The sequence below is a fragment of the Cervus elaphus genome, chromosome 1, assembly GCF_910594005.1.
Source record: "Cervus elaphus chromosome 1, mCerEla1.1, whole genome shotgun sequence".
Taxonomy (NCBI): Eukaryota; Metazoa; Chordata; class Mammalia; order Artiodactyla; family Cervidae; genus Cervus; species Cervus elaphus.
This window is the reverse complement of record NC_057815.1, coordinates 93,057,018-93,201,196: the sequence shown is the minus strand read 5'-3', so window position 1 is coordinate 93,201,196 and position 144,179 is coordinate 93,057,018. Positions and strand designations below refer to the sequence as shown.

The window sequence follows — 144,179 nt, the reverse complement described above, 5'->3', positions numbered from 1 at the left end:
CACTACTCCCAGATGGGTAGAAGGGAGAGCCTCTTATGGTAGAAGGTACACTAGTTACAAATCCAGCCCTGGTTCCACCCATGGCAGTGGGAACTACACTACACAAAGAGCTCTGTCTGCACAGGTCAGTGGTGACATGGGCCCTGGCAAATGTGGGCTTTCCATGGGGAAGGAGGAGATGGCAGCCTAAGGGTGGTGAGAACCAAACGCTGTGTCTTAAACAGCAGAAATGGTGTTAGGAATGCAAGTGTGTGCTTAATTAATTGTTTTTCCTGCATTGGCAGGGAGATTCTTTACCTTCTTAGTCACTAGTGTGTATATATATATACACACACACACACACATATATATATACACATATATATACCCGTATATATATATATGGGCTTAGCAGGAAACATTGCTTTAATCCCTGGGTCAGAAAGATCCCCTGAAGAAGGAAATGGCAGCCCACTCCAGTATCCTTGCCTGGGAAATCCCATGGACAGAGACGCATGTCTATAGTCCATGGGGTCACAAGGTCACAAAAGGGTCACACATGACTTAGTGATTAAATAACAACAAACACAGATAAAAAAATGATATGAATCACTTTGTTGTACACATGAAACTAATACAGCATTGTAAATCAACTATATTTTAATTTAAAAAATTTCCAAGAACCTGAAATTGTATTTTATTTTTCCAGCTGGATTAATTGCTAATTGGATACCAGGAGAACAGAATGTTACAATTTTGTTCAGAATATCATTCCAATTCATAGTGATATAGAGAGACTGCATAAGTTATTGCCCGTGGCATCTTAATATAACTACTACTTCATTCCCCACCGCCTGCATCACCCCACCCATCCCCATCACAAGGGACCTACGTTTTCTTAATAACTCTTCCTTGACGATTTAAATTATATCAACAGGGCATTCAGCTTCTTTCTTTCTTTCTTTTTTTAAATTTTGACTAGTGTAATGCTGTGAACCCACAGGGGAGATGAAGTTGTCCACTGAAAAAAATGCACAAACTAAACGTTGAGAGTCGTATTTTATTTGGCAGACATTCTGAGGACTTCAGGCCTGGAACACAGCATCTCGGATAGTGCTAAGAAACTGTTCTGAAGAGGCAAGTTCTGAAGAGGCAAGGGGGAGCCAGGATAGATAGAAGTTTTTGAGGTAAACATCAGATAATCAGAATACCAAAAGATTATTGTTAATAAAAGAAAACCAGATAAACAAAAGAATTTAGCACTTTTTTCTGTGTATGGGAAGATACAACAGTTTGGGCTCACTGGAATTATTCCTTTGATATGCACCTTAGCTATCCTGAGACTCCCCTGGGCTGCAAGGAGATCCAACCAGTCCATCCTAAAGGAAATCAGTCCTGGGTGTTCATTGGAAGGACTGATGCTGAAGCTGAAACTCCAATACTTTGGGCACCTGATGTGAAGAACTGACTCATTGGAAAAGACCCTGGTGCTGGGAAAGATTGAAGGTGGGAGGAGAAAGGGATGACAGAGGATGAGATGATTGGATGGCATCACTGACTCAATGGACATGAGTTTGAGTAGGTTCTGGGAGTTTGTGATGGACAGGGAGGCTGGTGTGCTGCAGTCATGGGGTTGAAAGGAGTCGGATATGACTGAGTGACTGAATTGAACTGAACTTAGCTATCTGGGGCCAGCCTATCTTGAGAAAGCCTATTCTGTGCTTTCTCATCCTGAGTCCCCTCAGGGCTCACTGACTAGGCAGCTTCATGATTGCAACCTCCTTGCTTTACTGATGTGGCAGGCAATAGTTTTCGTTAACAAAGTCCTCTCCAGTGACTTCTGGAAAATCAGGGGAGGTTTGATGATAATAACTGAAGCAGAATGAAGAGAAACTGAGCATATTTTTACATCAAATAATTCCTGTCTCAGAATCTCATTTTTGCCTAAGTCAAAAGAAAACAAATGCAGATGGATTTTACCTAAAGAGAACACACTAGGATGAAATTAAGGAAATGATTTTTTTTTTTTAATGAATTTACAAAGGTTCAATTTTCTATTAGTTTTTCAGGCTAATTCATTCATCTATTCAATAAGTGTTTGTGAATTGCATCCTGAGGCTAAGCATTTTAAATGAGTAGACAACAGTGAATTAGACAGGAAAGACCAAAATTTTATGGAATATTTAGTCTAGGGAGAGAGATTTCTCATTCCATCTTTCTTATAAATTATTTGCTTCTAAGTTTTATGATGGAACTTTGTTAGGGTGATGCAAATACATGAAAAGGATATAAACAAACCAATTTGACCCACTAACACTCCATCTGGCTCAGCATGTTTATTAAGTCTGTTGATAAATAAATAGGAGCCTGTAGGAAGGTAAGTTGAATTAACATGGGTGGGGGTTGCTCTGTGCATGGCATCTTACTGAGGCTTCTTCAAGAAAACAAAAAAACTGTGTGGAAAAAAAAAAAAAAAAAAAAACACCTCTCTACAAAACAGCAAACTGATCCTATTACTATACTACTCTTCCTTAGTTTGGAGAGTTTAGTGAAATGGCTGTTCCCTAAACTGATTTAGGTGAAAATACAAGTAATGGAAAATATTCAGAAGCTGTGTTAGTAAGCCTACAAGAATCGATGTCAAGTTTCCTGAGCTTCATCTCTCAGAATCTTTAAATACGTTAGGATGAAAGTACTGTATCACCCAGAACATAATTTAGTACTGATTGCTTTTTTTAGGGCACCTTTTACATCTTGATTCCTTAAGCTGTAGATCAGTGGGTTTAACATGGGGATGGCAACTGTGTAAAAGACAGAGGCCATTTTGTCTGTGTCCATGGAGTAACTGGAGCTGGGTCTGAAATACATGAACAGGAGCGTGCCATGAAATACAGCCACAGCAGTTAAGCGGGAGGCACAGGTAGAGAAGGCTTTGCGTCTCCCCTCAGCTGAGTTCATTCTAAGGATGGTTGTTAGGATGTAACTGTAGGAAAGGAGGATGGTGATAATGCTGGTCCCCACAACACAGCCAATAAAAGTGAACATCACAATCTCATTGATGGATGTATCCGAGGAGGAGAGGGCTAGTAAGGGTGGGTTGTCACAGAAAAAGTGATTGATGATATTGGAATTACAGAATGACAACAGAAATGTACAACAGGTGTGGATTGCTGAATCTACCAAGCCTACGATATAAGCAATAGCCACAAGCTGGGTACAGATTCCCCTGGACATGGCAATTGTATAAAGAAGTGGATTGCAAATGGCTACATAACTGTCATAAGCCATGACAGCCAACATGAGACATTCCACATCTGCAAAGGCTCCAAAAAAATACAACTGGGTGGCACATACATTGTATGGAATCCTTTTTTGCTCAGATAAGAAATCAGCCAGCATCTTGGGAGAGATAGTAGAAGAATAGCAGATGTCACAGAAGGACAGATTGCTCAGGAAATAATACATGGGTGTGTGCAGTCTGGGGTCCACCTTGATCAGCAGGATCATCCCGACATTGGCAACCACAGTCACACCGTAAACCAGCAGGAAGAGCAGGAAGAGCCCCTGCTGCACATCTTGTCTACCAGAAAGTCCTAAGAATATGAAGTCAGTAAACACAGTGCAGTTCTCAGCAGTCATCTCTCACACATGAAATCTCCTGGTTATGAAAAAGGAAATATAAGTGGAGGGTTAATATCATCTTACTGTCTTAATTGCTAAATTGCTATTTGTTTCTATATTTCAGTAATTAGAAGAGAGAAATAATGCTAAGATGCCTTGAAGTTAAACTGATCCTTTGGGAAATATTTCCAATTGAATATAACTGATAAAATGATAATAATAATGATACATTTGGAAACCATTGTAGTATTTGTAGCACAAATTCATCTATGCTAAATCAGGCTATTTCCATATCAATTTGTGTAGCATTTATGATGATTTTTGCTACTTTAATCAAATATTAAGAAATTTATGTCCTCAGATTGAAGGCAAGATTCTCACAATTAGTTCTCACAATTAGACAACCCATGTCTTCTGACAAGATCTCTGTTTTGTTTCAATGATGTACGAATGTTGTCATATCCTGTAATAGAGAAATATAGTTAATGAATGATGTAGATAATGAATATATTGCTTTGTAATTTCTTCATCTTCCATGAGTGTGAAGCAGGAAGAGATATGGCAAGTTTCTGAGCATAACAAGAACTCATTTCACCATTAAACTCTCAGGTTGGTTCAACTTTAGTGTATGAGAGAGAGTCTGTGAAGACCCACTGGAGCAGAAAGGTGATAGCTTTTGGATAAGAGGGTGGGAGGGTGCTTATGCACGAACTGTTAGAGTGGAGAGGCAGTCATATTCCAGGGCAACATCCCCCCTTCTGAGAGCTGCTGTTACACAGGGGAGATGATGGAGAACATCTGGGACCCAGTCGTAGAGAAGCTGGTAGCACAGATGACAGAGACGCGAGAAAGGTGGTGTGGTTTACCGTGCGGATCCTTCTGCCCTTGTCTACTCTTCACAGCATGATATGTTCAATGCAAGATCAGTTACGTAAGACACATGATACAAATACTCATATGTTCATAGTCCCAGAGACAATCATGCGTGAACTGTGTCCCCATCCCAGGCTCTAAAAATTTTAATAGCTTCATTCTTTAATGTGATCCATATTTCTCTTGAATATCTCTGAGACCAGTCATCCTTGATTTAAGAGTCGCTTGTCTTGAAACCAATTGTGTGATATACAAGGTCATACCTATCCCCTTACATTCTGTGAGAATTTAAGAAAAGCAGAATTGAGCGTAGGGCTTCCCAGGTGGCTCAGTGATAAAGAATCTGCCTGCCACTGCAGGAGATGCAGAAGACGTGAGTTTGATCCCCGGGTCAAGTAGATCCCCTGGAGGAGAAAATGGCAACCCGCTCCAGTATTCTTTCCTGGGAAATCCCATGGACAGAGGAGCCTGGCAGGCTATAGCCCATGGGGTCGCTAAAGAGTTGAACTATGTATATTTATCTGTGTATATATGAAGAACTGACACTTTCAAATTGTGGTGCTGGAGAAGACTCTTAAGAGTCCCTTGGGCTGCAATGAAATCAACCCAGTTAATCTTAAAGGAACTCAACCCTGGATATTCACTGGAAGTGCTGAAGTTGAAGCTCCAACACTTTGGCCACCTGATGTAAAGGGCCAGCTCATTGGAAAGAATACAACTCATTGGAAAAGACCCTGATGCTGGGAATTATTTAGGAAAAAAGAGAAAGGTACCACAGAGGATGAAATGGTTAGATAGCATCATCAACACAATTTGGTGCAAATGAATTTGAGCAAACTCAAGGAGAGAATGAAGGGCTGGGAAGCCTGGTGTGCTACAGTCTGTGGGGTTGCAGAGTCAGACATGACTGAGCAACTGAGCAACAATAACAAATATATTGGTTTAAAATTAACAGATTGAAAAAATTAAGTAAGATGAAATTTTGTGTTTATTTCATATATTCCTTTGTTTCTATAACATGCTTTCTTTCAAAAAAGGATTAAAAACCTAAGGAAATTTCAAATATGTATCAGAGAAACAAGAAAGATATCAGTACCTGTCCCAGAACTCCTGACTTGCTTGTTGCATGCAGTTCCATCTGCAGGAAGATTCAGCCTATCTCCTGCCTGACCTAGATTATATAACCATCTCTGTGTCTGGTCCCTCGGTGGTGAATCCTTGGTCTCTCAGGAATAATTAACAGACATCATGACGTAGTATATCATCTGGTGCTTCATTCTAGTAAGTTGATTGAGAATGGAATACAGACTGTAGGTAAATGATACTAATCAACAAGCCTTCGTAATTTCCAGTTCATGAATCCCTATACCTGTACTTTCTTTTTATTAGATAAATGACAAAACAAATGAAAAAACATTCACCCTTACATAATAACACAGACACACAGACAGCCCATTAAATGCATTAATGGAGTAAAGATTTTGAAAAAACAGCAAAAATCTGAACATATCTACAGTACCTATAGATAACTAAACTTTATTTTCTATGTACTTGACTTTTAATATTTAAACAAAATTGATGTTGCAATTAATTATATAATAAATTATGCATATATATAAAAAACCACTTAGTGTATATTCAATTATTAACCAAAAATCTGTGATGTGAGAAAATTAAATACATACACTTTAGCATCTTTTTGCATTTTCATATTGTGTCAGTTCAGTTCAGTTGCTCAGTCGTATCCGACTCTTTGTGTCCCCATGAACTGCAGCATGCCAGGCCTCCCTGTCCATTACCAACTCCCAGAGTCCACCCAAACCCATGTACATTGAGTCGGTGATGCCATCCAACCATCTCATCCTCTGTTGTCCCCTTCTCCTCCTGCCCTCAATCTTTCCCAGCATCAGGGTCTTTTCAAAAGAGCCAGTTCTTCACATCAGGTGGCCAAAGTATTGGAGTTTCAGCTTCAACATCAGTCCTTCCAATGAACACCCAGGACTGATCTCCTTTAGGATGGACTGGTTGGGTCTCCTTGCAGCCCATGAGACTCTCAAGAGTCTTCTCCAACACCACAGTTCAAAAGGATCAGTTCTTCGGCTCATACTGTACTGATCACAACAAACTATGGAAAATTCTTAAAGAGGTGGGAATACCAGATCTCATTACCTGCCTCTTGAGAAACCTGCATGCAGGTCAAGAAGCAACAGGTAGAACCAGACATGGAAAAACAGACGAGTTCAAAATTGGGAAAGGGGTAACATCTAGGCTATATACTGTCACTGCTTATTTAACTAACAGAGATAGTACATCATGTGAAATGTTTGGCTCTATGAAGCACAAGCTGGAATCTAGATTGCCAGGAGAAATATCAATAACCTCAGAATGCAGATGACACCACCCTTATGTCAGAAAGTGAAGAGGAACTAAAGAGTCTCTTGATGAAGATGAAAGTGAAGTGTGAAAAAGCTGGCTTACAACTCAACATTCAAAGAAACTAAGATTATGGCATACAGTCCCATTATTTTATGGCAAATAGATGGAGAAACAATGGAAACAGAGATTTTATTTTCTAGGGCTTCAAAATCACTGCAGATTATGACTGCAGCTATGAAATTAAAAAACACTCTCCTTGGGAGAAAAGTTATGACAAACCTACATAGCATGTTAAAAAGCAGAGACATCAGTTTGCTGGTAAAGATCCATATAGTAACAGCTGTGGTTTTTCCAGTAGTTTTATGTGGATGTGGGAGTTGGACCATAAAGAAAGCTGAGCATCAAGGAACTGAAGCTTTCAGACTGTGCTGGAGAAAACTCTTGAGAGTTCCTTGGACAGCAAGGAGATCAACCAGTCAATCTTAATGGAAATCAATTGTGAATATTCATGGGAAAGACTGATGCTGAAGCTGAAACTCCAATACTTTGGCCACCTGATGTGAAGAGTCAACTCATTTGAAAAGATTCTGATGCTTGGGAAGATTGAAGGCAGATGGAGAAGGGGACGACAGAGGATGAGATGGTTGGATGTGATCACCGACTCAGTGGACATGAGTTTGAGCAATCTCCAGGAGATAGTGAGGAATGGGGAAGACTGTCATGCTGCAGTCCATGGGGTCACAAAGAGTTGGACATGACTTAGCAACTGAACAACAACAACATAATTTATCAAAGCCAGATAATTTATTTCTTAAATAAATTATATGTGGGAACTTCCCTGGTGGTCCAGTGGTTAAGACTCTGCACTTCTAAAACAGAGGTTGAGGGTTCCAGTTGGTGCCCTGGATGTGGGTTAAGATCCCATATGCCACATGGCAGTATGTAGGATGCCTGCCGTGTGGCATGCCAAAAAGTAAATAAATAAAAGTAAAATCCTAAAAATAAATAAATAAATTCTATAAATGATGTTTAGGAGCAAAGAGTGTTAAAATGACATAAACCTTGCAATTTTTGCTTTTTCACCATGCTCATTTTATATTATCTAATTTTCACTGCATGTTTTTATAGATTTGACATATTATCACATATGTCCTGGTCTAATAACCTCATAATATGGAACAGAAATTGAAGCCCAGAGGGAATAATATTCTGAAATTCTGTAGTCATTGTTTATTTGCTTCCATAGAAATAGCTCAAAAATAGATTCCTGAATACAGCACAATGAAACAAATTTGTCTTAAAATATAACTCTAAGTAGTCTCTCAGATGTTATGGCTTGTTTATGTTAAAGTGACACTTGAAAACTCAGAAAACAATGACATACAGCTCCTAGATTTCTGAGAGGACTGATGGATCATACAAGTCCCATTTCTAAACCAAGGAGGGATCCAACAGTGACCGATAGCAGAGCAGACAACTAGGAAGCTTTGTCACCCTGGGAGGGCATCTGTTTTAGTTACATCACATGGACACGAACATGATCAATGTTGGGGTGAAGAGAAAGTGATGGGGGGGGACTACTTTGTCGTAGTTTTGGAAAGGAACAGGAAGTAAAGAAAGTGGTGTCTCTTGACATTGTACAACTTGACAGTTTCGAGGAGGTGATCTCTGCATTATCCATCTATTGTAATGTTTTATCACACGTGTGGGTCATCGCTGTATACTTTTGAGCACAGGTTGCTATTTGTTCTTTAGACACCTGTAGTTGATAAATATTCTCCCCAAATGTACTATAATCATATATATTAGCTCTACACCTTCAGTCTTTTTTTTTTTTGACACCTCCAGTCTTAATGCAGTTAGTTTAATAGCCACAGATGTGTAAATGCAAAATATGAGCAAACAAGAAAAGATGTGCAAGACATGTACCAGTTTATGCATTCCAGTCATTCAGTAAGTTTCATATTCTTAATCTTAACTTGTAATAAATACAAAACAAATGATTTTCAGTTATTTTTCTTTATGTCTTCATATTGTTAACTGTTATAGTATTCCCCCATGGTGTCTATAAGGCTAGAATATTCTTCAGACAAAATTCAACTAAATTAATAATTTTCAGAAAAGAGATTTCTGTTACAATTATTAATGCCTTTTCTTAATGTATTTTTTTTTTTATGTGATGACCTCAATATGAAAATACCAAATGTACTTTTGTGGCAGATATTGGCAAGAAAAATCTCAAAAACCCTATGTAATTGCTAAAAGTATTTCAGCATGTTTGTACAGGAAAATGATATATTTGTTGTCATTAAGAATTTATTTCCATTCTCTATTTCTCTGTTGTGTATTTGGAGGGAGTGAAGTTAACCATCATCACCATAATCTGATTTCTTTCCAGACATATTTTTCTCAGATGCTTCTCTTTCTCTAAGAATACCACATTTCCTCAGGGTACACTCTGTTTAGACAGAACCCCATCTTATCTTCATAAAGCTGACTGCCCATCCAGGCCATGATGACTAAATCTTCCTAAATCTCTAACATGGATAGCAGTATGCTACTGACAGTTGAATAACCTAAATTGCTTCCCCAAAGATTTGGGCGTTAATAGAGAATACCTTTTTGAATCATGAGGGCACAGAGGGAGAGACTGAAGGTAGAATGTAAAATGCAAGACTTTGGAGACAAACATTTGAGATAAAAAATCTGCATCCAAACTGTTGGGGTCCCTTAATGGACTGGAACCTGGTGGTAAGGAGTCAACAATAAGAAAGTAAAAGAGAGAAAGAGGCTGATAGTCCCTGGTTTACGCAGAGGACCAATAAAGCCTTTGACACAGGACTTGCATCACTCACGAAGGCACCAGGCGCTCTCTCGAGGGGGTCTTAGAAGCCCGGGCAGGAAAATGAGCACGACGGGTCTCCACGCTCCAGAGAATCAGCCAGAAAAAGAGAGAGAGAGAAAGAGAGAAAGAGAGAAAAGACACGGGGACTTAAGCTCTGATGGGGCAAAGGTGCTTTAATGATTTTCCTATGAGTATATATAGGCTGTGGTGCAAGAAACTTCTTTTGGGAATGATAGAGATCAGAAAACCAAACGTACAGCAACCATTACCAAGGGAACAAGGGGTAATGTTAGTCACAAGGTCAGGACACAATCCATATCTCAAGAAAGGGGAGCAAGACTAAGCAGTTTTGTCCTAAAGAGAATGTTTACTGAAGGAGACCCAAGCCTGCCTCACACAATGACCTCAGTCCCTGGGAGCAGCGTGCTGTTCCACTTGAAGAGGGACGAAGGACTCATGAGAGACAGCATGTAGGAATCCTCCCGTCAAACACTCCCTGACACTAAACAAACTTCCTTGCTGCCAATAATGCCCCTAAACATAATACTGAATAGGTAACTATCTACTTAAAAGGTAAAAATAAAATTTAGATTTAGTAAATATTCATATGGTTTTTGGTAAGTATGTCAATTCACACCTCCACTATGACTTTTCAGTGTGAATCATCTGGGTTTTCCACATCTTGTGCTAGCTGCTCTGTCATGTCCAACTATTTTCGATTCTAAGGATTGTAGCCCACCAGGATCCTCCGTCCATGGAATTTTCCAGGTAAGGATACTGGAGTGGGGTGCCATTCCCTTCTCCAGGGCATCTTCCTTACCCAGGGAATGAACCCGGGTCTGTTGCAGACAGATTGTTCACCATCTGAGTCACCAGGGAAGCCTTTCCACATCTTAAACAACACTTATTGTTGTCTGCCTTTTCAATCCTGTCCATTGTGTAGAATATCTGATTCTCTGATGACTCAAAAAGCTGGAAATCAACTTATATGAATATCCCTTTTAACAAAATGTCTCTTAAAGTAAAAATTCAGCATAAGTCAGTTAACTGGGCTTGATTGATGGGATTGGGCCTCCTGTAACCCACTGGACTGGAGATGCAATTTTTTACTTCCATTGGCAAATATATATATATATGTATATATACATATATATATATACGTATATATATATATATATCCCCATCCCTCTGTTATACTTTTTTAATCATTGCAAATAGAAATCATTGATAGAGGCATATCAACATAGATACAGCTTGTGGTAGCTGGAATGTTCAATAATGGTTATTGCATTCATAATTCTCTTTTGACCAGTAAAAAATGAGGCCCATGGAGGAAGTGATTTGTAGAAGGTCACAGTTACTGTAAGTTGAGTGTTCATAGAGACACAATGTTGTCGAAACTGCTTCTCCAGTTCCTAGTTTATTTCTAGAGAGGTTTTCAAGCTAAGTTAAATTTGCCGCTTCTGAAGAAAGAGCCACATACTTATCAAATCAATGAGAGCTATTACCGTTTTGATTCAACAAACTCTGCTAACTACCTTTTCGCCAGTATGAGCTCATGGTTTCTATCATTCTGTATATGACCTAACTACCATCGCTGGTTATGCTTATTTGTGGGGATACGGATTGTAGAGTAGAAACAAGGAACTGTAAGAAAAGAATTGACCTAAGTTACAATCTTAGCTGAGTGCTGAAGAATTGATGCTTTTGAACTGTGGGGTTGGAGAAGACTCTTGAGAGTTCCTTGGACAGCAAGGAGATCCAACCAGCCCATCCTGAAAGAAATCTGTCCTGAATATTCATTGGAAGGACTGATGCTGAAGCTGAAACTCCAATACTTTGGCCACCTGATGCGAAGAGCTGACTCTTTTGAAGAGACCCTGATGCTGGGAAAGATTGATGGCAGGAAGAGAAGGGGACAACAGAGGATGAGATGGTTGGATGGCATCACTGACTCAATGGACATGAGTTTGGGTAAACTCCAAGAGCTGGTGATGGACAGGGAGGCCTGGCATACTGCAGTCCATGGGGTCGCAAAGAGTCAGACATGACTGAGCGACTGAACTGAACTGAACTGAAGTTACAATCTCATTACACATGGTTACTGAAGGAGGCCATGCAATGAGAGTCAGAGGTGGTAAATGAAGCCTAAAATTGTTGGGATGATACGTGGATGAGACACTGACAAATGACTCAGAGAGGAAATAAGACTGGAAAACATAAATAAAGTATTAAACTCAAAGTTGAGGTTGAGTAGTAAGGGAGAGGGTGAACTAGCGAGAGAGAGGAATGCCTTCAGTAGTGAAAATGTATGCTGCATTATAAATTGCATCAAAATTTCATTTACTGCAGTGGAAACTATCTGTAACAATAGTTTTTTCAGAGGAAGGGATAAGTTAGAAGGTTAGAATCAACATAAACACATTACTATGTATAAAATAGGTAATCAACAAGGTCATACTCAATAGTATAGGGAACTCAGTACTCTGTAATAACTTATATGGGATAGTAATCTGAAAAAGAATAGATACATGGATTTGTATTACAAATCACTTTGCTGTACAACTGAAACTAAGACAAATTATTGATCAACTCTAACCCAATATAAAATATAAATTAAAAAGTAGAATTTTTCCAATACAGATCAATGTGAAGGTAGGGTATGGGAAATGCTGGCTTTCGGTGGGGAAGAATGGAATGGTAGCCTGAAGGTGATGAGAGTCAAATGTTTTGTCCTAAATATGGAACAGGAAATGTCCTGAGTGCATGAGTTCATCACAAAAGATAGACATTGTTTCCTTTGCAGCTAAATGTGCCATTTCAACCATGGCCCTGGGGACAGGACCACAGAATTACATAAGAAAAGTACTCTGGGATTAATTAGACAAATCACTTCTTGGCAAGGTGCAACCAGGGAATTGCATCATTAGGGTGGTTTCAGGCATTTGGACTGATTTGGGAATGGTGTGTCCAACATAGACCACTGTGAAGCAACCTCTGCCCAGCTCAGACAATGAATGAATGCAGGGTCTGGAAAAACCAGTCCTAAGGGCAAAGAACTGCAAACATGATATGATGATGGGATGTGTAGTGAAATCTGAAACACTGGATGACCTGCCTCTGACGTGAATAAAGGTGGATCCTGAAGATGCCACTCGTGACCTGGTGCTGTGAATGATACCATCTCTTTTCAGGGCTCATCCCTGAGGGACTTAATAAGCTTTACATGATTGTGCAACCTTGTGTAAAGCAGATAGCGAGTGGCAGCCTGCTACACAGCACGGGAATCTCAGCGTGGTACCTGCGGTGACCTAGAGGGATGCGTTGCGGGAGCGGAGGGTGAGCGGGAGGGGGCATATGCACACGCATGGGTGATTTGTTTCACTGCACAGGAGAACTAGCGCAACATTGTAAAGCAATTGAACCCCACTTAAAAAAAATCCAGATTGAATACTCACCTCTCTCACATCTTGATCATTATGTTAAAATAAAAATAAACAGAAGCAAATGCAAAAATTCCTGTTTTCCTTATCATCTGTAAAGGCATTAATTCAGTGTCACTAGATGAAAAGTTAAAGGAAAAAGTAAAGTCTATTTTCCTTAAACGTATAGTGGGTAGATGGTAAAGAATCCACTTGCAGTGAAGGAGACTATGGTTCAATCCCTGGTCAGAAATATCCCTTGAAGAAGGAAATCCAGTGTTTTTGCCTGGAGAATTACATAGACAGAAGAACCTGGTGGGCAACAGTCCACGGGCTCACCAAGAGTGAGACACTACTGAGTGACTAAGCATTTCAGCACCTTATATGTAATTGATGGCCAGAGAATCCAATTTTGCATAACACAAATAAGTTTATTTTTAATATGTATGAATATCTTTACTAGGTCTCTAAGAAAGTACATTGAATGTGGAAAGGGTTTGGACAATAATTAAGAGGTACTGATTTATAAAATATCCTGAGAAAAAAATCAATTATTTGAGGTTATAAAAGAAAATAGGTGGGTCATGGACACAGCGAGGGAATTTAAAAAAAAAAAAAAAACTGCTTCTGCTTCACTGGCTGTGCTAAAGTCTTTGACTGTGTGGATCATGAAAAACTGTGGAAAAAACTGAAAGTGATAGTATTTTGCCGAAAGTTTTCACTTCCATCTCAGGTTCAAAGGATTTGTTAACAAAGTAAGCCACTCAATATATACAAATAAATAATGCAGATATTTATTAGAGAATTATCTAGCTTACTCTCAAGACACTAACATTAAAAGAAAAGAGAAATAGAAAGAGCAGAGAATACATCACCAAACTGGGTTTTGACCAACATCCAGACTTAAACAGAGCCAGGAAGTCCCATGTCACAGCACGTCTGGAGTCCCAAATGGGAAAAGGTCCCAGGCAGCACATCCGCCCTGCTCTGTGGGTGAGACATCAAAGACTGACCTTCTGGTTCCGATTTATAATCCCCGGAGACTCAAACGGATATATTCATCAAATTGGGACCAAATTGCAAGCCTGGTTTCAAGATAATGCTGTTGGTTTTGCCATGGAAAACTTGGAATGTGGTGAAGCCTGGGGCTTGGTTGGTCAGATCCCCTCCAGGGGCTCAACTGTCTCAGGATCCCTCCCACATCTTATCTCTGTGCTGCAAGTCCTGCACTCAGCAGTCACTCCCCGTCACTCCCCGTCAGGGCCGTGTCCAGGTGGGTCAGAGCAAAGTCAGAGGTCTGCTCTGCTTTGTCTCTGAAGCCTAGACAAGACTATTTTATTTATTTTCTTTAACAGATGGGCGGACCAGATTACTTCACCTGTCTCCTGAGAAAACTGCATGGGAGTCAAGAAGCAACAGTTAGAATCAGACATAGAACCAAAGACTGGTTCAAAATTGGGAAAGGGGTATGACAAGACTGTATATTGTTATCTTGCTTATTTAACTTATATGCAGAATACATCATAAGAAATGCTGGGCTGGATGAATCACAAGCTGGAATCAAAATTTCCAGGAGAAATATCAACAACCTTAGAAGTGCAGATGATACCACTCTGATGGCAGAAAGTTAAGAGTAACTAAAGAGCTTCTTGATGAAGGTGAAAGAGGAGAGTGAAAGCTGGCTTCTAGCTCAACAATCAAAACACTAAGATAATGGCATCTGGTCCCAACATATCATGGCAAATTTGGTGTTCACTCACTAAGTCATGTCTAACTCTTTGCAGCCCCATAGACCGCAGCACACCAGGCTTCCCTGTCCTTCGTCATCTCCCAGAGTTTTATCAAACTCATGTCTATTAAGTCAGTCAGGAAGCAACAGTTACAACTGGACATGGAACAACAGACTGGTTCCAGATAGGAAAAGGAGTATGTCAAGGCTGTATATTGTCACCTTGCTTATTTAACTTACATGCAGAGTACATCATGAGAAGCTTGCTGGGCTGGAGGAAGCACAAGCTGGAATCAAAACTGCTGGGAGAAATATCAATAACCTCAGATATGCAGATGACACCACCTTTAGGACAGAAAGTGAAGAAGAACTAAAGAGCCTCTTGATGAAAGTGAAAGAGGAGAGTGAAAAAGTTGGCTTAAAGCTCAACATTCAGAAAACTAAGATCATGGCATTCAGTCCCATCACTTCATGGAAAATAGATGGGGAAACAGTGGAAACAGTGGCTGACTTTATTTTTCTGCACTCCAAAATCACTGCGGATGGTAATTGTAGCTATGAAATTAAAAGACGCTTACTCCTTGGAAGGAAAGTTATGACCAACCTAGATAGCATATTAAAAGGCGGAGACATTACTTTACCAGCAAAGGTCCGTCTAGTCAAGGCTATGGTTTTTCATGTACGGATATCATAATTGGACTATAAAGAAAGCTGAGCACCAAAGAATTGATGGTTTTGAACTGTGGTGTTGGAGAAGACTCTTGAGAGTCCCTTGGACTGCAAGGAGATCCAACCAGTCCATCCTAAAGGAGATCAGTCCTGAGTGTTCATTGGAAGGAATGATGTTGAAGTTGAAACTCTAATACTTTGGCCACCTGATGTGAGGAGCTGACTCATTGGAAAGGACCCTGATGCTGGGAAAGATTGAGGGCAGGAGGAGAAGGGGACAACAGAGGATGAGATGGTTGGATGGCATCAGCGACTCAATGGACGTGGGTTTGGGTGGACTCTGGGAGTTGGTGATGGACAGGAACCTGGCGTGCTGTGGTTCATGGGGTCGCAAAGAGTCGGACACGACTGAGTGACTGAACTGAATTTAACTGAATGCCATCAGACCATCTCAATCTCTGCTGTACCCTTTTCCTCCTGCCTTAAGTTGTTCCCAAATTCAAGGTCTTTTCCAACAATTTGACTCTTTGGATCAGTTAACCCACGTATTGGAGCTTCAGCTTCAGTATCAGTCTTTCCAATGAATATTCAGGACTGATTTCTTTTAGGATTCACTGGTTTGATCTCCTTGCTGTCCAAGGGACTCTCAAGAGTCTTCTCCAGCACCACCATCGATTCTTTGGACTCAGTCTTCTTTATGTACAATTCTTACATCTGTACATGATGACTGGAAAAACCATATTTTGACTATACAAACCTTTGTTGGCAAAGTGATGTCTCTGCTTTTTAATACTCTAAGCTTGTTGTAGCTTTTCTTCTTTTAATTTCATGGTTGCAGTCACCATCCTCAGTGGTTTTGGGACCCAATAAAATAAAGTCTATCAGTTTCCATTTTTCCCCCATCTATTTGCCATGAAGTGATGGGACCAGATGCCATGATCTTAGTTTTCTGAATGTTGAGTTTTCAACAGTTTTTTTTTCACTTTCTTCTACACCTTCATCAAGAAGCTCTTTAGTTCCTCTTCACTTTCTGCCATTAGAGTGATATCATCTGCATATTCGAGGTTGTTGATATTTCTGCCAACAATCTTGATTTCAGCTTATGATTCATCCAGCCCGGCATTTCACATGAGGTACTCTGCATGTAAGTTAAATAAGTGGCATGACAATATATAGCCTTGACGTACTCCTTTCCCAATTTTCAACCAATCAGTTGTTCTATGTCTGGTTCTAACTATTGCTGTTTGACCTGCATATAGGTTTCTCAGGAAGCAGGTAAGGTGGTCTGCTATTTCCATTTCTTTAAGAATTTTCCACAGTTTTTTGTGATCCACACAGTCAAAGGCTTTAGTGTAGTCATTTAAGCAGATGTTTTTCTGAAATTATCTTGCTTTTCCTGTGATGCAACAGAAGTTGGCAATTTAATTTCTGGTTCCTCTGCATTTTCTAAATCCAGCTTTTACATCTGGACACTCTATTCATGTACTGTTGAAACCTAGGAGAAGTATTTTTAGCATCACCTTGCTAGTATGTGAAATAAATGCAGTTGTGTGGCAGTTTGACCATTCTTTGCCATTGCCCTTCTTTTGGATTGGAATGTAAACTGACATTCTTGGCAAATAGAAGCAGATAAAGTGGAAATAATTACAGATTTTATTTTCCTGGGCTCCAAAATCACTGGGGACAGTGACTGCTGCCATGAAATTAAGAGATGCTTGTTCTTTGGAAAGAAAGGGATGACAAACCTGGACAGATTATTAAAAAGCAGAGACATCACTTTGCTGACAAAGACCTGTGTAGTCAAAGCTATGGTTTTTCCAGTTGTCATGTATGGATGTGAGAGTTGGACCATAAAGAAGACTTAAGTGGTGAAGAACTGATGCTTTTGAACTGTCGTGTTGGAGAAGACTCTTGTGACTCCCTTGGACTGCAAGGAGATCAAACCAGTCAATACTAAAGGAAATCAACTCTGAATATTCATTGGAAGGACTGATGCTGAAGCTGAGGCTCCAAAACTTTGCCCACTTGATACAAAGAACTGACTCATTGGAAAAGACCCCGGTGCTGGGAAAGACTGTAAGCAGGAGGAGAAGGGGACACAGAGGATGAGATGGTTAGACAGAGCCATTCCCAAAATGGACATGAATTTAGGCAAACTCTGAGAGATAGTGGAGGACAGATGAGCTTGGCATGCTATAGTTCTTGGGGTCCCAGAGAGTCAGACACGAAAGCCACTGAGCAACATGGACAACAAGTAAAACATGCTTCTCCCTCTTTAGACTTTGTGTAATAAGTCACTGCTGACAAATAACTTGCTGACATTTTCATTTTAATATGTTGTTTCAAGCTTATGATATATGAGGTACATAACATACAACACATCATGTACACCGAAGGGATATATAATGTTAGGGAAGAGGATCTAAGGGGCCAACCTTGTAGATTCCATTACTGTGTTTCCAGACTTTGAAAAGTGTGTTTACAGGATTCTTTCTTGACAGCAACATAAACAATCCTGATGGCTTGACATAGTGCTATGTTTTTTTTTTGTTTTTTAATAAATGGATAAATAAGCAGTTAACTTAAATAAATTACTGGAATAAATACTAGAATTACCTAACATTCAGCTCTTTATGATGACTACTACTAAAATTCTGTTTAGAATAAAGTTCCAGTACATGTCGCAGATACACAGAGAGCCAATATCAATCACCGCAAATTTAATACAATTCTAAACATTACCTTGTGTTTGTTTCTTATTTTCCTGTATACCAATACTTAAGATGATAACTTTCTCTTTCATTTAAAAGATAACAATTGGGCTGTTTTTTTTTTTTTTTAATATTAACTGAGATAATAGCTAATAATGCAAAGGACACGGGTTTAATCCCTCAGTCAGGAAGATCCTCTGGAGAAGAAAATGGCAACCCACTTCAATATTCTTGCCTGGGAAATCCCATGGACAGAGGAGCCTGGCAGGCTACAATAGGGTCAGACACGACTTTGTGACTAAAAATAGTGACAGCAAAAGGCTAATGCTAGGAGCACCTCAAGAAGTGGAGTTGTCTTTTCCAATGACCTTTAAAGAAGATCCAGGTTCTTCATCCCCCAGCTTCCAATCATGAGTTTCTGTACCTCTGTGAAGAGCACCATGTCTGGTCTCTGCAATATTGGCAAGATAGAACCTCCGCAGGACGATCACCAGCCTCTGCAGTGCAGTAGCAATCTAGTGCATATGATTCTAAATCTACTTAGTGGTATTATTGGGCAGAATTATAAGGAACAGACTATTCAAGAAGATCTGCCAATCCCTGTGATCCCTGTCTCTTACTCATTCAACTGAGGCTGGAGGCATGAAACAGAGATATATTTATTTTACAGTGAATATGCGTGTGTGCTAAGCAGCTTCAGTTGTGCCTGACTCTTAACAACCCCATGGACTAAAGCCCACCAGGCTTGACTGTCCATCGGATTCTCCAGGCAAGAATACTGAAGTGGGTTGCCATGCCCTCCTCCAGGGGATCTTCCCAACCCAAGGATCAAGCCCGCGTCTCTATTCCTCCTGCACTGGCAGGCAGGTTCTTTACCACCTGCGAGGCACAGTAAATATACTAGAATAAAGTGAAATAAAGGGAGGGGTTCTTGCTAGTGTATTTGGTAAATTTACAAGGACTCCTTTGCTTGATATTGCAAGGGGACCTCGCTCATTTAATCAATAAGTGTTTTTGAATGGCATTCTGAAGCCCAGCAACATAAATATCAAAGTAGATAATGGCTGAACGAGAAAGGAAAGGAACTTGCGTTTATCGAGGTTTGAGATACAACACATGATTTTACATTTATTCTTACTTTTTATGAATTTATTTATATATGAAAGTATTTATTCACTACCTCTACAATTTTACATACTATGATGACAGAGTTATAGGGTGATACAAGTACATAAAACATGAACAAAAAAACTATTTGACCTACTAATATTCCCTTATTGCTTAGCAACTTTATTAAACCTGTTGTTTAAAAAATGTACTGGAATCATAGGATGGTAAGTTGAATTGACACAGGTGGAGCGATTGCTCGGTGAATGCTATCTCACAGGAGGCTTACCCAAGGAAAGAGGTATAAAAAGACCCTCTCTGAAAAACAGCAAAGTGACCATGTTGCTCCCCTTTCTTAGTCTGAAGACAAATTAAGATAACTGATGACTACTTTCAACACTCAGTTTAGGCACAGAGGTAAGTAATTGGGAATATCCAGAAGACTGTAATGATGAGACCACAAGCATCTATCAGTACCTGAGCTTCCGCTCTCAGAATCTTTACATGTGTAGTTTCGGTTGAAAACACTGTATCACTCAGAACACAATTTAGTACTGATTACTTTTTCTATGGCAACTTTCACATCCTTATTTCTTAAACTGTAAATCAGTGGGTTTAGCATGGGGATGACAACTGTGTAGAAGACAGAGGCTATTTTGTCTGTGTCCATGGAGTAACTCGAGCTGGGTCTGAAATACATGAACAGGAGCGTGCCATGAAATATAGCCACAGCAGTTAAATGGGAGGCACAGGTAGAGAAAGCTTTGCGTCGCCCCTCGGCTGAGTTCATCCTAAGGATGGTTGCTAAGATGTAGGTGTAGGAGAGGAGGACAGTGATAATGCTGGTCCCCACAACACAGCTACTGGATATGAACAGCATTATCTCATTGATGGATGTATCTGAGGATGAGAGGGCTAGCAAGGCTGGGAAGTCACAGAAAAAGTGATTGATGACACTAGAACTGCAAAATGATAATCGAAATGTACAACAGGTGTGGATTGCTGAATCTACCAAACCTTCCACATAGACAGCAGATATTAGCTGGGTACAGAGTTTTCTGGACATGGAAACTGTATAAAGAAGTGGATTACAAATGGCTACATAACGGTCATAAGCCATGACAGCCAACATGAGACATTCCACATCTCCAAAAATCCCCCAGAAATACATCTGCATGGCACACAAGTCAAATGGAATCCTTTTATGCTCAGAGAGGAAATCAGCCAGCATCTTGGGAGAGACAGCAGAGGAGTAGCAGACATCACAGGACAGATTGCTCAGGAAATGATACATGGATGTGTGCAGTCTGGGGTCCACCTTGATCAGCAGGATCATCCCGACATTGGCAACCACAGTCACACTGTAAACCAGCAGGAAGAGCAGGAAGAGGCCCTGCTGCACGTGCCTGTCATCTGAAAGTCCTCGGAATGTGAAGTCAGGAGCCACACTGCAGTTCTCAGCAGTCATCACTCAGGTATGCTGGGAAATTCCTGGTTGTGAAAGAGGAAATGGAAATGGAGGGTCAATATATCAATTTACTGTCTTTATAGATAGACTCCTGGTCCTTTTGTAGATTTCAGTAATCAAGAAAAGAGACAGACCTTCCTAGGACTGCATGAGGCCAACAGACTGAGAAATATTCTCCAATTTTATATAAATGAAAAAATAATGTTGACAACAATGCATTTGCAAAGCACTGTACAGTTTTGCAGTGCCCTTGCAACCGAAATAAATCAGACTGTTTCCAGTCCAACTTGTGTAGTATTTATGACCATGTTTGTGGCTTTCCTAATGGCTGAGATGTAAAGAATTTGCCTGCAATGCAGGCGACCTGAGTTTGATCCCTGGGTCGGGAAGATATCCTGGAGAAGGGAATGTCTATCCACTCCAGTATTCTTGCCTGGAGAATTTCATGAACAGAGGATCCTGGTGGGCTCTACAGTCCATGGGGTTGCAGAGTCAGGCACGACAGGGTGACTAACACTTTGCTGCTTCTGTCTAATACTAACAAAATGATGTGCTCTGAGCGAAGCAAGGGTCTAACAATTAGGAGGTTCACATAACTTGTCTTCTGACAAGATTGCTGGGTGTTTTGGTTTGTTTTGTTTTTCAATGATGTAGAAATGTTGTTCAGAAAAGGCGCTGGCACCTCACTCCAGTCCTCTCGCCTGGAAAATCCCATGGACAGAGGAGCCTGGTAGTCTGCAGTCCATGGGGTCGCTAGGAGTCCGACGCGACTTCACTTTCACTTTTCACTTTCATACATTGGAGAAGGAAATGGCAACCCACTCCAGTGTTCTTGCCTGGAGAATCCCAGGGATGGGGAAGCCTGGTGGGCTGCCGTCTCTGGGGTCGCACAGAGTTGGACACGACTGAAGCGACTTAGCAGCAGCAGAAATGTTGTATCCTGTGTTAGAGAAGAGTAGTAAGTAAGAAGCACAGGTGATGAATATATTGCTCTATTATTCCCCCTTTGGAGAGGGCAGAACTATAGCCAGTTTCTGGATATATGAAGTGTTCACTTCCCCATTAACCTCTCAAGTCCCTCCAACCTCAGCATAGGAGGGATAGGTGGTTCATGATTCAGGACCTGCTGGGACAGAGATGGTGGTGATTTTTGGAAAAGAGGGTGCAAGGGTCCCTATGAACTAAATGCTGAAATGCTGACCATTCTTCTGTTTGGAAGTTGCAGTTATACCAGGGAGATGATGAAGAGCATTTGAGGTCCAGTTGCAGAGATGCTGGTAGCAAGGGTCATAGAGGTGAGAAAGAAGGCTTGGTTTGCTGCATGAGTCCTTTCTGCCCTAACCTACCCTCTTCCACACTTTGTATTCTGCCATAATGGTTTTGTAAGACACATAACATAAATACTGTCATGGTCAGACTCCTGTAACCTCAGAGACATTCACACCTGAGCTGTGGCCCCACTCCAATTCCCTAAATATTTTAATATTGTTTGATTATTTTATTTGAGCCACATTTCTCTTCAGTATCACTGAGTTCTGCCTTTCTTTGGTTTAAGAATTATTTGTCTTTGGAAGGACAATGGAACTTATGTCCCACTGTTATATTTTACCCAAACCAATTATGTGATATATAATGTCATCAGTTAGTCAGTTCAGTCACTCAGTTGGGTCTGACTCTTTGTGACCTCATGGACTGCAGCACACCAGGCCTCCCTGTCCATCACCACTCCCAGAGCTTGCTCAAACTCATGTCCACTGAGTCAGATATGTCATCCAACCATCTCATCCTCTGTCATTCCCTTCTCCTCCACTTGTCCTCTTACGTTCTAGGAGAATTTAAAAAATAGGAGTTGAATGTAGATGAGGGATCGAGAAGAGCATTGGAACAGTGGTCTAGTAATCACTGGGCAGGTTTCCAACCCTAGGACTTAACTCGTATATCTGCTTAGAAAGACATAATTAAGCAAAAATACTTTCCTTTAAAGCTTAAAGCATTTATAGAAATATAATATGCATGTTATATATAATGCATAATATAACAGGTAAATTTTTAAAATAGTAAAAACATCTGACCATTTCCATAATGCATGTTTGCTCCTTTTTTATTCCCTATTTATATGTATTTAAAATAAACAAGTTGTACAACTAGCTAAAATAAAAACATGTGTACTATTTCATATGTTCCTTTGTTTATATAAAATACCTTCTTTCAAAAAAGCATTAAAAAATAAGGAAATCTCAAATATAAATCAAAGAAACAGCAAAGATACCAGTACCTCTCCCAGAGCTCCTGACTTGTTCGTTACACGCAGTTCTGTCTGCAGGAGGGTTCAGCATTGCCTCCTGCCTGACCCAGATTATATAATCATCTCTGAGTCTGGTCCCTGGGTGGAGAATCCTTAGTCTCTCAGGAATAAGTAACAGATACGATGTAATTTATCATCTGATACTTCATACAAGTGAGCTGACTGCACATGGAACATAGACCTTTAGAGTAGCATGTCTTTGGTCCCCCTCTACCTTAATGCCCCGTGTTGTACTTATTCAGAAACAGTGAATGCCTCTGATCTGCAAGCATTCCTAATTTCCAGTTCACCAATCCTTACATAGCCACTTAGTTTTCATTCAACACATTAGAAAACAAATGCATACCCATTCACCCTCACACACTTACACAGAAACACAACCACCAACACTCTCCATTAAACACATTCATGAAACAAAGATTTTGTAAAAACATCAAAAATCTCAACATATGTACATTCCGTAAGGATAACTAGATGCTTCCTACACTATTTCACTTTTAGTTTTTAAATAAAAATGTTAGGATTATGTGTGTGTACAGGGAAGCCTGACGTGCTTGAATGCATGGGGTCACAAAGCGCTGGACACAGTGATTGATTAACAGCAAGGCTTTTTATATTATGTCATAATTACAGTCTGTTAGAAATAGTTTTAATAATTATTTAATTGACATTGGTCACTTCCATTATATGGCAAGATTCATTAGTATAAAAGCAGATGGAGTCACCATGAAAGAAAGCCCACATAGAGTGCAACAGCAACTTAGAAAACACTAATTTTCAGAAAATTAAAAAAAAAAAATTAACACATATAAGTACTGAAGAAACACAAATTTGACAAATGAAGAGTCTGAGAATGTTCCACAAATAAGGAGTATTAAACAGAAGTTTATGATATAAAATGAAACTTGTGGCATTTAGGAAATCATACATATTGCTAGGATTGGAAGATAGGATAAATACAAATGGAATCACACAACATTAGTCAAACCAATTTTGATTTTCATAAATTATTGTGTATACGAGCAAATTTTCAATGGAACCATTTTTTATTTTTACGTTTCGTCAGAGCCTCTTTCACATCTTTGATCTGTAGGCTGTAAATCAGAAGATTTAACATGGGAATCACAAGGGTATAAAACAAGGAGGTCATTTTGTCTTCATCTAGAGAGTAGGAAGTACTTGACCTGAAATACATGAAGAGCAGTGTTCCCTGGAAAATTGCCACAGCAGTTAGGTGGGAGGTGCAGGTGGAGAAAGCCTTGAACCTCCCCTTTCAGCAGAGTGGATCTTTATCACTGCTAGGATGATGTAACAGTAAGACACGAAGAGACCTGAAAGGGTAATCAGTTCAACGAAGACCAAAATGAGAAATATGACTACCTCACTGACCTGTGTATCTGAGCAAGATAGCAAGAGAAGAGGAGGAACGTCACAGAAGAAATGGTTAATCTCATTTGACCCACAGAAGCATAAGTGGAAGGTTAATATTCTATTTATCAAAGCATCTATGATTTCCACCATATAAACCCCAGCCATCAGCAGCGAGCACACCTTGCCAGACATCTTGACTGTATAAAGCAAGGGGTTGCTAATAGCCATGTACCGATCACAGGCCATGACTGCCAACAGTAGCCACTCAGAACCTGCCAAGGTACAGAAGATCAGGAATCGCAGAGCACAGCCATAGAAGGAGATTGATTTGTTCTTGATGAGGAAGCCTGCCAGCATCCTGGGTCCAATGGCTGTGGAATAGCAGAGGTCACTGAAGGAGAGGTGGCTGAGGAAAAAGTACATGGGTGTGTGCAGCTGGGGGTCTGTTCTAACTAAAACAATCACACTGAGATTTGCAACAAGAATAATGAGATAAACAACCAGAAACGTGGTAAATAGAGTCACTTTGATTACAGGGCCACTACTAATTCCCAAGAGAAGGAGTGCAATTTTCCCCACCCATTCTTCTTTATTCTTCTTGTAAAAATGCTCCAGAAATGACTGAGACAATGACAGATCAATGTTTTCACTCTTTTTGAGACAAAGTATTATCTGTAAACCAGATATAATTCATTTCAGTACATTTTATTATGAGAACGTAGCCCATACAAATTTCCTCACTGTTTGATTATAAAAGGTTAAGTGTGGGATAGGAGTTTTGAGAAAGTCTGACTCTAAATTTGGATGTCATCTATGAAGTATGTGACTAATTGGAACCTTCACTGCTTTATCTCAGCAATCAGTTCTTTACTGAAAGCTCATTGCATGTCAAACATAATATGAAAGTAACACTTGAAGACAAGGTTGGAGTATTCAACCTTATATTTTAAAGATACCTATCCAACTAAGAATACAAGTCATTACACTTCTTGAGTACTTAAGAATCATAATGTGTTTATTTGTTCATTTGCTTGTTCAATCGCTAAGACGTGTCTGGCTCTTTCAACTCAATGTTGAAGCCTACCAGGCTCCTCTGTCCACAGGATTCACCAGGCAAGGACACTGGAGCGGGTTGCCATTTCCTTCTCCAGGGCGTCTCCCCAAATCAGGGATCGAACCCCCATCTCCTGAACTGCAGGAGGCTTCCTTACCCCTGAGGCACCTGGGGAGCCCAGTTCATTTATAATTGTGTATTAAATAATGGCAGAGTTAACTATCTCTGATTTTGAAAGAATGAACAATATGGTATTACTGTCTCTGCTCTACTTTTTAATGTAAATATTGAGCATTAGATATATTTTAGTAAAATTTTCTCCAGAAATATTTTGCTGCTTTGCCACATTATTATTACTTACGTGCAGGAGCAGTCTGGTGCCAAAGGACATGTCTCTTGACCAGATAAAGAAAAACTCTAGAAACAAGCAGAAGCAAGACACTTTAGCTAATGCATTTTCGTCCCTTTAGATTTTAACCTGGCTTGTTCATTCAAAATAGATGGGACAAAAGTAACAAACATATTTGATATGAAGTGAATTCGCTCAGTTGTGTCTGATGCTCTGTGACCCCATGGACTATAGCCTACCAGGCTTTTCAGCCTATGGAATTTTTCAGGCAAGAGTAGTGGAGTGGGTTGCCATTTCCTTCTCCAAGGGATCTTCCTGACCCAGGGATCGAGCCCAGGTCTCCCGCAATGCAGGCAGATGCTTTACCATCTGAGCCACTTCTGAGAAAAGCTTCTGAGCTAAGCTTCTGTTTGTGTATATGTTTATATGTATGTGCATGTGTGTACTTGTGTGTCTCTGCTTTTTAATATGCTGTCTAGGTTGGTCATAAGTTTCCTTCCAAGGAGTAAGCATCTTTCAAATGGCTGCAGTCACCATCTGCAGTGATTTTGGAGCCCCTACACCCTGAAAATTCTGCTACTGTTTCCACTGTTTCCCCATCTATTTTCCATGAAGTGAAGGGACTGGATGGGCCATGATTTTACTTTTCTTGTTGAGCTTTAAGCCAACTTTTTCACCGTCCTCTTTCACTTTCATCAAGATGCTCTTTAGCTCTTCTTCACTTTCTGCCATAAGGGTGGTATCATCTGCATACCTGAGGTTATTCATATTGATAAATACTGAAATGATAAATATTGGTAAATAGCCCATAACACATTTCTAAAGAGAGAGATATCCAGGGAGGTGAAAAGTTGCTGCTTCTGTCTTTAACACAGAACTTTGTGCTTATTGAATTGTTGAACATTCATATCACTATTTTTTTAATAAATATAGTTATACAGCCAATGACCCGTATGTATCTCTCTATTTTCAACACTGGACATATGCTCAAATCTACCATTTGATTGTTATGTCATATTTGTACTTAAGTATTTCAGTGGCAGGGGCTTCTCTGATGTCTCAGAAGATAAAGAACCCACCTGCAGGGAAGGAGACATGGGTTTGATCCCTGGGTCTTCAAGATCTTCTGGAGGAGGAAATGGCATGTCACTCCAGTATTCTCACCTAGAGAATTCCATGGATAGAGGGGCCTGGCAGGCTCCATGGGGCCACAAAGAGTCAAACACGACTGAGCAACTAGGTGCACACACACATTTCAGGGGCAGGGATGACGGGATCAAGTTACAGGAACGTGATTGCAGTAGTAGTCCACTGATGGGGTTCCCAGGGGTGCAGTGGTGAAGAATATGCCTGTCGGTGCAGGGGACACAAGAGACACAGGTTCAGCCCCTCGGTGGGGAAGATCCCCTGGAGGAGGAAATGGCAACCCACTCCAGTATTCTTACCAGGAGAGGTCCATGAGCAGACGAGCCTGGCAGGATATAGTTCATGGTGTCACAAGAGTCGGACACAACTGAGTGACTGAGTACACAAACACACATTAGCCTTCTACACACTGTCGTTGATAACAATGCAGTTGTATGATGACATCTTTTAATCAGTCATTGGTGGCTATATGAGACGGAGGTGAGGTAAGAAGGGGAGTATAGTGATGAGGACTGAAGCAGACAGGGTAGAACACACCAAAGTCTTTAGTGCAGACTTCTTATTTTGCAAAATCTCAAGATAGAGGAGTTATTATACATTCTTGTCTTTTTTTTTTTTTTTTTTTTTTAGTTATTGACTCCTAAAGTAATTTTCCCATAATTCAACACTCAGAAAACTAAGATCATGGCATCTGGTCCCATCACTTCATGGCAAATAGATGGGGAAACAGTGGAAACAGTGGCTGACTATATATGTTTGGGCTCCAAAATCACTGCAGATGGTGATTGCAAACATGAAGTTGAAAGACGCTTACTCCTTGGAAGGAAACGTTAGGACCAATCTAGACAGCATATTAAAAAGTAGAGACATTACTTTACCAACAAAAGTCCATCTAGTCAAGGCTATGGTTTTTCCAGTGGTCATGTATGGATGTGAGAATTGGACTATAAAGAAAGCTGAGTGCCAAAGAGTTGATTCTTTTGAACTGTGGTGTTGGAGAAGACTCTTGAGAGTCCCTTGGACTGCAAGGAGATCCAACCAGTCCATCCTAAAGGAGATCAGTCCTGGGTGTTCATTGGAAGGACTGATTTTGAAGCTGAAACTCCAATACTTTGGCCACCTGATGTGAAGAGCTGACTCATTTGAAAAGACCCTGACGCTGGGAAACATTGAAGGCAGGAGGAGAAGGGGACGACAGAGGATGAGGTGGTTGGATGGCATCACTGACTTGATGGACACAGGTTTGGGTGGACTCTGGGAGTTGGTGATGGACAGGGAGGCCTGGCATGCTGCGATTCATGGGGTTGCAGAGAGTTGGACATGACTGAGTGACTGAACCTAACTGAAATATTAAAAAAAGAAAAAACTAAGTCAGTGGCATCCAGTCCCATTACTGCAAGGTGAATAGAAGGGGAAAATGTGGAAGCAGTGACAGATTCCCTCTTCTTGGGCTCCAAATCACTGTGGATGGTGACTGCAGCCACGATAGCAGAAGACAACTGCATCTTGGCAGGAAAGCATTGACAAACCTAGACAGTGTATTGAAAAGCAGAGATATTACTCTGCCAACAAAGGTCCATATACTCAAGGATATGATCTACCCAGTGGTCACACATGGTTGTGGGAGCTGGACTGTAAAGAAGGCAGAGTGACAAAGAATTGAAGCCCTGGAACTGTGGTGCTGAAGAAGACTCCTGAAGGTCCCTTGGACAGCAAGGATACCAAGCCTGTCAAGCTTAAGTGAGATCAACCCTGAATACTCACTATAGAAGGACTGATGCCGAAGCTGAAGCTCCAATATTTTGGTCATCTGATGCGGACAGATGACTCATTGGAAAAGTCCCTGATGTTGGGAAAAATTGAGAGCAGAAGGAAAAGAGGGCATCAGAGGATGAGATGACTGGATGGCATCACTGATGCCATGAATGTGAACTTGTGCAAACTCTGGGAGATGGTGAGGGACAGGGAGGCCTGGTGTGCTACAGACCATGGGGCTGCAAAGAGTCGGACACGACTGAGTGACTGAACAAGAACAATAATGACAGCATGATGATGCACGATACTAATGTCCTGTCCTTTGGTCTTTATAATGATACTAATGTCCTGTCCATTGATCCTTATAGCCTTCTTTCCTTCCTTTTATCCAAGCTTTATTCAGTTAAAATTGACAAATAGTACATATAAGGTATTGAAAATGAAGCTCTGATTTATTATGAAATGGTCACCACGGTATGGTTAATAAATGATTCATTAATTTATACAGTTAACATTTTGAGTGTGTGTATAATGAGGACCATTAAGATCTACTCTCTTGGCAAATTTCAAGTTTATAACGTAGAATCAGTACCTAGAGTTGTCATATACATTGGATCTCCAGAACTTATTCACTGAATAACAGTAAGTTTGGTCATTATTACTGATTTTGCCCACTTTTGAGACCCTGGAAAAAGCGACCAATCTACTCTCTAATTCTATGAGTTTGAACTTTTAAGATTCAACATATATCTGAAACTCTACAATATTTACCTTTATCTGTCTGCCTATTTTAGTCAGCATAATGCATTTATGGTTCTTCCATATGTGGTAAACAAAGCTTCTTGAATTCTAAAAGACACAGTCTTTTCCCTCTCAAGACCCATCTAATTGTCAGATCCTCTGCCCACTATCATTTTATCTCTCCAGTAGAATAATTATTAGATCTAAGACTGAATATATCGATCAAAAGATACACTAGTTTTAGATTTCATCTTGGATTTAAAATCCTCATTTTTTCTTTCATAATGATTTTGAGATTTCTTGTAAGTTATATAGCTATTTAATCAATTAATGCTTTTTATTGGCATTAGCTTATATTCATTAGTATAGAAAGTACAGTGTATGCCATAGAACATAAAGAGACTCAAAAATTTCTCAGGAAATACAATAATTCTTAAGGAAGCTGAAATATTATTCAAACAAAAGAATAAGTCAGCAAAATTTGACAAAAGTAGAAAATTCTGGAAAGTTTTCATCAAAGGGAAAGTGCCATATGCAAATTCTTGATACATGAAGTATGCAATATTTCAGAACTAAAATATTTCTAAAACTTAGACTTAATAACAACAAATTCTCATCTGAACTATTTAAGACAACTTTGTTTCTCTTGCATCACACAGTATAAGTTTATAAAAACAAAAACCACAATATGTGTGTACTTGTGACCATAAGAGTGTGTGAAATATAAACCTTTAAAATCATATTTAAAGTTTTAGTTTTTCCAGGGCCTGTTTCACATCCTTGTTCCTTAGGCTGTAAATCAGAGGGTTTAACATGGGAATCACGAGGGTGTAAAACAACGAGGACATTTTGTCTTCATCTAGAGAGTAGGATGAACTCGGCCTGAAATACATGAAAAATACAGTTCCCTGGAAAATTGCCACAGCAGTTAGGTGGGAGGCGCAGGTGGAGAAAGCTTTGAACCTCCCTTCAGCAGAGTGGATCTTCAAGACTGATAGGATGATATAACAATAAGAGACAAGGACTCCTGAAATGGAGGTCAGTTCAATACAGCCAAAAAAAAATGAATAATGTCAATTCATTGACCCGTGTATCAGAGCAGGAAAGGGAGAGAAGTGGAGGTAAGTCACAAAAAAAGTGGTTAATCACATTTGACCCACAGAAACATAAGCGGAATGCTAATGCCGTGTGTATCAAAGTATCTGTCATTCCCAGCAGGTAAACCCCCTCCATGAGCAGGGAGCACAGCCTGCTGGACATGCTGACCGCATAGAGCAGGGGGCTGCTGACGGCCTTGTACCGGTCATAGGCCATCACTGCCAGCAGGAGACACTCACAGTCTATAAAGCTAGAGAAGACCAAAAATTGCAGCGCACAGCCATAGAAGGAGATTGATCTCTTTTTGGCTAAAAGGTCCAACAGCATCTTGGGGCCAATAGCTGTGGAATAGCAGAGGTCACAGAAGGAGAGGTGGCTGAGGAAAAAGTACATGGGTGTGTGAAGCTGGGGATCCATCCTAATTAAAATAATCATTCCAAGATTTGCCAAAAGGTTAATGAGATAGATAATAAAAAACATAATAAATAAGATCATCTTAACTTCAGGCTTATCCGTAATTCCCCACAATATGAACTCAGTTAAGGATGAGCAATTTCCTCTTTTCATTGTTCTGTCTTCTTGTCTAAACTTTTGAGGAAATGAACAAGAAAATGATACACGTAAGGGAACCACCTCGGGGCATTCACAAAATATCTGCAGGGAAGAAGACAATTATTTCTGCAATAGTCTTTTTAAAATATGTTCAGCCTGGTGTTTCTAACATCAGTGTTTTTTGCACACTATTTTGAAGATGTGATGAGATATCAATTCATCCAAATATCCTTCTTGATACAAGGAAGGTAGCGCTCAGAGAAACTGAAGAGCTCATGACAGCAACCAGTCAATCCTAAAGGAAGCCGGCCCTGCTTATTCATTGGAAGGACCGACTGATGCTGAAGCTGAAGCTGAAGCTCCAATACTTTGGCCACCTGTTGCAAAGAACCAACTCGTTAGAAAAGATCCTATTGCTGGGAAAGATGGAAGGCAAAAGAAGAGGCAGCAGAAGATGCGATGGTTAGATCGCATCACCAACTCAGCTGACATAGATTTGAACAAACTCTAAGAGACAGTGAAGGACAAGGAAGCCGAGTGCTGCAGTCCATGGGGTCACAAAGAGTCAGATGTGACTTAGTGACGGCACAACAACAACATAGACAGTAACAGACCTCAGAAATTACATCTGGATTTACACAGAAGTTTCTCAACTGCCTAGCTCGAATATTTTTATTATTATCAGAGTGATAGCAATACCTCTTTAAAGAATGCCCGTTGATCAAGTCATTTTCTGAGTGTGTGCCGGCATGAGTTCCCTGACGCTAAACTCTGTTTGACTCGTTGCGTCCTCATGGACTGCAGCCCTCCAGGCTCCCTAGCCACGGGATTTTCCAGGCAAGATTCTCATCCCATGGGGAAGGAAGCCTGGTGAACTGCAGTTCATGAGGTCGCAACGAGTGAGACAGGACTTAGCGACAGAGCAAACACTCAGAAAATGACTAAGTCAGTGGGCATTCTTTAAGGAGGGATTGCTATCTACCTGATAATAATAAAAAATATCCGAGATAGATAGCTGAGAAACTTCTATTTCTAGATGTTGTTCCTAACTTAACTACTGCCATAAGCTCTTTAATTTCTCTGAGCACTGTACCTTTGTATTGAGAAGGATATTTAGATGAATTGACATCTCGTTACATTGCCAAGGCAGTGTGGAAAAAAACACTGATGCTAGAGACAGCAGGCTGAAAGCATATGGATAACCATTTACTATGCTGGACAAGTTCCTTGGATACAAACATTTATTTTCATCATCATATGGCACATAAAACATAATTTAAAATATTAATTATTAGTTTTACAATCTATTAGTACACCTTACACTGATAACAATGAAAATAATTGCTATTGATCCTAGTCTTTAGTGTTTAGTGAGACATGAAATAAGTAACATTGAAACCTTTCTCTAAAAATCCATCACTGCTTTGCCACATGAATTATTATTTATTTATAGAGTTTCTGCTGCCAAAGGAGGAGTCTCTTGAACAAAGAAAAATGCTAAAATGAAGTGAAAACCACAGAATCTAACACCTACAATTGCATATCTTTGGATTTTAATGGACTTTTATATTATAAAAGTGGAAATAGGTTTAGGGACAATAAATGCCTCTGCGATACATAGGTTTCTTTATCTAGTATGTATGAATTATGTGTCTGTCATACATTTGCATGCAGATTACATGTCTCCGATGTATATGAGAACAGTGTGTGTGTAAGGAATTCTTTCTTTTGACCTTAGTATCTATGGGGCTTCACATGAAGAAGAATGTTAACATTTTAATTTTTAAATTCACTCGTACATTATATTTTAAATAAAAGTGAACAAACCCACCAAGCCCCCTTTAAATTCACCTATATGCTACTCTGATTATAAAAGGAGTAATATCTTTCCTATAAAACAGAATCAAAATAAATTAATTTAATAGTTATATTATGGATATTAACAAGCAAAGAATCTGCCAGATCTGAGAAGAAAATATTGTTCCTGAACATTAAATTATAGAATGTATTCAACTGAGTAAACAGATATAAAATGTTTTATTTATAAATTGATTTTCCCCCAAATGGGAATGTTTTTGTCCTATGTTCTTTAAATCAGGACCTCAAAACTTACCTGAGATGAGCTGGTCTTAGGTGGCTGAACAGTAAGCAGATAGCATTTTATTTTACCAGGTACTTTGGGACTTAAATCCCTGGGCCACTGCCTTTGGGTATTGTTGTTGTACAAACATGTCATTAATTATGTTTCTGCTTCTGCATATTGGCTTATGAATTCAGGGACAAATTTAACACAGGATGACCTTGTATACATCAATATTGTTACTAAATTAATCTAGCATAAGGGGGGCTTCCCTCATAACTCAGTCGGTAAAGAATCTGCCTGCAATGCAGGAGACCCGGGTTTGATTCCTGGGTTGGGAAGATCCCTGGAGAAGGAAATGGCAACCCACTCCAGTACTCTTGTCTGGAAAATCCCATGGACAGAGGAGCCTGGCAAGCTATAGTCCATGGGCTCCCAAGGGTCGTACGTGACTTAGTGACTAAACAACCACCACCAAGGATGAAGCAGTGTGAGCTAATATAGAGAGAAATGTTTCCATAATATATGAAGAAAATATTAAAAAAATTGAAAAACCTTCTATATATGACAAAGAACCTGTATTCAAAATACATGAACTTTTATCAATAGTAAAAAAATAAAAAACAAAAAACAAAAAAGTGAGCAAACAAAAACAAAAAGTGAGCAAAAAAAAAAAATTGAACAAATACTCTCAAAAAGATGACGAATAAGCAAGAAGTTAATGCTTAAGAATTTCATTCTTATGTAAATCAGTAGGTATTAAGGCAATGGCAATAAAGCCACAATAAGATAAGATGACCTACATGTTAATGGACTGAAATTAAATACTGATCATAACTAATTTTCTGTTTCATCTGAATTCTCATTTTCGAAATACACAGGATTTCTTATCCGTTTGGGTGTTTTCTCAGTTCTTTTCAATTTTTTTGTTTATTTTTCTACTTTTTTCCTTATAAATCTGAGAAATTATTTATGCTAAAATTCATAAATGTAGTGCATATATAATTTTGTAAAAGTGATTCTTAATGTCAATTTTTAAAAATGCCTTTGTATATGTCATTGTCATTCTTGCCTATGAGGAGCTCAACACTAAAATGTCACCTGTAACCTGTGGAGATATCATTGAGGCAAATCTCAAATCACAAAATAATTGCTAATAATTTTCCACTAAAATTAAGGGCTCCCAGGTGGCTCAGTAGTAAAGAATCCAACTACCAATGCAAGAGACTCAGGAGACATGTTCGATCCCTTGGTCAGGAAGACTCCCAGAGGAGGAAATGGCACCCCACTCCAGTATTCTTGCCTGGAAAATTCCATGGACAGAGGAGCCTGGAAGGCTACAATCCAGGGGTTGCAAAGAGTCGGACATGACTGAGCACGCACACACACACACACACACACACACACAGAATCAAGAAACTGATTATGTTTCAAAAGCGTTTTTCTATCATTATTTACTTCTCTGTTACAGATATAGTGTATGTATAATTGTTCTCAATCCCCTAATTCTAGTCCTATCCAAATTAATTTTTCCCTCAGGTACATCCCTATCTTCAGGGATGCAAAAATCCCTTGGGTTACATTTTGTTCAGCCAGAAGCAAGAGTTAATTTTTTAACAGGCCTGCTCTTCAGAATCATGTGGACTAACATCCTTTCTATCTTCCCCCATATAACAATTTAAACCCAAGTTTGGGTAGCTCCATTATTAATTGCAAGGTGGGTAACCTAAAATATCTCCCAATGGGATTGGTGCTTCATTAAAAATGGAGATTTTAAGTAATCAAAAAACATCTTAAGGAGAAAATGTATGCTTCAGATACAAATGAGGGAAAAAATGGTCACTATTTAGGTTTTTCCTGGTGCCTCTGCTGACATGAAAACAATTTTATGTCAGCCAGCACTACCCAAAGATGACCTTTTTCAGAATATAATGGTCAGTTCCTCCAACCTTGAGTAGAATGACAGAGAGCTCACTGCACGGTCCAGTACAAAGTCCAGGAGCACTCCCTGCTGCTGAGAGAGTGACCTGGAGGGTCGGGGGTGGACGAATGCAGTGCTGTCCTACAAGCGAGGCAGCGCTTTCAGTGATACGGAGATGGAGGAGGTCCTGAGATGCTCTGGTGATTACGCTCCACCTCAGTTTCATTGTTGTAGCCACGCGTTCCAGGAAACAAACTCACTCAGAAGGACAATGCAGGTCGTGGAGTGCAGTTTATTACACCGGCAGGCCCAAGGCAGAGTCTGCTCCTAGCCAAGGACCCCGACCAGCACTTGTGAAAATCTTTTCTACCCCATGTGTACGTGTCCGAACCCACCAGCCCCAATTCCTTGAGACTTACATAAACTAAGGAAGGGTAAATACAATCCCGATAACCCCATCATTCATGTGCCATGTGCTCAGACAGTTAAACAATTAGCCAATAATCAATAAGCCCAAGGTTACACTCCGATAGGTACAGAAAAATGTATGGCCTGTCTGGAGGAAGGGGTGATTAGTGTATGTGTTCTCTTAGGTGAGGAGTAACCTGGATACGATCTTCAAGATTCCTCTGTCCGGGGTGGGGGTGTCTTATCCTTCTGTTGTCATTTCCATAGATGTTAAACTCAGAGTTCAGAGTCCATTGGAGAGGTGGCCGAGCATGATCAGCATGGACAGGCCTACGATGGAGGCCAGGCCCTGTGAATTCCTTCTTCATCATAAATCTATATGAACAATCATTTTATATAAGAAAATTTTAGACTTAAAAATAAACATGAATTTTTTTTACAATCTCATAGAGAAAACAATAAAGAGGGTGATTTTAAAGTATAATATACATACAGAAAAAATTTCCATCTAAAAATGTAGACTGCAAAAAATCTTTCAAAAATAGAAAAATTCTTGCACCCAGAACCGAATTTAAAAAAAAAATTACTAGAGTCTCAGAAACTGTCCCTGCATCCATCAGAAATTGATTTTCCATATGATATGTGAGTTTGTTTATTTTTATGGTACATAGTAGTGAGACCATACAGATTTTACACTTTTATGTCTGACACTTTTCACTCAAGATTATGTTTGTGAAGTTTTCCCCTGCTCTTGTATGAAGTTATTCTTTCTCATTGCTGTGTACTTTTCCAGCATACAAACTTATCATAAACTCATTTGTCTAATCTAAAGCAGGAGTCACTAAACTTGACCTGTTAAGTTTTATTGGAGCTGTGACACACCATTTATTCATGTATTATGGATGGCTGCTTTTGTGACAGAGGACAAAACAGTTTTTATGTACCAAGATTTTATGGTCTAGAAACCCTAAAATATACACTATTAAGTACTTTCAGAAAAGTATGTCAAGTCTTGATCTAATGTGTTAAAAGAAATCAGTTGCTTTTGGTATTACGCTACTGTAATTAATACAACATTTCTATACATGTTTTTTGGGTGCATATTCACTCTGTACTCTTGGACATACTTCTAGGAATAATATTTTTGGTCCTAGGACATTTACGTGTCCAGCTATATGAGATTCAGACATAGAATTTTACCAAGTGCAGTGTCAAATCTCAATCTACTGTCAAGGCATAAAAACCGGTTGTTTCACATCCTCAACAGTAGTAGACACTTGTTTACTATTTGGTATGTAAACAAGTACTTTTGCCATTTGGTAAATGTCAAGACAACTCTTAACATTTTATTTCACTTCCGTTTACTTCAGCACTAATAAAGTTGGATATCTATCCACTTCTATAAGTGAAAGTTTGCAGTCTGGAGCCATGAGCTACTCCAGGATTCGTGACCTCCAGAGGAGAGGGTTTTGATCTGGAGTCAGAGAGGAGGCTTGATCACTTGAAGTTTTTGTGTCATAAAGTTTTATTAATGTATAAAGGGATGGAGGAAGCTCTGACATAGACATCAGAAGGGGCAGAAAGAGTGCCCCGCTTGCTAGCTTTTAGCAAGGAGTTATATATCTGTTAAAGAATCACCTCAAAACTGAGAGAGTTGCATCAGCCCCCTCTCGCACAACATGCATTTTGAGACAGCACGGAATGCAAGGTGAGTCATCCCCAACCGTAAAACAATTGACATGAACCCTAAAGAAAGGCAGATTTCCAAACAAATAATAGCTTCATTAACATAGCTTAAAAGAACATTTCCATGACTAAGACAGACGGATATGTTGAGCCATTATCAGTTCAAGGTTTGAGAAAAGTTAAGCCCAGGCTGAACCAGGGGTCTTCCTGACAACACAGAATTTAAAACAAACCTTCTTTTAATTTTGTATAGAGAAGGAACAGACAAAACAAACAAACAAAAAGTATCTGCCACTTGTAGTTTATTTCCTCTACTTGGGGATCCCTAGCCTTCCTGCCTGTTACCCTCTCATAAGGAGTCCATGAGATGTTGAACTTGGATAACAGCTGTTTTTAAAAGTTTTTGGCCTACTAAAACTCACACTGTCTTCATGGCTTCATGTAACTGACAATTCAGGTCGTGTCCAACTCTTTGCAACCCCATGTACCATACAGTCCATGGAATTCTCCAGGCAGAATACTGGAGTGGGTAGCCATTCCCTTCTCCAGGGAATCTTCTCAACCCAGGGATCAAACCCACGTCTCCCTCATTGAAGGCAGGTTCTTTACCAACTGAGACACAAGGGAAGCCCTGAAATACTGGAGTGGGTAGCCTATCTCTTCTCCAGGTGATCTTCCCGACCCGGGAATTGAACTGGGGCCTCCTGAACTGCAAGCGGATTCTTTACCAACTGAGATACCCGCCTATATGTTCAGATCAGTTCTTTGACTGAATGTAAAGTGACTCTTTTTTCTTTTTTTCATATTCTTTCCATTGATATAGATGGATTTATGCTACAGTAAAGCCATAGTTTATAGAGGCAGATCATATCACCTGAAAAGAGCCTTAGAGGTAATATAGCTTAAATCCCTCTTCTATACAGGGTGATCTGAGGGATAGAAAGCAAGAATGAGGTACTTAGAGTGGTGTTCCTGCCTGGTTCATAGCATGATTCTAACTAAAGAGAAAGACATCCAGGGTGGTTAAAGATTTCTGCCTCTAGCTTTAACCCAGATCCTCCTACTTACTGGTGTGTTGAACGTTACTGCTTTTCTACTTGTAACGAGTATACCTGTACAGCCAGTAACAAGCATGAGTCTGTCTGTCCTCTGCATTAGACATTTACCAAATCTAACATTTCTTTGCCATGTTTCAGTTCAGTCCAGTCTCTCAGTCGTGTCTGACTCTTTGTGACCCCATGGACTGCAGCACGCCAGACTTCCCTGTCCATGCTCAACTCCCAGAGTTTGCTCAAACTCATGCCATTGAGTTGATGATTGCCATGTTTATGCTAAAGAATTTCAGTGGCAAGGATGAAGAAAGAGGTCAAGATACAGGAATTTGACTGTAATATTAAAATATTACATATGTCATTGATAAATTGCATTTGCACAATATTTTCCATGAGTCATTGGTGCATGTATAAGGATAATGTGATGTGAAGACATTAAAATGGTAAAGAATAAAGAATACTGAAATTTTCAGGCTAGAATAAAGTTTTTGATAAATTGTTCCCATTTTTTCACAGATTACTGTCAAGAAAGAAGAAACATTTTGCCCAAATTCCTATCTGAGTTAGAAATTATATAAAAAAAGAAAATTTCCATAATTTCTCATTAATTTCTTCAATTTGAGGAGAGCAAGCCTACAATTAACTGAATCAATCAGTTCTATTTTAGGAATTCCATTAAATGGGCTAAAAATTTTCTTTTATTCACATATTCCTCACTAGATACAATGAAATGGGCTAGTATTCATGTTGAATTAGTCTTTAGATGCTGACATAAAACTGATCATATATATGAAGATGGATTAATTAGATCCATATTTATTAATCTCTGAATTAATGGTAGTCCACTGACACCCTATTTTAACTATATTTCTGACTATATTTGCTGCCATTTTGCTGCTCATAAGCAACAAGTCAAAAGAAGTCTGAGTGAATTGATAAAGTATGCCAGGAGCACACATATTTAAGTCTTTCATATTATGCAAGAATTATCCTAATTTTTTCACTATGATAATTTTTCTTAACATGGCATAGTGCTTTACAAATACCACCCTGAACAAGAGAGGAATTATGTAGGCTTTATTTTTCCATTCTGAAATATTGTCACATAAGAACATTTTACAATGGCAGCAAGAAAATTGAAGACCATCAGAGGCTTTTAATTTTATAATTGCAATGGATAATATGTCTCTTTCAGTACATTATGGTATTTTAAATACATGGTCACATCCTAGTTTTCTTAACAAACTAATTTAGTGCTTTAGCCTTCAGGAAACCAGATCAAAAGCAGATGAAATAGTCAACTAGCAAGAACTTAGAGCTTATTCTTTCTAGTGAAATTAATAGGAATGTCTTATCACTCATGGGAAATAGATGGGGAAACAGTGGAAACAGTGTCAGATTTTACTTTGGGGGGCTCCAAAATCACTGCAGATGGTGATTGCAACCATGAAATTAAAAGATGTTTACTCCTTGGAAGTAAAGATATGACCAACCTAGATAGCATATTAAAAAGCAGAGACATTTCTTTGCCAACAAAGGTCCATCTAGTCAAGGCTATGGTTTTGCCAGTGGTCATGTATGGATGTGAGAGTTGGACTGTGAAGAAAGCTGAGTGCCGAAAAATTGGTGCTTTTGAACTGTGGCATTGGAGAAGACTCTTGAGAGTCTCTTGGACTGCAAGGAGTTCCAACCAGTCCATCCTAAAGGGAATCAGTCCTGAATATTCATTGGAAGGACTGATATTGAAGCTGAAACTCCAATACTTTGGCCAACTCATGTGAAGAGTTGACTCATTGGAAAGGACCCTGATGCTGGGAGGGATTGGGGGCAGGAGGAGAAGTGGGTGACAGAGGATGAGATGGCTGGATTGCATCACCGACTCGATGGACATGAGTTTGAGTAAACTCGGGGAGCTGGTGACGGACAGGGAGGCCTGGTGTGCTGCGATTCATGGGGTTGCAAAGAGTTGGACACGACTGAGCGACTGAACTGAACTGAACTTATAGTATATTATCTTAATGTTCAAAGCCATTTTATGGACCGTCCAAACAAACATGTGTATATGTGTTCAATATGTTAACTATATTCTGATATACATTTGTAAGCTACTTATCAAACCCTCGTTCAATTTTGTACTACTGACTTATAATTAGCAGTGAAAAAGTGTTGTCTTCTATTTTTAGTTTATTATATATTTGTTTATTTGATCTTCCAGACAACATGTAGTGCTTTGTTTATATAATGCAATGCTCAAAAGCAAAGAACTCTGATAAACAGGGTGATATAAAGTAATCTTTTAAATAGGTGGTTTTTTGTGAACAACAAAGAGACAAAGAGGTGTATTTAACCAGAGCTAAGAGTAAGGAAAATGGGAAGGAAACTGGTGTGCAGAGAGGCACAGAAGACTCTACAGCTGATCATGAAGCACAAGTATGTACTTTACTGTGATTCTGTCCACTGTCCCTCAACTTCTTTTACTCTTTTTTTTAAACTGTATTGAGATAAAATTGACAACATGCTTATGCTATAGGGCATGAAGATTTAATATATGTGTACATTGTGAAATAATTACTACAATAAAGTTAGTTAACACATTCATCAATTTACATAGCTATCATTTTGAGTGTGCATACCATGAAAACCTTTAAGAACTACTCTCTCAGCAAATGTCAGTCTTACAATACACAATTTTAACTAGAGTCACAGTGCACATTAGACCCCCCAGAACTTATTCATTGAGTAACAGAAAGTTTGTAAACTTTAATCAACATCACCCATTGCTCCCACTGTTCAGCCTGTAGCAATATCCAATCTATTCTCTAGTTCTATGTGACTGACCAGTTGGATTCTACATGTTTGTGAGACCTGTACAGTACTTGTCTTCCTCTGTATGAATTATTTCACTTAGCATATGCTCCTCATGGTTCTTCCATGTTGTAGCCAATATGACTTCTTCTAACAGGCATGGACTTGTACACTTCAAGATCTGAGTAACTGTCAGATCCTCTGCCTGCTATTTTTTCATTTCCCAAATTGAATCCTTTTCTGATTTGACTGAATATCCAAAGATGCCTTTTCTTTAGACTGGTTTTAGATATTTTTACTTTTGAATAATAGACCACTATGTGTTATCTCATGATGAATTTCAGGCTTATTATGAATTACTTGACTATTTAGTTAATACATTATTAATACTAGCTTATATTTAACTGTATTTAAACTACAAGATGTATTGTAGTACATAAAGAACTGAAAAGCTCAAAGATCAATTAACAAAATGCACTATATATCTTAGTGTAATTTAAATAGTGCTTGACTAAAAACTGAACAAAATTAATATATTGAAAAAGTCAGAAAAATTTTTCCCAGAAACTGATGCCATATACAAATTCAGGAAATATAAAGAAGCATGACAGGTGGGGGAAATAGCAATATACTTCAAAAAGAAATTATGTTTCTCATGTAACCTACCATTTAATTTTAATAAATCAACAATCACCATATATGTATGGATGTGTATGTGTGCACATACACAAAATATAAATTTTTAAAACCACTTATTCTTCAATTTTTTCAGGGTTTGTTTCACATCCTTATTCCTTAGGCTGTAAATCAGAGGGTTTAACATGGGAATCACAAGGGTGTAAAACAAAGAGGTCATTTTGTCTTCATCTAGAGAGTAGGAAGAACTTGACCTGAAATACATGAAGAGCATTGTTCCCTGGAAAATTGCCACAGAGGTTAGGTGAGAGATGCAGGTAGAGAAAGCTTTGATTCCCCCTTTGGCAGAGTGGATCTTCAAGACTGATAGGATAATATAACAATAAGAGACAAGAACTCCTGAAATTGTACTCAGTTCATTGAAGCCAAAAGCAGTAAATATCAGTAACTCATTGACCTGTGTATCTGAGCAAGATAGCAATAGAAGAGGAGCAACATCACAAAAAAAGTGATTAATCTCATTTGACCCACAGAAACACAAGCGGAAGGCTAATGTCATGTGTATCAAAGTCTCTGCTACGCTCACCAGGTAAACCCCCGCCATGAGCAGGGAGCACAGCCTGCTGGACATGCTGACCGCATAGAGCAAGGGGCTGCTGACGGCCTTGTACCGGTCATAGGCCATCACTGCCAGCAGGAGACACTCACAGTCTATAAAGGTATAGAGCACCAGTAATTGCAGGGCACAGCCATAGAAGGGAATCGATCTGTTCTTAGCAAATATGTCCACGAGCATCTTGGGGCCGACGGCTGTGGAAATGCTGAGGTCACAGAAGGAGAGGTGGCTGAGGAAGAAGTACATGGGTGTGTGCAGCTGGGGATCCGTCCGAATCAGGGTTATCATTCCGAGATTTGCCAGAAGAGTAACGAGATAAACAAGGAGAAACACTGTAAATAGAATCACTTTGTTCTCAGTGTTATCCGTAATTCCCAAGAAAATGAATTCGGTTAAGGAGGAGCAATTCCCCGTGTCCATTCTTCTTTGTTCTTGTGTAAACTTTTGGAGAAAATGATCAAGAAAATGATACTTGTATGTGTAACACTTTTCGGCATCTACAAAATGTCACAAGATAGAATATCTTCTCTGTAAGTGTCTTTTTATACTTAGAAAATTATTCAGTCATGCACCCACTCTTTAAAGAGGCATGACTATTCTGCAATAATAAAAAAGTACCTGAGAAAGACCTTTGAGAAACTGGATGTAAATCTACATGTCATTTAGGAGGTTTTTTACTTTCTGTAAGCTCTTCTCTGAGTGTTGGTTTCTTCATCCCAGGGAATAGATTTAGAGAAATTTAACTCTTTACCTCCTGAGAAAAACCCAGAAGAGACACCAGTGTTAGAGAGACCAAACTGTAAGACATAGGACTGAGCATCTATGATGGCTGAAAATAGTCACTTAGATACAAAAAACAATAACAATTTTTATGTTTCTCAAAAAAGAATGATTGGTTTCAGAGAATTTGACTTAGTTCGAGAAACAGTGAGTATATCAATGACTAGTAATAAAAAATAATTATATTCCTGGTTTTAGTTTATGTTATGTTCAGTATTTGCTTAGACATGAATTAAGTATTATTGACCTGATTTTCTAGAAATGTATTCTTGCTTCTGTGTTTTCTCCTGAGAATTCAGAAGCCACTTAGCACAGGCTGAATTTTCATGCTTCACTAATGTCATCAAATTGATCTACGGTAAAAAGAAAACTGCAATTTTTTTTTTTTTTTTGTATGATGTGCTTCACAGTTACCCTGAAATGGTTTCATCCTTCTTTAGGTAAAGAGTAAACCTACTGAAACTCAAAAAGATCCTCCCTCCATTATTTCCATTTTGTTAGATTTGTTCATAGTGTTTTAGAGTCTCTTCACATTTCATTTAAGGATATTACCACACTTGGTTCATGTTTTCTTTTTTACTGAAATGCAATGTGTACATCATAGAATTCACCCTTCTAATGTATACAGTTCTTTGTTTTTACTGTATTTGTAAGGTTCTTAGGTTATCACCAGTCTTTACTGCCACAACATTTTCATCATTACAATAAGAAATCCATATTTATTAGCTGTCACTTTCCCTTCCTTCCTCCCTGAGCCCTGGCAACTACTAATTTACTTTCTGATTCTTTGCTTTCCAATTCTTGGCCTCCTTTTAAACAGAATTATGCAACATGCTTTTTTGTTTGTTTGTTTGCTTGCTTGTTTTTCTTTTCTTTTCTTTTCTTTTTTTTTTTGTTATTCTTTTCATCAGCCTTCTTGTCTTCATTGAAATATTTTCAAGGTTCATCTATATTGCATATTTATATTTCTTTGAATTTTTGCCATACTTCATCTGTTTTGACAAACAACATTAGCAGAAATATTGTAAGTCACTCTGGGTCTTGTCTTGAAGACGACAATATGTGAAAGCCATGAATTACTATTACAACTAGCCATCTGATTAAACAGTGTGGCACATTCTGAGATTACATGAACTGAAAGGGGAGAATTTGGGTTCATCTTTCTAGACATTCTCATCAAGTGTCAATAATTAAAGAACTTGAAACCTAGCCAATCTTTCCACTGAATATTTCATGCAACCTCAGTAAACACTAGAAAGAACAAAATAAGGAGTCAGTGGCCATTCTCTTAAGCAATTTAGTTTTGAAATACAGCTTAGGTAGGAAGAGATAACTAGAACAGTGTGCAAAAATAAATCAGAGAAACAAGCTTCTGAAGATATATAAATGCATGTATATTCAAGGGTTTCCCAGGTGGCTCAGTAGAAAAAAATCTGACAGAAGATGTGAGTTTGATCCCTGGGTCCAGAAGAGTCCCTGGAGTAGAAAATGGCAACCCACTCCAGTATTCTCACCTGGGAACTTTGGGCAGAGGAGCCTGGGAGGCTACCATCCATGGGGTCACAAAGAGTCAGACATGACTGAGCACACATGGTCAGTGGTCATTCTCAAGTTATCTAGTTTTGAAATGCAGTTTATGTAGAAAGAGATAAGTGGAGCAGTGTGCAAAAATAAATCAGAGAAGCAAGCTTTTGAATATATATATAAATACATGCATATTCAAAGACTAAGGAAAAATGTTTGAAAACTATATATATATCTGACAAAGAACATGTAGCCAAAGTATATGAAGAGTCCACACAGACAGTAAGAAAACAAACAATCTAATAAAAATTGAACAAAGAATTTCAACAAATTAAGTCTCATCAAGAAGATGTACACAAAGAAACCCACTTCAGACCTAGAGACACATACAGACTGAAAACGAGGGAATGTAAGAAGATATTACATGCAAATGAAAATCAAAAGAAAGCTGGAAAAGCAATACTTTTATCAGATAAGATAGACTTTAAAATAAAGAATGTTAAAAGAGACAAGGAAAGACACTATACAATGACCACAGGATCAATCCATGAAGAAGACATAACAATTGTAAATATATATGCACTCAACACAGGAACACTTCAATATATAAGGCAAATGCTAATATCTATAAAAGGGGAAATTAGCAGTAACACAATAATAGTGGGGAACTTTAGCACTCAAATTACACCAATGGACGGGTCACCCAGGCAGAAAATTAATAAGTAAACCTATTCTTAAATGACACAATAGACCAGATAGATTTGATATTTGAGGGACATTCCATCTGAAAGAAGCAGAATACACATTCATCTCAAGTAAACATGGAACATTTTCCACAATAGATCATATCATGGATCACAAACCAAGACTTGGTAAATTTTTAAAAATTGAAATAATAACAAGCATCTGTTTCCAATGACAATATGAGAAATCCATTACAAGATAAAGCTGTAAAAAACACAAACATATGGAGGCTAAACTATATGTGACTAAACAACCAATATCACTGAAGAAAACAAAGAGGAAATCAAAAATACCTAGAGACAAATGACAACAAAAACACGAGGACCAAAACCTAAGGTGCTCAGTAAAAGCAGTTCTAAGAAGGAAGCTTATGACAGCACAGTCTTACCCCAGGAAACAGGAAAAATCACAAATCAACAACCTTACATTACACGTAAAGCAACTAGAGAAAGAATAAACAAAACCCAAAGTTAATAGAAAGAACCAAAACATAAAGATCAGAGCATAAATAAATGAAAAATATAAAGAAAATAATAGCAAAGGTCAGTGAAACTAAAAGCCGGCTCTTTAAGAATATGAAGTTGATGAACGTTCAGTCAGACTCACCAAGAAAAGCAAAGAGAAGACTCAAGTCAATAAAATTAGAAATGGAAGATGAGAAGTAACAACTGACATTACAGATATCTTCCATCAGTCATCAGTGATGTGTAAGAGGGATGTGCTATGGAAAGAAGGAAAGTTAGTGATGAAATTAAGACACTTGCTCCTTGGAAGAAAAGTTATGACCAACTAAGCAGCATATTAAAAAGCAGAGACACTACTTTGCTGACAAAGCTCTGTCTAGTCAAAGCTATGGTTTTTCCAGTGGTCATGTATGGATGTCAGAATTGGACCATAAAGAAAGCTGAGCACTGAAGAATTGATGCTTTTGAACGATGGTGTTGGAGAAGACTTGAGAGCCCCTTGGACTGCAAGGAGATCCAACCAGTCCATCCTGAAGGAGATCAGTCCTGAATATTCATTGGAAGGACTGATGTTGAAGCTGAAACTCCAATACTTTGGCCACCTGATGCTAAGAACTGACTCATTGGAGAAGACCCTGATCCTGGGAAAGATGGAAGACAGGAGGGGAAGGGGGTGACAGAAGATGAGATGGTTGGATGGCATCATAGACTCGATGGACATGAGTTTGGGTAAACTCTGGGAGTTGGTGATGGACAGGGAGGCCTGGCGTGCTGCAGGCCATGGGGTCTCAAAGAGTCAGACATGACTGAGCGACTGAACTGAACTGAAGTGAATCATAAGCTGTGGAAATAGTTTTCCCTACTCTGATTTTACCATTATTTCAAATAATGATGACATGGTCATATTCTTTGTAAGCCAAATTCCAAATAAAATCTGCAAAGTCTGCATGTTCAACAATGCTTTTTAATGTTAAAATTGTATAGAAGTAGCAACAAACTGGATGACAAAATAAAACATTTTTTAAAATAGTAGATATTTGTGCAAAACAATGCTCTTAATTATGAAATCCACACCTACAGAAGCATGCAATTCTTTTCTTTAAAATAAGACCTCTTTTAGTACTCTCCCTTTGACACCATTATTATATTAAATTCTTGCAAAGTACTAATGAGATGTGTCTGTAGTCACAGCTGATTATATTCACAGAAGTTCATACATCAGGTGAAGGTGTGTTGAATACATACATAGCAGAGGAAAGCACCCTTTAAACATCGAAGTGCTCAATCATAACACACACATTAAAATATTAAAACTTGCACTTCTGAACAACATTTCCTACCACAAAAGAGCTTCTGCACCAGCTGAAAAGTCACTAAAGAGGTACAATCTACCACCACCAAACACTGTGAAACATGAATGTGTATTTTCTCCTTTAGAATTGTATTCAAGCCTGTGCGATAAAACACAGTTTTTTAAAAAAATTTCACACAGCAATACTTCTGGTGGGATGGTGTAGCTAGCCATGTGCTTTTAAGTAAGCTTCATACTCATTTTAATTTTGTTTTTTAAAAGAATGAAAGGAAAAAATAATAGCTAAATGACTTGCTTTACGTCTGGTAGAGAAGATTGAAAACCAGTGATCCAACTTCTGGGACAGCAGTGTTCCACAATTTTGTAAAACCTTCTTTAGTAAGTAATACACATATATGTAATCTAAAAAAAATGATACTGATGAACCTTTGCAGGAAAGGAATGGAGACACAGATGTAGGGAATGGACTTACACAGTGGCGGTGGGAGAGAGTGAGATGAATGGAACAGTAGCATCAACATATTTACACGATCAGGAGTGAGATGGTGGGAAGTTGCTGTGTAGCGCAGGGAGCCCAGTCTCAGGTGATGACCTGGAGGGATGGTGTGGGGGAGGGATATAGGAATAATCATGGCTGATCTGTGTGGTGCTGGAGAAGACTCTTGAGAGTCCCTTGGACTGCAAGGAAATCCAACCAGTCCTTTCTAAAGGAAATCAATCCTGAATATTCATTGGAAGGACTGATGATGAAGCTGAAACTCCAATACTTTGGCCACCTGATGCGAAGAACTGACTCATCAGAAAAGACCGTGATGCTAGGAAAGATTGAAGGCAGGAGAAGGGGATGACAGAGGATGAGATGGTTGGGTGGCCTCACCGACTCAATGGGCATGAGTTTGAGTAAACTCTGGGAGTTGGTGATGGACAGGGAGGCCTGGCGTGCCATAGGGTTGCAAAGAGTTGGACATGACTGCGCGACTGAACTGAACTGAATTGAAAAATACAGTATAAAAAGAAATGGTTAACTTCTAAACTGGGAAATGTAGAGATTTTTTTAAAATTTTCTCTGATAACCCTGTGGCCAGTATTTAAAGCATTTTAAAATAAACTCATCACACTACTTTTTCAGTAATAATTTTCTCAGTGCGGCAATCACATCCTTGTTCCGAAGGCTGTATATCACGGGATTGAACACAGGAGTCACTGTGGTGTAGAAGAGAGAGAGCAGCCTGTCCGTTCCTGCAGAGTGTCTGGATTCGGGCCTTAAGTAGGCAATGGCAGCAGATCCAAAGAATAAAAGCACAACCAACAGGTGAGACGAACACGTGGAGAAGGCTTTGGCTAGCCCTCTGGCTGTTGGCAGCCTCAGAACGGTGCAGATGATTTTGATATAAGAGGCAAGGATCAACATAAAAGGTACGCCAACAAACAACAGAGCTACTGCATAGACTGCCAGCTCTTGCACAGAAGTGTCCCCGCAGGCCAGCTTCAGAACGGGGGGCCCGTCACAGAAGTGGATGATCTGCTTCGAATGACAGAAACGCAGAGTGAAGATCCAACACGTTTGCCCCATCTGCACTGGGATTCCACTGACCCAGGAGCCCACAGCCAGCTGGAGGCACCTCTTTGGGGTCATGACCAGGGGGTAGTGCAGGGGGTCACAGATGCCACACAGCGGTCATAGGCCATCACTGCCAGGAGGAAGCACTCAGCAGCTGCAGTACGAGGAAGAAGCACATTTGGGCAGCACAGGCCAGCACAGAAACGCTCCTGTCCTGAGTCCAGAGGTTCACCAGGATCCTAGGGAGAGTGACGGACACGTAACAGATTTCCAAGGAGGAAAAATTTGCCAGGAAAAAATACATGGGTTTCTGCAGACCTGGGTCAAGCCAAGTTATTATTATTAAGAGGCCATTTCCAATTAAAATAATGATGTAAGTGATGGTGAACACCCCAAATAATAACCCTTGTAGGTTTGGAAGGTCAGAAAACCCCAGTAGTGCAAATTGGATCACTGTGGACATGTTGTCGTTTGCTTCCATCTCTTCATATTTCATCTGTGGGAATGATTCAATCAGAGGCACTGTCATTTCATTTTTATTGACTCTTGTTTTTTGTGTATAAACTAGATTATATGTCTTCTTACTTTTCATTTCCCTATAAAAACCAAACTTATAATGCCAGGTACTCTAAAAGTACAGAGAAGTATACCTTTCTTTTTTTTTTTTTTTTCATTTATTTTTATTAGTTGGAGGCTAATTACTTAACAATATTGTAGTGGTTTTTGCCATACATTGACATGAATCAGCCATGGATTTACATATGTTCCCCATCCCGATCTCCCCTCCCACCTCCCTACCTTTATTTATCATTAAACCTATCTGAAAGAAAAAACTTCAGTCTCTGTTTTCTCTACCATATATCATTTTATTGCTTTGATTCTGAAGATGTGTGATTGCAGTTTTGCTATTCATCTGAACATTTAAAAATTCAAATTGAAAATTATGTTCAGTTGTAACAATGATTTCATGTTTTCAACTGACATGCTATTTTCACCTCTCTATTCTGTTTTCCATTATTATCAATTCAAAATTAATATTATTCCTGTAAATATTTTGTAAGCCACTTAAAATTGTTTTGGGGATAAAGATAGTTAATTTTTAAAAGGATGATCTTCCAGTGGTATTTCTATATCTTGTTTGTCTTTGACATTATGCATATTTAGCTCATTTACTATAAAACCAAATTAATGAGGTGACCATTGAGTATTATGGGATACGATTTATCTTTTAAAAGAGTGTACTTCAACGTAACGTCTATGAAAGCAACAGTCATAGATTTTTTTTTTAAATATCTAATTTCTCTTTTTATTCATGTATTTATTTTAGTTTGGCCACATGGCATGTAGGATCCTAGTTCCCAGACTAGGGATCAGATCTGGACCCTCACAGTGGAATCAGGGAGACTTAACCACTGGACCACCAGGGAAGTTCCAGTAGTCATAATTTTTACCCTAATTTTTAATTCAGATTTTCCAACTTGGAGAAAAGAATCATTAAGCTGATCTTTCTGTCCAGGAACACCCAAGAGATAAGAAGTAGGTACATCTGGCACTTATGTTCCTGCTAGGGGTTCTAACTAGAATGCTCACCTCTCACATAATTACTGCATGAAAGAAACATCAGCCACAATTCACCTCTGAGATCTTCCTAAATTACTCACATCCTTGATAATTGCTATTGTTCTGCTGGCCCCGTGTAATTCATTAATTCTTGTGGGTTTTTTTTTTTTTTTTGCATTTTTGTGTATGTTTGTTTATGTGAATGTGAATATGTTGAGTTGAGGTTGCCCATCTTTGTTAAATACTTGCCCTTTGCTATAGCTAGATCTTAAGCTTCTTATGATATTCTATACATCTTTCTATGGAGTATATAGTATATTTTTCACAAAAGCAATTTCTTAATTTATTGAATAAATTAAAATGAATCAACTTGATTGTTTCTTTACAATAGTCCCAAGATGTAAGTGAGGATTTGTACCCCAAATTCAGAACAAGCTCCTGTACCCTCCTGTTTTATTTACTTATTTAATTCAGTGTAGACTGTAGTACTTGTATACTGATTAAAATTGCTTGTTGAAAGAATCATCAATCTTTTTAGACCAGTACGGTTCAAGTGTACCTTCTGTAGAGTGTGTGTGTGTCTAGAAATTATACTCTTTTCACCCACTCTTGTAGAAGTTACAAATTGCATCATTGTTTTCAGTATATCATGCATAACTTTCATGGTATGTCTTAACTAATTTGAAAGTTCACAAAGACAAGGCCACTGCAAAGAAGAGACAAACCTATATCCGTATTCTAACAGTTTTAAGTGAGGACGAGGGTCAGCATTTCAGCTGCAGAAGTGTAGACACACATGTGGGGCAGAAGGAGCAGTCCATCCAAACCTTGAGCACCCCGAGGAATTCCTTTTCCCTGGGGACGGGGGAGCCGGGTGGGCTGCGGCTTTGGGGTCACACAGGGTCGGACACGACTGACGCGACTTAGCAGCTGCAGCAGCAGCAGCAGGAAAAGGAAAGCTAAATAGGAGTCTGTTTTATCATCTGCAATATTTCAGACCACTTATATATATTTATATTTTACATATAGTATATATTAAGGATCAAAAGGTATTTAAACTTAACTCATTATTATAGAATTTTCCCAATGAAAATGTGACTTTAAGAAATATAAAAACGCTTTAACTGAGTCTTTAAAATGATCAGAAATGGGGGTCTGATAGGTGACATTATTAAGATATGATTTTATGTGTATAAGACCATGAAACAGTGCCTATTTTTTTTCACTACCTTATCCTGACACCTTTATCCATGTTTATTCACCCGTTTAATTCAATGTAGAGTGTAATACCTGGATACTGATTAAAACTGCTTGTTGAATGAGCGCTCAGTCTTTTCAGTCCAGTATGCACCATGCCCTACATTGGTGAGTTAACCTCTGCCTTCAGAAACTACTGTCAGTGGTTTTTCTTTGTTTGCTTTTTAATTTTATTGTATCTTCTTTTGATAAAAGGTATTTTCTCATTTTTTGAACTTCTATCTAAATTATTCCTTTCTGTTCAAGTAGGATAGTACATTTGAATATCCCTAGGTCAAGAAGATTTCCTGGAGAAGGGAATGGCTACCCACCCCAGTATTCTTGCCTGGAGAATTCCATAAACAGAGTAGCCTGGTGGGTTACGGTCCATGGGATCGCAAAGAATTGGACATAACTGAGCGACTAACACTTTCACTTTTTCACACAGGGTAGTACATTTGAAAATTATACTGAAACTCAAGTTCAAAAAACAGCCAAAAGAAGTAAAAAAACAGAACTTGCACTCAAAAATACAGTGTTTTTAATTTACTGAAATCTTTTTTATTCTTAACTTTGCTTTTCTTTGTCAAATGCAGCAAGATTTTATGAATCTTAAGTGGAATTATCAATGTAAAATCATATTTAAATTAAGAAATACTAAAGTTATTCAAATCCTACCCAAGTTATGCTTAGTATTTTTTTATTTTTTTTTTAATTTTTTTTTTAATTTATTTTTTTTGGTCATACATTGATATGAATCAGCCATAGATTTACACGTATTCCCCATCCTGATCCCCCCTCCCACCTCCCTCTCCACCCGATTCCTCTGGGTCTTCCCAGTGCACCAGGCCCGAGCACTTGTCTCATGCATCCAGCCTGGGCTGGTGATCTGTTTCACCATAAATAGTATACATGCTGTTCTTTTGAAATATCCCACCCTCACATTCTCCCACAGAGTTCAAAAGTCTGTTCTGTATTTCTGTGTCTCTTTTTCCATTTTGCATATAGGGTTATCGTTACCATCTTTCTAAATTCCATATATATGTGTTAGTATGCTGTAATGTTCTTTATCTTTCTGGCTTACTTCACTCTGTATAAGGGGTTCCAGTTTCATCCATCTCATTAGGACTGATTCAAATGAATTCTTTTTAATGGCTGAGTAATATTCCATGGTGTATATGTACCACAGCTTCCTTATCCATTCATCTGCTGATGGGCATCTAGGTTGCTTCCATGTCCTGGCTATTATAAACAGTGCTGCAATGAACATTGGGGTGCACATGTCTCTTTCAGATCTGGTTTCCTCAGTGTGTATGCCCAGAAGTGGGATTGCTGGGTCATATGGCAGTTCTATTTCCAGTTTTTTAAGAAATCTCCACACTGTTCTCCATAGTGGCTGTACTAGTTTGCATTCCCACCAACAGTGTAAGAGGGTTCCCTTTTCTCCACACCCTCTCCAGCATTTATTGCTTGTAGACTTTTGGATAGCAGCCATCCTGACTGGCGAGTAATGGTACCTCATTGTGGTTTTGATTTGCATTTCTCTAATAATGAGTGATGTTGAGCATCTTTTCATGTGTTTGTTAGCCATCTGTATGTCTTCTTTGGAGAAATGTCTGTTTAGTTCTTTGGTCCATGTTTTGATTGGGTCATTTATTTTTCTGGAACTGAGCTGCAGGAGTTGCTTGTATATTTTTGAGATTAATCCTTTGTCTGTTTCTTCATTTGCTATTATTTTCTCCCAATCTGAGGGCTGTCTTTTCACCTTACTTATAGTTTCCTTTGTAGTGCAAAAGCAGGAATCCAGATAGGAAAAGAAGAAGTGAAACTCTCACTGTTTGCAGATGACATGATCCTCTACATAGAAAACCCTAAAGACTCTACCAGAAAATTACTAGAGCTAATCAGTGAATACAGTAAAGTTGCAGGATATAAAATTAACACACAGAAATCCCTTGCATTCCTATATACTAACAATGAAAAAACAGAAAGAGAAATTAAGGAAACAATACCATTCACCATTGCAACAAAAAGAATAAAATACTTAGGAGTATATCTACCTAAAGAAACAAAAGACCTATACATAGAAAACTATAAAACACTGATGAAAGAAATCAAAGAGGACACAAACAGATGGAGAAACATACCGTGTTCATGGATTGGAAGAATCAATATTGTCAAAATGGCTATTCTACCTAAAGCAATCTATAGATTCAATGCAATCCCTATCAAGTTACCAACGGTATTTTTCACAGAACTAGACCAAAGAATTTCACAATTTGTATGGAAATACAAAAAACCTCGAATAGCCAAAGTAATCTTGAGAAAGAAGAATGGAACTGGAGGAATCAACCTGCCTGACTTCAGGCTCTACTACAAAGCCACAGTCATCAAGACAGTATGGTACTGGCACAAAGACAGAAATATAGATCAATGGAACAGAATAGAAAGCCCAGAGATAAATCCACGGACCTATGGACACCTTATCTTTGACAAAGGAGGCAAGGATATACAATGGAAAAAAGACAACCTCTTTAACAAGTGGTGCTGGGAAAACTGGTCAACCACTTGTAAAAGAATGAAACTAGAACACTTTCTAACACCATACACAAAAATAAACTCAAAATGGATTAAAGATCTAAATGTAAGACCAGAAACTATAAAACTCCTAGAGGAGAACATAGGCAAAACACTCTCTGACATAAATCACAGCAAGATCCTCTATGACCCACCTCCCAGAATATTGGAAATAAAAGCAAAACTAAACAAATGGGACCTATGCTTAGTTTTATAAACTCAATCTCATCAAAATTTTTCTTCTCAAATTTTGCAATGTTGGTTTCCAACCTCCAGAAACCTTTAGATAGTACTACTGCTACACTCAGAAAGAAGAGCCACTAAATTATTCAGCTTACATAGTCACTTTTGTTTTTATCCAAATAACTCATGTTTGCTTTTCTGGTCTTTCCACTGTGTGAGGATTATAATAAGCAAGTACATCATCTATCATTAAAATGTACGTGGTGCTATTGAAAGCAGGTTTGTAAAATCAAATTGAAGATAGGAAGTAAAAGTCTAAAATTGGTGACTCCAGAAGTTTAATTCCTTGCGTGCTGCAATCCATGGGTTCACAAAGAGTCAGTCACAACTGAGCAACTGAACTGAACTGAATTCCTTATTTGAAGTTTCTAAAGATTAAAATGAAAACATACCAAAATCTCTTTCGTATTGTCAGATTCAGTTACCATCAAAGTTATTTTTAACGAACAGTATTTTATGTTAATAGGATGCAAAATCCTTTTAGTAAAGTTCATTTACTATCTTATTCCTTAGTTATATACAATTAATTTTAATGAGATAACCCCAGGTTTAATACATGCAAACTTCTTAACTACATACTTAACACATAGCAATCACTTAATAAAGGTTAGCATTTAAATGATTATGATAGTGATGCCGAGGTTGGTAAACTTTGGTATAGTAGCCCACTATATTATAAAGTACTTTTGTAATTTTTTTATTTTATAATATAATAATGTGCATCAGAAAATTAAAAAGGCTATCTGAATCAGGGTTTTGAAATTAAACAAGAATAACAACAAAAGTTTCCTTGCTAAACTTTCTGAAATGAGTGTTTTTTGTCTGATGTTACATATAAATAGGTACATTTAAAACTAAATTCGACATTGGACAAAAATGAGTCATGCTTACCTGTTTAGATTGAAGTTAAATACAATGCTTACCTTTATTAATTGAGCTATTGAGTTAAAAGCTGATAGAAGCTGTGAACCTTTTGTGTGTCTTTTTCGGTAGTTAGGTAATTTTTGACACCAAGTATCTGATACCAGGCTTAATCACTCTCTAAAATATCTGCTATCTTCATAATAAAGAGTGCTCTTTAAATAGGAATTATTCTTACTCTTGGGATCAGCTTCTTCCCCAGGTTACTTTCTAATTGAACTAAACCTTTCTGCATGCCACTCAAGAAGTTTGGTGCAACAAGCAAAACCATATCTGTCTATACCACGCGTTCTCTAAATTCTCCGTCTCTCTTCCTGTATTTTGTAATTATTAAGAAATACAAGCATTGTAAAGCAATGATTTATGATGATTGATATATTACTTTTATAAAATAAAGATGGTCTAAAAAGATGTAATATACACTGCCTTACAGGGAATTTTGCTTTTCTCTCTCCACGTATTCTGTGGTGAGAAATCCAGGACCATCGGGGCAGCTGTGTCGTCTTCAATACAGACCTTCCTCTCTAGGTCCACATGGGTCAGGTAGTCCTCAGTGCCTCCCAGACGACAGGTGGATACAAAGGAATGCTCACTCCTTTTTAGGTGTGCAAACTGGAACCAGAATCCTGAACTTCCAGGCATGATCCCTCACATCAGCGTTAGTCACAATTTCACACTGAACTGGGAGAGAGGATGTGAATACTTCTAGCTGCGCTGCCATCTGTCCAGCCCAGACTCTCATTTCTACCAGCTGCCCTCACTTGTCCAAACTAAAACTCCAAGAAGTTACTATATTGTCTCCCCAGCCAAGGATGCCCTCAAGTTAATTGTGGCAACTATCAGTACAGAGACTACCAGGTAAAAGAACAGTATTTTCTGTACCACGCCATACAAACAAACTCAGACACAAACTCACAAAATACAATGGAGAAAGATATTAGATTTAACTACAGGAAGTAGGAATAGATTTATACTCTTATGAAGATTAATAAGACACAGTTTAGAAATTTGATGCTCATGCATTGAAAGCTATTCAAGTGTTATATATGTACACACCAATTTTGAATTATATTATTTTGTAATTTGTTTTATTTTAATTCTAACAATTGAAATACATGTGTAGCATAATCTCAGTTTTGTTTTTATTTGCATTTTGATAATGGCTAATGGCAGTGACTATCCTTTATGTGATTATTTGACTTCTGCTATCTGCTTTAGCAAAATATCTATTTAAGAGTTTTGTACATTTAGTGGACATTTAGATTACTTCCATGTCCTGGCTATTGTAAATAATGCTGCAATGAGCATTGGGGTGCATGTGTCTTTTTGAATTATGGTTTTCTCAGGGTATATGCCCAGTAGTGGGATTCTTGAGTCAATGGCAGTTCTATATTAGTTTCTTAAGGAACCTCCATACTGGTCTCCACAGTGGCTGTATCAATTTAAGTTCCCACCAACAGTGCAAGAGGGTTCCTTTTTCTCTATACCCTCTCTAGCGTTTCTTGTTTGTAGATTTTTTGATGATAGCCAGAGAGCTAGTGGGAACCTGCTTTAAACTACAGGGACCTCAACTCATTGCTCTGCGGTGACCTAGATGATGGGATGTCAGGGGTCAGAGGGAGGGGACATATGTATACATATAGCTAATTCACTTTATTATACCATAGAAACTAGCACAATATTGAATACCAGTGACACACCAATGAAGAAAAAAAAAAAAAAAACTCATACGTCTGATGTTAGATTGCTTCTTTTCTTCCTGTTGGCTTTGAGATTATTTGCATAATCTTTCTGTATATTTCTTATTTGATATATGCAACTTTCAAATGTTTTCCCTTTTAGCTTGTATTTTCTATTTGGACTTCCCTAATTGTTCAGTTGGTAAAGAATCCACCTGCAATGCAGGAGACCTCAGTTCCCTTCCTGGGTCAGGAAGACTCCTGGAGAAGGGATAGGCTACCCACTTCAATATTCTTTGGCTACCTTTGTGGCTCAGCTGGTTAAGAATCTCCATGAAGTGTGGGAAACCTGGGTTCAATCCCTGGGTTGGGAAGATTCCCTGGAGAAGGGAAACACTACCTACTCCAGTATTCTGGCCTGGAGAATTCCATGGACTGTATAGTCCATGGGGTCACAAAGAGTAGGAGACAACGGAGGGACTTTGACCTTCACTTTATATTTTTGAAGGCAATTGGGACAACTTACTTTTCCTTTAGATAACTGTTATAAACATTTTGCTGACTTTATCTTGATAAAATTTTAGATGTAGGAGCTTATTAGGACTGTGTGAATATTCACAAAAAAAAATAAATTGAAAATAAGCACAGATCAGTACAGATACAAGTATTATTAATAATATCTCTTGAAATCATTTTTATCATTGGGCTACTATTTCAAGTAATGATGAAGGAGTCATAGTTGTTGTGAACCAAATTATAAGAAAATGTGTAAAGTCTGCAGGTTTAACAATGCTTTTACATGTTAGAATTATACAACAACAAAACAGATTATGAAATGAAATATTATTTAAAATGTAAGATATTTGTCGAACAACTGCTTTCAGATCATCAAATGTCTACCTGTGGAATATCATAATTATGAAAGCCACACTTACAGACACATACAACACTTTTCTTTGAAATATCAGTAGGTCATTCCAGGGCCTTTCTTACTACTCTTCCCGTTGACTTGTGAATATATTAAATTCTTGCAAGATGCTTATGAAATGTGTCTATATTCACATGTGTCTATATCCACAGAAGTTCAGACATCATATGAAGTTGGGTTAAATGCATTCACAGAAAAGAAAAGCACATTTCCCTTGGAACATCCAAAATGTCAATCATAACACACACATTAATGGTACTAAAACCTGATATTCAGTTCAGTTCAGTCACTCAGTTGTGTCTGACTCTTTGTGACCCTACGAACCGCAGCACGCCAGGGCTCCTTGTCCATCACCAACTCCTGGAGTCTACCCAAACTCGTGTCCATTGAGTGGGTGATGCCATCTCATCCTCTGTCGTCCCTTCTCCTGCCTTCAATCTTTCTAGCCTCCGGGTCTTTTCAAAAGAGTCAGCTCTTTGCGTAACATGGCCAAAGTACTGAAGTTCAGCTTCAGCATCAGTCCTTCTGATGAACAGCTGTCAGGGAATGTTTGACGGGAGGATTCCTACATGCTGTCTCTCATGAGTCCTTCGTCCCTCTTCAAGAGGAACAGCACGCTGCTCCCAGGGACTGAGGTCATTGTGTGAGGCAGGCTTGGGTCTCCTTCAGTAAACATTCTCTTTAGGACAAAACTGCTTAGTCTCCTTCCCCTTTCTTGAGATATGGATTGTGTCCTGACCTTGTGACTAACATTACCCCTTGTTCCCTTGGTAATGGTTGCCGTACGTTTGGTTTTCTGATCTCTATCATTCCCGAAAGAAGTTTCTTGTACTGCAGCCTATATACACTCATAGAAAAATCATTAAAGCACCTTTGCTTCATCAGAGCTTAGGTCCCCGGGTCTTTCTCTCTCTCTCTCTCTCTCTTTTTCTGGCTGACTCTCTGGAGTGTGGAGACCCGTCGTGCTCACTTTCCCGCCCGGGCTTCTAAGACCCCCTCGAGAGGGCGCCTGGTGCCTTCGTGAGCGATGCAAGTCCTGTGTCAAGGACTTTATTGGTCCTCTGTGTAAACCAAGGGATATCAGCCTCTTTCTCTCTTTCACTTTCTTATCGTCGACTCCGTACCAGCAGGTTCCAGTCTATTAAAGGACCCCAACAAACAGCCAGGACTGATCTCCTTTAGGATGGACTGATTGGATCTCCTTGCAGTCCAAGGGACTCTCAAGAGTCTTCTCCAACACCACAGGTCAAAAGCATCAATTCTTTGGCGCTCAGCTTTCTTTAGAGTCCAACTTTCACATGTGTACATGACCACTGGAAAAAACGTAGCCTTGACTAGACGGACCTTTGTTGGCAAAGTAATGTCTCTGCTTTTTAATATGCATTTTAAATTTTCATAACTTTTCGTCCCAAGGAGTTAGCGTCTTTTAATTTCATGGCTGCAATCACCATCTGCAGTGATTTTGGAGCCCCCAAAAATAAAGTCAGCCACTGTTTCCACTGTTTCTCCATCTATTTACCATGAAGTGATGGGACTGGATGACATGATCTTAGTTTTCTGAATGTTGAGCTTTAAGCCAACTTTTTCACTCTCCTCTTTCACTTTCATCAAGAGGCTCTTTAGTTCTTCTTCACTTTCTACTATCAGGGTGGTGTCATCTGCATATCTGGGATTATTGATATTTCTCCTGGCCATCTTGATTCCAGCTTGTGCTTCCTCTAGCCTAGCGTTTCTCATGATGTACTCTGCATATAAGTTAAATAAGCAGGGTGACAATATACAGCCTTGACGTACTCCTTTTCCTATTTGGAACCAGTCTGTTGTTCCATGGCCAGTTCTAACTGTTGCTTCTTACCTGTATACAGATTCTCAAGAGGCAGGTCAGGTGGTCTGATATTCCCATCTCTTTCAGAATTTTCTCCAGTTTATTATTCAGCTGTTAAAAATAGTAAGATGATTCCATTGCAACAACATGGATGGACCTAGAAACTGCCATACTGAGTGTGGTCAGACATAGAAAGAGAAATATCATATTATATCATTTAGTTGCAGAATCTAAAAAAAAAAAAAAAGTGACATGTACCCACTGCTGTATTTAAAATGGATGTCCAACAATGACCTGCCTATTGCACGGGGAGTGCTGCTCAATGTTATGTAACAATGTAAATGGGGAATTGTTTGAAGCAGAGAAGGTACATAATGTGAACTTAGGGGACAGCACTATCTCCATGGGGCTGTGATTCCTGCTTTCCTAAATTTTAGAAACAAAACTATTATTGTTTTCTCCATCTAGATCATCATCTTTGTCATCTTTATAATAATCATCATCCTAGATTACATTACAGACTATATATGAAAGTATATAAACATATGAAACAATTAGTTAGAAGGTTATATATACATATAGATGCTATGAATAAAATGCATAAGTAACTAAACCTAGTACACCATATTTACTACCTAGATGGTAAAGTAAGCAAATGGACTGAGAAGAGAAACATAACTAGCTTCAAAACAGGAGCTAACATTGCCTTATACACATGTGTACAATTATAACTAAAACAACAAAAGAGCATAATTGTCAAAAGAACTTCCAGCGGACGTATTCTCCAAATGAGTTGCTGATTGTGCTTATGTGTGTGTGCGCTCAGTCGTATCTGACTCTTTGTGTCCACCTAGATTGCAGCCCACCAGGCTCCTCTGTTCATGGAATTTTACAAGCAAGAAGACTGGAGTGAGTCGCTCTTTCCTATTCCAGGGGAACTTCCTAACCCAGGGATCGAACTCTTGTCTCTTGCATCTCCTGCATTGGCAGGCAGATTCTTTACCACCATGCCATCTGAATGTAATTGGGAGGATACCTGTTAATGATTCTATTGACAGATGCTCATTTTCCTGGTGAATACCAGTTCAAAGGTTTAAATATTATATCACTTAGAGAAGGTTAAAAATATAGAGGATTAGGCAAGGCACACTAATGTAAATGCAATTGTGGAAGCTTTGTGTAATTCTGAAAATAACTTCTAACATTTTCTTCACATTAAAAGCAGATATATTTTATTTTTAAAATATGAAATAGCATAGGGGTAGCTTGGAAGGCAGTGATGAAAAGATGAAATAATTCAAAGCAGATTATTTTTGGGCCAAAGTTGCTACATAGAATATAGAAATATGTACAAAGTAAAAGTGTTGAGACAAACAGGGAGATTCTTCTATAATGTGCAGTTAGGAAAAGTACTCAGTGCATGAAAAATTTTCTTTTGGTATGATGATTGAAGTAATTCCTCATGAGGGTATAGTGGGCTAAATAAACATACTCCTAGTGACTATTGATTCTTTGAAGTCTCTAGATTTTGCCAGGGCTCTGACATAGGGCATGGTAATATGCATTCGCTCATTCACTTGTTCAATTCCTCCTTCAAATAGTCATTATTTAACTGCTACTGGTCAGTTTCCATGCAATTGAATCAAAAAGTGTCAAAAATGAAAGTGGAAAAATATAAGGAATCTTGCATGTTTTAAGGTATATTTAAGCCAAAAGTCTTAACAACTTGAATTCTCTTTTGTTTTTTTCATAAAGTAACAAACATTACTCTTTATTCACAATAGAGGATTATTTCGGTATGAAATATTGAAGACCCTTTCACTAATTAGCCTTCCAGGCTCCTCCATCCATGGGGACTCTTCAGGCAAGAATACTGGAGTGGGTAGCCATTCCCTCCTCCCTGGATCTTCCCAATCCAGGGATCGAACCCAGGTCTCCTGCATTGCAGGCAGATTTTTTTACCGTCTGAGCCACCAGGGAAGCCCAAAAAATATTTAAGCACAATCAACGGTGGATTATTTTAAACTATCTAAAGTATCTTATGAGCTAGAAATGGTCAAGTTTTTAAGGGGAAAATATTTAAAACCATTCTCTGATAACTGTGTGGCAAACAGTTAAAACATTTATAAGTATACTCATTACACTATACTTTTATTGTTTTCAGTCATTCAGTGAAGTCCAACTCTTTGCAACCCCATGGACTGCAGCATGCCAGGCTTCCCTGTCCTTCACTGTCTCCTAGAGTTTGCTCAAGCTGTTGTCCATTGAGTCAGTGATGCCATTCCACTATCTTGTCCTCTGTGGTCCCCATCTCCTCCTGCCTTCAATCTATATTTTAAGTAACAATTGTCTCAATGCTGCAATCACATCCTTGCTCTGAAGGCTGTATATCATGGGATTTAACACGAGTCACTATGGTGTCGAACAAGGAGAGCAGTCTGTCACCTCCTGCAGAGTGAATGGATTTGGGCCTTAAGTAGGTAACGGCAGCAGATACAAAGAATAAAAGCACAGCCAACAGGCGAGAAGAACACGTGGAGAAGGTTTTGTCTCTTCTGGCTGTTGGCAGCCTCAGAATGGTGCGATGATTTTACTGCAAGAGGCAAGTATTAACATAAAAGGCACTGCAGCAACCAGCAGAACTACTACATAGACCGACAGCTCACGTGCAAAAGTGTGTCCGCAGGCCAGCTTCAGAATGGGGGGCATGTCACAGAAGAAGTGGTTGATCTGGTTAGAATGACAGAAACACAGACTGAAGATCCAACATGTTTGCCCTATCTGCACGGGGATTCCACTGGCCCAGGAGCCCACAGCCAGCTGGAGGCACGTCTTTGGGGTCATGACCAGGGGATAGTGCAGGGGGTCACAGATGGCCACACAGCGGTCATAGGCCATCACCGCCAGGAGGAAGCACTCAGTGGTTCCGAGGATAAGGAAGAAGCACATTTGGGCAGCACAGGCCAGCACAGAAATGCTCCTGTCTTGAGTCCAAAGGTTCACCAGGATCCTAGGGAGAGTGATGGACACGTAACAGATTTCCAAGGAGGAAAAATTTGCCAGGGAAAAATACATGGGTTTGTGCAGTGCAGGGTCAAGGCAAGTTATTATTATTAAGAGGCTATTTCCAGTTAAGATAATGATGTAAATGATGGAGAACACCCCAAATAGTAACCCTTGGAGGTGAAGAAGGTTAGAAAACCCCAGGAGAACAAATTGTATAACTGGGGATACGTTGTCTTCAGCTTCCATCTCTTCATATGTCATCTGTGGGAATGATTCAATCCGAAGTACCATTATTTCACTTTTTGACTTTTGTTTCTTTATGTATAAACAGGATTCTATGTCCTCTTATTTTTCCAATTCCCTCTAGAAACAAAACCTATTACTAATAAGACCTGTGAAAGTGTAGTGAAATATATTTTTCATTAACGTTAAATATATTTTTAAGAAAATATATCTCTAATTTTCTTGAAGAGATCTCTAGTCTTTCCCATTCTATTGTTTTCCTCTATTTCTTTGCATTGGTCTCTGAGGAAGGCTTTCTTATCTCTCCTTGCTATTCTTTGGAACTCTGCATTCAAATGCATAAATCTTTCCTTTTGTCTTTTGCTTTTGGCTTCTTTTCACAGCTATTTGTAGGGCCTCCTCAGAGAGCTATTTTGCTTTTTTGCATTTCTTTTTCTTGGGGATGGTCTTGATCCCTGTCTCCTATACAATGTCATGAACCTCCATCCATAGTTCATCAGGCACTCTGTCTATCAGATCTAGTCCCTTAAATCTATTTCTTACTTTCACTGTATAGTCATAAGGGATTTGATTTAGGTCATACCTGAACGGTCTAGTGGTTTTCTCTATTTTCTTTTATTTCAGTCTGAATTTGGCAATAAGGAGTTCATGATCTGAGCCACAGTCAGCTCCCAGTCTTGTTTTTGCTGACTGTATAGAGCTTCTCCATCTTTGGCTGCAAAGAATATAATCAATCTGATTTTGGTGTTGACCATCTGTTGATGTCCATGTGTAGAGTCTTCTCTTGTGTTGTTGGAAGAGGGTGTTTGCTATGACCAGTGTGTGCTCTTGGAAGAACTCTATTAGCCTTTGCCCTGCTTCATTCTGTACTCCAAGGTCAAATTTGCCTGTTTATTCAGGTGTTTCTTGACTTCCTGCTTTTGCATTCCAGTCCCTTATAATGAAAAGGACATCTTTTTTGGGATGTTAGTTCTAGAAGGTCTTGTAGTTCTTCATAGAACCATTCAACTTCAGCTTCTTCAGCATTACTGGTTGGGGCATAGACTTGGATTACCATGATATTGAATAGTTTGCCTTGGAAATGAACAGAGATAATTATGTTGTTTTTGAGATTGCATCCAAGTACTGCATTTCGGACTCTTTGGTTGACTATGATGGTTACTCCTTTTCTTCTAGATATTCAGTGGTTTGCTAATGTTTACATATACCTTCAGTATGGAAATCCAATATATGAGGCAGTTATTAATTGATTCTCTGTTTTGTCAAGTATGTTAGCTGTCACAGAATAATGACCCTCAAAGACACATTTTATAAGGAAGGCTGAGTGCCAAAGAATTGATGCTTTTAAACTGTGGTGTTGGAGACGACTCTTGAGAGTACCTTGGACTGCAAGAAGATCAAACCAGTCCATCCTAAAGGAAATCAATCCTGAATATTCATTGGAGGGACTGATGCTGAAGCTAAAGCTCCAATACTTTGGCCACCTGATGCGAAGAGCTGACTCTTTAGAAAAGACCCTGATGCTGGGAAAGACTGAAGGCAAGAGGACAAGGGGACGACAGAGTTCAAGATGGTTGGATGCCATCACAAATTCTATGGACCTGAGTTTGAACAAGCCCCAGGAGATGGTGAAGGACAGAGAAGCCTGGCGTATTGTAGTCCGTGGGCTCACAAAGAGTCAGACACAACTGAGCAACGGAATAGCAACAACAACAACACGCCTAAATGTGACAACCTCGTGTGTGCATGCTGAGTCACTTCAGTGGTGTCTGCTTGTGTGACCCTATGGACTGTCGATAGCCAGGCTCCTCTATCCATGGGATTCTCCTGGCAAGAATACTGGAATGGGTTGCCATGCCCTTCTCCAAGGTATCGTCCCAATCCAGGGATCAAACCCACGTCTCCTGCAGCTCCTGAATTTCAGTCTGATTCTGTACCACTGCGACACTGGGGAAGGCCATATATGACAACCTTAATCATTCTAAATATAATTAGTTCAATGAATCCACCTAGAAAAGTTCACATCTGAGTTATTGCATGTACATACACAAACTCTTTTTATCTATGTATCTATCATCTATCCAAATGCTTTAAACACAAAATATAAATGTACATATATAAATATGTATATCTTTTGTGTGTAAAGCTTATTATGGAAAAGTTCAATCATCTTCCTTTTTGAAATTTCAACATCATCTCTCTAAAAGTTTGTTTCATAATTTATATATTTTCAACTCTTCCCTTAGACCATATGTTCACCTTCTCTTTATCTTCCAATTCTATTATTCTATTTCCATATATGTTCTCTGTACTAATTATATGATATGAAATAAGCTTACATGCTTTATTGTCACAGCTAAAGAAATAGTTTATCGATATAAAGGTTACATATAGCAAAACACTATTCCAAGAAACAATTATACATATGATACCTATATAAATATAAATATACAGATACCTTTAAAAAAAGGAAAGAAAGAGATGTCTACCATTATTCCCTGAACTTTCTTTTCCAGAAAAGAATCCATAGCCATTAATACAATCCAGATGCACAATGAAGACATATTCACTTTTCACTTTCCCTGAATCAGGCTATTAATATTGGAAAGATTTTGCACATATTATTGACCTTCCCATCCTTTGTTGTCAGTTGACTTCAGTCCACAAAAGCAATATTATCCTAAAGTACACTCACACACACAGACAAGCATGAATACCTACATAAACGAATATCTGTCTTCGTGTTTCTAAATAATAAACTTGTGTTTGCTTAGTTTCTCAGGATTATAAGTGACTTGTTCTGGGAATAGTACAATGCAAAGTAGTAACAAAAGATTATGTTGCTAATAAAGATATTTGTAATTTACAAAGCATTGGTAGTATTTGCACACATTCATTCTGTTTTAAAAACAAGTGATACAGATACAGATTTTTGGCAAGCTATTACCACTGAATGTGGTAACTAGTTTAGATATGGTTTGTTAGTTGCCAAGCCAAAGTGAAAATAATTTCTGAAGCTGTCCACTGACATTTTTAGCTTGTGAAACTTCCGTATCTACCCAAAAAAGTCATAATGCTCCAAGATATCACTCTTATTTGCCATTCTCTATAAAAAGAGAGAGATCTAATCACATATGATCGATATATCAGTATTTTTAAATGTTGCCCTCCCATTAGTTATCTCTTTTCTCTAAAAAAGTTTTTTTTTTTTTTAATTAGGCAGGAAGGAGAGAAAAAAGAGAGGATTTCTTAATTTCTGTCTCAATCTTTTCAACATATAATAGTTTCAGGATTTATCCAACTTCTGCCTAGAAATGTTCCTGGAATTCTGGTGTTGCTGTTATTACAGTTCTCTTTCTTTTACCCTCCCCTGAATTCAATCATTTCCATTAGATTTCAGTAGGTTATGATAGCCGTATCATCTGTGAATCGTGGTGATTTATTTTTTACTTGGTTCTCAATGAGAGTCAGTTTTTCCTTCTTCACTTTATTATCAGAATTGGTCACATGTCATCTGGCTGTTTTCTCCCAGGGAGAAAGTGTTACTGCACCTCCCTATCCATGTGGAAGTAGCCAGCGCCGCATAAATGTGAACAGAACTGGCATATATTCTTATGGGAACAAACTTTAAAAGCAACGGTTCAAGCTTCATCATACTTTTTAACTTTGAGTAATGGCAACAGGTCGTATTCCGCAATGATCTATTTCCTGTCTATATGAAGGATTATTATATATACATGGAATTTTGAAAAATATGTAACTACAGAATAGCACACACGACTAATAATTGCGATTTTCCTTGTCCAGAATGAATACAAATGTATTGTTTGTTATTTTGATTACCTGAATAGCACAAGTTTATTGTAATAAACTGCACAATTTCAATAAAACAAAGGGAAGCATAGAATGATTTACTCTGTGATTTCCATAATTAACAATGATGATTATTTTTTTATTGACCGTTTTTAATATGTGTATGTATGTAAGGTTTAAGGTGTACAATGCTTGTGCTTTTATAGCAGATACTTATGTTTACAAAAATTTAAATCCTTTCCCTTTTACCCTAACTTTCCTATCACTACTATCATCTCTAGGAAAATATATTATATGACTTGTGAATATTCTTATCACTTTTTCCAAGCTCATCTTATTGTCTGTAAAGATTTCAATAATATCTTTTGTTTTATCAACTCAATAAATCATATTATGGATTTAACCTGATATACACATAAATGATACCTAATAATTACTAATATCATTGTACAGCATCGTTTATTAAACTACATTCCTAATGAGAGGTACTTTTCACTCTAAGAAATTATTTCTCTGTAGAACAATTGCTAGGCCAAACTATACATAACTTTGTAATTAATGTCCATTACTGACTTAGTTTTAAAAATTTCCATGACAACTCTATGGAACTGAACAATATACTTTCCAATAAGTGATATAACTGAGTCTGTATTACAACTGGGCCTCTTATAGCAGTTCTTGTCTAAAGCTCTTACTACAAAAGAACATTTCACAATAAGGTTATAGAATTCCCAAGCAAATGATTTGCTATTTGTTGACCCATACACTACTGTATAACTGGAGACAGAAAGGTTTCTCAGTGTTACAGTAATTTTTATTTTGGTAATAACTACCACTTTATAGACAGATAAATTGAATTTAAGGTAAATATCTGTTGAAAATTTGTAACACACATATAAGAAATCAAGTTCTGAAACACAAGTCACTTTTTCCATGAACTAAGGTGTCTACCTGGCCACTTTCTCAGGGCCGTCATGACCTCCTTGTTCCTCAGACTGTGCATCATGGGGTTAAACACAGGCGTCACAATCGTGTAGAACAGGGAACGCACTGTGTCAGTTCCTGCTGAGCCCTGCGTCTTGGGTCTTAAATATGTGACAATGGCTGAGCCGAAGAACAAGGCCACAACCATAAGATGAGATGAGCAGGTGGAAAGGGCTTTGCCCCGACTCGTGGCTGATGGCAATTTAAGGATTGTGGAGATGATTTTGCCGTAGGAGACGAGTATCAACAGAAATGGAACCAAAACAAACAGCGCAGCAACTGTGAAGACCAACAGTTCAGTCAGGAAAGTGTCCCCACAGGCCAGCTTGAGTATGGGAGGGGTGTCACAGAAGAAGTGGTTTATGAGGTTAGAACCACAGAAGGGCAGAGAGAAAATCTGGCATGTCTGGCCTATTTGGATTGGGATTCCACTGATCCAGGAGCCAGCTGCTAGCTGGACACACACCTTGGGGTTCATAACTAGAGGATAGCGCAGAGGGCTACAGATGGCCGCGTAGCGATCACAGGCCATCACGGCCAGAAGGAAGCACTCGGTGGCTCCGAGTGTAATGATGAAGCACATTTGTGTGGCACAAGCAACCAGAGAAATCGTTCTTCTTTGTGTCCCAAGACTTGTGAGCATTCTGGGGAGTGTAACAGACACGTAACGGATTTCCAAAAGGGAAAGATTGCCAAGGAAAAAATACATGGGGGTCTGGAGAGCAGGGTCTAGTTTTGTTATCAGAACTATGATGCCATTGCCCATCAAGATAATTATATAGATGAGTAAGAACAGTCCAAATAAAAACTTCTGGAGATGAGGAACATCAGCAAAGTCCAGGAGAACAAATTCCATCAATTTAGTGAGATTGCCTTCTGGTGCTTTTTCTTGATGTTCCATCTGTGAAAAAGGGTAAATGTGTTATCTGCTTTTTATTTTTACCATCAGGGATCAGTGCCTGTTTTATAAATTGTATCAGGGTATCCAGGTTGATTTTCACGATCAATGCAACTGCTTCTAATTTAAGAATTTTATTATTTATGCATTTCCCCTTTCTCAGTTTATAATCCATGTGTTATCACCATACACTCTCCCTTGAAATATCTTTTACGGCATTCTTTCCGAATACAGTCCAAAGTCAAAAAAGTTAAGAGTGTTAGTCGTTCAGTCGTGTCTGACTCTCTGATCCCAAGGACTGTAGCCCGCCAGGCCCCTCTGTCCCTGGGATTTCCTAGGCCAGAATACTGGAGTGGGTTGTCATTCCCTTCTCCAGGGAATCTTACCGACCCAGGGATCAAACCCAAGTCTCCTGCTTGCAGGCGGATTCTTTATCGCCTGAACCACCAGGGAAGCCCCGAATGCCCCGCTCAGCACAGACATTGGACAAACTGATAGTTATTGAAGACAGACCCACGGTGTTGTTATGTAATCTCAGTTTTAAATACTGACATTATTTTGTGGCCATGTTTCAGTTTGTGGGATCTTAGTACCCCAACCAGAGATTGAACCTCAGGCTCATGGCAGTGAAAGTACAGAGTCCTAATCATTGGACTGCTAGGGAATTCCCTCAAATATCTACATTTTTTGATGATTTTATTGTATTTCTCTATGACTTTACATACTTCAGTAGTAACAGAAATTATCTCCCTTATATATTTTCAGCTACATATTTCAACACTTCATTTCCCTCCCATTGCTTGATGATCTTTATCATACATGTTCTTATATACAATTCATATTATTAGGCAGTTTATAAAAAATATGAGAGAATATTTTATTTTATTGTACATAGGGGAATAAAATACATATATTTCAGTAAGATGCTATGTGGGAGCTATCAGAGGGTTTTATTCTGGAAAAGTTGTGTGGGAATAGATAAAGAGAGAAACAATTCAGAGGGTCAGTGTGGGAAAAGAGGGGTCACCTGGAATGTGTTCACTAGCTGTGTGAGATACTTCCTGTCACGCTTTACCCCATGGTCTGTGTGCATCTCTGATGTCTTTGGTGTTCATCTAATAATAATAATAATAATAATAATAATAATAGTAATAATAATAATAATTCAGATAACAGTTTCTAAACTCACTTTTCTTGAGTTAGGATATTGAGATTCAGCAATGATGGATACATTGCTCATTTGCACATTGGTTTTGTGATTGCAAATCAGTGCCTATTTTTTAAATCATGCTTAAGTTTGAATCCTAACTCCATTATTTATCATTTATTATATTAAGTAACTGTTTAAGCTTTCTGTTTGCTTTCTTATTTGAGATAATTAAAAATGATATTATTGATAAAATTACCTATCACTTTTAATATGTTTAAGTCATAGTCCTATAATTATAAGTATTAATATGGTATAATGTTCTTAAATCTTTAGTTGCCAGGGTTGTAACACACTCCCTGGAAAAATTGTTTTTGGTAGAATTATTGAGTTACTCATTGATGGTTACTTTTTTCCATTTTTTCCTTTAATCAGGGCCAGGAGTAGGATACGGTCTTACCTAAAGAAGGGATGAGACTCCTCCAGTACAGAATCTAAGAGCACACACTCAGTTTCAGGGCTGGTTCTGCATTGCACCATTGTTCAAGTGTCTGCCTCCTTAAATATTACACTCCAGGCATCACTTGACTCAACATGAGTCCCAGCCCTGCTTCTCAGTTCCACACCCTTTATGTTTCAAGTTTTTCCACCAAGCACAGTCTAAACATAGTGTCATGGACAAGAAATACAGTCCTGACAAGATGGCCTGCGATTGAACCATGGCTTCACTTGCCAGCGGTGTGACAAGGCCAAGCGCTTAATATCCCTGCCCGTGGTTCACGTGGCTGCAAAACTGACTTAACGGCTGTACCAGCAGTGAGCACTGCTACGTGAATTAGTTCATTTGATACAATAAAGCAACTCAAAGTTGTTTTGGCATTCATAGAAAGTCTATTTGAAAGCTAGCTATTAGTGTTTTTATTAAAAGCTAAATTTTATTCTAAATTTCACTCTCTGCTTTAACAGTATGAAAAACTGCTCTCTAATTTACCTTGGCTTGGTATCACATGGTTAATGTGGGAATGAAATAAGATATTAAAACAATCATCACAGTGTTACAAAAATCCCGGACTTTTAGATGTGAATTCTCCACTAAATTTCTGCCAATAATTTAATAATATTATCACCTCCACTCTAGAACTAATAGGGAGAGCGTACATCACTTTGTAGCACATAGTGTTGCAATTTGGCTAATTCCTTTCATATACCTTTTTTCTTTCCCACTGATATTACATGATCTAGGATCTAAGGACTGAGATCTAGGAAAATAGTTATTGCATGGTCTAGGAAAATAGTCCTAGTTTTCCTGCTTGGAAGCAATATAGGTCTTAGAAAATGCTTCTTTACTTAACATATTGTTCATTATTTGATACTGAAATTGAGTAAAGGAACAGATACTTTTATTTTAAAATTGTCAATCTTAAAAGAGAGGAAAAATTAATATACAAAAGAATAGAATTGCAATCTTTATCATTTTTATGAATAAAAGCATTTAGTATTTCACTCATTACCTGAATAAAATTATTTCCAGTACTATATAAAATAGAATTTTTAATTGTACAGATATGACATTTTGGTGATGAAATCTTGTATAACATGAAATAGGTAAGATTTGAGTTTGAATTTCTGAAGAGTAAAACAAGGTATACTTCAAATACGTTTGCATATTTGATAAAAATTGGTAACCCAATCCTTGAAAATAATTTAAAACATTGTTGAAACTAAAGCTATCTTTATTATTTTATAAAACCTGAATTCTATAATTTTTTCAAAATAATTATCCTTTGAATTCCAATGGTTAAAACTTTATGTATTACTTTCTTTTAAATCTCTTATTATAATATCAAACAGAATAGACATATGTAACCTTTTTTTGTTACAATATGTGGGCTCAAGTGAAGTTTTCTTTAATACTATCTATACCTAGACTTTAGCTATTACATACTTTACATGTGTAATATTACATGTAATACTATATGTAAAATATTACACATTTTACAAAGTGACTTAATACCATTATTTGTTATAATTATTTGATTGCATATTTTATTTAATAGAGTCAGAAATATATAGAAGTTGCTTTAATGAACAAAAATATTTGCTACCATGTGTAAAATTAATAATTTACACTTTAAAAATCTGTGTACATGATTAATTTTAATTTTAAAATAAGAATTAAGCCTTTCTATCACTTTCATATTTACCTTTCTTATTTGAAGTGTTGCTGATTTTTCTCACTAGAGAGGCTTTGAATATTTACTGTAAGTGGAATTACTCGTTTCATCAAAGTAATTCAACTGGCCTTTAAATATTCTATTCTTTCTAAACATAAAGTGCTCTTAAGTAAAAGTAGTTATCACTACTCAAGGGATCTCTGCAACTTGGCACATTTAAATTTCTAATTAAAATCATCACTCTTTGAATTCTCTGATTTGTTATACTTATTTTTTAATTTTTCCCAGAAAGCTCTCACTACTCAGAACATTTTTTTTCTTCAGCCTCTCTAGGGAATAGAGGACACAGTGCATTTTATTTCTCAGATGTGAACAGGGTGCTAAGTAATATTATTTGTGGGCTCCCCAGGTGGTACAGTTGGTAAACAACTGGCCTGCCAATTCAAGAGATGCAAGAGCCGTAGGTTTGATCCCTGGGTCATGAAATTCATGTGGAGTAAGAAATGACAACCCACTCCAGAATCCTTGCCTGGAGAATTCCATGGACAGAGGAGCCTCATGGGCTCCAGAGTTGGATACGTCTGAACACACACACACACACACACACACACACTACTATTTGGTTTGATCAAATAGACACGGATTCAATTCTTACCTTAACTGTTAATCGTAGTAGGAGAAAGGTTAATCGTAGTAGGAGAAAATTTTTCCTGTCTTTTGCAGCCTACCACCAATTTTTCCCAAACTTATTTTACATCTTCAAGATGTGAATACTTTCAGCCTCTAGTTACAATAAAATGAGAATCTGGAATAAATCCAGCTGAGATGATAGGAAAGATGCTAAGCAAACTTTGTGAGTTACATATTTCAACAATGGAGAAATTTCTCCAACATTAAGATTATTTAAATATCTTGGCTTAGAGCCAGTTTCTCATGACCCCAAAAATTGGATGTTGTTTCCTATTATTTAGTAAATAGTGATTTCTTAAGGTTTATGATTATGAAGAGAAAATATTTACAAGAGAGGGAACACATAGTAATGTGACAGTGGGAGTGATCTGGAAGGTTAACTAAAAAGTATCAGGAGCCTTGTGGCACAGATCATGAGTAGTGGGGGGTGGGACAGGCTTCCCACGGGGACCGGATGAGATAGACAGGAAGGGAGTGAGGCCAGCCAGGCTGGCCTGTGGGGGCTCCCCCAAGACACAGCTGGTGCTGGGAAGGAGTCACAAGGCCTGTGGATCAGCAGGTGGCTCAGTGGTCGGCCTCCCAGGGCAGCAGAGGCCAGCGGAGCCTGGGGGGCTGTCGTCCCCGGGGTCGCAGAGTCTGACCCAGCAGAACGACTGAGCGCAGCATCATGCATAAATAAAGACCTGCTGCTGGGATAGAACAGAAACTCCAGAAAAGGATCAAATACGCACGAAAATCTGTCATTGACTGAAAATAGCCTACCAAATTGGTAAAGCGTGGACATTTAAAATAACTGTCATTTGGACAACTTGGGCAGACTTGGAAAAAAAAACAGTATATATATTCTTGATAACTATCCCACAGCAGAATAAACTCCAAGTGATACACAATTTTGTATATTTTAGAGCGAAATGATGAAAGTATTCTAAGAAATTATAAAAAGAGGTTTTATAATTTTGGAGTAAGGAACGTTTAACTCATTAAAATTTAAAATGCGGGACACACACACACAAAAATGTGTAAAAATAAATGATTCTAGATGCTAAAAAGTGGCAAGCCCCATAAGAATAGAATATAATTAATATAATAGGAAAAATTGTTACAACTGATTTGAAATAAAGGGATCTTGGCTCCTTCTTTAATACAGAGGAAAAGTCCAAAGTATAAATTTAAAAAATGGGTAAAACAGATGAATTAACAATTCACAGAAGAAAATTTTTCTTTCAATATACAGAAAACAGCTTCATTTGTTAAAAAAAAATAAGTAAATTGTAATCTGAACAATGATACAGTATTAAAAAATCTGAGACATTTTCCTATGCACTGTTTATGTGTGGAGAGGAATATCCAATCAACCAGTATCACAACTGTGCTCACCCTTTGAATTAATCAGTAAGCATGCGCACATACTAAGATATGCAATACCATGATTTTGCAACAAATTTGTGACTTGAAAAAGTATGAATATTCTATGACTTAATGAGCCTTGATTTTGATATTGTCATCTATTCTTTTTGCTCCCACAGTTATATGATACCTTTAAAATACGTTCTATAATTTCTCCAAAATTTCTAGTGCTTGAAACTAGACTGGCTTGTTGTGACCCAGTGCCTCTTAACCACAAATGAAAGTTATTTTTTGTTGTTGTTTTAGAGGTTGGAAAATTAAACTTGGCTCTAAGTATGTCCTTTTATAAAGATGTTGATTTATTTTTCAAAGCAATTCAGTGGCATCACCAGTTTTGAATCATATTTTTGTTGCTTGATTACTACTTTTTTATAATAAAAGGTAATTCATTTTTCTGAATTAGTTTCAGAAAAAATAGAAGCATAGCCAAAAATAAGAAAGAGCATTATGCTTTTTTCCATGATAGAATTTGCTCATTAAATAAAATTTAAGAAATAGAGGAAATTATGTATATACATATGATAAATGGTGTTCTAAATACGGCTTTTTAGCTTAACAAAAAGGATATGTACAGTACGATTATGATTTGGTTTGCTTAAAAATATGCTTAATACATGTTGTACGTAATTGCATTTTATTCATTTCTATAACTCTTTGGTTTTCCTCTGTGTGAAATTGTCACAATTACGTTCAATTCTAGTTTGATAAAGATTTGACATTATGAATGATTCAAAATGAGCATCCTCGGATGCGTCCCTTGGCACACACGTGCGCACATTTCTTCTGGTGCGTGGCTGAGGGTAAGATTTTCTTGATGAAGGCAGGCTGTGTGCCAATATGCCAGCATCAGGTGAGAGCTTTCATCACTCCACACCCTTTACGTACGTGATGGGGTGAGTCTTTTCGTTTATTTCATCCTTGTAATGAATGTGTCATAGATATCATTTGGTTTTAATCTGGTTTTAATTTGTATTTACTGGTTGCTATGAGTTATTTTCTTCTTTTTTTCTGGGCATTTAGATTAGTCTCTTTTGAAATGCATCTTTAAGTCTATTGTCAATTTTTCTCCTGAATTTTTGATGCTTTTGATTTAGAGCACTACTTTAACAACAGTGTATTTAAACCTTTTATGTTGAAAAATTTCACTCTGAATATCAGTATTTCTTAGTCCAGGAAGTTCAACTGATTAATGTTTACATTATGACTCATAATTTTATCAAAAACACTTTTCTTGCACCAACATCATGAAGTTAATAAACATTATCTTGGAAAAGATTTGTTGTTATGCATTTTTACTTAAGTTTACAAATTATCTGAGATTACATTTTAAAATAAATTTTGTGAAGTGAGGGTCAAGCTCTCTTTTTTTTGTACCATTATATATATTTAAATTAATAGTTTATTAAAAGACCATCTTTTTTTTCCCTGCAGTATGAACTTTTGCTTATTCAAGTATGCCCATATTCTATAGTCATTCAACAAGTATTCTCTAAAGCTTTCCATAAGCAGTAATCTTTGCTAGCTGAAATCTTTTGGTTTTAAGTAAATTACAACAATATAGAGGGAGACAAACTAGAATATACATTATGAATTTTGGATAAAAATATCAGGAGGCCAATTGCTAGATAAAATATACTATATTGTTGTAGCACTTTGGCCACCTGAGGCAGAGAGCCAACTCAATGTAAAAGACCCTGATGTCAGTAAAGATAAAGGCAGAGAGGAGAAGGAGACAGCAGAGGATGAGATGGCTGGATATTAATAGTGTCGCTGACTCAATAGACATGAATCTGAGCAAATTCCGAGATGTAGTGGAGGACTGAGGAGCCTGGCATGCTACGGTCCATGAAGACACAGAGTCGGACATGAATTACCAACTGAACAACAACGAACCAAATAAGCAGTGAATTTTTGCTGACAGAGACTAATCCATTAAATATGAGATCAGCCAAAAAATTAATTTCTTATAAATAGAAACACTAGGGAGATAACCCTGATATCAGAAAGTCAAGCATAAAATGGCAAGATTATGAGGATAACCAATTTATATCAATGCAGGAAGCAAAATTCCAAATAACGTCTGATTAAAACAATAGCAAAACTAAGTGGGGAAGAAGATCACTAGCTAAAAGCAGTGGATAAGACGTTAAACATTAAAGCAGTCATTTTCTCAAGGCTATCATGACGGCCTTATTCATCAGAGTATATATCATGGGATTAAACATCGGGGTAACACCGTATAGAAAGCAGAGAGAAAAAAATCTTTCCTGTAAAAATGTTTGGAATCATGTCATAAGTATGTAATGTTTCTGGGTCCACAAAATAAAGGCACAACTATGGGGCTTCCCAGGTGGTGCTAATGGTAAAGAAGTTACCTGCCAATGCAGGAGATATAAGAGACGCAGGTTCGATCCCTGGGTGGGGAAGATCCCCTGGAGAGGGGCACAGTGACCCATTCCAGTGTTCTTGCCTGGAGAATCCCATGGACAGAGGAGCCTGGTGGGCTACGGTCTACAAAGCTGCAGAGTTGGACACAACCGAAGCAACTTAGTTCACACGCGTGATATGAACTGAGTGGGTGGAGAAAACTTTGGCTTATTCCGTTGCTGATGGCAAACATAGGAAGGAGAAGTGATTTTACTGTAGAAGCCAAGTATCAACTGAAAGGGGATCGTGACAGACAGCACACTAATGGCGCAACTGTAGAGATTGACGTCTCATCTCATCTCACTCTAAAAATCATCGCCACAGGCCAGCTTGTGGTTAGAGCCAAAAATGACAGAGAGAAAATCTGGCATGTTTGCCTTATCCTGACTGTGACACCACTGATTCAAGAGCCAAGAATCATCAGTTGAACACAGAGCTCCTGGTTTATAACTAGAAGAGGTTACGGAAAGTTACGATTGGCCACATGGCAGCCATGGGCCATAGCTGTCAAGACCAAGTATTCTACGTTCCCAAGAACAGAAATAAAGTAAATAAAATAAAATATATCTTTGTAGTGCAGGCAAATATATATATATATATTTCTTTTTCTCTGATTGGGAAAATTTGTGAATATTCTAGAAAGAGTGATAGATACATAACAGATTTCCAGGAAAGAAAAGTTACTCAGGGAAAAAATACATGGGAATTTGAGAGCCTGGTCAGCTCATTATGAGAGTATTCATGTTGCTTCTCACCAGGATAATCACATATAAAAGAAAAATATTCCAGAAAGAAACACCTAGATTGGGAACACAGAAAAATCCCCAAATAACCAATGTCATCACTGAAGTGAGACGTGCTTCTGGGTTTGTGTGTGTGTGTGTGTGTGTGTGTGTGTGTGTGTGTGTGTGTTTGATGTTCTCTCTCTGAAAAGAATGAAATCAGTCATTTTAATTTTTGTATAGATATATATAAATATATATTTGCTGTTGTTGTTCAGTCTTCCAGGCATGTCCAACTCTTCATGACCCCATGGACTGCAGCACTCCAGGCCACCCTGTAGCTCACCATCTTCCGGAGTTTGCCCAAGTTCATGTCCATTGCATCCGTGATGCCATTCAGCCATCTCATCTTCTGATGACCTCTTCTTCTATCTTCAATCTTTCCCAGCATCAGGGTCTTTTCTAATGAGTCAGCTGTTTACATCAGGTGGCCAAAGTATGGGAGCTTCAGCTTCAGCATCAGTCCTTCCAATGAATATTGAAATACATATGTTTGTATTATATAAAATATATATTATACATATGGAAGAGTGCCTATGTCCATATATATCCATTTCATAATCTTAAATTTATCTCTATTTGTAACTATTATTAAAGCTATCTTAGTCCTTTTTTTAAAAGAAATGATCAAATATTATATATTTTGATTTTGTTTAGTTCACAAAAAGTGTTATTTATTTCAAATATCAAAGATTATTTGGCTGATATTAAAATTACCCTGTTAGCTACTAAATATTCTGTAAAATGTTGGGAGGCAATAAGAAAAGAAGATATGCAGTAATTTTCTTCCACATGTATTTTATTGTCTGAATAAAATTTATGATTTTTGTGATGTGCACATTATTCTCTTCATAATAAATCAATACTCCAAAAAGTATAAATAAATAAGTCAGACATTATCTGAACTCCCTTCACTGTAAAGAAGCTCATTCTCTCTTTTAATACACATCCAGATACCGTTGACATATATACACACCAACTACAAAGATGCACATGCGAAATGTTATATGAATATATGGATGCTATCTCCCTTTGTTTTACAAAAATAGAGTTATATTTTATACATACATTTATGTACTTATTACATGTCTCAAAAGCTTGGGATTTCTTCACTGGAGTGTCTCTAAAGCACTGTTTTGAGAGACTATGCAGCATCACATTGTAAACGGACGCCCGTGTCTAATATGTTCCAACTGAAAGCAGCTTCCCTTTGCTTTGCTAGTGTTGTCTTTTGCAGTATTAAAAAAGCTTTTAACAAACATCTTGGACAAGCACAGGTAGCCGTCATTCTTGGGCAAATATTTTTATGAGGTTTCATTGATATAGTTTTTAAGGTTAAAAAAAATCCTACATTTTTTTAAAATCACTGTTCCTAAAAGATACAGAATTTATTCAAGATGATTAGCATAAAAACACCTTAATAAAAAGACTGCTTACATAGTGTATTTGTACACTAGATCTTTTGTAGCTCTATTGTAACAAATTATCACAAATTGGGTGGTTTAAGCAACAGAAGTTGACTTTCTCACATCTTTAAAAGCCAGTGTCCCAATCACAGTCCTGGCAAGGTTTCCCTCCACAGGCTCTGAAGGGAGAGTCACTCCTCGCCTCTTTCAGCTTCCGGTGGTCCTTGACCTCCTTTGCTTCACGGCTGTGTCACTTCCGGTTGCCGCCTCCATCTTCACGTGATATTCTTCTATGTGTCGCTGCATCTCTAGGCTTCACTTAATCTCTCTCCCCCCTTATAAGAACTAAGAACACTGATCACAGGATATAGTGCCCTTCCCTTAAATTAAGACAATCTTGCTTGAAAGTCCTTAACTGAATTATATCTGCAAAGGCTTTTATTTTCCTAATAAGTTCAGGTTTGCAGGCTATAACCTGACATATATTTAGAGGGATCAACATTCAACCCAATGCCCTTTATACTTTAAATTCCCAATATTCCTAATACTAAGGAGACACTGCCAAAGCAAAACATGAAGCTACAAGCCAGAGGAAATGGTGTCACTAGAGAAGAGTCAGCATTGAGGTAACAAAGGATCCTTCAGGGTTTGTACTCTTGAAAAACAGAGAAAGAAGGAAAAAATGCTAGAAAATTCTAAGATTCCGCTACTCCCACCAACTTGGATGTGGTTGTTCTTTTCTTATCATCTAAATCCAATCCTCAGTACAGAAAAGGACAGTGAATATGTCTGAAGGAATGGGAAATTTCAAGCAAATTTCTTATAAGACATGACCCTGATCATTACTTTTATAGCAGTTAACTATCATTTTATTGCTCAGGAAATCTCTTAACTCACTCTTTCCCAGTGAGAGGAAAGATAGGTCTTCAGAATAGATCATTGCCATGAAGATAATGTGTGCTTTGATAACCCAGAAACTCTTAACTCTTTGGAACCAGGGTCCTCTTATATAATGTGAGATGGCAGTTATGATATTAACTATCATTTCATAGGAACATAGAAATAATACTAGATGATATTTTCTGATGTATTTCATGAGAAACATAGAAACAAATTGCTTCTGCAATTTCAAGCCTTCGAGTCAAATTGACAATTTTCTTAGTAGTTTTCTCAGTGCCACGGTGATATCTTTGTTCCTCAGCGTATATATAATGGGATTCAACGTTGGGATCAAAACTGTGTAGAAAAGAGAGATCAGCTTCCCAGTTTCTTCAGATTGATTCGGTTTGGGTTGTAAATAGGTGGTGGAGGCTGTGCCGTAGAATAAGACCACCACCGTGAGGTGAGACGAGCAAGTGGAGAAGGCTTTAGCCCTCCCTCTGGCGGATCGCAATTTCAGAATGTTGGAGATGATTTTGCCATAGGAGACAACAATCAACAGAAATGGAACCATGATGAACACCACTGCAACTACATAGACTGCTATCTCGTTCACAAATGTGTCCCCACAAGCAAGCTTGAACACTGGGGGGAGGTCACAGAAAAAATGATTAATTGTGGTAGACCCACAAAAGGGCAGAGAGAAAACCTGCCATGTTTGCCCAATTACAACAGGAACTCCACTGACCCAGGAGGCAGTGACCAGCTGGACGCAGACCCGGGGGCTCATGATCAGACCATAGTGAAGAGGGTTACAGACGGCCACGTAGCGGTCGTAGGCCATCACGGCCAGGAGGAGACACTCTAAACCTCCAAACAGAAGGACCAAACACATTTGTGTAGCACAGGCAGTGAAAGAAATGCGCCCTTTCTGGCTCAGGAGGTCTGTGAGCATTCTTGGGATAGTGACAGTTACATAACAGATTTCTAAAATGGAAAAGTGGTTGAGGAAAAAGTACATGGGGGTCTGGAGAGTGGGGTCAATTCTTGTTATCAGTACAATGACACTATTGCACATCAGGATGGTCAGATAGAGGACTAAAAATATCCCAGAAAGAACCCATTGGAAATTGGGAATATCAGAAAACCCCAAGAGGATAAATTCCTTCATTGCAGTGATGTTTGATTTTTCTGTTCTTAATTTGTACTCCATCTGTAGATATGGTAAATTCAAGATGGTTAATTCATTCATGCTTTTGAGCAACATTTCCCTTCTGTTAACTGAATTAGATGCATGAACTTATTTACATAATCCGTGCAAGTATTGTTGCCTTTGCCTTACTCAGCTTCTAAGAAATGAGATTTGAAACCTCAGCAATAAACTGACGTGCAGTTAAAATCAATTAGAGAAATAAAATCTTCATTTTTTACACTTGGATGTAGTGATACCAGAGGCTTCCCTGGTATGTCAGCAGTAAAAGAATTTGCCTGAAATGCAGGGGATACAGGAGATGTAGGTTTGATCCACGGGTAAGGAAGATTCCTTGGAGCAGGGGACGGCAACCCACTCCAGTATTCCTGCCTAGAGAATTCCATGGACACAGGAGCCTGGCGGACTATGGTCCATGGGATCACAAGGAGTCAGACACAATGGAAGTGACTGAGCAGCAGCAGTAATATACCAGAAACAGTAAGATGCATGCATTTTTATTTAGAGCTTACTGTGCAGCAATAATATTAAATTATTTCACCCCCTTTAAGGGTGAAATTATATATGACACAGGCTTCCTATTGTTTTTCTTTGAGTTCATCAATTTCATTTTCTGTACCTATTGACTTATTCCATCTCCTTTCAATTCAAAGATTTTCACTTAAAAATTTTGCCTAATTCTTATTCAAAACATTTTAAGCCCTCCCATTTCTACTTCAATGAGAACTGACTTTCTTAAACTTACTCCTTGTTACTGGGGGAACAGATACGTGTAATCATATTGTTCTTCTCTGTGTACCTCACCCATCAGTTATGCTACACATGGAAAGCATTAGTTACATCATGGGGTCCAATAAACGTTCCCTATTAATACCCATTGTACATTGCATTACAAATACCAATTAATCTTTAACTCAGTCCATAAATATGACCCATTCTTCATGATATTTGGGGTTCCCTGGTAACTCAGTCGGTAAAGAATCTACCTGCAATGCAGGAGACCCCGGTTTGATTCCCAGGTCAGGAAGATCTACTGGAGAAGGGAAAGGCTACCCACCCCAGTATTCCCAGGCTTCTTTTGTGACTCAGCTGGTAAAGAACCTGCCTGCAAGGTGGGAGACCTGGGTTTGATCCTTGGGTTGGAAAGATCACCTGGAGAAGTGAAAGGCTACCCACTCCAGTATTCTGGCCTGGAGAAGTCTATGGTCTGTATAGTCCATGGGGTCACAAAGAGTCGGACACAACTGAGTGACTTTCAGTTTCATGATATTTTAATCTAGTTTTTCTTAACATATGTGATTCTCTGATCCATTGTCATCTACTTCTCTTACAACCAAATAAAATATGTCCTATATAATTCTGTTATAATTTTATCTAATAAAGGTAACTTTATTTAAACCCTTTGATTATTTATTTTAGAAATGCAAATGGCAAAAGCATATGAGTGGGACTAACACACACACAAAGGCCCGTTATCTTGCTTCACTTCAAGTTCATGTAATCAGATATCAGACAGTCAACACTTTGACAATTCTCATAACAGTTCATTAATGTTTGTTCTTCTAACTGTGTTTTCATATTTCATTAAATCTACTATATCTGTTCCCATCTTCCAGCCTCACAAACTATTGTTTTTGCATTAATACTTTGATAAATAAAATTGAGTCAGCAAATATTCTCTCATATTTCTCTAGTTCCACTAGAATTAAGTTTCAAAATTACCCTAAGTGTAAGTTTTATTATAAATACTATTATTATTATTATTGTAATTTCACTTATATCTAATTTTATTTTATCATTAAAAAAGTTAAGAAACACATTGGTTAATTTAAGTTATTAACTAATTTTCAGATAAAGATCTCAGAATTTCATATTTTTCTGTTTTGTCCTTTGTATCTTAAACCTCAAATTCAGAACTATTTTTAAATAAAACCATCTAACATCTTACCTTCATGGATTTACATGAAGCTATCTATGAGAATATAGATGTTTTGACCCTGTAAAATTTTATAATTCTTTTGAGTCAGGAAGTCACTGTCATTCTGGAGTATTCTTCAAAAATCAGTTGCTCTTAAATAGGAAGTAGTCACGCTCACCCTGGGGGACATTTTCTCTTGAGTATCAGTTTAATTTCTAGAAGATTGCTTCTGTTTGCTGATTATCTGGGTTTAAGTTTTAAAACTACTTTTTCTGTAGATGACTTGTCCTCTGCAGCTCTGTCTTGGCGCAAAGGTTCCCCTCTGTGGGGGTACAAACTTAGTAGAGAAATGGCACTCTAGTATCAACAGTACTTTCTGGAAAAAAAAAAATTAAAACTTTCAATTTATTGCATTTCAGGCCATTAGTAATTGCTGTAAAGTTGTCTTCCTTAATTTTAATCCCATAATTCATCCAGATCTCATCTTTCACATCTTTAGAAAAATGTGCCCCTTACTAATACACACACATGGTATGTTTGTTCTTTTTTTTTTTTCCAGTGGGTTTTGTCATACATTGATATGAATCAGCCATGGATTTACATGTATTCCCAATCCCGATCCCCCCTCCCACCTCCCTCTCCACCCGATTCCTCTTGGGTATGTTTGTTCTTTCCAACCCATTTTAGGTAGGGTTAGATCCTTTTTCAGAAGTGGAACACTCTGTTCCGAGACTAACTTTTGTGGAAATTAAGGTATGTTTTATCTGCTGACAAAAATCTGGATATGCTTATTCATGTTAGGATATCTAGTCGGTCATCAGCGTAGGTATCTAACAGATTCAAAATGAAATGCACCTTAAAAATAGCCTAGAGCCTGTTACGCAGAGTGAAGTAAGTCAGAAAGAGAAAGACAGATATCATATGTTAACACACACACATGTATATATATATGCTCGAGAAAAATGACACTGAAAAACCTACTTGCAAGGTAGGAATATAGACACAGACATAGTGAACAGACTTGTGGACCCAGCAAGGAAGTAGAGGGTGGGGTAAATTGAGAGACTAACGCTGAGACATACACACCACCACATGTAAAACAGAGAGCTAGTGGGAAGTTGCCATGTGCATAACACACAGGGAGCTCACCCCGATGCTCTCTGACAAACTAGAGATGGGAATGGGGTGAAGTGTGGAAGACAGGTTAAAGACAGAGGGGACATGTACACTCATGACTGATTTACTTTGTTTTATGACAGAACCAATACAACATTGTAAAGCAATTATCCTCCAATTAATTTTTTTAAAAGAATAAACATTTAAACCCAATTATTTAAGACAGAAAAAAAGAAAAAGCAAAAAACAAAACAAAAAAAACTCTCCTACAAAATGCTTTTTCTAATTTAGCTACTTCCAGGCAGGTATGTAGGTAAAATTGTCAGGACTGAAGTTACAAGACCAATATCAACTTCTTCTCATAAGCACATTTTTTTTTTCTTTCTGTTTAGAGATTCTTTGACAATTTAAAACACTATGAGTGTTTCAAAAATTGCATTTCTTTTTTGTTTTTTTAAATTTGCTTCTCTTTAAGACAGCATGGTCCTAGTAAATTGGACCTATGTATTCTTTTTTAGGATTGATGAGGTATCCACGTCATTTAGTGTCATGCTTATTTACAAATGAGAATTGCACTCATTATTTGTTTCAGCTAAGTTTTACTTACAAGATGGAACAAACTGAATGTCCATCACCCATGTGAGTAAACTGATCTAATTCCTAATTCTATTGTTAGGATAGTGAATTGAATATTTTTCTGTTCAATTCAGTATCACCATCACTCGAAAACAAATCTACAATCTGAGACAATACCTCAAATATATCAGTGTAACAAAATAAAGAAACATCTTACAATCATATTACAGCACAAGTTTGCAGTCAGTGATGAGGAATCTCTGGTTGCTTTCATCCAAGGGTCCCATTATTCCTACTTCTTCTTTGTAGTTTCCTACTGGCTCTTCAGCTTGCAGAAACCTGAGATGCCAGACAGACAAGACATAAGGAAACAAATACACTATTCAGAGACTCTATACATAATAAACACATCACTTCTACCCATATGTCATTGTAGAAACTAATCTCCTGGTCCAATGTAGTTCTGAGAAGGTTTAGGGAGTGATATTCATTGTATGTCAATAAAACAGATGTATTTGAAAAGCATAAAGCCAGACTCTGCTGCAGTCCTCACTTTTGGTCACTAAAAAAAAGGGTGTTATAGCATGCTGCAACATGTATACCTTTAGACTGAAGACTTAGCGTGACACATAACCGAATAAGTATTTATGGTACACATTTATGCATATTAATTTGTTTTGTAGATATATTTGAACCTAACAATACAATGTCATTATTATTTTCACTAGGTTTTGATGTTTAAATTAGCAATAGTATTGAGGCATAATTTGCATAACATAAAGCATGACCTTTAAAATTCAATCAGTGATTAGTTGAGATATACTTGACTTATAGCATTATATTAAACTCTGCTGTACAACATAAATATACTTTAAATGATCATCACAATGTCTAGTTAATATCCATCACCACCCAAAGTTATAGATTTTTTTCCTGTGATGTGAATTTTTTAAAATTTCTATTCAGTTCAGTTCAGTTCAGTCACTCAGTTGTGTCCGACTCTGGGACCCCATGAACCACAGCATGCTAGGCTTCCCTATCCATCAATAACTCTCCATTTAGTTCCTTATCTTAAGTTTCTCTCAAATTATTTTCTAGTTTACTAAATAAACTTCCTGCAGGGTTTTCATTTCCATTGCTTTTTAAATGTTCATATCTTTGTTCCTATTTAAATAGTATTTTCGATGTCTACTTATTTTGCTTTTCGATGTGGAAATAACGGCTTCACAGGTGGCGCTAGTGGTAATGAGCCTGCCTGCCAATGTAGGAGACATAAGAGATGCGGGTTCCATTCCTAGATCAGGAGGGTCCCCTGGAGGAGGGCATGGCAACCCACTCCAGTGTTCTTGCCTGTAGAATTCCATGGAAGGGGGGCCAATGTGGGAGAACCAGGCTTGATCCCTGGGTCGGGAAGATCCCCTGGAGAAGGGAATGTCAGCCCACTCCAGTATTCTTGCCTGGAAAATTCCATGGACAGAGAAGCCTGTCAGGATACAGTCCACTGGGTTGCAAAGAGTCAGACATGACTGAGTGACTAACACTTTACAGTGTTCACATATACATTTTATTTTCTCTCTCTCTCTTTTTTCCCCACCCCTCCACTGTATAGGCTAGTATCTCTGGTAAAATGTTGAGGGGAAAAAAAAAAACTGTAGGAGAAAAATCCCTTTCCTTGGTTCAAATTACAGAAAGACATGTTTCAACATTTTTAAATTTAATTGTTTTGTTAACCCTATTGCTGAGATTAAAAAAAAACAAAAAACAAAAAATTACTTTAGTGTCATCCTTTACTGAAAGAATTCTTTAACTTCTTATTTCCCAAACTTAAGTTAAACACCATTCTATTATTATAAGTTCAATGTGGATCATTTTACTGTATGATTTATTTTATGCTTTTATGCTAAATTATTATTTATTTAGTAACAGTTTGTTCCCCTAGAGTATGAAATTTAAGTGAAAACTGGATTTTTCTTCTCAGTAATGCATCATTGTAACTACACGATATAGTTATGTGAAGCTTTTTTAGACATGAAAACCAAATCAGTCACCATATGAATTCTCTTTAGTGATGACAGTCAATGCTTATGCAAGAAAACCACTATGCAGCTGACCCCTGCCTCAGTACTGGACAATGTATGTGATACAATCAAATGATATTATTCCAAACCATAAATTTTGGATATAATTTGCCATGCAGCAACAGAATATTGAAACAAAGGACTTCAAAATGGCTTTGAAACCAAGTTTAATATTTTACTTCCCTCAGTCCTTTCAATGGGTAATTTGTAATAGCCACGGTTGTCATCTGTTACTGTCATCTGCACATTATCTCCTCTGAAATGATCGCTATAATTTTTGTGTGCTTTTTAGATGTCTTTTTTGATGACATGATAGCTGCTCAAAGAAAACTAGCTGATAGATGAGTTATGGTCTTATGAAAAATAATTTAAGCACATAGTATAATAAGAGAAAGACAGATTTAAAAAGAAAATATAAAAGAAAAAACCTTCCTCTGATTGCATCATTTCTCAATCAGTTTGACTGAAAATGATCCAGTGTACTGTCCATAGTTCAACTCTTTCCATCTGAAGAAATACAAGATGTTCTTAATAGTAATTTTATTTTAGTTAATATAGTGATTCTGTCTTATCAAGTATCATCCTTTACAACCAGGAAAACTTGGGAAAATAATGTACTAAATATCCCAAGTATTTTTATTTTAATTTCAACTATATACTTCACCAAAAGGAAAAAAAGAAAATAAAAGCAAAAGATCTTAGAGAATGGATAACACTATATGGGTGAGAAATGATTAAATCCCATACATCCTATATCTCTGAACAGCAAACATGCGTTCATATTTTTTGCATTAGTAAAAATTAAGGTAACAAATTATCAAGATGCTAGTAGCATGATTTGGCTACATAAACAAAGCATATCTACAAAGAATTCAGACAGAAGCAGAGAGTAAAAATATATTGCCACACTACAAAATTTTAAGGGTCATTATGCAGAATTTTATTTTTAATCTTTACAAATGGATCAAATTGAAGTTACTGAAAGGTAAAATGTCTAAAGTCAAAAGCACATAGATATTTAATGATTGTTCTCCAAACTTTTACCACCTGTATTATCTAAAAACATCATGAAAAGGAAAAAAAAAGTGCATGATAGTTATATGAACAGCAAAGTACAAAAATATCTATGGTTTTAGGCGAAAAGGTAGGTAAGTAATGGTATATTTTCTCATAAAATTGCAAATCACCAGTAAATTTGTGGACTGAATATAAGATTGCCTAAATACATAGTTTCTTATCAGCAAGGCACCATAATATAATCCTGATATTAGAAAATTCAGCATAAAACAATAAGGCCAGGAATGAATAAATATAATAAATATATTAATCATATGGAAAAAGCAAACTATTTCTGATTATACAATGACAAAATTAAATAGAAAAACAGAAAATGAATTTAAATCAAGCAGCTAATGCTTTACATTAAGGGAGCAGTTTTCTCAAGGCTGTCAAGACATCCTTGTTTCTCAGCGTGTATATCAGGGGTTAAACATTGGGGCGATGACGGCAGAGAAAAGTGAGAGAAATTTGTCTGTTCTGGAAGAATTTTTGGATTTAGGTCGTAAATATGTAACAATCGCAGATCCAAAGAATAAAGTCACCACCAGGACATGAGATGAGCAGGTGGAGAACGCCTTTGCTCTTCCTGTTGCTGATGGCAACTTCAGGATGCTGGAGGTGATTCTAACATAGGAGCCAAGAATCAGCAGAAAAGGGGCCACGGCAAAAAGCATAGCAACTGTAAAGACCTGCATCTCACTCAGAAACGTGTCCCCGCAGGCCAGCTTCAGGACTGGGAGGATGTCACAGAAGTGGTGATTGATTTGGTTGGATCTACACGAGGACAGAGAGAAAACCTGGCACATCTGCCCTATCTCAGCTGGAACTCGGGTGACCCAGCAGGCAGCCACCAGCTGGACACAGACCTTGTGGCTCATGACCAGAGGATAGTGCAGGGGGCCACAGATGGCCACGCAGCGGTCAGAGGCCATCACTCTATGTTTGCAAATATAAGGAAAAAACTCATCTGTGTTGCACAAGCAAGCAAAGAAATATGTCTTTTCTGAGTCCAGAGGTTTATGAGCATTCTAGGAAGAGTGGCAGACACATAACAGATTTTCAAGAAGGAAAAATTACCGAGGAAAAAGTACATGGGAGTCTGGAGAGTCTGGTCTGTCCTGGTTATGAGAATAATGATGCCATTTCCCATCAGAGCTATCACATAGATAAACAGAAACATCACAAAAAGAAACATTTGGAGATTGGGAATGTCAGAAAATCCCAAAAGAACAAATTCCATCATTGAAGTGAGATTCACATTCGCTAGATATTTTTGAGGTTCCATCTGTGAAAATAGTACAATTAGACATTTATCTTTTTTGCTTTGTAATTCTATAAATTAAAGGGATTTAGGGGAATCATTAATATTACATAAGATTTCTATTTTCTATTAATGTCTAGTATTTTATATCCTGGACTAAACATAACTGAAGCTTAATGGAGAATATGTATGCTAAATTCTAAATATAAAAGCATAAGTTGCAATTCAAGGTTTAACTTTAAATAAAAGTGATATGTTTAAAAATTATACACTTTCATTTTGAATCTGTTTGTGTGCAGAGCAAAATCTATCCACTTTACTTTTATTAAGGAAGCAAAATTCTGAAGCAGAAATATTTGCATCCCGCTTTCTCAGTGGTAGGGCACCACCAAATTCTGTAATGCATTTTTCAGGAATTTCCCAACTCTTCCATTAGAACTTTTTCAAGAATAAAGCATGCCTTTCCTTTCATATTCTTCAATGATAGCTCTTACTTCATGTATGTGCACTTTATTTAAGGCCATTCTGACTGCTTTTATCTACTTAAATAAACAACATAGCCATCAGGAATTATAAAGCAGGAACATTTATTTATCTTTTACAGGGATGCAGCTTATGTTTGACAGTGTTCTTGACTTATCGGTTATTTAATTAATAATGACAAACTTGAAGGAATTACATTGATGATATAATTTCTGAAACTCTGCCTGGTAAATCTATTCTAAAATCTCTTACGATCTGCCAGAGGCCACTTTCATTTAAAAATTATCATGCTAATAATATATATATATAAGATGCAGCACATGAAAATTAAAACTGAAAACTAGAAATTGTTTAAAATATGGCTAGTACACAGTTGTCAACAATATCAAAAGCAGAGAATATATATTTTAGCTAGTAGGTGGGTGAGCAAATATAGTTTAGTGAGTAACTAGTGAGACCTACAGACACTCAAAGTTCTCCTGTGTTGAGATATACTTAGAAAATATAAGAATTTTATAAGAAAGGTGATTAGTAAACTGTAGCTTTAAATAATATATAGGAAATTGGAAAACACAAATTCCGTTGTGCTACTCTTGTGTTAGTAAGCTACTTGCAATAGCAGATTATTGAATTGTGTTAACGTCAGGTTATATTGATATTATAGATGAAGAAATTAGGGCTCAAAGGTTTACATGATTAAACTAAGGAAAAAAAAAAAAAAAAAAAAGGTGTTCTCTTTGACTTCCAGGATTCATGAGCTTTGTGAGAAGGGTAACAGATCCATAGCTATTTCCTAAAGGAAAGAATTGCCAGAGAAAGAATACATAGAAATGTAGGGGTCAAGACCTACTTTTGTTAGTAGAATTATGGTTCTATTGCCCATCAAGATAATGATATATCTAACTAAAAGCAACCCGAACAGAAGCCACTGGAGATGATGAACATCGGCAAAGAGCAAGAGAAGAAATTCCTTCAATTGAGTTAGACTTTACTCTGGTATATTTCTTCTTGTTTTTATTTTTTCATTGCTGTTCTTTTTTTGTTTTTTTCTCTTTTTTGTGTTTTCTCTATAGAAAAAGAAGATTTAGCAATTGCTTTTATTCCTTCATCCCCAACATTTCTTGTTCTTCAGTGCTAAACAAATTATAATTTCTAATTGCACAAGTCCAGCATTGTGATAGTTAAATTTTCAGCATATGCCATGAACAAGATTCATGGTAAGATGAAATTTTTGCATGTTATTCTCAACAGTGAGCAATTTAGAAAAAACAACTACTGTGTGCTATCTCTAAATTATCTATACTATACCTCTTTCTTGTAAATGTTTAAGTGTTTATTATTAAGGGAAATGAATATTAATGCTTTACTACTGCCGTCTTTGAACTCAAGTCTCCATTACTTCAAAAAATTCAAATTATTAAGAAAATGTATGATAATATTCCATATCAGTTTGTCATTGGTCATATCACCATCTCTACCCTATCTACTTCAGTTAGGTCTGTATGTGTAATATTAATTAGCAAGCTAAATCATGTAAGTAATTTAAAATCAGTATTGAACTCAAAATCACTTCATTATTTAAACTTAAAAGCATTTATTTTTTTCTTAAAATAGATGCTCCTTGAATTCCCCAGAACTTGCAATTGTATGAACTAGGTTGTTTTATATTTGCTTCAGTTCAGTCGCTCAGTCGTGTCCGACTCTTTGGAACTCCATGGACTGCAGCACACCAGGCTTCTCTGTCCATCACCAACTCCCAGAGTTAACTCAAGCTCATGTCCGTTGAGTCGGTGATGCCATCCAACCATCTCATCCTCTGTGCTCCCCTTCTCCTCCTGCCTTCAGTCTTTCCCAGCATCAGGGTCTTTTCTAATAAGTCGATTCTTCTCATCGGTGACCAAAGTATCGGAGCTTAGGCTTCAGCATCAATCTTTGTTTTATATTAAATCTCTTCTTAAAATATCATCAGGAATCTAATTAACTTAAAAATCCCCATTAAAATATACTGGCTCAAAACCAAGTTTATCTCCCCATATTATATAAAATATATCAGTTATTCAAGTCTTTAGCATTTCAAATAATTTAATATTATTATTAAATATTTTAACTGTAAACTATATTTGACCTAGTCAGAAATACATGGAAGTTCCTTTAACATATCACTCTTGCTACTATATATTAGTATTAGATTTTAAAATAAAAGTTATAAACTAAAGCTTACAAGAATATAAAATAGTTCATATTTACCATTCTTATATAAGATGATGCAGATTTTATCTCACTGCGGAAGATGTAAATAATTATATTAGTTTACGTGAAATCACAATTTAATCAGACATTCAACTTAGCTTTAAAATATTCCATTCTTTCCAAAATAAAGGGCTCTTTAATAAAGTTTCTCTACCCCATGAGATCTCTTCGACCAGTCATGTTACATTTCCAACTAAAAGCACCATCTGGCACTCTATGATTTCTTTTACTTTTCCCAGCTAGTTCTCACTCCATCCAGAATACTTTCTCTTCAGCCTCTCCGTGGACTAGAGCGCACAGCACGCTTTTTATTCCTTAAAATTGAATACGGTGCTGAGCACCATACCTGGAGACCATCTAAAACTGACACACACCCAGTTCAAACGCTGCCAAGATCACTCAGCTGTGAGGCTCTTTCTTTAACACTGAGCTCGCAGCACAGTTTCCTGAACATGTTTTTCTTATATCCTCCTATATTATATTCTTAATTGATATTTAGGGTCCTGCACATGTAATTGCCCAGATGATAAATACTATTTTAATCTTATATGTTATTGATTCTTCCCCAGGCACCAGGGAGACCTAAGAGATAGATGCTGTATTATTTTTCCTAAAAAAAAAAAAAATTAGAACCACTGATAATAGAGGTTTTATGTTCTCAGTTTAAAATTTCTAGTGTGAATGCAGTTGTAAGAGAAAATAATACCAAAACTTTGTATCGGATAAAATAACTTGAATTCTCCAACTGAGATAGTGTGGAAAGACACAGCCTGTGTCTTCTGGGCTTCAATCCTGGGGAAAAAAAAATTATTCCCACCACCTAGATTGTTTCAAAAATGTTGATTTGTACCCAGTCATGTTACTTATTAGTAAACAGTGGCTTCTAAGGGTTTATGATTACAAACAGAAAATATTTCCCTGAGAGGGAGCTCTGATGATAGTGTCAAAACAGAGAGTGACTAGGAGGGTGACCCCAGAGTAGCAGGGATCATGTGGAAGACACCATGGAAGGTGACCGAGGAGTGGGTGATGTGAGAAGCCAGCCGGAACTGAGCTACTGCAGGCGCATAACAAAAAAGCAACAGTGCTAGAAGGAGTTCTAAAGTCTCATAATTAGCACAGTGTAGAATTATGCATGGAGAGAGAAAATTTCTGATGCCATAGAAAATAAAATTCAGAAAAAAGACACAAATTTATCATTCAATACCAAAATACCATAACACATTTGCAAATATAGACTTTTAAATTAATGTTATTGGAACAGCACGGTAGCTTTAAAATAGGAAAGCTTTTTTTTTTAATCTTATATGATACATAATTTAATTTAATTTATTTATTTTTCATTTATTTTTATTAGTTGGAGGCTAATTACTTTACAATATTGTAGTGGGTTTTGTGGGAGAAGGCAAGGGTAGGATGTTTTGAAAGAATAGGAAAGCTTTAAATGATGTGTAGGTTTAAATAGTGTAGAAAGTAAGTGAAACAAAGAAAGCATTCTAAATTAAAATTTGTATAATCTTGAAGCAAGAAAACTTTAACTTTGGCTCAAAATTAAAATTCAGGACACAAAACCTGAAAAAAATTAACTACATAAAAGTAGGTAATTCTACTTGATGGAAATGAGCATGCACCAAAAGTAAAGTTAAACTAGTTTGGGTAAAGTTTTGGAAAAAATATGTCATATCTCAGATAGATTTTTATTTTCCATTACAAAAAAAGATTTTTTTTTTAGTTATCAAGGAAAAGTCTAAAATGAAATTAGAAAATGATGCAAATAGTTTAAGGAACACTTCACAGAAAACAGAGGGAAACAATTGTTTAAAAATGGGAAGGTGCTCAACTTGTTAATGAACAAGGAATAAAATTTAACTCTACAGAGATTTAGTTGTGAAAAATAATCTGATATTATTCTATGTAGTTTTCTGGGAAAGCACATTAATGCACTAATAATGTTGAGAAAAACTCTGATAGAAATTAAAATTTATCCTATAATAAAAATAGCATACCAAATTGGCAAAATATGAGCATTAAAAAAAAACACCTGCTATATGACTAGGTTTTAACACATTTACATATTTTGAAAGTTAAATAGCGAAAGAGTTGTAAGTACATGTTTCTATACTGTTAAAGCGAAGAAAGTTTTTCTCGACTGACTCAGAACGCAGAACACAAAAACCAAAAAATCTACACAAAAATAAATGATTCTACTTGTTACAACCTTACACTAAAAGTAAAACTGAAATGTTTTGATAAAGATGACAAAATATAATTCCTCACCTAAAGTGCTATTTGCTTTTATTAATAACCTCCACTTAAATATCAGGAAGTCAAAATAAAACAAAAGTAGAAAAATGAACCAAGTAGTTGAAGTAACAGTTCACAGAAAAGGGAGGAAAATCATCATTTAAAAATAGGGACAAAATCTCAATGGCATTCAAGAAAAAGGAATGAAAAATGTATATTGTGTAGATTTAGTACATAAAGCAGTCTAAGATATTTCCCCAACCAATCTCTTGGGAAAATATACTTTTTACACTCCTGAGAATGCAAATGCCTAAACCTGTGGAGGAGAACTGGGTACCTTCAATTATTCTTTGAATCAATAAACATGCGTTAAGTACGATTTTATGCCATTTTGCATTTTTCAGCATTGTTTGTAAAAGATGATCAGTTACCCAATTGTGAATGATCAGGTGGACTGTCTCTCTCTGACATAATGAGCCTTCATTTTGATGTTGTCATTGACTTTTTACTTTTTCCATAGCTATCTGTTTCCTTCAAAATAGGAGTTTGGTAATTTTTTATCCAAATTTGTCTAGTGTTTTCAGTAGGAAGAATGTCTTGCTGTGACCCTCTATGTCACAATCAGAAATGAAAGTTACTTCTTCATTGTTTAAATGTTCCTAATCATGCAAGGAGATCCAACCAGTCCATCCTAAAGGAGATCAGTCCTGGGTGTTCATTGGAAGGACTGATGCTGAAGCTGAAACTCCAGTACTTTGGCCACCTCATGCGAAGAGTTGACTCATTGGAAAAGACACTCATGCTGGGAGGGATTAGGGGCAGGAGGAGAAGGGGGCGACAGAGGATGAGATGGCTGAATGGCATCACTGACTCGATGGGCATGAGTTTGAGTAGACTCCGGGAGCTGGTGATGGACAGGGAGGTCTGGCGTGCTGGGATTCATGGGGTCGCAAAGAGTCGGATACACCTGAGCTACTGAACTGAACTGAGCTGAATTATATTCAACTTGATTTTACTACATAAAATATTGTTTTTGTGTACTTTATAATCCCTCCTTCAATAATCTTATTCATTTACTAATATATCTCCTCTATATACTGCCAGTGAACTTCATCTCTTTACCCCTTTATCCCTTCATAGTGTAGCACTTTAAAATTTAAATATCTACAGTAATCTTTATTTAATGAGAATGAAGTCTATTATAGGTACTTTCATATTATTTTGTTATCTAATCATTTACAAAATTTTGAGAGTAGTAGCAAGTTATATTCCCAAGTAGAGGAAATTGGATTTCAGAGTAATTAAATCATCAACCTAATGGCATAGCTATTGAACATCAGAGCTTGTTCTGTGTCCTATATCATTAGATGTCATCCCAATTCTGCACATATTTTTCTTCCATTGAGAGATCATTTTACACCAGAGGCCAGAGTGCATTCACATAATCATTTAACTTTGTTGTTCATTGCTCCTGAAATCGAGCTTTTTTTTTTTGTTTTCATCAAGAAGAGGAAAAAAAAAAAAATCTTGTTACTTTTCTATCCCAGAAGAGAATTAGTGTTTTTTGTCCCGAGATATCCCTAAAGATTTCAAGAGTCAGAGATTCTGGTATAAGAGTTCAAATGCTTAATACTCATAGCATATTTTAACTGGGCACGCAATTCATTTTCACAGGTAATATGAAAGGATTTTCATTGATTACAAGATATTTTAGAAGCGATAACCTTAAACCTCATACTAGATTCTATGCCTTAATATTTAAGCCTTAGATAAATTTTTCTAGTTAATTCAGAACTGAATTAAGGATTGAGTGAGGAAATTTATTAGAACATAGTAGGGGAAACAGAAAAGACTCCCTGAATTTTTAGCCCAATGTGGCTATAAATTAGAAAAAATTTTAATTTCCTAGATGGAAGACAGCAGTCAGAATAAGGTATAAATAAATGGCTATATTTAAACTTTAGGAAAATTATTAAATGGAAAGAAAATTATTTATTAAACAGCCATTGGGTATATGTCTTTTGAAGATCATTATTTTTTCTCATGGGGGGATATAAATTAATTTTAAATTTATTTCACTAGTTAGATGATTAATCTAGAAGCTACAGTAAGATTTTTGTTTCATTTTATTTTCATAGTCTACTTAAGCTTGATTTTAAAAAGATTCAGGCACATAAGAATGTTAATTTGTACTTCTAGGAGCATAGCAATTCCAGAATTGTGGCATGTTACAATTAGCTTGTGATATGTTGATGGTAATAGCATGGGGTCTGGCAACAGAGAAATTTGTACTCCAGCCTTGGCGCCTCTAGTAATTCACTGTGGGCGCTTACTCAGTTCATAGGGCTAGCTGGTCCTTCAGTTGTCTAATCTATAAAAGAATTCCCATTTATTTTGTTGCAGGTTGCTATGTAGACTCTTTCTCTCAAAGTGAAATCAGCTAGATGCAAAAACAATTAGTTCTAATTTCCTTAATTAGTGGACAGAATCGCTTGCTTGATGAACATCCTGGATGAAGTAAATGACCCCATACTTTTTGTCTGTGTGTGCTAAGTCATGTCTGACTCTTTGCCACCCCATGGTCTGGCCCACTAGGCTCCTCTGTCCATGGAATTTTCCAGGCAAGAGTACTGGATTAGATTGCCATTTCCCTCTCCAGGGAATCTCCATGATCCAGGGATCAAACCCACATCTCCTGCATTGGCAGGTGGATTCTTTACCACTAGCACCACCTGGGAAACACTTTTTGTTTATCATTCCTCATTTTTCTACAATGAAATAGGTAATTGGTCTAATGAAGTATGATTAAGCATAATATATGCCTTCATTCATAATCCACCTTTTGTACCTATGGCTGACTCATGTTGAAGCTTGATAGAAAACAACAAAATCTGCAAAGCAATTATCCTTCAATTAAAGAATAAATAAATTTTAAAAAAATGGAGTCCAAAAAAAAATAGATCAGAGATATAAAGGTTTATGAGAAAGTTGTAAAGTACAAAATTATCAGGATATTTAAGTAAACATACTATTATTTTATTGATATGCCCCACATCAGAATGTAATGAAAGAGAATTTTTAAGATGATTGATAGGATTAAATACTGGAATTCAGTTACTTTAATTTCATGGGAATGATATTTTTAATTTATATTAAGTGTCATGTAACACATAAGCTTAACTAAAAGAAGAGCTACTTAGATTTTGCTTTGGAGTCCATTTATTATCTAATGCTTTGACAAAAATTTGATTTCCTAGCTCCCTATTTATTTATAACTGTCCCATGAAGTTAAGAAAAAAATTTGATAACCCTATATTCAGGACAGAAAAAGAGGCACAGATGTATAGAACAGACTTTGGGACTCTGTGGGAGAAGGCGAGGGTGGGATGTCCTGAGAGAACAGCATTGAAACAAGTACACTATCAAGGGTGAAACAGATCACCAGCCCAGGCTGGATGCATGAGACAAGTGCTCAGGGCTGGTGCACTGGGAAGACCCAGAGGGATGGGATGGGGAGGGAGGTGGGAGGGGGGATCGGGATGGGGAACACATGTAAATCCATGGCTGATTCATGTCAATGTATGGCAAAAAACACTACAATATTGTAATTAGCCTCCAACTAATTAAATGAAAAAAAAAAAAAGGAAAAATTTGAAACATATTATAGTCATATTTAACATGTATGCATCCTTACATATAATTGATACTTTAATAAAACATTTTAATGCATCTCATAAATAAGAAATCTGTTGTCAGACCATGTTCATGTAGTTGAACAAAATATGCACCAAAATTTTGATCAATTTTATTCTTTCATTTGAAGGCTCGAGTTACTTTGGCTAAATCACATTAGGGGCTAAATCTGCGATCAATATTAAGGTTCTAGAGTTAGATTCAATATTTTTTGTCTTCCACAACTGTGCTGTCTCAAACACACCAGTTAAATAAAAATTAGAATAAAATAAAGCTAAAGTTTCCCTTGTGAAGGTTAGTGAACATGTATTAAGAATTCTTTATTAGACAATCTCAATGTAGTCTTCAAAATTTGCCTCGTATCTTTATTATCTTTACTGTATTTCTTATCTGTCTAATTCCTATTTTGAAACTGATTCTTGTCGGTCAATATTTTTGTGTGTAATATATGGATTCTTGAAGGAGAAAGATTGATAATAACAAATTAAAAATGACGATATTGTCAATACTCAAATAATACATTTAGTACGCTTAATACCTTTAATGTTAAAATAAACTTGATGGTTTTATAAGATACCTTATTAATATATCCATTCAAACTAAATTAGAATTTTTATAATACGTTTGTGTGTGTATATGTGCTTTCAAGAGTAATATGTGAGTTCTTTGAATTAAAAAAGAGATAAATATTTGATTTAATTATATATTTGTACCATATATATTTCTCTAAGGATTAAGTAATATTTTCCTTTTTGATTTGACAACTCCATAGTTGAAAAATTATTTAAGAAAAATTTTCAAGTGAATGGTGGAACTATCTGGGAAAATGAAGATATGAGACTTTGTTTTCCTTCTAAAAGTGATTTTAAGCTGATTTGCTCATTCTCTATTTGATGTATGCATGTCTCATTATAATAAAGATATAGTTTCATGTTAGTAATTTCGTGTTAGTAATATAAGCTATTAGTAGGTCACTGAATTCAGCTCATTTCCACCCACAGCAGATTTTTCATTCTTTCAAATAAATGTCGATCTATATAGCACACTGAAGAAAAACAAGAGTCATGATACTGAAATCTTGGTCCTATACACGGTAAATGAAATATCTAATTGCTTCAATGCTGGAGACTTTAGGTACAGATACTGATGACCTTTTAACATTTTGCTTGTTTGTTATGCACTTTGTTTTCTTCATACTCCACTGAATAAGCAACAGTCTGACATCATAGGGAAATACGAGCCATAATAAAATACTCTGTTGTGATTTATACAGTCATGTGCTCCTTTTAGCAATACCTTTTCTAAAGAGTTTTATTATTTGACATCAGGAGATATTTACAGTTAGTGCTATTTATATCCAAGGGTTCTACTTCCCTGGATTCAATCAACTGCAGATCCAAAGTATTGTGAAAATAAAAATTTGCAGAGTTCAAAAAGTAAAACAAATTTGCAGCACATCAACAACTATTTTAAAAGCATTTAAATTGTATTTACAACCTTTTAGACAACATGCACATTATATTAGGTTTTATAAGTAATCTATAGATGGGTTCAAGTATGTGAGAAGAGGTGTGTTGCTTATATTGTAAATATCTCCCCATTTTATATAAAGAACTTGTGCCTCTTTAATTTGGGTATGGGTGAGGGGAAATATGGAACTACATGCCCAACTCCGAGGGATGACTGTATTTTATAGTAATTGTAGAAAATTCAGGTACCAGAATGTCCAAGTAGTTAAGGCATTGGACTTAAGATCCAATGGATTTATATCCTTGTGGTTTCGAACCTCACTTCTGGTACAAGTGGATCTGCTTGGGCTTCCCTGGTGACTCAGATTATGAAGAATCTGCCTGCAATGCAGGAAATCCAGGTTCGACCACGGGGCCAGGAAGATTCCCTGAAGGGAATGGCCACCACGCACTGCAGTCTTCTGCCTAGACGGAGGAGCCTGGCGGGCTGCAGTCCATGGGGCTGCAAAGAGTTGGACATGACTAAGTGATATCACAATAATAATAATGATCCCATTTCCTAGTAACCTGGGGACGTGATAAAGTTAAGTAATTTTCACATTGGTTTTTAACATTTAAATTTAATACTATCTTCTGATGTCAATATATTTGCTCACATTTTACAAACTGTAAACTTCATGCATGCTGTAGAAAATCTGGGATTAGCACTCAGATGTGTGTTTTCTACTATAATAATTCTGGGATTAAAAACTCCTATATTCATTTGTCTTTGTGAATTTTTAGATGACATAATATGAAAGTGAGTAGTCATAAATTTAACAGAAAATAGATTGGAAGTTAAAACATATAAACTGGCATTATTTTTAACATGAAAAATTATTAATTTTTTAAAATTATTTATTTTTAATTTATTTTTACAGAGTAAGCATCCACTTGGATTCAACTTTTAATCACTGGACTATTCCCTCACTGAAAAGGATTTCTAAGAAACAGACATGAGAATATAATTGGTGGACTCTATTTTTGCCATATATTGCTTTTGGAACTTAAAAATGAAAACTGAGATATCAGGGTCACCATCAGATTTAGATTTATACAGGACTCAGATAAAAAATAGGACTGAGGTCACCATGTTCACACTGATGGGCTTTACAGATGATTTTAAGATGCAAATCTTTCTATTTTTACTATTTCTAGCAATCTATCTTTTTACAATGATCGGGAATTTGGGGTTGGTTTTCTTGGTCATTATGGATTCCCGGCTCCACAACCCCATGTACTATTTTCTGACAGCATTATCATTCTTGGATGCCTGCTATTCTTCTGTTATCACCCCCAAAATGCTGATCAATTTCCTATCAGAGAATAAAACCATTTCCTTTCTTGGATGTGCCACACAGATGTTTCTCTTTCTTACTTGTGGGACCACAGAATGCTTCATCTTGGCTGCAATGGCCTATGATCGCTATGTAGCCATCTACAACCCTCTCCTGTATTTAGTTAAAATGTCACCCCGAGTCTATGTGCCACTCATAATTTCCTGCTATGCTGTTGGTATCTTGCATGCTACTTTACACACAGTGGCTACTTTTACCCTCTCCTTCTGTTCATCGAATGAAATCAGACATGTCTTCTGTGACATCCCTCCCCTCCTCGCTATTTCTTGCTCTGATACTCGCATGAACCAGCTTCTAGTTTTCTATTTTGCAGGCTCTATTGAGATATCCACCATATTGATTGTTCTGATCTCCTATGGTTTCATCCTGTTGGCCATTCTGAGGATGCGTTCTGCTGAAGGGAGAAGGAAAGTCTTTTCTACATGTGGCTCTCACCTAACTGGAGTGTCCGTTTTTCATGGCACGGTTCTCTTTATGTACGTGAGACCCACTTCCAGCTATGCCTTGGATCATGACATGATCGTGTCTGTATTTTACACCATCATAATTCCCATGTTGAATCCCATCATCTATAGTTTGAGGAACAAAGATGTCAAAGAAGCAATGAAGAAAGTGTCTGGGAAAAATTGGTTTATCAACAAAGTATATTTTTCACACTAAACATTAAATTGAAATAAATTAAGACTGATGTTTATTGTTTTCAAATCAAAAATTATAATTAAAATATTTTCTATTAGTTTATTTATGTCTACCTGCTATTCTTAGATGTTTAAAATAAAGATTATAGTCAACCCACTACACATGCAGTTTTTGCACATACAGGAAACTGTGACATCTATATACCTCTATCTCCACATAACATGGGTATGTAATATGTATTTTATTATTATATTCATATGAAGACTTTATATATATATATACATATATGTATCTACAGATAAACACATACACATGTATACACACATATGCATATATAGATACTGGTTGTTAATTTCTGGAACTCTCTTGCTTTTTTGATGATCCATTGGATGTTGGCAATTTGATCTCTGGGTCCTCTGCCTTTTCTAAAACCAGCTTGAACATCTGGAAGTTCATGGTTCACGTATTGCCGAAGCCTGGCTTGGATAATTTTAAGCATTACTTTACTAGTGTGTGAGATGAGTGCAATTGTGCGGTAGTTTGAGCATTCTTTGGCATTGCCTTTCTTTGGGATTGGGATGAAAACTGACCTTTTCCAGTCCTGTGGTCACTGCTGAGTTTTCCACATTTGCTGGCATATTGAGTGCAGCACTTTCACAGCATCGTCTTTCAGGATTTGAAACAACTCAACTGGAATTCCATCACATCCACTAGATTTGTTCCTAATGATGCTTCCTAAGGCCCATTTGACTTAACATTCTAGGATGTCTGACTCTAGGTGAGTGATCACACTATTGTGATTATCTGGGTTGTGAAGATCTTTTGTGTACAGTTCCCCTGTGTATTCTTGCCACTTCTTAATATCTTTTGCTTCTGTTGGGTTCCTACCATTTCTGTCCTTTATCAAGCCCATCTTTGCATGAAATGTTCCCTTGGTATCTCTAATTTTCTTGAAGAGATCTCTAGTTTTTCTCATTCTGTTGTTTTCCTCTATTTCTTTGCATTGATCGCTGAGGAAGGCTTTCTTATCTCTCCTTGCTATTTGTTGGAACTCTGCATTCAAATGGGTATATTTTTCTTTTTCTGTTTTGCTTTTTGCTTCCCTTCTTTTCACAATAGAACATCTATTTCTGCTTCATTGACTATGCTAAAGCCTTTGACTGTGTGGATCACAATAAACTGTGGAAAATTCTGAAAGAGATGGGAATATCAGACCACTTGACCTGCCTCTTGAGAAACCTCTATGCAGGACAGGAAGCAACAGTTAGAACTGGACATGGAACAACAGACTGGTTCCAAGTAGGAAAAAGAGTACGTCAAAGCTGTATATTGTCACCCTGCTTATTTAACTTATATGCAGAGTACATCACGAGAAACGCTGGGCTGGAGGAAGCACAGGCTGGAATCAAGATTGCCTGGAGAAATATCAATAACCTCAGATATGCAGATGGCACCACCCTTATGGCCGAAAGTGAAGAAGAACTCAAGAGCCTCTTGATGAAGGTGAAAGAGGAGAGTAAAAAAGTTGGCTTAAAGCTCAATATTCAGAAAACTAAGATCATGGCATCCAGTCCCATAACTTCATGGCAAATAGATGGGGAAACATTGGAAACAGTGGCTGACTTTATTTTTCTGGGCTCCAAAATCACTGCAGATGGTGATTGCAACCATGAAATTAAAAAGACTCTTACTCCTTGGAAGGAATGTTATGACAACCTAGACAGCATATTGAAAAGCAGAGACATTACTTTGTCAACAAAGGTACATCTAATCAAGTCTATGGTTTTTCCAGTGGTCATGTATGCATGTGAGAGTTGGACTATAAAGAAAGCTGAGCACCAAAGAATTGATGTTTTTGAACTGTGGTGTTGGAGAAGACTCTTGAGAGTCCCTTGGACTGCAAGGAGATCCAACCAGTCAATCCTAGAGTATATCAGTCCTGGGTGTTCATTGGTAGGACTGATGTTGAAGTTGAAACTCCAATACTTTGGCCACCTGAGGCGAACAGCTGACTCATTTGAAAAGACCCTGATGCTAGGAAAGATTGAGGACAGGAGGAGAAGGGGACGGCAGAGGATGAGATGGCTGGATGGCATCACCGACTCAATGGACATGGGTTTGGGTGGACTCTGGGAGTTGGTGATGGACAGGGAGGCCTGGCGTGCTGTGATTCATGGAGTCTCAAGGAGTGGGACACGACTGATCGACTGAACTGAACTGAACTGATCATAGATTCACTTTGCTCTATAGCTGAAACTAACAGAACATTGTAAATCAACTATACTGCAATAAATATTTTTAAAAAAATATTTTCTCACTATCTGGAGTCTAGATGTCTGAAATCAATGTAACAGCAGGGTTGATTATTTTCTGATGCCTCTCTTCTTCATTTGTAGTTGGCAGCCTTTACCCTCTGTCTTCAAGTTATCTGTTTCTCTGAATTTCAGTGCCCTAATCTCTTCTTGCTTGCTCAGTCTCTGGGTTGTCTCCAACACTTTATGATCACATGGACTGTAGCCCAACAGGCTTCTCTACCCACGGGATTCTCCAGGCAAGAATACTGGAGTGGGTTTCCATTCCCTTGTCCATAAACTCTTCTTAAAGGGTCAACAATTATATAGGATAAGATGTGCCATAAAGGCATCATTTTCAGCTAATTGCCTCCTCAAAGACTGTCTGCAAAACAGTTACATTCTGATATCCTAGGACCTAGGACTTCAACATGGAAATATTGGATTTATTTGCATACACACACACATACACATGCAACGTTCACATTAAACGTATATTGTCAGCTTCTGTCTCCATATAACTCAAAATGGATAGATTCCTATTATAATTACAAGTGATCTGACTAGCTTGAGCAAATACCAACTCATGTAGAGCAAAACCACACCTCACATATTCCAATCCACTTTCCATGGAGTCAATGGCAACGAACTTCAAATTAAAGAACTCTGCTTCATCTACACATATGCAGCAAACTAAACCCAGGAAACTAAACCCAGCCTTTAATTCTGAGAGTGCAGGTGATGGAGCAAATTCCTGATGTCACTACATGCTATTTAAGAGGGTACATTTCTTTTGCTTTGCTTTTTTTTTTTTTTTTTTCTTTTCATCCAAAGCATGGACACTAAACCCACACTTTATTTCTTCACATTATACAGAGACTGCGTGCATGCTTGCTAACTCTCTTCAGGCGTGTCCTACTGTTTGCGACCCTATGGACTCTAGCCCACCAGGCTCCTCTGTCCATGGAATTATCCAGGCAAAAATACTGGAGTGGGTGGCCAAGCCCTCCTCCAGGGGATCTTCCTGACCCAGGGATCGAACCCGTGTCTCTTATGTCTCCTGCATTGGCAGGCAGGTTCTTTACTACTAGTGCCACCTGTGAAGCCCATACTTTGACATTAGCATTTATCAGGATTATACTTAAACTCAAGAATGATAGAAGATAAGCACAATTCAGAGTTAATGGCCACCTGACTGGCACGCGGCTCTCTCCAGCCGGTCGATAAGGGTTTCCCTGCTGACCTGGTCGTGACCCGGCTTTGGGTCCCTTTTTCAGTGACCTTTGCCACCCTGTGATGCTTTGGCATGAGTGTGTGCTTAGCCGCTCAGTCGTGTCAGACTCTCTGAGACCCCATGACTGCAGACCGCCAAGCTCCTCGGTCCAGCAATTCTCCAGGCAATGATACTGGAGTGGGGTGCCATGCCCCCCTCCAGGATGCTTTGGCAGAGGCCCCATTTTCGCCCCTAGACCCAAGAACCAAGGTACAGAAGAGAGTCTCTTTGTGTTTAGGACTGTTTTGACAGATCTCATTTGCACTGAAAAGATAGAGTCCTTCAAAGTCGATTGAAAGTGGAAGTGCATTTCCTGTTTCTCTCTCTTCCTTTCTTCCTTCCCTCCATCATCATAATTACTGTGTATGTTTTTGTGTTATGAATGTGCATGCATGGGTGTGAAACCTCTACTTCCAACAGTGCAATCTCAGCACAACAGAGTACAACCCAAGGATATTTCCCTAAAGTGGAATTAAGGAATTTAAATACTACCTCAACAGTAAAAGTATAGAGCATCTCTTACCACAATATATTCTCCACACATTTTTTCTGTATTTCTTTCCCCCTGTTTGGAAGGCTCTCCACAAAGCTATTCACATGATTCCTTCCTTTAAATGTCACTTCTTAGGAAGGATCTCTTTGACTTTGACTGGGCTCATGCTCAGCAGCTCAGTCATGTTTGACTTATTGCAACCCTACGGACTGTAGCCTGCCAGGCTCCTCTGTCCATGAAATTTCCCAGGCAAGAATATGGGTTGCCATTGTCTCCTGCAAGGGATTTTCCTGACCAAGGGATCAAACCCAGACCTTCCACATCTCCTCCATTGCGGGCGGATTGATTTTTTACTTCTGAGCCACCAGGGAAGCCCTTGACAACTTTATGATAATACAACTTACCTCCATGTAGTCCTCCTATTCCATCTCTCTTAAAATGCATCTTTACATTTTTCACTATTTTATATAATATGTCCTTTAAATTCAATTTATTGTTGAATCTACTTTTACAGTCCACAATAATTTTCAATACATATTGTTGCTTAATAAATATTCCTTCATGAGTGGATATATTAGGGAGGCAACTGTCAAAAATAGTTTATTTAATTCAATTTAAAAACATATAAAATAGAGTAACACTGTTATTTATTTCATATTCATTATCTTTAAAAAGGGCTTCCCAGGTAGCACTAATGGTCAAGAACCCGCCTGCCAATGCAGGAGACAAAGAGATGAGGTTTTGATCCCTGGATAGGGAGAGTCCCTGGAGGAGGGCATGGCAATCCACTCCAGTATTCTTGTCTGGAGAATCCCAGGGACAGAGGAGTCTGGAGGGCTACCGTCCATAGGGTCGCAGGAGTTGGATGGGACTGAAGTGACTTAGCACTCAAGCACACACATCTTTAAAAAATTCTAGTTTATGTTTTTTTTTTTTTTTTTTCATTTATTTTTATTAGTTGCAGGCTAATTAATTTACAATATTGTAGTAGTTTTTGCCATACATAGACATGAATCAGCCATGGATTTACATGTGTTCCCCATCCCGATCCCCCCTCCCACCTCCTTCCCCATCCCATCCCTCTGGGTCTTCGCAGTGCACCAGGCCCGAGCACTTGTCTCATGCATCCAGCCTGGGCTGGTGATCTGTTTCACCCTTGATAGTATACATGTTTCAATGCTGTTCTCTCAGAACATCCCACCCTTGCCTTCTCCCACAGAGTCCAAAAGTCTGTTCTGTATATCTGTGCTCTTTTTCTGTTTTGCATATAGGGTTATCATTACCATCTTTCTAAATCCCATATATATGTGTTAGTATACTGTATTGGTCTTTATCTTTCTGGCTTCCTTCACTCTGTATAATAGGCTCCAATTTCATCCATCTCATTAGAACTGATTCAAATGAACTCTTTTTAATGGCTGAGTAATATTCCATGGTGTATATGTACCACAGCTTCCTTATCCATTCATCTGCTGATGGGCATCTCGGTTGCTTCCATGTCCTGGCTATTATAAACAGTGCTGTGATGAACACTGGGGTGCACATGTCTCTTTCAGATCTGGTTTCCTCAGTGTGTATGCCCAGAAGTGGGATTGCTGGGTCATATGGCAGTTCTATTTCTAGTTTTTTAAGGAATCTCCACACTGTTCTCCATAGTGGCTGTACTAGTTTGCATTCCCTCCAACAGTGTAAGAGGGTTCCCTTTTCTCCACACCCTCTCCAGCATTTATTGCTTGTAGACTTTTGGATAGCAGCCATCCTGACTGGCATGTAATGGTACCTCATTGTGGTTTTGATTTGCATTTCTCTGATAATGAGTGATGTTGAGCATCTTTTCATGTGTTTGTTAACCATCTGTATGTCTTCTTTGGAGAAATGTCTGTTTAGTTCTTTGGCCCATTTTTTGATTGGGTCATTTATTTTTCTGGAATTGAGCTGCAGGAGTTGCTTGTATATTTTTGAGATTAATCCTTTGTCTGTGCTTCGTTTGCTATTATTTTCTCCCAATCTGAGGGCTGTCTTTTCACCTTACTTATAGTTTCCTTTGTTGTGCAAAAGCTTTTAAGTTTCATTATGTCCCATTTGTTTATTTTTGCTTTTATTTCCAATATTCTGGGAGGTGGGTCATAGAGGATCCTGCTGTGATTCATGTCGGAGAGTGTTTTGCCCATGTTCTCCTCTAGGAGTTTTATAGTTTCTGGTCTTACATTTAGATCTTTAATTCATTTTGAGTTTATTTTTGTGTATGGTGTTAGAAAGTGTTCTAGTTTCATTCTTTCACAAGTGGTTGACCAGTTTTCCCAGCACCACTTGTTAAAGAGGTTGTCTTTTTTCCATTGTATATCCTTGCCTCCTTTGTCGAAGATAAGGTGTCCATAGGTTCGTGGATTTATCTCTGGGGTTTCTATTCTGTTCCATTGATCTATGTTTCTGTCTTTGTGCCAGTACCATACTGTCTTGATATTTGTGGCTTTGTAGTAGAGCCTGAATGTTTTGCTTTTAACTTTTATAATTCTATCAGTTTATTTTGCTGTTAATTTCTAATTTCTTAATTTGAATATGGATTTTTCAATGAATACCATGTCAGTGCATCCCACATGATTTAGTAAAGCAGATCTTTCTATCAATACTAATATTTTTGCATTTGTTTTTTCTTTCTTTGTCTTTGGATTAGAGTTTGCTTTTTAATTTATTTTTCAATGCTTAAATAGAATAGCTTCAGGAGCTGTTTTTTAAAAATTGTCATTTATTTCAAAACAAAATGCGGTATGCTCCTGTGTTGATTGCCATGCATGCGAAGTCACTTCAGTCATGTCCAGCTCGTTGCAACTCTATGGACCGTGGTCCACCAGGCCCTCCCCGCTCTCCCGCCTGTAGGGTTTCCTAAGATGATTGCTGGGTCATACAGTAAGTGTATGTTTCATTTCATAAGATACTGTCTGATTATTATTTGAAGTGACTGCTCCACTTTGCTTCCTGTCATTAACGGATGAGATCTCCAGTTACATAGCATCCTTGGGAGCACTTTGCATTGCCATTTGCTATTATATTCTAGTCATTCTAATACGTATATGGGATAATGTATACAGTGGGATATGTATACAGCGATTTTATTTTACTTTCAACATGGTGATTTTAAATTATATTTCCCTAATTGCAAATGGTGTTGAACATTTGTTTATTTTAATTTAAGCTTCCATCTGTGTATCTTCTGTGATAAAGTATCTGAACTTTATAACCGTGCTGTACTGTTAATCACTTTACTTTCATATTATTCAGATTTAGTATTCGTTTAAGCTGTTACCCATGTTCAGCGTCATTGTTTTGAAGAAGGGCTCTTCCTCTTCTATGAGTTTCCCTTATCAGCTCTGTCAGGAGTCAGCTGACTGCCCGTATAGACGCATCTCTGAGAAGCCTGTCTCGCGCGGACTCACCTGTCTGTCCTCTCACGAGTGCCACGGTACCTCGGTTACTTTAGGTTTGTGTTCAGTCTCGGAATTACGTGAGGCCTCCAACACTTTCAGAAATGCTTTGACTACCTTAGCTCCTTCACATTTTCATAAAAATTATATTTTATTACCATTTTCTGTAGAAATGCTTGTTTAATTTTAAGTAGGGTTCCACTGAATATAGCGATCTTTTGGGATTGCATTTAACTAATAGAGCCTGTGTTCACAGTTGGACTGTTTAGAAAATTCCTCCCTTCTTTCTTCCTTCCTTTTCTCCTTTCTTCCCTCCTTTTTTTTTCTTCCTGTTTCTTTTCATTCTTTTCTTTGCTTTTCTCTTCCTTTTTCTCTCTTTGGTTTAGTACTCAGACTGTATCACCAGCACTTCTTAATTACTGATTTAGAATCTCTGGATGTAGACTGGAAGCATGTATGTCTTGTTTCACAATAGTTTGAAAACAATTTAAATGCATTGCTAGGTACTAATTTATGGAATGGTATATGGCACACTCCAAAACACAAGTCTCCATTCAACTCAAAAAGCTTGGAATTTTTCTGCCAAATCTCTAATTTAAAAGGTTCTACTACACAGAATATTAAAGTTATCTGTATACAGTACCATGTTTCCTGTCAAACTACCTATTCATATATTTATATCTTACCTCTTCCATTAAACTGCTCACTAAAATTTAGTATATCTAAACTGTTTATTTAAACAATTTGTCTCTCATAATACTCAGAAATGTAGCACTTTTAAGTTTAAGTAACTATAATAATCATCACTAAACGATTATGAATTCTGTCATAGCTTATGCTTTCACAAAAATTCGTTATGTGTATGTATAAAGAATTTTGAGAGAAGTAACGCCATATACTTCTGGGAGATAAAAGTTATATTTCCTGGTACATAGGTATTTAGTGTCAGAATGAGGACTATGTCCTATATCATTAGATTTAATTTCCAATTCTATGAATATCTTTTTTCCACTGAGGGATCATTTTATTCAGAGGCCTACTGCACTTATTTAATTTTATCTATAATAAGAGTTCATTGCTACAGAACCAGTCACTCATTTACTATGGGGGGAAATAACGAAATCAGGTTGTTACTTTCTGTCCCAGAAGAGAATTAGTGTATTTACTCCTTCGAGTTTCCCTGTGGATTTCAAGAAAAGCTTGGCAATCTGATGTAAGACTCCTAATGCCTAGTATTCATATATACCTTAACTGAGCAATTAATTTCCACAGGTAAGAGGAAAGGTTTTTCATCGCTTATAAAACATTTTAGAAGTTTTAAGAACTCCAGGGAACATTGTAGAGAAGTAGAACCCACTCTTACTATACTTAGGTATATAGAACTATCGATTAGAACATTAATTTCCTCAATGGAAGATAACAGAAGGAGGATGGTAGAAATAAAAGGTTGATCTAAACAAGACAAAATATTAAATGGAGAGATAGTTAGCTATCGACCAGCAACTTGGTAAGTGCCATTTGGAGATTAAGATGTTTTTCTCATGGAGGGATAGAAATAAATTTGAAATCTATTTTGCTAGTCAGTTAATTGCTCTAAAAGCTACTTCTAGTTTTTGTTTTGTTTTGCTTTAATGTCCTGATCCCTAAACTAAGGGCTGTATAAGTGAATTCAAATATGTGACGATATTATTTGGCATTATTTCTGGGGTATGTCATTTCCAGAACTATGGCATATCGCAAAGAGTATGCAATATGGTCAAGTGGAAATAGCTTAACATGCGCAACAGAAACTCCTGAATTGGAATCCTGACTCTGCTAGTAGCTTATTATGTAAACTTGGGTAACCCATGGGTCTAGCTGGTCCTTGGGTTTCTCATGTATAAGATGCTGGATTATTTAACTGCAGGTTGCTATGCAGATCACATAAGATGAAGTACACAAAATTTCTAACACCTAGTAGCCACTTAATAACGCGTGGTAACTGCTATCGCATCTTTCCTTCAAGACTGGTGTTTGTAGCATTTTTTCACAGATGTTAAGTGCTGCATGTTTTCTCAGTGTATGAGAGCTGAGGAGATTATTTGATTTTAGTTTTCCAGAATGTGGCTATTTTGTTAAAAATTTGGAATCTATATTTTTGGTTTTCAGGCTCTATCTCTTAAAGTAGTATTTGCTGGATGTAATCAGTTCTAATTTCCTTAAATATTAGTTGATAGAAGTGCCTGTGCTGGAGCACCTTGGATGCAGGAGATAAACTCCATACATTTTATGGAATATGATATTACTGTCTTATTCATAATACAGTTACTGGAAACATCATTACCTTAAAAAAAACACCTACAATGATAGGCCAATACACAGGTTTCTCCATTTAAATGAGAGAAGCATTCTGTAAGGTCAAGTAATTCCTCTAAAGTAAAATTGTAAAACAGTGAGTAAACTAACAGATTATTAATTTTATATTAATGCCTATGTAAAGATAGACTGGTATTTATATGTGTTTTATGCATTCATGACATACTTAAAGAATCTTTAATTTTTTTCAATATTTTTAGGCTACATAGTTCTACAAATTTCTTCAAATTGTTACAAATCTCCAAATTTGGATCTTCACAGTTCAACTCCTGTTGGTCAAGGGTTGGTAGAGAACTATTGGTGCATTTTTCATATTCTGCTTGCATAATTTTTTTTTCTTTTCACTGTGTCTTTTTTTCTATTTGCCTAATTCCTGTTTTGTATCTGGCACTCTCTAGTAAATACTTTTGTACAACTATACTTCCTTTCTTGAAAAAGAGAAAAGAGAGATGAGAGAGAGAGAGAGAGACAGAGAGAAATATATGAGGGTAAAAGAGAGAAAACGAGAAAATTTTAAAATATAAATATATTTTTGTGATACTCAAGCTATACATTAATCTATTTCATATTATTATTATGGTTTTATAAGTTACTTTATTAATGTATCTTTCAAACTAAACTAGTTCATTCTAATACTTTCATGCATTGTGCTATTACTGGGGCTTCCCGGGTGGCACAAGTGGTAAAAACCCCACCTACCAATACTGCAGACATAAGAGTGTGGGTTCCTGCAGTGGTCAGGATAGAACAGCCTGGGTCAGGAAGATTCCCTGAAGGAGGGCTTGGAGATACACGCTAGTATTCTTGCCTGGATAATCCACAGACAGAGGAGCCTGGTGGGCTAAGGTCCATAGGGTTGCAAAGATGGACAAGACTGAAATAACTTAGCACACGCATTATGCTATTATTATTATTATTACTACTACTACGTGTTATGTGTGTTAGAAAAGTTATCCATGTGAATCTAGAAGGAAGTTTCTGGGAAAATGAAGACATATAACTTTTTTTTTTTCTGATAATCATTTGCTTCTCCTCTTGGTATACAAAAGTCTTAACAAAACAAAAATATAATGTTTCATGTTAAGAATATAAATATTTGTAAATTATTGAATTCAATGCAGTCCTCTGCGTTACAGATTTTGCACACCCTAAATGCATATTGGTCTATGGAACGCTGAGGAAGAACAAAAGTCAACAGGCTGAAATCTTGCTCCTACATCACAGATGCAATACTTAATTATGTTTCAAAGATAGAAGCTGTAGGTCCAGATCCTGGTGACTCACTAACATTTTGATTATGTATTATAGATTTTCCTTGTTTTCATATTCCTTTGAATGAGCAACACTGCCAGGATAGGGAAATACAGCAGTGATAAAACTCTACATTGTGATTTCGCCAGGATATTATGCTTTTATCAACACATTATAGAAAGAATTTATTATATGTCACCAGGTGACATTTGTTTTATGGTATTTATAGAAACTCCATATGCAACTAAGTATATGGAATGATCGTCCCATAGTTTATTTTTGCCAAGAATATGTCTCAAACACACGTGCAAGGACTTTGCAGAGATAGAGTACGTGTATAGAAAAATTTTAGTTGGTAGCCAAGAAAACATTAGCAGTATAATAAATTGTGGGGGAGAAAACGAACAAACTGAATGTTATGTCTTTCAAAGAACGAAAGCTGAAATGCAAAACCACGAAACAACAGCTTGCTGTTTCCGTTGGCGTGCTGCGTTCACCCGCAGAAGGACGTGTTCTGGTCCGTTCACCACTGCCCCAGCAGTGCTGGTTAAACAGGGCCGTAGTCAGAGAAGAGGACGTGAGGTGGCTCGGCTGGGAAAGCTGCCTCGTGCGCGAGTTGTCAAGTACGTCTAGCTTATCCCGTTTAGTCATCTGGGCATTCTCTGAAGCTTAATGATTTTCACACTGATTTTTTTCATTTAAATTCAACACAGTCTTATGATGTGTGTTTGCTCCCATTTTATAAGTTGCAACATTAAGGAAAGGTATAATCACTGATGAAAATCTAAGATTAGCACTCAGATGTGTACTTTCCAATATTTGCTAATTTAAAAATTCCTATATTTATTTGCATTTGTGATTTTTAAAATGATGTAATGTTAAAATAGTAAGCAATAAATTTAACAAAAAGTAAACTAAATTAGCCAAATTTTTAATGGGACAAATTTAACCAACAATAATTAATTAATTTATTTATTTTTGCAGGGTAATACATCCACTTGAACTCAGTGTTTAACCCCTTCTCACTCCCTCACTGCAAAGAATATTAGGATTTCAATATACCCTTCTAAGAAACAAATAGGAGGGTATGATTGCATGGACTCTATAATCACCATATACTGCCATTAGACAAAAAATAAAAAACTGAAATGTCAGGGTCACTGTCAGATTTAGATTTATACAGGGTTCAGGTAAAAAATGTGACTGAAATCACCATGTTTATATTGATGGGGTTTACAGATGATCTTGAGGCTCAAGTTTTTCTATTTTTACTGTTTCTAGCAATCTATCTCTTTACACTGATAGGGAATTTGGGGTTGGTTTTCCTGGTCACTGTGGATTCCAGGCTCCACAATCCTATGTACTATTTTCTCAGTGTGTTATCACTCTTGGATGCCTGCTGTTCTTCAGTTGTCACTCCAAAAATGATAGCTAATTTCCTGATGGAAAATAAAACTATTCCATATCTTGCGTGTGTAACACAGACATTTCTCTTAGTTACTTTTGGGACCACAGAGTGCTTCCTCTTGGCTGCAATGGCGTATGATCGCTATGTGGCCATCTACACCCCCCTCCGGTATTCAGTCAGCATGGCGCCCAGGGTCTATGTGTCCCTCATCATTGCTTCCTATGTTGGTGGCGTCTTGCATGCTTCTGTACACACCGTGGCTACTTTCAGCCTCTCCTTCTGTGCCTCCAATGAAATCAGACATGTCTTCTGTGACATCCCTCCCCTCCTCGCTATTTCTTGCTCTGACACTCACACAAACCAGCTTCTGCTCTTCTACTTTGTGGGTTCCATTGAGATAGTCACTATCTTGATTGTCCTGATCTCCTATGGTTTAATTCTGTTGGCCGTTCTGAGGATGTGTTCCGCAGAAGGGAGAAGGAAAGTCTTTTCAACATGTGGCTCTCACCTAACTGGAGTGTCCATTTACCATGGAACCATCCTCTTCATGTACCTGAGACCAAGTTCCAGCTATGCTTTAGACCATGACATGATTGTGTCAATATTTTATAGCATTGTGATTCCCATGCTAAATCCTGGCATCTACAGTTTAAGGAACAAAGATGTCAAAGAGGCAATTAAAAGAGTTTTGGGAAAAAATTGGTTTGTTCATAAAGTACATTTTCACACTAAACACTGAGTTGAAGAAATTACGATTTATGATATTGTCTCCATATAGGAATGTCATGGTACAAGTTTTTTTAATTTTTAATTTTATGCCTTTTATTTCTTTTGGATATTTCATAAATAAAGGTTATGGTCAACAACCAACTGTGTAAGTTTTGCAGGTATGGATAATGATCATCCATTGGTTTCTTAATGAATTTATAAATATATGCACACCCCAATATACACATATACACTAACATATACATATACCTGCTGATAACTGGTGATATATTTTTGCCAAGGCTTCCATAACAAACTACATAACACTGTGTGGCTGAACAACACAAATGTATTTTCTCACTGTCCTGGATGCTTTGTGTTTGAAATCAAGGTGTATCCAGGGTTGTTTTCTTCTGAGGCCTCTCTCATCAACATCCACAATCATCTTGAATTAGAGGCCCCACCCTATAGTTGCCCCTCAAGACCCTATTTCTAAATTCAGTGACAGACTGAGGTAAGTAGTTTGGGACTTCAACAGGCAAATAATGGATTTACTTATACCCACACATATACACACAGAAGCATGTATAAACCATTATTTTCTCACAAAATACGAACACAGAGTCTTCGTGTTCAGTTCAGTTCAGTTCAGTCGCTCAGTCATGTCCAACTCTTTGCGACCCCATGAACTGCAGCACACCAGGCCTCCCTGTCCATCACCAACTCCCGGAGTCCACCCAAACCCATGTCCATCGAGTCAGTGATGCCATCCAACCATTTCATCTTCTGTCATTTCCTTCTCCTCCTGCCCTCAATCTTTCCCAGCATCAGGGTCTTTTCAAATGAGTCAGCTCTTCACAGCAGGTGGCCAAAGTATTGGAGTTTCAGTTTCAACATCAGTCCTTCCAATGAACACCCAGGACTGATCTCTTTTAGTCTTGGTGTTAGCTTTTATCAATAATGTTCATGAACTAAAGAATCAAAAGAAAAAAACAAAAAAAACAAGCACAATTCCAGAATAAGATTACAAGTATCTGCTAAATATTTCCCTTACCCCACTAAGCCGCAGAACATCTATATGGGTTTCTCTCCATTCCTGGTTCTGACTCAGCTTTGGCTCAATTTCCCCTTGACACCCCTACCTTCTACTAATTAAGGATTCAAATTCCCAACTTGAGTGCTGTATTAATGACTTCAAATTTTCTGTGCCTGACCTTATCTCCTATACCTACAGAGATGAGTTTGCTAAAGACACAACTGATATCAGTTGACCTTGTATAGTACCTACTGTTAAAAGAGAGGGAATTGACTGGGGAAAAATTTGTAAAAAGGCACCTAAAAATTAAAAACAGTAAATCTATATGACCAAGAGAAGTGGTGTTACCGCTCTGATCTTCCCACTGGAGATGACCGTGCAGACAATGCAGATAACCCAGCATTGCCTGAGGGAAGGGTTATGGCCTCTTCTGAGGCTGCCATTGTCTGCTTCACTGCAGATGCTCATCTGGACCCACCCTAACTGCCTCTCTTTGCTTCTAGACCTGTATGCATGGGTCCCAGAAGGCCCCAAAAGGTGAGACCCAAGTGGAGTGACCCATGAACTGTGACCCATGTGTGGGTATACCATACTCTGTCAGTACTAACTGAGTCTCTGATTTTTTCAGGTAGTCCTATGGGGAGCATGTATGGATATTCAGAGTGAGGGGTAATGGTGGAAGGAACATAATATAAGATCAGGCCAAACACTGGTATAGACCAACTTAGCAGAGCTTCTTATTTTAGGCCACAGTTTCAGGAGTTAAAAAGGACTGTAACAGGTTTGATAGGTGAGTTGGCTAAAACATGGAGAAAAAGGTGGCCAACAGTGAGGTATATAGTAATGGTCAATCTGCTTTGTTTGATGTAGGGAAAGAGACTCACAGTCTTAAGGTGGGGTTGGAATATTTAAGTGGATTTGTCACTTAAGATCTATTAATGAACTGGGACTGTGCAAAAGGCATCCTTTTCACCAGCATAATGAGAAACATATTTGTGAAGGGAGCTCTAGCTCTTGAAGATCTCCATATGTGGTCTTCTCTAAGACCAAATCTTACAAAGGGAACTACAGCCACTAAATTGAAAAAATACAGTGATATTTATTGTATCCAAGGGTGGCAGGTGCCAACTGGCAAAAATCAACCACCAAAGGTACAGTGATCCTAGTTACTGTAATGGACAGCAGCATCAGAACAGTATGATTCATATAGACCTATGGCATTAGCTAGGTAATCATGGTTTCCTTAGAAGTAAAATAGATGCTTATTAAATTCTTACTTGATCTCTGTAAGCAGAAAAGATTTAATTCAAGGGAACAAAAGTCTGACTAAAATTATTAAAATAGATAGTCATGGCTCCTCATTAATTCCCAGAATTGAGCCACTTTACAGCCCCAAGAACCATTCAATGAAGGGGAGTCTGGGTCCTCTAAAGAAGGACTTGCTACAATAGCCAGAATTTTTATTTTTTATATTTATCCCACCCTCCCCGAAGGGACTGAAATATTTTGTGAAGATAAATTCACTGGGGAAAAGGAAATAATCATAATTTTCTGTAACTACTGGACACTTTATTTTTTGGGCTCCAAAATCACTACAGATGGTGACTGCAGCCATGAAATTAAAAGACACTTTCTCCTTGGAAGAAAACCATGACAAACCTAGATAGCATGCTAAAAAGCAAAGACATTACTTTGCCAACAAAGGTCCATCTAGTCAAAGATATGGTTTTTCCAGTAGTCATGTATGGACCTGAGAGTTGGACTGTGAAGAAAGCTGAGCACTGAAGAATTGATGCTTTTGAACTGTGGTGTTGGAGAAGACTCTTGAGAGTCCATTGGACAGCAAAGAGTTTCAACCAGTCCATCCTAAAGGAAATCAGCCCTGAATATTCATTGGAAGGGCTGATGCTGAAGCTGAAACTCCAATACTTTGGCCACCTGATGTGAAGAACTGACTTATTTTTAAAGACCCTGATGCTGGAAAAGATTGAAGGTGGGAGGAGAAGGGGATAGCAGAAGATGAGATGGTTGGATGGCATGACCGACTCAATGGGCATGAGTTTGAGTAAACTCCGGGAGTTGGTGACAGACAGGGAGGCCTGGTGTGCTGCAGTCCATGGGGCCACAAAGAGTCAGACACGACTGAGCGACTGAGTTGAACTGAAGCTCTCCATCTCTCTGTCATAGTTTAGCTTGTAGAGCTCTTCATCATCTTTCTCTTCCAAAGAACATAACACTGGTCCTAATACTGATGGAATGATGCTGACTGAACCAAGGGAACAAGAAGCAGCAAATGCTCTGGCTTGTTGGTGAAGGACTTTCCTATCACTGGGTAAGAAATGAACATGGCTAAGTTTCAAGGGTCTTCTGACTCAGTGAAATTTCTACAGGGCCAAGTGGAGCATGCTGAGATGGCTCTTCTCAGATGAATAGTCATTGCTGCATCTGTTGTCTCCTAGAGCAAAGAAAGTAGGATCAGATATAGTGGGCCTTTTTCGACTTGGGAGGCAACATATTCCTTTTTCAAGTGTGTTCCTATGGCCCATTTCCCAAGTGACCCAGAAGCTGCTAGTTTTGAGTGAAGCCTAGGACAACAGAAGGCTCTGCAACAGGTCCAAGCTATTATCTAAGCCTCTCTATCACTTGGTCCATATGCTTCAGTAGATCCAATGGTGTTTGAAGTATCCATGGCAGATAGGGATGCTGCTGGAAGCCTTTGACAGGTCCCCAAAAGGGAATTACAGCTCAAGCCTTTAGGAGTTTTGAAGACTCTTTCATTCTCTTCAAAGTGCTCTTCTTTTTAATACTGAGCTCTTGACTTGCTACTGGACATTAGTAAAAACTGAACACTTGATCATTTCCTACCAAATTACCATAAGACTTATGATACTTTTCATGAAATAGTGTTATATAATTATAATATTAAAATGCTTGTTTTAAAGACACATATGTTTTGAAAATAAAATAGAAACATAATATGTGATGTTTATTTCTGTATTTATCATAATTTTTTTGTTTATTTCTGATATGAAATTATCAACAGTTTATGTTACTACAGGCTAAATATTTGTTTGACATTGTTGATAGATCAAGACTGATAGTAACAATTCTGCTTTGTTTTCTTTTACTGAAAGTTTCTACTTTAAATTCCAATCTTTTTAAAATTTCTTTTTAACATTTTTGCTAATGTGTAAAGTGAAAGTCCCTCAGTCGTGTCCAATTCTTTGGGACCCTATGGACCATACAGTCCATGCAATTCTCCAGGCCAGAATACTGGAGCGGGTATCTGTTCCCTTCTCCAGGGGATCTTCCCAACCCAGGGATCAGTGTCAGGTCTCCCATTTTCAGGTGGATTCTTCACCAGGTAAGCCACAAAGGAAGCCCAAGAATACTGAAGTGGGTAGCCTGTCCCTTTTCCAGTGGATCTTCCCTACCCAGAAATTGAACTGGAGTCTTCTGTATTGCAGGTGGATTTTTTACCAGCTGAGCTCCCTGGGAAGCCCTAATGCATGAAGTGTAATAAACAGTGAATGTTGAAAGCTTATAATTGGATATATTTTGCACATGTGTACACCAGTGAAACCACTGTTTCAACCAAGGTAAAGAACATGTCTATCATATGTAGAAATTTTCTCATGCTCCCTCCCTTCACCATTCCCCACAACTCACAAAATATCATTTAAATGTAATGTCATTGTGTTATATATGAACATAATCTGACTTGTTTGTTTAGGTTTTGTTTATGTGTTTAGTTTTACATTTTTGGTATTTTTTGGTAATTTTTTTTTCCTTAAAAAAGTAAAGGTGCATGTACCATTGTGTTGAGAACTGTAGACAAAAAAATTAGGTCGTGAATTTTTATAGTCACCCCCAGTATCTAACAGTGTGTGTGCCTTACTCCTTTGTAGTAATACTGAAGGTCATTCAAATTTTGATCTACAATACTCGGCAGAGAGACTTTTATTTTCAGTTCAGTTCAGTTCAGTCTCTCAGAGGTGTCCGATTCTTTGTGACCCCATGAATCACAGCACACCAGACCTACCGGTCCATCACCAACTCCCAGAGTTTACTCAAACTCATGCCCATCGAGTTGGTGATGCCATCCAGCCATCTCATCCTCTGTCATCCCCTCCTCCTCCTGCCCTCAATCCCTCCCAGAATCAGGGTCTTTTCCAACGAGTCAACTCTTCGCATGAGGTGGCCAAAGTATTGGAGTTTCAGCTTCAGCATCAGTCCTTCCAATGAACATCCAGGACTGATCTCCTTTAGGATGGACTGGTTGGATCTCCTTGCAGTCCAAGGGACTCTCAAGAGTCTTCTCCAACACCACAGTTCAAAATCATCTATTCTTCGGCACTCAGCTTTCTTCACAGTTCAATTCTCACATCCATACATGACCACTGGAAAAACCATAGCCTTGACTAGACGAACCTTTGTTGGCAAAGTAATGTCTCTGTTTTTTAATACTTTATTTTAGACCAAAGATATTAACTTTGTGAAGTACATTTTCAGACATGAAAGTACTTAGAAAATTTAACATATATGAGTCTTCCAAAACAATAATTAAAATGCATATTTTAGTATAGAAAGAGATTGAGAAAATTTTAACATCAATGAATAATATACACTTTAAGGAACATGTAAACAATGTTGTGTAATTGATTAAAAAACCCTTAAAGTAGCAGATTGCAATTCTGTTGGGATTGATTCCATCTTTATGTCATTTACACACAAGCTGTAGCTTCTTTCTATGTGCTCTTTAATTGTTCAGGAGTCTAGACTGAGCTTTTTAACACAGTGATGGAAAGATTTCCACTGTTAGAGAGGACAAATTCTAATGTCAAAGTGCTCCTCATATTTACCAAAGTTTCTTGCCAAAGGTAATCACATAGCTAAACAAAGGGTCAGTCTAGGAAGAAATGACAAAAAAACATGGATATAAGAATAAATGATTTATTAAGGGCCCTTACCATATAGACGTAATGTGTTTTATTAATGACTCCATATTTTTCTATTATATTTATGCACAGTACTTATTAAAACCTTTCTCAATATGAGCATTCATTTTCCTTTTTTTTCCTGCTTAGAAAAATAGTGCTGCAATAACCGTTACACTACACATTATTGTTTTTTTTTTTTTTAATTTTTTTTTCTGTTTTTTTTTTTTTTTTATTAGTTGGAGGCTAATTACTTCACAACATTTCAGTGGGTTTTGTCATACATTGATATGAATCAGCCATAGATTTGCACATTATTGTTTTTATAAGTACTTCTCATACTTATACCCTTACATATTCAGGCTTTTTTTTCCTATGAGGAAATCACTTAGTAATGATTCTGTAGCATCTCAGGGTGTTTTATTTATTTAATAGAGTATATAAAAGTAGAGTATAGAAGGGTATAAAAAAAAGGAAAATGGCATAATTTCAATTATAGCACATCCTGAATATCACACCTTCTTGTTTATTTAGACATTTCTACTTACTAGTTTACAGTAAGGGGAAAACTGATCTTTAAGAGTAAAACATTGCTAAGTAAATGAACACAATTGCCATAAACTTGAGGACATAACTCTCTACTAAAAGGAAATTACAGCATGAGCTGCATTTAAAAATTTAAGACAATACAGAGCAGTAAATTTCAATTAAGTCTGTGAGCAAATTACACACATAAATGCAGCATAATTTCTGTATTATTTAAATGTCTCATAATCCTGATAATTAGGGAAGAAATTTTCCCATTGCCTTTCTGACGTCTTTGTTCCGCAGACTATATATGATAGGATTGAACATTGGAGTCAAAGTGGTGTAGAAAAGCGATATCAGTTTGTCTAGTCCTTCATGCTCATTTGATTTAGGCTTTAAGTAGGTGACAGTGGCTGATCCACAGAATAAAAGTACAACGGTGATGTGGGAAGAGCAAGTGGAGAAAGCTTTGGTCCGCCCTGTGTTTGCTGGCAACTTCAGGATGGTGGAGATAATTCTGATATAGAATCCAAGTATCAGCAAAAAGGGAACAGTGATGAACAATATACCAAATATATAGACCACCATCTCATTCACAAAGATGTCTCCACAAGCCAGTTTTAACAATGGCGGAATGTCACAGAAGAAATGATTGATTGTGTTGAAGCCACAGAAAGGCAGAGAGAAAATCTGGCATGTTTGGCCTATCTGGACTGGAGCACCACTGATCCAGGAGGCAACCACCAGCCCGACACAGACCTTGGGGCGCATGACCAGGGGATAGTGCAGAGGGTCACAGATGGCCACACAGCGGTCATAGGCCATCACGGCCAGGAGGAAGCACTCAGTGGTTCCAAGGATAAGGAAGAAGCACATTTGTGTAGCACAAGTGAAAAAAGAAATGGTTCCTCTCTGGGTCCAAAGGTCCATGAGCATCCTGGGAAGAGTGACCGATACATAACAGATTTCTAGGAAGGAAAAATTGCTGAGGAAAAAATACATGGGCGTCTGAAGAGTGGCATCTACTCTGGTTATTAGAATTATGACGCCATTCCCCAACAGGATAATCACATAGATGACTAAGAATATCCCAAAAAGAAACCATTGAAATTGGGGGATATCAATGAAACCCAAGAGGACAAATTCCATCATGATAGTGAGATTTGTTTCTGTAATTTTCAAATGATCTTCTCTCTCTAAATTTACATTTCTTGACTGCATTTTCTTTTTGCACAATTGGACTAAGACATGGGCTTTAGTCTTAATCAGTTCACAGATACTTTCTGACACACTTGTGTTCTGTGATTTGGGGAGGTTTGATTTGAAATCAGGAGCTATAAACTCATCTGCAGAAAGAAATCTTAAATGATTTATAATGTTACATCTACATTCTAATAAAATCCATATGTCTCATCATTTTAATTTAAATTATGGCTAAATGGAGAATGGAGAAAGCAGATAAACTACTACTTATAGTCAAACCGTCAACTAACTATTAATTGTCTGACTTCCATGATTTTTATTCCCCAATCAATCTCATCTATATCTGGTCTAAAACGTCTAACACAATATTCTATTGGCTATTTATGTATCCTTTTTACCCTTAACATTATGTCTAATAACTCATTCTATAAAGATATGGCATAAGGCTCTGCCCTAATTTACTGCTTCATAAATGAGTCTGAATTAACTTAAAAGTAGAAATCATTATTAGAAATGGTTATTTTCTAAGGAGTGAGAAAGTTAAAACTCTTAAGAATGTAAGAGACAAAGCTTTTATATTCAAGTTCATAACGTTATAAGGATTAGAATTCCAAATTACTGAACTAAAATACATCTCATTGCTTAGAAACACAACTTTTTGACATTTAACTGTTTTTAATCCTAGTAATTTTGCTGGAGAAGGAAATGGCAACCCACTCCACTATTCTTGCCTGGAGAATCTCAGGGACGGAGGAGCCTGGTGGGCTGCCTTGTATGGGGTCGCTCGGAGTCGGACACGACTGAAGTAACTTAGCAACAGCAGCAGTAATTTTGGATATTTAAATACTTTTTTGCCTAAATTAAATGTTAATAGGGAAAAGAAATATCAATATATATAAAAGTTTCACAAATGTAGTCAGATATTGTGTCCAATTCCTTCCCTATTTGTGATCTGATTTGATTAACATAAACAATAATAAAAATCAACCAAAAAGGTTAAGTTAAATATTCTTTTTTTAGGAAATTATAATCTGGATGTGAAAAATGCTTCATATATTCCTCTATCGAGGGAAGTGCTCAGATGTTCAGATGTGTCCAACTCTTTGCGACCCTGTAGCCTGCCGGGCTCCTCTGTTGATGGGATTCTCCAGGCAAGAATACTGGAGTGGGTTGCTATATCCTCATCCAAAGGATCTTCCTGACCCAGGGATCGAACCCATGTCTCTTATGTCTCCTGCACTGGCAGGCAGATTCTTTACCACTGGTGCCACTCAGGAAGCTCTATAGAAGGAAACTCACTAATAAAAGGTGATTCTTTCTCATTAAAATTATTTTAGTTGTAATGGCAACATTTACTTTATTGACAGTTTAGCAAAATATGTTTGATTAATTTGAATGCAATATATCATTCTTTGATTACAGTTTTCTTAATAGATTATTTCTAGAAATGAATAATATTAATGTTAGTATTATGTTAACAATAGACACATTAGAAACATATATTTCAAATGCTTCAAGCACATTATTTAACTTTTTAATGCAGGAAGTAAGAAATCTAACTTAAATAAGGCTATCTTAAAGAATAAATAGGTGTTCAACCCATATATACTGATGGTTTTAGTCATTTGACATGTGTGTTACTCGTTCAGTCATGTCGGACTCTTTGTGACACGATGGAGAGTAGCCTACCTACTCTGAAATTTTCCAGGGAAGAATGCTGGAATGGGTAGTCATTCCCTTTTCCAGGGGATCTTCTCAGTCCAGGGATCTAATCTGGGTCTCCTGCATTGCAGACAGATTCTTTACTATCTGAGCCACAAGAGAAAGCCCATATTTGTTTGATATTATTTATTAAATCTTGATCTTGAAATTTAGAAACTATGTTGAATTAAAATAGAATATTAGTACAGAATAGTTTATATTTACCTTTTTCAAATTTTTCTGGTTACTTTATTCCTGTTGATGAATTTTTAAACATATTTTAAAATGTTGCATTGTTTAAGCTCTATAAGATTTTTAAACAAGAACTTAACTTGCTTTTATAAAGCAAGGCTTTTTATAGAGGAAATCCTCACTTCTTCCTCAAGGGAATATTTCTTTTCCCTCTATACGTCTAAATTGCTAGTTAAATGCAAACTGCTAGTTAAATGCTCCTGTTGGCAATTAAGTTGGTGTGTTTTGCAAACAATTCTTCCATGATAGACCAGACTTTCCTTCAGGTCTTCCACAGAATATGATTTCATGCCTTCTCCATTTCCTAAATGCAGTCAGTGGGCAAAGATGTCCTAGAAGAAGAAACACTTTGAATGGTCCAACAGTACCTGCAGGAAAATGTTCAAATTCTTTATCAACTGGTTTCTTACCTGTGTTATTTTATTCTCTATAATTCCTCTGAATAGTCTTTTTTCAAAAACCAAGCATCATTATCATCTGAACATGCTCTACTTATTCTCTCACTCTTAAGTGAAACTAAGATTATTTTATTCAAAGTATGATTATCTCTCAAGCACCCTGGGAATCCCTGAATAGACACATACAGCTCATTAATGACATCTATAAACAAAGATTAAGAACAACTATATCATTTGAAGTTTTTTTTTTTTTTTTAATGTGGATCATTTTTAAAGTCTTTATTAAATGTGTTTCAATATTGCTTCTGTTTCATGCTTTTTGGTTTTATGACTAGGAATTGAACCCGTGTCCCCTGCACTTGAAGGTGAAGTCTTAACCACTGGACTGCCAGGGAAGTCCCAAGAACAACCATTACTTATAACATTTTCTAAATTAAAAACTCCTCTTTCTTATTGAAACATTTAGTAGTTTACATTTCTCTTTTTCAACCCACATGCATGTATTTTTTGGAGAGAAGCACTTTAAGCATGAATCTAATATTTACAGACTAAGTCTTGCTAATTCTCCTGTAATGGAGTCATTTTCCAGGCCCGAGTTCCTGCTCATCTACTCTGTATTAGGAGACTCTTTCTTCAAATTTTGAGTCTCAGCGTTTTTCCTTAGTTTGGAGGTTTTACTCCCTTGCAATTATTTTACCACACTTCTATTAGGGGAAGTTGGGTAATTTCAAATAGTCCCTAACACTGGCCTCTACCGGCTGTATCCCACTTTCACTGCCAAAAATGTAGGATTAGACTCTAAAGGAATGTAAAAGTTGGACACGACTGAGCGACTTCACTTTCACTTTTCACTTTCGTGCATGGGAGAAGGAAATGGCAACCCACTCCAGTGTTCTTGCCTGGAGGATCCCAGGGACGGGGGGAGCCTGGTGGGCTGCCGTCTATGGGGTTGCACAGAGTTGGACACGACTAAGGCGACTTAGCAGCAGCAGCAAAAGAATAGAGACTGTGTTTTCTGACTCTAAATCATGTGCCCCTACCATCCCCACAGGTTTTAGGGCAGGCACTTACCACGCAGCATGTGCCAGCAGGAACCTCACGACTGTGTCACACACAGAATTTGGACCAGGAACCCTGGGACTCAAACCACGTTATTCCTGGGAAAGTATCCCTAAACGCCCGGTGTGCACACAGTGAGAACTGATGGTCATGACTAGGCTCTGACACGAGCTCCCTGTAGCCAGAAACGAAGATGCGTCTTCTATCCCACCCCCCTCGCCCCGCGTACACACACACAACACTCACCGCTGGGAGGAATTCTTACAAAAATCTCCTTGCTGAAGCTGGAAAATTTCTTACTACCAACAAAAGCTGTATTTGTTTATGGAACTTTATGGATGAAGCAGGGAAATGAGATAAACTACATATAATACACGCAAATGTCTGATATACTGTTCCCATCTTACTGCTGCTTAAAAAATGCTTTCCTATTTCAAAAGTGTTCTTTGAGAGCTGTCTTTGCTTCTGATTTTGACAGATTTGCTTTATACTCAGAACATACTCTCTGGTAGCTCAGACGGTAAAGCGTCTGCCTGCAATGCCGGAAACCCGGGTTTGATCCCTGGGTCGGGAAGATCCCCTGGAGAAGGAAATGTCAACCCACTCTAGTACTCTTGCCTGGAAAATTCCATGGACAGAGGAGCCTTGTAGGCTACAGTCCATGGGGTCACAGAGTTGGACGCGACTGAACGACTTCGCTTCAGAACATACTCTAAGTGGCGCTGGTGCTAAAGATTCCACCTGCCAATGCAGGAGATGTAAGAGACACAGGGTTCAATCCCTGGGTTGGGAAGATCCCCTGGAGGAGGGCATGGAAACCCACTCCAGCTTTCTTGCCTGGGAAATCTCTGATGTAGGAGCCTGGCCAGCTATAATCCATAGGGTTGCAAAGAATCCGATGCTACTGAAACAATTCAGCCCCTCTACACACACACCCATGCTGAACATACTTGCATGATGACCTCTTTAATATCTAACAAATATACATTTTTCTTATACCTTGCTTCCCTGGTGATTCAGATGGTAAAACATCTGCCTACAATGTGGGGGAATTGGGTTCGATCCCTGCGTCTGGAAGATCCCCTGGAGGAGGAAATGGCAACCCACTCCAGTACTCTTGCCTGGAAAATTCCATGTACTGAGGAGGCTGGTGGGCTACATTCCTGTCATTGCTGAGAACTAAAATCTGCATTCTTTATTAATATGCATTTTTGTTGCTGATTCACATACATGGCATTCTCATTGCTTCTGTTGGGGGAAACACATTGACTGAAACTCCCCACTCTGGCTAGAAATCTTAGTACATATTTGCATGAATTATTTTACCACAGGAAGTCCTGGTAAGGAACTAACAAGACACCATCAACAATCTGGGAAAAGTCACATTTTCCACAGTCTGGGAAAAGTCAAATGGAGACTCCATGTGTTCTACCACGTTCCAGAAGCCTTCTCGTTGACATCCACCTTGGCTGAGCAATGCGTGCACCACCAGGAAGGATCCTGAGTCAGAATGACCAGCCAAGGACAACCTGGAAATCAATTCCATTAACATAAAACCCTAGATTGTGAGTCACGAGGCAGAGCAGTCCTCCTGGGTTCCCTCACCATCCTGGCCTCTGCCTGGGCATTCCTTCCCAATAAAGTCTCTTACTTTGTCAGCAAGTGTGTCTCCTTGGACAATTCATTTCTGAGTGTTAGACGTGAGTCCCCTTTTGAGCTCTGGAAGGGGTTCCCCTTCCGCAAATCTCCTGCTCCTTCCTCCTGACTTGACCACAGAAACACAAGGCCATAAAGTCAGCAAAGCAAGAATTATCAAAGGAGCATTTGGACCAGGACCAGGGGACCAAAATAAATGGCTGAAGAAAATGTCATGGAAACAACTGGCCTCAAGAAAACAATCAGCCGTATGTGACAATTATTGTTCAGTCACAGTCGTGTCTGACTCTTCGTGACCCCATGGACTGCAGCACAGCAGGCGTCCCCGTCCTTCACTGTTGCCCTGAGTTTACTCAGACTCATGACAACTGATGATGCCATCCAACCATCTCATCCTCTGTCACCCCTCCTCTTCCTGCCCTCAATCTTTCCCAGCACCAAGGTCTTTTACAATGAGTCGGCGCTTCACATCAGGCTGAGTATTGGAGCTTCAGCTTCAGCATCAGTCATTCCACTGATTATTCAGGGTCAGCTGCTCTCTGAATAAAGTCATTTTCCTTGCCTCAACACCTGCCTCTCAGATTCATTCATTGGCCTGTCGTGTGGAGAGCAGAGCGAACTTGGGCTCGGTAACAAGAGGACATCTCCTAGAATTCTGCTACTCCCTATTTTGGCTGCAAACCCACAAATGACGCCAGAAGCCAAGGAAGTCACCAGTGGGAAATATCAAAGCAATCTGCCCCTGAATGACTGTTTACAGTGAAGCTTCCCCCTGAATTAGGATGGGTATGTGTTTGTCACTCAGCAGCATCCAATTCTTTGCAAATATTCTGCTTTAGAGCACTCAGATCTAAGAAATGCAGGAGTTTCCTATCTTTACCAGAGTTGAACCAAGTTAGCACAGATGCACTACTTTTTTTCTGCTCTCCCTCTGCATAAATTATCTAAGAACATTCTTCACACTCATCTCCCACATTCCACATAGCCATTGCACTAACATGTGAATGCACTCACCTGGCCACAGGTGATTGAGTTCATAGTGCCTGTTATACAAAGATGGTTCAACCAAACTATTTATTGCAGCTGTTCAAATAAGAACCAAGAGAAAGTATTTATCTCTCTTTGTCTGTAGTTGTGTTTTTTTTTTAGACTGGGAATTGTTTTCCATATCTTCCTCAGTATTGACTGGAGAAAATTTAAAGTCAGACATCAGGGAGATAGAGGACAATCAAACAGATGTATAAAAAGTATGTATGCATTTTTCATTTTTGTTTTCCTTTACCCATGAGTTAACGACTGACACACACAAAGCAACCATGACTAATAAATAATATTTTTTCATCTTATTTGTTTTATAACAAAGGGAAGCATGATAATACAATTTCGGGAGATTTAACACTTTGAGCCCAATTCACAAATTTAGAGTATTTGACATAGCAATGTGTCTACAGAAGGGCTAGTATCACAAAGTTTAAAGAGAACGCTAATATAAGTACACATCAATTTCCAAACCAAGGCAGTAAATTATATCTCAGTTTAGCAAAAAATGACCACATTTCTGTTTTCTGGTGTTGCACTATCCATTTGACATACATCCCATATAGTTTCAATAAAGCTATTTGTTTTAAAATTATTTCTATAAGGTTACAGATTGGCAATAAAGCTATCTAATTGCAATAAGTTATATATTTGCAACCTATTCCAGTATTCTTGCCTGAAGAATCCCTCAGATAGAGGAGCCTGGCGGGCTACAGAGTGTGGGGTGTCAAAGAATTGGATGCAACTAAGCAACTAACATTATCACTACTACTACGTATTTGCAGTAAAGTTATGTGCACATTAACCATTGACAGCTTACATATTTTCACATAAAATCAGCTAGTTTATATTGGAGTTTTTATTCTTCTACACTTAGCCATTTGCATTTTACCTTCTTGACATTATACTGTTTATTTTCCTTTGAAATGTGATTAGCTGAGTATGTGTGCATGTGTCTTTGTGTTTCTGTAGTAATAGCATCTGGAACAGAGTAAGTGAGAGAAGGCTAGGGAACGTGTGAGAAGAAAACAAAGAATAGAAGAAAAACTACCATAAATTTGTGCATTCAACTCAGACAGCAGTTTTGTAAACAGCACTCTTTTACACCAATTCATATTTTTTTCTTTACCAGATATGTGTGTTTTTCCAGGGATAAAGGAAATTATAGTTGGCATGTTTACTGTTGCTATTAAAAGGATATTCCTGAATTTAGACTTAAGCAACTCTGCAGGAAATAATTCCATAAATAAAACTGGAATCAATTTAAAGTTTAAAAAGTTTGATATATGTTGTATATAACACTCATTACAAACTATAAATTGTGAAAAAATATGCATCAGGAAAAAATAAATTGACCACTGCAAATACTCTACATGGCTAGTTTCATGTGATATTGTCACTTCTGACTCTAAACACTGAATTGCTTATTTCCATAACCCAAATTTCTTTATAAGTTATCCCTATTTCTGAGAACCCAAAGGAAATATTGAATGATTAGATGACACTTCCATAGTTTCATATATAACTTCAGTAACTTTGCTTATATATAATTGGATACATGTATGTGAATATGAATGGACTTAATTAATTAGAAAATACTCTAATGAGAAACTAACTAACATCAAGCTTTTCAAATTTCAATGTACTCTATTTAATGCAGAAAATTTACGAAACAATCACAGCAATGAAGGGACCCTTTTCCTAGTAATCACATTCCATAAAGCCTTCTTTACTTCCTTATTCCGGAGGCTGTAGATCAGAGGATTCAACATGGGGATCACCACTGTGTAGAACACAGAAGCTACTTTATCCTGAGTCAGGGAGTAGCTGGAAGTAGGTCTCAGATAAGTGTAGATGGAGGTGGAATAGAACAGGATGATGGCTGTCAGGTGAGACGCACACGTGGAGAACGCCTTGTGCCTCCCCGCCCCTGCATGCACACGGAAGATGGAGAAGAGAATGTAGGAGTAGGAGGTGAGAATCACCAGCAGAGCCCCAACCATATTCACACCAGCGAATGTGGAAAAGATGCTTTCTTGCAGGTGTGTGTCAGAACAGGAGAGCTTAAAAAGTGGGGGGCTGTCACAGAAGAAGTGATGGATGGCGTTGGAACTGCAGAATGGCAAGCTGCTCACATAACCTGTGTGAACCATGGAGTTCACCAGGCCTGCTGTAAAAGCCCCTGCGGCCATTTTCAGGCAGACCGTCCTGGACATGATCAAGGAGTAAAGAAGAGGGTTGCATATGGCCACATAGTGGTCATAGGCCATTAACCCGAAAAGGATGCATTCAGTTGTGGCCAAGGCTATAAAGAAGTACATCTGCAGGAAGCAACCAGCAAAGGAGATGGTTTTCTCCTCTGATAATAAATCTACCAGCATCTTTGGGGTGATGGTGTATGAATAGCAAACATCCACAAAGGACAGGTTAGCCAGGAAGAAGTACATGGGTGTGTGAAGTCGGGAATCAGCTCTGATTAAGAGGATCATCCCAACATTCCCCACAACTGTCACTGTGTAAATCACATAAAAAAAGAAAAAGAGGACAACCTGCTGCTCCCGTGTGTCTGCTAATCCCAAGAGGATGAACTCAGTCAGCAGAGTATAATTTTTTGCTGGCCATTTGTCACAGGTATAGTATGCTTAAATTTACATTAGGCCCAAAGTTTACAGGAAATAGTACAAATACGAATGAGTTTCAGTGGTTAGCATGTAGAAAACCTAACTGCTAGGGTCATAGAGCATAGTAAATACTAAAACTAACATAATAGTTAAGTTAGTAGAAAAAATGAATGCCCGTTGGAATTTATTAAGCAGTTGTATCACATTCGGGTTGAGGGATTAAAAAATGACTGGTCAAGGTCCACATATTTCATTTCAGATTAGTTTTTTTTTTTTAGCAAATCCAGTGTCTATGTTGTATTCTTTCTCTTCTAGCCCACATACAAAATATAGAATATAGACATGTCCTTGCTGAAGTCTCTCCCATATCATCTGAACAGACACTTAACTTTAACTCAAATACATTTTTTTTCTTCTCCTCAAGATCAGTCTGTATGTTCTTCAACCCATTGATTCATGCATCACCACCTGGAAATTGCTTTTGTGTTCTCCAAGCAGCAGAAGTAGCCCATTTCAAATAACCAAAATTTTGGCATGCATTATATTGTTAAGAGGAGGAGGGCAAGGCAACCCGCTCCAGTATGCTTGCCTGGAGGATTCCATGGACAGAGGAGCCTGGTGGGCTACAGTCCATGGGGTCGCAAAGAGTCAGACACGACTGGGTGACTAATCACAGCACAGCATATTGTTGAGAATGATTTTGTAGTAAAGCAACAACCATTCTCATCACAAACCACACTGTCAAATGAATGACATATCGTAACAGACACTGTGTCTGTCCATGGCAGTGAATGACAGTACCAAGTTCTTACTGCATTCTTCCCAGTACTAACTTACTTCGTCAAGTATTTTCTTTTTTGTCAAAATCTCTGATAAATCAGTTCAGGCACAAAAATAAAAAGACAGTTTTCATGTTTTAAATGAAATGAAAATCGGTGAAAATTTGAATTAGCTCTTTGTAAAAATTTGAGACAACTTCTAAATATATACACATTGCTGCCTCTTTATTTTGTTCTCCTTAAAAAAGGTTGGGTACACCTGAGGACTGGCTTATAGATTTTGATTGTGAAATCAACCCTCTAAACGCAGAAACTGCAGTCTCAAAAGTAATTAAAATGTGATCACGCCCAGGGAGATGGAATCAAACACTAGTGCGATCTTCATCATAACACGGTTCCTGATCTCTGTCTTTTTTAAGTTTTTGCTTTATTTAAAAAATGGTTATTTAACTGCCTCTTTCTTTGTAGTGTTAGCAGCTTAGTCCAAATGGGTATATAACCTACAACCATACTACTGGCCTTCCCTGTGTGGGTTTGTGTGTATCCCTCCCCTTAGAAGAGTAATTTTAACTTTTATTCCACATTTGTTCTTGAGTTAAATTAATCAGAAGGAGAAAATAACTACTAACCGCCTGCCTGCATGAATATTTATTGACCGAGATGAACATCATGGACCACAGCTGGTTGAGGCCGATGACAACTTTAGGAGAGAGAATGTAGGAGCAGGAGGTGAGGGTCACCAGCAGAGTTCCGACCATATTCACACCAGGAAATGTGGAAAAGATGATTTCATGCAGACGTGTGTCAGAAAGGAGAGCTTAAAAAGTGGGGGGCTGTCACAGAAGAAGTGACAGACGGCGTTGGAACTGCAGAATGGTAAGCTGCTCACATAACTGGTCTTTACCATGGAGTTCAACAGGCCTACTGTAAAAGCCCCTGCTGCCATTTCTATGCAGACCGTCCTGGACATGATCAAGGAGTAAAGGAGAGGGTTGCTTAAGGCCACATAGCAGTCATAGGCCACTAACCCAAAAAGGATGCATTTGGTGTGGCAAAAGCTATAAAGAAGGACATCTGCAAAAAGCAGCCAACAAAAGAGATTGTCTTCTTCCCAGATAATAAATCTACCAGCATCTTTGGAGTGATGGTGGAGGAATAACAAACATCTTCAGAGGACAGGTTAGCCAGGAAGAAATGCATGGGTGTGTGAAGTTTGGAATCAGTCCTGATTAAGAGGATCATCCCAACTTTTCCCACAACTGTAAGCATGTAAATCACCAGGAAAAGGCAAAAGGGGATAACCTGTAGCTCCAATGTATCTGCTAATCCCAACAGGATGAACTTTGTGAATGAAGTGCAATTTTTTCTGCCCATTGATTACAGATACAGTATGCTTAAACTTAAACTGGGCATGCATATTTCCAGTTGCACAATTTACCAGAAATAGAAATAATGATAAAGTAAAATATATATGGAAAATAAACCTAGGACAACAGAGCATGGTAAACAGAGTCAGAGGAGAATTAGTAAACGAATAAGCATTGGATTTTATTAAGTAATTGGCTCTATTAATTCTGGACTGAGGGATCCACAAATGACTCAGCTAAATACACATCCATTACCTAAGGTTCTTTTTCAAATGCAGCATCTATGATCTATTTTTTCCCCTCTAGTCCATATCCAAATGCAAAGTACAGATCTATTCTTGCTGAAGTTCTTTTTCCGTTCTTTGAGCAGGTATTTGAATTTAACTGAAATTATTATTTTTTTTCCTCCTCAAGTCTGCTCTCTATATTCTTCAAATCCAAAATTTATGCATGGTCACTTGGAAACCACTTGTGTGTTCCCCAGGTAGCAAGAAAAATAGCCCAGTCTGATAACTGATATTTTGACATCTATCATAATCTTAATGATGATACTGTAGTGTATTAATGTACACAAATAACTGTTCACCTCTCAAAGCACACTGTCAAATTAATGCCGTGTGGTAGCCTGTTTATGGCGGTGAATGACAGAGACTGCACCAAGTACTTGACAGCGTTTTTCTCAGTACTAACTTGTCTAGTCTATTATTTCTGTTTCTACTAGAACCCCTAATAACTCAGATGAGGCACACAAAAAAACATAAAGAATGCAATTTTCATGTTTTAAGTGAAATGTAAAGCAGTGAAATTTTGAATTACCACGTTGTAAAAATTTGAGACACATTCTGAGTATGTGCATATTGCTGTCCTTTTATTTTGCTTTCCTTAAAGAGGGTCGGGTAACCAAGGGGACTGGATTATAGGTTTTGATTGTGTCATGAACCCTCTAAAGGCAGAAACTGCAGTCTCAGAAGTATTTAAATATGATCACGTGCAAGTAGATGTGATTAAACACTATATGGAACTTTCTGATTCACTGTTATTTCAAAGCTACTTGCCAAATTAAAAAAAAAAAAAAAGATCTATTTAATTGTCTCTTTCTTTGAAGTTTTAGCTTATTCCAATGGTTCCATAATCCTCTACCAAATTATGATCCTTCCCTTTGTGTGTGTGTGTGTACCCCTACACTTGTCTGGCTGGAGTTAACCTTCAGTCTAGCTCTGTTCTTGAAAGTGAGTGTGTTAGCCACTCAGTTGTGTCTGACTCTTTGGGACCCCCTGGTCTGTAGCCTGCTGAACTCCTTTGTCCATGGAGTTCTCCAGGCAAGAATACTGAAATAGGTTGCCATTTCCTTCTCCAGGGATCTTCCCAACCCAGGGATCGAACCCAGGTCTCCTGCATTGCAGGAAAATTCTTTACCAACTGAGCCAAATGGAGGCTCTGTTTTTAAGTGAAATAAATTAGAAGGAGACACTAACTTCTGACTACATGCCTACATGAATATTCATCAGACCCAGCTGGAAGATGTGAACAGCAGAGGGCACTGGATGGTGTGACAGGTCATGAGATCTGCTTTGTTATATCGCAGATGACTTGAATATTGCAACTTCTCTCAGGAGCAATTTCAGCAGCAAGGACAAGGGAAGAGCCACGGGGAATATCCCTCCAAAAGCTCTCAGTGTGGTTAGCATCTTAGCAAGCTCTGAATCCCACTCAATTTCCCCTAGAATTCTACCATGCCACTCAATTCCACCTATATATTATTGCTTACCTTTAATATAATATACGGATTAACTTTAATGGATTTAATTGGTGACTGGGAGAATACTTCCATTATCAGGAAATCCATGAGACTCTTTTAAAGGATATGGGTCTGTTTTATCCTTCAAAGATCGATCTACCTACTTTGAACTATACAATGATTAAACTCTGCTATAGCTGACTGCGTGTGCATGCGGCTTTGTGTATAATATGTGTATCAGTCTGGGAGAGAAAATATGAGAGAACAGGAAATTTTTGAGAAGAAAAGATGTGAAGAGAAGAAAAGCTGTTGCAATTGGTGCCTTCTAACCAGACAGCAGTTTTCTAAACAAAATACATTTAAACAAATTCCTATATATTCTTTAATGAATAAGTATATGTTTTGGGGGATAAAGGAAATGAAAGTCCACATGTTTACTATAGCAGTTAAATGATATTACTGATTTTAAATTTAAGCATTATAGCCCTAATTCAATAAAGTGGAAATCTACATTGAAAGCATTTTTGCACATGTGATATATACAACCCTTTCCAAATCATAAATGTTAAAAAAAATACAGTAAAAAAGCTGACAATTACAAATATAATACACAACTAGATTCATGTGACATTGCAAAAGTTATCTCCATATACTTAACCCTTTATTTCTATAACCAAGACAGCTTTATGAATAAATCACATTTTAGAAACCTATAGGAAAACATACATTGATTAGAAAAAAAGTTTCATGATCTTACCTAAATTGATAAGTTATACCTAACAGGACTCGTGTCCATGAACATTACCAGAACATGATTATACAGATTAAGTTGTAATGAAGATAAGCTTGATCCAGTTTCTGAAAGTTAAACTATATACTCTATTTAGTTCAGAAAATTAATCAATCACAGCAATGAAGGGACCCTTTTCCTAGTAATCACATTCCATAAAGCCTTCTTTACTTCCTTATTCCGGAGGCTGTAGATCAGAGGATTCAACATGGGGATCACCACTGTGTAGAACACAGAAGCCACTTTGTCCTGGGTCAGGGAGTAGCTGGAAGTAGGTCTCAGATAAGTGTAGATGGAGGTGGAATAGAACAGGATGACGGCTGTCAGGTGAGACGCACACGTGGAGAACGCTTTGCGCCTCCCCGCCCCTGAGTGCACACGGAAGATGGAGAAGAGAATGTAGCAGTAGGAGGTGAGGGTCACCAGCAGACTTCCAACGATACTCACACCAGCAAAGGTAGACACGATACTTTCATACAGGTGTGTTTCAGAACAGGAGAGCTTAAAAATTGGGGGGCTGTCACAGAAGAAGTGATGGATGGCGTTGGAACTGCGGAAAGGAAAGCTGCTTATACAACTTGTGAGAACCATGGAGTTCAACAGTCCTGTTGTAAAAGCCCCTGTGGCCATTTTCAGGCAGACCGTCCTGGACATGATCAAGGGGTAAAGGAGAGGGTTGCATATGGCCACATAGCGGTCATAGGCCATTAACCCAAAAAGGATGCATTCAGTTGTGGCCAAGGCTATAAAGAAATACATCTGCAGAAAGCAGCCTGCAAAGGAGATGGACTTCTCTGATAAAAAATCTACCAGCATCTTTGGGGTGATGGTGGATGAATAGCAAACATCCACAAAGGACAAGTTAGCCAGGAAGAAATACATGGGTGTGTAAAGTCAGGAATCAGTTCTGATTAAGAGAATCATTCCAACATTCCCCACAACTGTAAGTGTATAAATCACAGAAAAAAGGCAAAATAGGGTAATCTGTAACTCCAGTGAGTCTGCCAAACCCAACAGGATGAACTCAGTGAGCAAAGTATAATTTTTTCTGGCCATTTATTACAGAAATTTTATGCTTAACCTTGAATTCACTCTTAATATTTTCCTCTCAAAAGGTTACAGGAAGTAGTAGGCCTAATAAAATTAGTTACACATGAAAAAAATAAATCTAGGATAACAGAGCATAATATATAGAAAAAGTGAAGCAAGAAGAAAATTAGTGAACAGATGAATAAGCATTGTTCTTAGTCGCTCAGTCATGTCTGACTCTTTGTGACCCCATGGATTGTAGCCCACCAGGCTCCTCTGTCCATGGGATTTTTGCAAGCAAGAATACTGGAGTGGGTTGTCATTTCCTTCTCCAAGAACAAGCATTGGAATTTATTAAACAATTCTCCATGTTAAAATACACCTGGGTTGAAGGATTCTCAAATTATTGGGCTAAGTACACATATTTCACTTCAGTTTCTGCAAATGCAATATATACTATACTTTGTCTTCTAGCCTACATCCAAAATGCAAAGTACCAAACTATTCTAGCTGAAGTCTCTCCCATGGTCTGAACAGGTATGTGAGTTTAACTCAATGCAAATTTTTCTCCTCAGGACCATTATGCATATTCTGCAACTCTAAAATCTATGTAAAGTAATTAGCCTCCAATTAAAATAAATAAATTTTAAAAAATCTGTGCATCAACACTTGAAAATCGCTTCTCTATTCCCCACGCAGTAAAAAAAATCCATTTCAAATAATCACCATTTTGACATTTTCCGTATTCATAAACATGATTTTGAAATGTTTTAAATTAAACCAAACAACTCTTTCATTGCAAAGCACACTATCAAATTAAAGCCATGTATTAAGATTAGTACACACTGTACCTGTCCCCATCAGTCAATGGCAGTGCCAAGTACCTAGCAGCATCCTTCCCATTACTAACTTGTCTAGTTTATTGTTTTCTTTTTTCATTAGAAAGCCAAATAACTCAGTTGAGGCACAAAAGTGAAATGAAGATTTTCATTTTCTAAATGAAATGAAAAGCAGAGAAATTTGGAATTACCTCTTCGTAAATATCTGAGACACTTTCTCAGCACATACACACTGCTGCCTTCTCTTTTGTCTTCCTTGAAGAGGCTTGGGTAACCATGAGGATGGGATCACAGGTCTCGATTGTGGCATCAGTCCTCTGAAGGCATAAACTCTAATCTCAGAGGTAGTTAAAATAAGATCACATGCAGTTAGATGCAGTCAAACGGGATGTGGATCCTGCATCCTCATGTGATTATTGATCTCTTTGTTACCTTAATGTTTCCCCAATGTTTATAAGATATTAATTTTAATTGGCTGTTTAATTGCTTCCTTGTAGCTTTAGCATATTCCGAAAGGGTGCAGAGCCCACTAGCAAGTTATTATTTTTCCTTTTCTGTTTGAGTTTATGTGTGTTCATGTGTGTGTTCACCCTTCCCCTTGTCTCAGTGAGTTTAACCTTTATTCCAACTCAGTAACTGAGTGAAATAAATAAGAAAATGACACTCACTTCAACCCTTTTTAAAAACCCTTTTAAATACTCTACTCTGATTAAATAAGACAATATATTTAAAAAAACATACTTTTAAAATTCTGTAATTACATTTGTTTGTTGAAATTGTCTGTGATTCTGATCTTACAAAGAATTTAAACTACAAATATTCCATACCAAAAACACAAATCACAAAGAGAAATGAATCACACTGGGTGTTCATATAAAGAGAGTCTGTTTGCACAGAGAAATAAATAAATCATGGCAACATATTCTTAGTTCACTCTCCAAGGTAGTAGAAATAAAAATTGAAATAAGTAAATAAGATCTAGTGAAACATATAAGCCTTTGCCAGCATATGAAACCATAAGGAAAATGCAAAGACAACTTAGGACGGGGTAAAAACTTTTGCAAACCATGCAAATGACAAGGGCTTAATTTCCAAAATATACAAACAGCCCATATAACTCAATAACAACAACACAGCAAAATAGCAAACAATCCAAGAAAAAATTGACAGGACCTGATTAGACATTTCTACAAAGGAAACATACAGATGGCCAACAGGCACGTGAAAAGGTGCTCAACAGCAAGAGTTGTTAGTAAAAGGTAAATCAAAACTACAATGAGGTGTCACCTCACACCAGTCAAAATAGATACCATTAAAAAACAAACAAAAAAAATCTACAAACAATAGATGCTACAGAGCTTATGGAGAAAAGGGAATCCTAGCACATTGTTGGTAGGAATGCAAACTGGTGCAGCCACTGTGGAAAGCTTATTGAAGTTCTTTAAAAATCAAAAATAGAATTACCATATGATCCAGCGATCACAATCCTGGGTATCTATCTGAATAAAACTATAATTCGAAAAGATATATGCTCCCTTATGTTCATAGTAGTACTATTTACAATAGCTAAGGCATGAAAGCAATCTTGAAGTCTGTTGACAGATGAATGGATAAAAATATTGTACATATATACACAATGGAATATTAGCCACAAAAAAGAATAAAATAATACCATTCACAGCAACATGGATTGACCTAGAGATTATCATATTAAATGAAGCAAGTCAGAAGGAGAAAGGCAAATATCCAAATATGGTATGATATCATTTATATGTGGAATCTAAAAAATGATACAAATGAACTTATTTACAAAACAGAGAGACTCACAAACATAGAAAACAAATTTATAGCTACCAAAGGAAAAAAAGGGTAGGGGGGACAAATTTGGAGTTTAGGATTAGCAGATACAAACTATTCTTTACAAAATAGATGACCAGCAAGGTCATAGTATGTGTGTGAGTGTGTGCCTGCATGTGCATCTGTATATATACACACAAGGAGCTTTGTTTAATATCCTATGCTGTTGTTCAGTCACTCAGCTGTGTCTGACTGCGACCCATGAACTGCAGCATGCCAGGCTTCCCCATCCTTTACCATCTCCCAGAGTTTGTTTAAACTCAAGTCTGTTGAGTCCGTGATGCCATCCAACCGTCTCATCCTCTCTTGCCCCCTTCTCCTCCTAAACTCGATCACTCCCAGCATCAGGGTCTTTTCCAGTGAGTTGTCACTTCCCATCAGGTGGCCAAAGTATTGTAGCTTCAGCTTCATCATCAGTTCTTTCAATGAATATTCAGCATTCACTTCCTTTAGAATTGACTGGTTTGCTCTCTTTGCATGCCAAAGGACTGCCAAGAGTCTTCTTGAGCACCACAATTAAAAGGCATCAGTTCTTCAGCACCTAGCCTTCTTTATGGTCCAACTCTCCCATCCATACATGACTACTGGAAAAACCATAACTTTGACTATATGAACCTTTATCAGCAGAGTGATATATTTGCTTTTTAATACTTTGTCTAGGTTTGCCATAGCTTTCCTTCCAAGGAGCAAGCATCTTTTAATTTCATGGTTTCAGTCACCATTTCAGTGAGGAAAATAAGGATATCTCAAAGCAAATAATAATAGATAGAATGTTAAAAGGAATATTCAGAGCAAATCACTGAGTTAAAAATAAGATTAAAAAAATAATAAGATTTTTGAGCCTGAATAAGTGGTCAAAACCAGAGAATCAAATTTGGGAAGGCTTTCTTTGCATGTTATGTTGAAGGAAATCTCTGCAGGAGTGATCTTGTATCCAAGAGGTCGGCGAGTCAGCCATGGCTGGAAAATCTCTCTTTGCCACCCTTTATCAATCAGAATAATGGTTCTCCTAAAAACTATATTCTTCTCATGCAGGTAGTATGTTCTGACATGAAAACTACATCCAGAAACCAGTATATGAAGATGCCTTACCAGCACATATGGAAAATTTGGAAAGCCTTTCTCAAATTAAATGCAACAAATGATCTTTGCTTCTTCCCATTGTTCTCTACAGTCAGCAGAGGTACAACTGCCAATGAGTTAACATTTTGTGTCTTGAATATGATGCCTCAAATATAATTTTTTCTCAAACACTCATCTTTTAGTGTAACTATCAATACCAGGCCTGCTACACCATGCTTTTAGTCTTTTCATCTGATAAAGCTAATTTGATGCCTATTAGTTTTCAGGCTATACATTGGGACTAGAGAAAGAAAGTTGAATAATCTCATTGAAAAGAGAAAACATAGGCAATGTTCTGCAAAACTAAAAAGCAACAAGAGTTCACAAGACCCATTAATGAAAGCTATGTGTTATACCAAAGATTTCAATACCCTGAATAGAGTTTGAGATTATTTTTTATTTAAAATAACATCAGAGTTTACATGATATAAAAATAACAGATCATTTACCTTTAATATGAAGTCACAGCTAATGGGAAAATAACAGAAATTGAGTGGAAACTGTAATGAATAAGAAACAAATTTTATGAATTAATATTTTTAAATCACAGTCCAATTTAGTAGGAATTTTCTCAAAACCACCATAACATCTTTGTTTCTCAGACAATATACCATAGGGTTAAACATTGGTGTGGCAATGGTGTAAAAAAAAGAGAGAAATTTGTCCATTCCTATCAAATGACTGGACTTTGGCCTTAAATATGTAATGAGTCTTGATCCAAAGAATAAAGCCACAACCATGAGATGGGAGAAGGCCTTGGCTTGCCCAGTGGCTGAAGGCAGCTTCAAGATGGTCTCAATTGTTCTCACATAAGATCCAAGCATCAACATAAAAGGAATAGTGACAACTAGAACAGCAATCACATCAACCAATATCTCAATCATATAAGTGTCCCCACAAGCAAGGTTAAGCACTGGATGTACGTCACAGAAGAAGTGATTCAACTGGTTAGAGCCACAGAAGGGTAGAGAGATCTGGTAAGTAAATCCTATGCATGTAGTAATTCCACTGACCCAACAGCCAGCGGCCAGTTGGACACACAGCCTACTGTCCATGAGGAGAGCATACAGCAGAGGGTTGCAAATGATGACATACCTGTCACAAGCCATCGCAGTCAGAAGAAGGCACTCTTCTTCTGTGACCCCAAACACCAGAAAGAAATACATTTGAAAAGCACAGGCTAGAAAGGATATATTTCTAGTTTATCTACTGAGATCTGTCAATAACCCAGGGACAGTGACTGATACATAGCATATTTCTAAGGAGGAAAAATTCCCTAGGAAAAAATACATGGGAGTCTGGAGGGAAGGATCCATCTTGGTTATTATGATAATGAGACTATTTCCCATCATAATAATCCTATACATGATTAAAAGCATCCCAAAAAGAAATCCTTGAAGGTCAGAAATATCAGGGAAGCCAAGCAAGATGAATTCCACCAATGTAGTCTGTTTCCACTCTGGTTGATTTTTCCCTCTGGATTCCATCTGTGAATAAAAGACCCAATCAAAAAGTGGGCCAAAGAACTAAACAGACATTTCTCCAAAGAAGACATACAGATGGCTAACAAACACATGGAAAGATGCTCAACATCACTCATTATCAGAGAAATGCAAATCAAAACCACAATGAGGTACCATTTCATGCCAGTCAGAATGGCTGCTATCCAAAAGTCTGCAAGCAATAAATGCTGGAGAGGGTGTGGAGAAAAGGGAACTCTCTTACACTGTTGGTGGGAATGCAAACTAGTACAGTCACTATGGAGAGCAGTGTGGAGATTCCTTAAAAAACTGGAAATAGAACTGCCATATGACCCAGCAATCCCACTGCTGGGCATACACACAGAGGAAACCAGAACTGAAAGAGACATGTGCACCCCAATGTTCATCACAGCACTGTTTATAATTGCCAGGACATGGAAGCAGCCTAGATGTCCATCAGCAAATGAATGGATAAGAAAGCTGTGGTACATATACACAATGGAATATTACTCAGCCATTAAAAAGAATACATTTGAATCAGTTCTAATGAGGTGAATGAAACTGGAGCCCATTATACAGAGTGAAGTAAGCCAGAAAGAAAAACACCAATACAGTATACTCATGCATATATATGGAATTTAAAAAGATGGTAACGATAACCTTGTATGCAAGACAGCAAAAGAGACACAGATGTATTGAATAGTCTTTGGACTCTGTGGGAGAGGGTGAGGGCAGAATGATACGGGATCATGGCATTGAAACATGTAAATTATCATATGTGAAACAAATCGCCAGTCCAGGATCGATGCATGATACAGCATGCTCGGGGCTGGTGCACTGGGATGACCCAGAGGGAGGGGATGGGGAGGGAGGTGGGAGGGGGGTTCAGGATGGGGAACACATGTACACCCATGGAGGATTCAAGTCAATGTATGGCAAAACCAATACAGTGTTGTACAGTAAAATAAATAACTAAATAAATGTTTAAAGTCACTCAAATTCACCGTGTCCAGCAGCAAAACCAGACAAAATAATTCGATGATTTCAAATCAATTCACATGATAGCTACCCCCTTTTTTTTTTTTTTGTATTTTTGTTAATACATCAAATCCAGCATCCTAAAATACCACAATGTGAAAATAAAAAATAATCTTAGACTCTTTCTTTTGACTCACATTAAAGATTATGGGATTATGAGTAACAGTAAAACAGACAACAACAAAAACAAAGAATATGTTGTGTAGCCTATTTTCAGGATAAGAATTGCTCTAGGTAACGGAGGGCACTTTCTTCTGAAAAATGCTTCTCTTTCCTGATCAGTTTGGTTTCTATTAGCTTTTGATTTGTATTTTTCTGCCTTGAGCTTCTTAATTTTCAATTTTTGTATGTGTTTGTTTTCATGTTTTCTTTGCTGTTTCTCTTCTGAGCTGCGTCTCAGATAACGGAAAGGCAGTGTGATCAGTAAGGCTCCACCGCCGGGCCCAGCTCAGCAACACCCTCCCCCACCACCACCATTCTCCAGATCACTCTGCAAGAGAGGCTTAAACTTCCATCAGAAAAATAATATGTTCTTGTCATCATCATGCAAATTCCATGTGATATACCACAGAAGTTTATAGTGCAAATAAAACATCATAGCAAGTCATATGTTCACACGAAGTTTAGAATATGAAATAAATAAGGATTTGATGTAATGTGTCCTCAACCTCATTATGGTCCTTAACAATCTTAACAACTCTATTTATATTTTGCATGTTAGACCTTGAAAGGTAATTAGATAATTTTGAGGTCTTTAGCAGTAATTAAATAAGAAAAAGGGAAAAAAATGGGTAAAGAAATTTGATCATAACAGTCACAGATCTGGCAACAGACAAATGCAAATTCAGCTTTTGCATATGTTTCTACCTCCAGATATATATGTGTATATATATACACATACACATATATATATGAATATGCATGTATACTTATGAAAGTACATAGATATTGTGAATATGCAAAATGCATTATAGACATGTGAAGGTCACATAATATCTATTTAAAATACCTATGTCTGAATAATTATCAGAAAGAAAGTGCAAAATGCAGCATCTCACTCACAGTCATAAAAATGAGAGTCTGATTTCTTGTGGTTACAGCCTGCATATTTCAAGTTCAGGAAATTTATCTCATTAATGAATTTGACTGAAAGGAAGTTTTTTATTCTTTTTTTCATTCCTTAATTATAAAGAATACACTACTATAAAATAAGCTGGTTAAAATACTTGCTGCTTACCTTTTTTTTTTTAATGTTGTGAAGAAGTCACTATGCTTTTCTATTTTATAATGAATATTGCCCTATATAATATACGTGTCTGGTTTGAATTATTCAAGTAACTAATTCAATCCTTACTATTTTCCCCTGAAGCTCATACTTTAAATCAATCAGTGCATTTAAATAGAAATGGTCTGTTTTTACCGTGGAGACATCTCTTCATGACAAACTCCATTTTTAAACTCAATAAACTGTTTATTGAGACAACTTAAGAAATAAACGCAGCCTCCTCCAAGTCAATTAGTGCTGCAACAG

At 37.7% G+C, this 144,179-nt stretch overlaps 9 protein-coding genes and 8 pseudogenes across 10 annotated transcripts; 2 read left to right on the top strand and 15 right to left on the bottom strand.

Moving 5' to 3' along the window:
* Positions 1 to 2,679: 2,679 nt before the first annotated feature.
* LOC122675208 (olfactory receptor 8U9-like) lies at positions 2,680 to 3,618 on the bottom strand. Its single transcript, XM_043873664.1, has one exon. The coding sequence runs from the start codon at positions 3,616 to 3,618 to the stop codon at positions 2,680 to 2,682; it is 939 nt and encodes a 312-aa protein (XP_043729599.1).
* A 16,065-nt stretch (positions 3,619 to 19,683) lies between these two features.
* LOC122675128 (olfactory receptor 1019-like) lies at positions 19,684 to 21,344 on the bottom strand. Its single transcript, XM_043873576.1, has one exon. It carries the CDS (start codon positions 20,798 to 20,800, stop codon positions 19,865 to 19,867), a length of 936 nt encoding a protein of 311 aa, XP_043729511.1. The 5' UTR covers positions 20,801 to 21,344; the 3' UTR covers positions 19,684 to 19,864.
* A 2,791-nt stretch (positions 21,345 to 24,135) lies between these two features.
* On the bottom strand, positions 24,136 to 26,647 carry LOC122702945 (annotated as a pseudogene).
* A 3,617-nt stretch (positions 26,648 to 30,264) lies between these two features.
* Positions 30,265 to 35,398, bottom strand: LOC122702935 (annotated as a pseudogene).
* A 6,467-nt stretch (positions 35,399 to 41,865) lies between these two features.
* LOC122674971 (olfactory receptor 5W2-like) lies at positions 41,866 to 42,801 on the bottom strand. The gene has a single exon (XM_043873544.1). The coding sequence runs from the start codon at positions 42,793 to 42,795 to the stop codon at positions 41,866 to 41,868; it is 930 nt and encodes a 309-aa protein (XP_043729479.1). The 5' UTR covers positions 42,796 to 42,801.
* Positions 42,802 to 48,316: 5,515 nt separating this feature from the next.
* On the bottom strand, positions 48,317 to 49,256 carry LOC122702931 (annotated as a pseudogene).
* Positions 49,257 to 62,057: 12,801 nt separating this feature from the next.
* Positions 62,058 to 63,017, bottom strand: LOC122674869 (annotated as a pseudogene).
* A 4,400-nt stretch (positions 63,018 to 67,417) lies between these two features.
* Positions 67,418 to 76,520, bottom strand: LOC122674750 (olfactory receptor 10AG1-like). 2 transcript variants are annotated; one of them, XM_043873320.1, is made up of 2 exons: positions 76,467 to 76,520; positions 67,418 to 68,676 (listed from the first exon to the last, which is right to left on the bottom strand). In XM_043873320.1, exon 2 carries the CDS (start codon positions 68,674 to 68,676, stop codon positions 67,714 to 67,716), a length of 963 nt encoding a protein of 320 aa, XP_043729255.1. In that variant the 5' UTR covers positions 76,467 to 76,520; the 3' UTR covers positions 67,418 to 67,713. The 2 variants fall into 2 exon arrangements, with proteins under 2 accessions (XP_043729255.1, XP_043729320.1); XM_043873385.1 differs by lacking the exon at positions 76,467 to 76,520 and adding an exon at positions 72,650 to 72,763.
* Positions 76,521 to 79,847: 3,327 nt separating this feature from the next.
* On the bottom strand, positions 79,848 to 80,837 carry LOC122702923 (olfactory receptor 10AG1-like). The gene has a single exon (XM_043916925.1). The coding sequence runs from the start codon at positions 80,835 to 80,837 to the stop codon at positions 79,848 to 79,850; it is 990 nt and encodes a 329-aa protein (XP_043772860.1).
* A 7,068-nt stretch (positions 80,838 to 87,905) lies between these two features.
* Positions 87,906 to 88,827, bottom strand: LOC122674673 (annotated as a pseudogene).
* An 11,131-nt stretch (positions 88,828 to 99,958) lies between these two features.
* On the top strand, positions 99,959 to 100,999 carry LOC122702917 (olfactory receptor 5T1-like). Its single transcript, XM_043916913.1, has one exon. It carries the CDS (start codon positions 99,995 to 99,997, stop codon positions 100,997 to 100,999), a length of 1,005 nt encoding a protein of 334 aa, XP_043772848.1. The 5' UTR covers positions 99,959 to 99,994.
* A 12,212-nt stretch (positions 101,000 to 113,211) lies between these two features.
* Positions 113,212 to 114,210, top strand: LOC122702912 (olfactory receptor 5T1-like). Its single transcript, XM_043916899.1, has one exon. The coding sequence runs from the start codon at positions 113,212 to 113,214 to the stop codon at positions 114,208 to 114,210; it is 999 nt and encodes a 332-aa protein (XP_043772834.1).
* Positions 114,211 to 120,935: 6,725 nt separating this feature from the next.
* LOC122674551 (olfactory receptor 10AG1-like) lies at positions 120,936 to 121,901 on the bottom strand. Its single transcript, XM_043873016.1, has one exon. It carries the CDS (start codon positions 121,899 to 121,901, stop codon positions 120,936 to 120,938), a length of 966 nt encoding a protein of 321 aa, XP_043728951.1.
* Positions 121,902 to 129,663: 7,762 nt separating this feature from the next.
* On the bottom strand, positions 129,664 to 131,897 carry LOC122702904 (olfactory receptor 5F1-like). Its single transcript, XM_043916885.1, has 2 exons — positions 131,888 to 131,897; positions 129,664 to 130,628 (listed from the first exon to the last, which is right to left on the bottom strand). Exons 1-2 carry the CDS (start codon positions 131,895 to 131,897, stop codon positions 129,664 to 129,666), a joined length of 975 nt encoding a protein of 324 aa, XP_043772820.1.
* A 56-nt stretch (positions 131,898 to 131,953) lies between these two features.
* Positions 131,954 to 132,761, bottom strand: LOC122702898 (annotated as a pseudogene).
* Positions 132,762 to 135,396: 2,635 nt separating this feature from the next.
* On the bottom strand, positions 135,397 to 136,338 carry LOC122674602 (annotated as a pseudogene).
* A 4,330-nt stretch (positions 136,339 to 140,668) lies between these two features.
* Positions 140,669 to 141,616, bottom strand: LOC122674489 (annotated as a pseudogene).
* Positions 141,617 to 144,179: the final 2,563 nt, after the last annotated feature.

Excerpts from the sequence above, each read along its gene's own strand:
- LOC122674750 (XM_043873320.1), bottom strand. The coding sequence starts at position 68,676 with ATGGAACATCAAGAAAAAGCACCAGAAGGCAATCTCACTAAATTGATG.
- LOC122702912 (XM_043916899.1), top strand. The coding sequence starts at position 113,212 with ATGTCAGGGTCACTGTCAGATTTAGATTTATACAGGGTTCAGGTAAAA.
- LOC122702923 (XM_043916925.1), bottom strand. The coding sequence starts at position 80,837 with ATGAATGAATTAACCATCTTGAATTTACCATATCTACAGATGGAGTAC.
- LOC122674551 (XM_043873016.1), bottom strand. The coding sequence starts at position 121,901 with ATGCAGTCAAGAAATGTAAATTTAGAGAGAGAAGATCATTTGAAAATT.
- LOC122674971 (XM_043873544.1), bottom strand. The coding sequence starts at position 42,795 with ATGGACACGGGGAATTGCTCCTCCTTAACCGAATTCATTTTCTTGGGA.
- LOC122675208 (XM_043873664.1), bottom strand. The coding sequence starts at position 3,618 with ATGACTGCTGAGAACTGCACTGTGTTTACTGACTTCATATTCTTAGGA.
- LOC122675128 (XM_043873576.1), bottom strand. The coding sequence starts at position 20,800 with ATGACTGCTGAGAACTGCAGTGTGGCTCCTGACTTCACATTCCGAGGA.
- LOC122702917 (XM_043916913.1), top strand. The coding sequence starts at position 99,995 with ATGAAAACTGAGATATCAGGGTCACCATCAGATTTAGATTTATACAGG.